The sequence below is a fragment of the Talpa occidentalis genome, unplaced genomic scaffold (genome assembly GCF_014898055.3).
Source record: "Talpa occidentalis isolate TD23 unplaced genomic scaffold, MPIMG_talOcc4v2.1 talOcc4.6, whole genome shotgun sequence".
NCBI classification, from domain to species: domain Eukaryota; kingdom Metazoa; phylum Chordata; class Mammalia; order Eulipotyphla; family Talpidae; genus Talpa; species Talpa occidentalis.
The window spans coordinates 64,330,514-64,474,692 of record NW_023604972.1 but is presented as its reverse complement, the minus strand read 5'-3'; the positions used below and the strand labels follow the sequence as shown (position 1 = coordinate 64,474,692).

Below are 144,179 nucleotides of genomic sequence, written 5' to 3'. Positions count from 1 at the left end.
CTTTGCTCATTACCCACACTTGTGATGACTCCATTTTCATTTTTTTATTTTATTTGTCACCTTTCTATGCAGTGATTAGTTCATTTTAACGTACTAAATTATAGTTGAGTTTGCCTATCATCTTTATATGTATTCCTTCATGTTTATTTATTTTTTTAATTCCATGCTCTTATGTGTAATGAATTTTACTTTTGTGTATGCTGGACACATTATATAATAAGTCAATGTTCTTTCTAAAACATTTAAAGAAAAATCGTGTTTATGTAAATAAAAATATTTATACTTACCAATTTTTTTTAAGATTTATTTATTTATTTATACAAGCACTGGGTACAGTCAGAAGCATAGGAGGGTGAGAGAATTCACCAGAGCCAGAGCAGGGAGCAGAACAGGCAGAAGGACCGAAGCACACTGCTGGGGGGAGCAGTGGGCGGCAGGAGAGGTTTGCGCGCCATGTGGGACCCCTCGCCAGTGGCCAGGGATCGAACTGGCGCTGCAGAGGCTGCGGGCAGCTTCACAGCCCAGTGCTCAACCAGGGGAGGCCCCTTACCCATATTTTGAACATATCTGATTCCCTAATTGGTTTTTGCAAACCTGACTCCTGCATGACATGGATTTATCAATAAATCTATTAACATTTCATCAGTACATGTATAGAGCAATGAGATTGTTTAGCTCTGCAATGTATGAAACTATATTTTTCCTTTGTTTTTGTAGAATATTTTCCCAGGGCATGAAATTACAGTTCAACAAATCTTCTTTATTTGTTTGTTTGTTTTAGTACTTTAAAGAATTCATTCGATTGCATATGGTCCTCATTCTATTATAGGACCCCTGGTACACTATGCCCTTGTTTATTATCTTACCATCTCTTTGTTGAATTAATCTCATCCTTGTTTTGAGAATCACACAAAAACCTGAAACTTGGCTCACCAATACTTTGGTTCCCTAACACTCAGTCCTGGTGATTAATGTAATAAATCCAGGTTCCCTACTGTCTGAGAGAGGGACTCAGAGCAGTTGCATACCTTTTCCCTTTCTGTGATCTGCAATAAACTTTCCTTGCTTGAACGTATGGGTTTTTCTCTGAATTCCTTTTTGGCATATCAATGAATCCAGGCAAGAAATCTAACAATTGTTTCTGATTAGAAGAAACATATATCATTATGTAATGACCATTTTTCCTTTCCTTAGCTATTTTCTTATATTTGATGTTCATCAGCTAACTATGATGGAAACAGTCAAAATTTTCTTTGCATTTACACTACTTGGAATTTTTGGTTGCACTTTCTTAGTCCGTGGATTCATATGTCTTACCAATTTTGAAAAAAAAAATCTCAGTCATAATCTCTTCCAATGATTCTTCTGGTTCAATCTTTATCTTCTCTATTCCACAGATCTTAATCGCACATATATTATGTCATTGTTGTTGTTTCATGGATCTCAGTTATTATGTGCCTTTTTTTCTCCTTTAGTTATACTGTAGATAATTTCTATAACTAGTCTTCAAACTCACTGATTCCTGCTTGTTATGTGCAAGTCTGCTGCAAGTCCCATAGAAAATAAATACTTCTGATATTGTAGTTTGCATTCTCTTTGATTTTGTACTGTGAAGCTCATTGCTGAAATTCTTCCTCTATGTATGAATTATCTACTTTTTTTAGTAGGCACATTTCTCCTATTTATTTTAAAGCTTGTTTCTGATAATTTTAAAATGATGTCCAATTCCAGTTCTGTATCCACTGATTACTTCTTCTCTTCACCAAAAATCATGCTGGATATTTCTTTGTGTTTGTTACTACTATCATTTAGATTATTATTAGAAAACATTGTGTGTAAGAGACCAAATTAAATATTGTTTATCTCCATGAAAGAGTTGCCCTTTTTATGTGAGTTATTGATTTTATCTACTAGGCCACTGAGCTGGAAGGCAAGAACAGCCTGAGAAACTCTGAGAATACTGTTGTTTTCACTTGCACAACAGGGTTATAGTTTTTCAAAGGGATTTCTTTTTTTGTCCCCCTGTTCCAAACCTTTGACTTACTCCTGTAATGTAGTTAGCAAAATCCCAGAGTATCTTTATGATTCCTCTTGCCACACTTTCCAAATCCAGACATCAGTGGATAGCTGCTTTGCCCTTGGAAAGTCACATGCACCTTAGAGGCAATATATTTCAATTTTCTTGCTCCATCCACTACCTTTAGTGTACCCCACATGGTGAGTGCATGGGACAAGTTTGGAAAAAGAGTGCAGACTCACCGTGTGGTTGATACGCTGTGTGATTCTCATTCATCACTCTGGAATACAAATTGCTGCGAAAGTTTTATGCATAAATAAATAAATAAATAAATAAATAAATAAATAAATCTTTAAAAACAAGTTTGTCAGGTTTCTACATGCCTTGCCTTAACTCTAAAAGATTCCTTTTCGTCTCACACTTTTGTTAAGTTTAAAACAGATGTTAAGTGTTCAAATGTGAGGAATTTTAATTTGTTTTGATTTCTTTGCATATTCAATTCTCTGATTTTTTAAAAATTGATTTTATAGCTTATCCAGCTGGTTGTAGTTGTTGGGATAGAACAACACTTACTAGTAACTTTCTACATACTAACTTCATTTAATTAGTAAAAGATAGTATTGCTGATTTGAACTAGGGGGCATTATGAAATTCATAGCAAATCTGAGGGAATGATAGTGAAAAATAGAGCATGCAAATCCTTCTATCTCTAATCTCCTTCTCTTTCATACTGCACTCCTTTTCATGTGCAGTTTGCCTTTGAAAATGTTCATTCAAGAAATCTCTTCTTCTCCTCCTTCTTCTTTTTCTTCTTCCTCCCCCTCTCCCCTCCCCCTTCCTCCATCCCCCTCCCCCTCCTCCTCCTCTTTCTCCTCCTCCTCCTCCTCTTCTTCTTCTTCCATATGATCCAGCCATTCCACTCCTAGGTATTTACCCAAATTACACAGAAACAGTAATTCCGAAGGGCACCTGCACGCCTATGTTTATAGCAGCACTATTTACAATAGCTAAGCTTTGGAAACAACCCAAATGCCCAAAAATAGATGACTGGATCAAGAAGATGTGGTACATATACACCATGGAATATTACTCAGCATTCAAAAAAGATAAACACATGCAGTTTGCAGCAACATGGATGGCGCTGGAAGGGATCATGCTCAGCAAAATAAGTCAGAAAGAAAAAGAAAAATACCGGATGGTCTCAGTCATAGCAGCAATTTAGAAAACCTAAATAAGAGACCAGGAATACGACTAATCAATACAAAGTAAAAAATCAAAATCAACAAGCAGCTATAAACCAGAGACACACTATGGGGGGGGAGGGAGGGGCATGGAAAGGAAGGACTAGAGTCAAAATAAGGGGGGATGCAATTGTATGGGGAATATAACCGAAATGAAAATGCATACATTGTGCAAAGATGAAAAAAGATGTAAGAATTATATAAAATAAAATATTAAAAGAAAATGTTAATTCAACATTTTCTAATAGGCTGACCACCTTATTTGATTTGAATTCATTTTCTTCCTTTAGTCTAGCTTTTCTTTAAATAAAGACATATGACTATTCCTTATGTCTTGATCATAGTAATTATCTTTTCTTTAAAAATTCTTCCCATCAGGGCCTCCCTGGTGGCACAGGGGCTAAAAACAGCATTATCAAGCTGTCACCAGCCACAGCAGCATAAGTTCCATCCCCAGCACTAGTTCAATCCCTGGCCAGCCAGAAGCTAACCCACAGCAGACCTCCCCTGCCTCAGCCCACTGCTCCCCTCATCAGTGTATTTCAGTAGATCTGCCTGTTCTGTTCCTCACTCTCTCTGGTAAATCCTTTCACCACCAGCACTTCTGGCTTGCACCCCAGTTCTTGTATGCATAAATAAATAAATCATTAAGAACATTTCTCCCATCACTTGGTAACTTCTTGCAATTTAATACTCAACACAGTTTTGTCTCACAATATTTGTATATATTGTATCAAAAGATTCATGGTCTCCTACTACCTTATAAGTATGTTGTTATGGTTATTTTTTACATATTTTACCAATTGTTTTCACTTGATTAAATTCCCTCAAGTCTATTTACTGAGAATAACTTCAAAAAGGTAACATGCTTGGGAAGTTTGTATGCATGTTGTTGTTATATTAATTTATTACTCTAAATTTTAGAATATATTGAATATTAAAATATATAACATTATTATATTTAGATATTAACATATTTAGAACATATTGAATATTTGGCTATGTATAGTTTTTTTTTATTTTCAGTATTACTGAGGAGATTAAATATTTTACTTAACACTGTAAGCAAAAACACACATTTTAATCATTACATGTAGCTGAAGCATGGATTTATCAAAATTAATATGAGATTAAATCTTTTCACTAAAGATAAAGTAGAGCTATGCTGGAGAGTTCACCATACTCTGAAAGTCCAGAATCTAATATGCAGTAACAGGATTTAAAGGTCAAAATACAGAGTCAGTAGGGTTGTCTAAATATGTCATGTATTACACACATATTTGAGTGAAAATAAAAGGGTGTGTGTGATTGGAAGAAAAAATACTACATAATACCATTCAGGGCCTCCCCTGGTGGCGCAGTGGTTGAGCGATGGACTGCGAAGCTACCTGCAGCCTCTGCAGAGCTGATTCCATCCCCAATCCCCACCACTGGCGAGGGTCCCACATGGTGGGCAGACCTCTCCTGCTGCACCTGCTGCTCCCCTCAGCAGTGTATTTCATCAGTCTGCCTGTTCTGTTCCCCACTCTGGCTCTGGTGAATTCTCTCTTCCTCCCACACTTCTGACTGTACCAAGTGCTTGTATAAATAAATAAATAAATCTTTAAAAAAATACCATTCAATAAAAGATAAATTAACTAATTCATAATTTAATTAAACACTGAAATTTAAATATTCAGTTCTCCCATATAACCAAGTTTCAGAAAACAACTGATCTAGGAATAATTAGTTATCACATTTTTTAAAATTATTTTCAGAACAGGGGAAAAGAATCCTATCCTACTCTATCACGTATCATATTTTAAGATGAACACCCCCTTAATGAAGCATAGACTGCAAGGTATGAAATATTCTGAGCTAGGTATATATATATCTTAGCAAGCAAAATAGAAGTTATAGAAATTTCTTGGTTGAATTTTTGGCAGAAACAATAAAATGTTGTATTCATGAGGATCAAACCATTTCCAAACAAAATGTATTTGAAACAGCTTTTACTGATGTGTTCCACTGGTGATTCTCCGGCAGTGATACATCACTCTCATTTAAGAAATAATGTATTAGAAAATGCATTACTGCCAAGAATAACAGAGTGGGGCTTCCCTGGTGGTGCAAGGGGTTAAGATGCAACCTATGAAGCCATCTGCAACCATTGCAGCACAGGTTATTTATTTATTTATTTATTTATTTATTTATTTATTTATGCATACAAGAGTGGGGGTACAGGCGAGAGGTGTGGGAAGCGAGAGGATTCACAGAGACAGAGTAGGTAATAGAACAGGCAGATTGACTGATATACACTGCTGAGGGGAGCAGTGGGCGAGGTAGGAGAAGTCTGCTGCACCATGTAGGTCACCTCCCTGACCGGGGATTGAACTTGTGCTGCAGTGGCTGTGGACAGTTTCATAGGTTACGTCTTAACCTCTTGTGACAAGAAGGAAGCCCCTGCAGCACAGGTTAGATCCCCAACCTGGGAGATACCCACATATCACAGCCGACCTCTTCTGACCCGCCCCTGCTCCCCTCAGCAGTGTATTTTGGTTGATCCACCTGTTCTGTTTCCCACTCTGTCTCTGGAGAATTCTCTCACCCACCACACCTCTGGCCTGTACCCCACTTCCTGTATGCATAAATGAATGAATATTAAATAAAAAGAATAACAGAGTGGATTAATGCAACTATATAATACAAAAATTCAAGACTCTTCCATTCAATATGCTGATTTGGGAATGTTTCCCATTTGTATGGTTTCTTAAGCAAATATTCCAATGGAAATAAATTTGATATTTTTGCAACTATGTATAATAAAGCAAGATTAGAATGTAGGTCATTTCTCAGAAAATAATTAAACCGTTTTATACCCTGTTTCCATACATCCATGGGGACAATGAGCAATAGGAGACATTTATTTATTTTTCTAAAGATTTATTTATTCATTTGTTTGTTTGTTTGTTTGTTTGTTTGTTTGTTTATACAAGCACTGGGTACAGTCAGAAGTGCGGGAGGGTGAGAGAATTCACCAGAGCCAGAGCAGGGAGCAGAACAGGCAGACTGACGAAGTACACTGCTGAGGGAAGCAGCAGGCATGGCAGGAGAGGTCTGCTTGCCATGTGGGACCCTTGCTGGTGGCCGAGGATCGAACTGGCGATGCAGAGGCTGCGGGCAGCTTTGCAGCCCAGCGCTCAACCCCTGCGCCACCTTGGGAGGCCCAGTAGGAGACATTTAATAAAATAGACACCACAAATGAAAAACGGCCTGAAAATAATGTAAAGAGATTGATAAAGTAGTTTTTCTGCCCCTCCCTTTCTTCTTCTGCCACAGTCATCCTGTACTGCATGCATCATCAGAGGAGAATTTTGATCATCTGTTACCCGGCCCTGGTTAAGTAATTCAGAAAAAAATATTCCATATATTACCTGATATATTTTTAAACACTCTATAATAAATTATTTTGGCCTTGCAGTGCTTGTTGGTGAACATTAAGCATTAAATTTTGCAAGGGAGGTAAGAGATAATGCAATAAGATGATAATGCATGATGCACCAGCTCACCAAACAATTGCATTCCCTAGAACAGTAAGTTAGGTGAAAACCAGCAAATGTAAATGCTTGACATGTTTGTACCTTTTACTTATAAGATAATACCTGTTGTTTTATTGAAAAGAAAATTAAATAATTGTTGTTTAAGTTATCTACTGCTGCAATAAGTTATCTACTGCTGATAATAATTATCACAAAGTTAACAGACAAAAATAACAGACAAAAATAAATTTGACAATTTCTGTGGTGAGAAATCAAGTCATCTTTTAGCTGGAGGACTCTTTTTTAGTGTTTCACAGGCTACTATCAATGTGTCCACCAGGGATAGGTTCTCATCTATGCCTAGACTGAGGAGGATCTACTTCCAAATCAGTGAGTGTTGGCAGGAATCAATTCATTGCTGGCTATTGTCTGGAGCACTCTCTCAGTTCTTTACCATATAGGGTTGTTTTTCTTTTTACATATGGCAATTTGTTTCATCAAGTCCAGCAAGAGACAAATCCAATAATGAGAGTATAAGGGAGGAGAGAAATTTTCTCTACTGCTCTGGGTTCTTGGGCTGAACCAACAATCAAATGAACATTAGACAGATTAGTAGGAGAAGATAACAAACAAGATTTTGATCTTGGGAAGCTCCTTTTAGAAATACATGGTTGTGGGTTGTTTACATAGGTACATTAAAGAGGAAACCATAGTCTCATACCCAGGGAGTCCTGAAAGCAAAGAACATCAAAGTGGGGGCCACATGTTATAGACCTCTAACTAATATAATACAAAAAACAGATGGGTTCCATATCCTCATCCACCAATTAAATCAGAAAATTGTATTTTATTATGGTGAGAGGGACTAACAGAAGACTAGAGATCAGAGGAAGAAGAACATAAACATGAGGATAATGGAATGAAATGTCCCTAACATTGTATGGGACTCTAAGGCAAAGTTGTTGACTAATTGGTTTCTCACTGTGAAATTTTGGTTAGATAGTTAGATAGGTTAGATAGTCCCAAACAGTGTTACTTTTCTCTGGAGAACTGTGTGAAAAGAGTAGATAACTGTTGGAGCTCTGCTGCCCATATGCAATAGAAATGAGTCATTCTGTTATATTATTTTTTTTGTTTGGCCTTTTTTTTTTAATAAATTTTATTTTTATATTCCCCATACAATTGCAATCCCCTTATTTTGACCCCAATCCCTCCCCTGCCCCCCATAGAGTGTCTCTTGTTCATAGTTGTTGGTTGATTTTGATATTTTCTTTCTTATAGTTATTCTTTTTCCTGGTCCCTTATTTAAGTTTTCTAGATTCCTGCTATGAGTGAGACCATCCGGTATTTTTCTTTTTCTTCCTGGCTTATTTCGCTGAGCATGATCCCTTCCAGCTCCATCCATGTTGCTGCATATTGCATGTGTTTATCTTTTTTGAATGCTGAGTAATATTCCATGGTGTATATGTACTACATCTTCTTGATCCAGTCATCTATTTTGGGGCATTTGGGTTGTTTCCAAAGCTTAGCTATTGTAAACAGTGCTGCTATAAACATAGGGGTGAGTGTGCTCTTTGGAATTGATGTTTCTGTGTCCTTTGGGTAAATACCTAGGAGTGGAATTGCTGGATCACATGGAAGCTCTATGTTTAGTAGGTCCAGAAATCTCCACACAGTTCTCCATAGTGGTTAGAACAGTTTGCACTCCCTCCAAAAGTGCAGGAGAGATCCTATTTCTCCACATCCTTGCCAACATTTGTTGTTGCTAGTTTTTTTAATATGTGCCATTCTCACTGGTGTAAGATGGTATCTCATGGTAGTTTTGATTTGCATTTCCCTGATTACAAGTGATGTTGAACATTTTTTCATATGCCTGTTGGCCATTTGCATTTCCTCTTCAGAGAAGTTTCTTTTTAGCTCTTCTGCCCATTTTTTCACTGGATTATTTTCTTTGTTTGTGATGAGTCTCATCAGCTCTTTGCAGATTTTTGTGATCAGTTCTTTATCATTAGTGTTGTGTGCAAAAATGTTCTCCCGGTTGGTGGGGTTTCTCTTTGTTTTTGTTATTGTCTCTTTTGCTGTGCAGAAGCTCTTTAATTTGATGTAGTCCCAGCTGTTTATCTTTGCTTTCACTATCACTGCTTTGGGTGATGTGTCTATAAAGATGTCTTTGATGTGCATATCATGTAGTGTTTCACCTATATTTCCTTCTATGTATTTTATGGTTTCAGGTCTTATGTCTAGTTCGTTAATCCATTTTGAGTTGTTTTTGTTTCTTAATCCAGCCTGCGACTCTGTGTCTTTTTATTGAAGAGTTTAGTCCATTTACATTTAGAGTTAATATTGATATGTTAACATCCGTATTTGCCATTGTGTTTGTCTTTCCTTTGAGTGAAATTCTCAGCTCCCCTCTGGCTCCTCCGGGAGCCATCTGTCGGTTTCAAGTAGTCTTTACTGATGAAATGTCCCTGTTCTAAAATGACGATGCGGGACGCACTCCCTGTGCACCTGGTCTTGGACACACTCTTCTACGCGCCCAGTCTGCCCCGGCCGCGGTTGCCCGATCCCCCTCTGGGCTTTGATTGCTGGTCGGAAGGGGCCTGGCGTGAGCGAACTTTCCAGTTCACCACTGGCTCCTCTGGGAGCCTTCTGCCTGTTTTAAACAGTCTTCTCTGAAGAAAGGTCCCTGTTCTATGGGGTGTTGGTGATTTTTTTTTCTGGTCGCTAGGTTGCACCAGGGATCTCTCCTAGTGTCCTTGGGGAGCTGTTTTTTTTCACCCCGTGGGATGGGGAACAGAGTGGGAGAGGTGGGGGGAAAGGCCTCAACAGCTTTGGGGTGCTGTTTCTGCCTTGTGCCCCACAGTCATGGGGAACACACGCCCCAATTTTCATGCCCCAGGTCTCAGTTCCAAAGCCCTCAGGTCCAGGACATGGGCTGTAGCCCAGCTCAGTGTCCGTAGAAATGGCGCCTTTTGCACCCCGCTCCCGTGCCCGGGCGCCTGGTTTCTGATTACTCAGTGAGGGATATTCACCTCAGTAAGGGCCCCTGCACGTCTTCCCGCAAGCCTAGGTCGCTGGCATGGGGACCTGGGCAGCCGCGATCCCCGTTTGCTTTTGAAGTGCGCTGCTTTTCCACGTGAGCTTACCGGCTGGCCTGGGGCTGTTTGTAGGTCTCCGGGAGTCTTTGTTGTTCTCTAATGGTGCCTGGAGCCCTTTGTTCACCTCTGCAGTGAATCCTGCAGGGTTCTCCACAGGTCCAGTTCACAGGGTGTGGTGACTGAAATAGTTCCTTTCCACTCACAGTCCTGCTTGATGTGTAGTTTGTTCTTGTTGGTTGTTTTAGGTTTTTTTGTTTGTTTGTTTTTTCCTCCTTCCTGTTGGTTGGAGAGTGCCAACTTTGTGGTTGGGGGAGGGTAGCAGGGTTCTGAGCTTTCCTCCCTTTTAATCCTCTTTTATGGCAAGTTTCTTCTTTGGGTAGTTTGCTGGAGTCGTCCGTTTATCTTCCGTGTCCCAGTTCTCACTGGGACCTGCTGCTTTTCCTCCCAAATAACTTTTTTTAATGGGAGATCTTACTCACAGTGTTTCCTCGCCACCATGTTGATTCGCCCCCTCCCATTCTGTTATATTATAATGTTTATTCCTATGAAAAGGATTGGGTCATGATAAAAATAAACTGATAAAAGTAAACCAAACAGCACCACCATGGAGTAACAGCAGAAATTCCTTGCCAACACAGATCTATTTCTGTCTATTAATTTTACAAGGTCACATACCTTGATTAGTTGAAAGACATTTGTCACAGTTAACTGAAAAATGTAATACATGGCATGGTGCTTTTACTGATAATAATTTTCTTCTTTACTATCTGAGCAATTAATGACTTATCGTGCTTTCCAGGAAGTGTTCGAAAATCACTTAGTGCTAAAAAATTAACCATAAAGAAAATTTATGAGGTCGTTTGTAAGTTGTTTTTGAACAGCAGATCTGATTCAGAAAATAAAAGCAAAGTTATAAGTAAACCTGTTTTTAAAACAACATTAAATAGAAAACCAATCATACAACATACCAAATATATAACAAATGTAAATATTTTTTAAACTGAAGAAATGACCAAACTAAACATAGCTAGAGTAGTGCTATAGTGTGTCAAAGAACAGTGTCAAGGTATAGGGCAGGTCATTGTCTATGGGTTGTCAACTGGGTTGCCTATGGCCTTGCACAATTGCAAGGCCTCTCAGGCTCAGGGAACAGTAATGGGGTTTATTTAATAAGTAAAGGAAACAGGGCCTCCCCTGGTGGCGTGGACGGTTGAGCACAGCACTATGAAGCTGTCCTTAGCCTCTGCAGCACGGGTTCGATCCTGGCCAGCCAGCGTGGCAGACCTCTCCTGTCTCACCCGCTGCTCCCCTCAGCAGTGTATTACAGTCAGTCTTCCTGTTCTGTTCCCCACTCTGTCTCTGGTGAATCCTCTCACCCTCCCACTCATCTTGCCAGTACCCCAGTTCTTATATACCTGACTAAATAAATCTTAATAAATAAATAAATAAAAAAGTAAAGGAAACAAAGAATCCCCAATGCCACAGTGGCCAGCTATTTCACCCTAGAATGTGTTTACAATGTCCAGAAGTACCAAACAAAAGATCACTCATTTAAGAGTGTGCTATCCTAAAAAAAAAAAAAAAAAGAGAGAGAGAGAGAGAGTGCTGTCCCGTAATTGAAGACCTAGAGCTTGTGGTACACTGGCAAGCAGTAGGCCAGTATACAACCCATGGTTGCAGCTGCAGGTGCTCATACATGGGCCCACTGAGATGATACTGCAGCAGTCCACAGCTACAGTCTGGAGGCGGGGCTGGACAGCAGTGAACCCTGTATGAGACAACAATGGAGGCAACAACATTAGGAGGTGGTGCAGATTATTAGAACTGCTGGACAGGTCCTCCCTGGTGGCGCAGGTGTTTGAACTCCACACTGTGAAGCTGTACACAGTCTCTGCAGCGCGGGTTCGATCCCAGCCGGCTGGCAAGAATCCCTCATAGCTCAGCAGACCTCTCCTATCTCGCTCGCTGCTCCCCTCAGCAGTGTATTTCGTCAGTCTGCCTGTTCTGTTCCCCATTCTGTCTGTGGTGAATCCTCTCACTCTCCCATGAACCTGGCCTGCACCCCAGTTCTTGTATAAATATATATATATATATATATATATATTTATATATTTTAAAGAGAGATCTCAGAGGCAGAGGCAGGTGCAGTCCCCTTAGGGGTGCCTATGAAGGCTTCAGAGGCAAGTGCAACTGCCTTAGGGTTTCCTGTGAAGGCTTCTCTTCTTTCTTTGGAGATTGCTGCTGATCCTTCTTTCTATTTTCTTTGGAGGCCAGGAACAGAATTTTTTTTTAAGCCATCTCCTGCCTTCCTTATATCCTCTTCAGTCTCAAGCAGCTCTACAAGACTGATTGGATCATTTTCAGTCCTAAGTGACTGATTGGACCACTTAGCTCCAATTTACTCATTCTTGATTGTGATCCAAATAATTAACTGAGCTGGTTTGAACCTTATTGGTTCATTTAGCTCACACCTGACTAATTCATTCTAGATTTAGAGGCCAAATTTTTAAGGGAAACTTGCTGCCTGCACAGACCCAACCTGCCTTGACCTCAGGGCAGTCTCATTGGATGGTGGACTCCAAGGAGTCATAGCCCTAGCTGGCCTCGGTCAGACTTAAGGCACTCTGCATCTGGTATCAAGTCACTAGAACTGAGTGTAACAGCATAAAAATATGGGAGTCTGCAACAGCAGGGGGCAACCCCAGTTGTTGCAGGTGAGCTTTGCTGAGGCTGGCCTTATTGGCCTGGGACTCAATGGTCTTTTCTACTAGAACTATGGTGCTGGAGCTGACTCAGTGGCGGCTTCTGGGGCTGGGCACTGGCGGGGAGGGATGCTCTTGCACTTCAGGGGACAGTCATCAAGCTCAGTTCACTGAGGTTGGCCTCTGTATAGACACCCTGGAACTCCCATTTTGGGCAGCCAGTGGGAAACTACTGCTAGAGTGACTGAAGCTTAGGGGTTCCAGTACTCACACCCAGGTTGCATGGGGGAAGGGCTGCCCCAAAGGCACACATGCTCTGGTGGTGGTTTGGCACTCCCCTGCTGCTGCTGCTTTCAGAGAAGTGTGCACCGACTACTGCATATTTATGCCCCCGGGCTCTGGTTTCACAAACACTCTAGAAACTCTTATGTCTTACTCTGATCTCTCTGTGTCCTATCACATTCTTCAGAAGGAAGAATGTGTAATTTTTATTTATGGGGCATCCCATATAGCTCCATATCCATTGGGGGCATCTTATTGAAAAAAACAAAAACACATCTATTTCTTCTTTCCTTCCATAGAATAAAGGTTGTTTTGTGCCCTTAAGTCTGAGTTATTTCATAGGAAAATTTTAGTCTATCATAATATTGGGTTTTTTACTCTTAAGATTTCTCAAAAGTTAGAAGTTTAAGTTCAAGCAGGACTTCTCTTGTACCTACTACTTCTCTCTATTTCTTTTCAATAATAGTGTTGAAATGAATGATAGAAAATAATCTAAATTTTGCATTTAGAACTAACATGTCCAAAATGAGCAATTTTTCAATGTTTGTGATGATAAAGAAGTAATGCTCAGTAATTTTTATTAGATCATATTATCTCTAGATATAGACAAGTGACTATTAGATACAAAAAAAAAATACAGTGCCACATATTGCGTTAAATAGTCACACAATCACAAAGGTTCTACAAAATTGAATGCATAGTTTATTAGAACATTTTCATCTTGTGAAGAGTGATCTTGCATTTGAGATTTAAAATGCATTCTATTGCAGGTGTTGACTTAACTCTTGGTAATGTAAAGGAAAGTGCATTTAGCAATGGGAGCTAAAAGTGTTTCCTGCTCTGCTTATAGTTCTGTCATCCCTGTCCATCATTCTTTGTAGATGACTTTATTGATTGACTTGTTCCATAACTCTTCTGCTAAGCAGTTCTTATCTCAAAAACAACTCAATTTTCCATCTGTCCATCACTCATCATGAGATCAGTGGTATTGCAAAACTAAAGTAAGACAATACCGTGTTTAAATCTTTCTCTAAAAATCAGACAGCTAGTTCTAATGAGTATCTACAACAAATGTTGCAACAACTAAGGATATTTACTTCAGCCATATATCTCTTTGGACTTTAGTCTTAATTTGTTCTTAACTTGTGCAAATGTTGGGGGCAATTAGGATAAGAGGTAGTACATAGATAGAATAAATACAATATTCTGGTTTAAGATTTCAAAGTTTTCACTTATTTTTTGTCACTTTATATCACACCTTCAAAACAAATACACAGGCCCGGATTTCATTAAGAAACTGTGTCAAATATCATTTTTATAAAATAAATCAAGTGGTGTCTGTTATTTTTTTAGTGTGATAAACACACATCAGACATATCTATGAGAAAGGAAGAAAATTATCAATAATACCAAAAACTTTGACTTGTAAAATAAAAATCTCAAGTCACCCATTCTTGTTTTTAATCCAGATTATGAATTAAATGATATGTTATAGTCTCTTTTTCCAAAGCCCAATTATCTGAAAAGGGCTCAAACAAAGATTTTGGTATCAAAGTTGTAGAAGTTATGATGACAACCAGAATGTCTATGCTCAATCACATGCAGCCCAGTTGCTGACTTTTTAGTCACTACTTTGTTATTTCAAATGTAGTCATAGAAACTTGCTGCATATGCAGTGTAATGCAATCAGAGCATAGCTCTGATTAGTACTGGGCTGTATTTATTTATTTATTTATTTATTCAAAATAGAGCTGATACTTTAATTAAAATTATTTTATACACCCTGGGTCACTGTGAATTTTATAGCTGACCTTATTTCTTTTGTTGTCATTAGGAACTTGAGAGCCTGATTTAACATGTTAAAGTCCTTGTATGTTTTTGGACTCACCTTAACCTGTCTTTATTACATTTGTATTTGTGCTTCATTTTACAGTGTGCCATTGCATAATAACCACATACATATACATATATACAAATATATATATATATATATATATAAAATATGGCATATTGTGCATACAAGAAGTATTTTGAGTTTAAGCTAGATAACAATTAACTAATAAAAGACTGTGAGGCATCCTGGTATTCCAACTGAAATCACTTATCTATTTGGATTAAGTTTTTGTGTTATCGCTTTAGTTCAAAATCTACTGATAGATGGTGCTAGTGCTTTATTTTAGCATGCTAAAAAGGAGTCAGATATATCTCTTTATTCCTGCTAATCACATGGGTCTGGTTTTATTTAATAGATTATTAAAAAAATAGAATCTTGGCCTTGATTTATAAGAAAGGCTTTTGTTAAGTTTAAACCCCATAATCACAAACAATGTAGAGGGTAATAATGTGTGATAGACATAGTTTACTCCCTTAAGGATTTCAGTTACACTTCAGTTTTTATATTCAGCAAAAAGAATGCCTTTGAAATGTTTAATATGTACATAAATATGAGTAAAAATTTAAAAAAATGGAAGTGACTGTCATAGAATTTATTATAACACTATACAGAACAGGGTATTTAAAAATATTTATATAAAAAGACCTCAGGCTATGCATCATATTTGTTTTGTACAGATAATTTAAAAGAAAGTTTGATAGTAGTGGTATCATAATCAGCCTGTGAAGAGATAATTAATGATAGTATTTTGTATTCACTCCAAATCTCACCATCCTCACTGCCCCACCAGCTCTATAGCCACCATGTCAGAAAGTTCCCTTCCTCATGTGCCCAGAAGTATATGCAGCTTTCTCCAGTTGTCCACTGTGTCAAGGTGGCACCACTGTCCAATGAAATTGACTTCCTGCTGGAAGATGTCACTTAATAATGCATTATCTAGACTATCCACCTAAACCCACTTTACTTGCCATCTGCTACACAGTATTACTGGCATAGTCTCTAAGAGGAAACACACTGCCATCTTATGTAACGGCCTTTGGGATGGAAAGTCAATTGACCATGACAAGGTATGTTGATAAATTATTGATGTTAAAGTCAAGATTTCAATCCATAAAGGAAAAAAAAAATCAGAACTTAGTTCATCTTGAATTGTGTATTTTCCTAATATTTTTATACTGAAAATTATTTTTGATTGCCAGGTAAGCTGGTACATTTTTTATTAATTCACATTTACAGTAAGATACCTGCATCTAAAGATATTTGAGATGAATAAATCAAGGTTATGAAATCATTAATTACATACATGCTTCCAGGTCTTGAGGTAGAATAAGTTTGTAGTTTCCTACACATTGTAAGCACAAACACACTCACACTCATATTTGTGCTTGTACTTACCGTATTGTGAATTATGACTTATTTGAGCAGCCTACAATATTATTATGATAGGTAAATATTGTTATGGCAAGAAATGCCCATAATTTCACATCAGTGTATTTATTTCAAAATAGTTTTCATTCAAAGTTATCACTTTGCACTAGCATAACACCAGGAACACAAAATGAGTTTTAATTTTATAATGTATTTGATATTACAGAATATTATTTTCATGAATTTCTAAGGCAGCAATTTTATAACACTTGGATTTGACACCTACCAGAACTTTATTTATTTTTTTCTATGTGTGTTTCTTAAACTCAAGTCTGTGGTGTACTATTGTATTTAAGTTGACAACTTACAGTTTTTACCATCTTATAGTTTGTCTATGCCAATTTTATTTTGCCTATGTCATGTTTAAATTTAATCATCTATGTCTTTATAAATATTGGAATGAATCCATTTTTCATCTAAATGATTGGTAAGCCGGTGCTCAAGGGCAGGAGGCGACTCTAATCCGTAAGAACAGTAGGATGGCATAAGAACAAATCTAAATGGTACCTGGTGGGATATGGCAGATGCACCAATCAACCCCACAGAGAGAAAACTATAATGATGGGATTTGTTATGGACTTGTTTCAACTCCATTGATCATGAAAAATACTAAGAGCAATTAGATCTGACATTGATAGACCCTCGTACATAAAACTTTAGAGGAAAGGACCTTCTCGTTGCCAACTGCTTTCCAAACAGGACTCTTTACTCTTCATTTAAAATGTTTGTCTCCTTCATGCTGCAGGGGAGGAGGAGGGAGAGTGATCAGAGGGAGGAAGGGAGGTGCACAGGGGACTGTGGTGATGGTGCACTGGTGCCTTGGGGAAGGAAATTCTATGGAGATTCAACCTGAGGGTGTGGGGTGAAGCAAATGTTGTTTAAAAAATTAAAAAAATTAAAAATTAAAAATAAATAAATAAAATGTTTGTCTCCTTAAAATAAAGATATACAAGTTAAATCTAAGCAAGGGTATTGAGTAAATTCTTAACTAAAGTCTTATTCTAGGCAAAAAGGGAAATGTTACATGGAAAAGAATTACAACATGATCCTAGAAAAAAACCTGAACTTTCTCTTTCCAAATATACAAAAATAATTTTTTTGAAGACTTATTTATTTATGCATACAAGAGCTGGGGTACAGGCCAGAGGTGTGGGAGGTGAGAGAATTCACCAGAGACAGAGTGGGAAACAGAATAGGCAGATCGACTGAAGTACATTGCTGAAGGGAGCAGCAGGCGAGTCAGGAGAGGTCTGCTGCACCATTTGGATTGCTCCCTGGCCAGCTGGGGATCGAACTCATGCTGCAGAGGCTGTGAATTGTTTCACAGTGTGGTGCTCAACCCCATGCGTCACCAGGGAGGCCCCTACAAAAAGAAATTTATAGAACTTCAAGATGGCAAAACCTGTTAGGTATTTAACAAAGTCTGTTAGGTATTTATCAAAATTGTTAGGTATTTTAAATACCTGTTAGGTATTAAAATAATTTTTGTAACATCAAGTAAGTTAGATAATTACTGATTAATTTTATCAATGCCTTCAAAGTTTGTTTTTGTGTTCCATGGAACATAAAAATCTTCCATACTTCTTTTGCATTACAAAAACTGTTTTGATTCATAACAGAAGATTTTGAAAATACATATTTGTAATATTTTCATATATATATAATGCTAAATACATTTTATTTTTTAAAAGATTTATTTATTTATGCATACAAGAACTGGGGTACAAGCCAGTGGTGTGGGGGTGAGAGGATTCTCCAGAGACAGAGTCGGGAACAGAAAAGACAGATTGACTGAAACGCACCGCTGAGGGGAGCAGCGAGTGAGTCAGGAGAGGTCTGCTGTGTGATGTGGGTAGCTACTTGCCCAGGGATTGAACTTGTGCTGCAGTGGCTGCAGAAAGCATCATATGTTGTGTCTTAACCCTTTGGGCTACCAGGGAGACCTCTATACTAAATATATTTTAGAATGAAGGTGTAGGGTAAATGGTTTTCAGGCTTTTACCCTGTCTCCACGGATCATAAAAAACCTGCTCTGTGGTCATCCTGCCCCTTCAGAAGTCAAAATAAAACAGGAAATCGTCTTTGCTAATTGCTTAAGTTATGTATAATATTTTGGTTTAAGCATTACTATAAGGATAATGCAAAATATTGGAAACATTGAAAATGCATTTTAGTATTTCAAATTCTGACTCATATGTCTAAGAAACATACTTCATTTTGTTATTTTCTTGTAAGATTCCCTGCCAAAGATAAATTATTTTAGAACCTCCCCTGGTGGCGCAGGCAGTTGAGCGCAGCACTGTGAAGCTGTCCAGAGCCACTGCAGTGCCAGTTCGATCCCCGCCAGCCGGTGAGGGTCCCACATGGCATGGCAGACCTTTCCTGTCATGCCTCTCCTGTCATGCCTCTCCTGTCATGCCTCTCCCCTCAGCAGTGTATTTTGTCAGTCTGCCTGTTCTGTTCCCTGCTCTGTTTCTGGTGAATCCTCTCACCCTCCTGTGCCTCTGGCCTGTACCCCGGTTCTTGTATAAATAAATAAATCTTAAAAAAATTTTAAAAAGATAATTTTACTTAAATGATTAATGATAATTCTAATTGTTTTTACTATGTTATGGGTTTTTGTTGACATCATTTTGTTGTGTGGGGACATTATCTAGTTCTAGGCTTCTTCTTTAAGTTGATAAATATAGGGCCTCCCCTGGTGGCGCAGCGGGTTGAATGTAGTGCCCTGAAGCTGTCCGCAGCCTCTGCAGTGTGGGTTTGATCCCAGCAGGCCAGCGAGAATCCCACATGGTGCAGCAGACCTCTCTTGTCACAGCTGCTGCTCCCCTCAGTAGTGTATTTCTGTCATCTGCCTGTTCTCTCCCTGCTCTGCCTCTGGTGAATCCTCTCACCCTCTCTCCCCTCTGGTCTGACCCCAGCTCTTGTATAAAAATAAATAAAAATTTGATAAATATCCTTAGTGTTTAACTTAGTTTGAATCATTTACTTAACTTTTATTCAAAAGTAACTATTTCTTTAAAAATGCTATAACACTGTTAGATATTTTTAATGATATGAGAAAATACTGAAAATAAATCATAGAAAAGATGAAATATCTTTAAAACATTAGCTGGAGATTCCACTGTTAATATTAACAACAAAATGATTTTTTTGTTTTAGTTTTTGAATATATACATTTTATCTTTTGTAAAAGAAGTTTTGAAAGATCATAATGTTATATATTTATCAATCAATTTAACTATTCTCTCTTTTGTGAATTTATTTGGTGCTTATTTTAATGTTTCTCTTTAATTTTTAGGTAAAATTTTGAGAAAATAGTTATTCATCACCAATTACATTCTAGAGATTTTCTTGTGTCTGGGAGTTAAAAGAGTAAGTGAAAACAGGTAATGTGATTGACTTCACAGAGCTTCTTTTTTTTTTTATTTTATAGAGGCATGTTTTATTTATTTATTTTATTTGTTTGTTTGTTTTGTTTATACATGCACTGGGTACAGTCAGGAGCGCGGGAGGGTGAGAGAATTCACCAGAGCCAGAGCGGGGAGCAGAGCAGGCAGAAGGACCAAAGTACACTGCTGAGGGGAGCAGCGGGCGGCAGGAGAGGTCTGCGCACCGTGTGGGGCCCTCCTCCAGTGGCCGGGGAGCAGCCAGGGATCGAACCATCGCCGCAGAGGCTGCGGGCAGCTTCACAACCCAGCACTCAACCGCTGTGCCACCGGGGAGGCCCAAAGAGCTTCATTTTGTTTAGAGTTCAGGGAAGAGATATATTTATAAAGTAGTCACTAAGATAAATGAGTTGTTACAAACTAATTGTTGTGAAGGAAAGACAAATGATGATAAAGGTGCACAACTGACTGATCAGCCATGAAAAGTTTTGGTGAAGCAACCCAGCAAGCTAGATTTGATAAATACAGTTGTCTAAGAAAGTCTTGATGGTGAGAGGTGTGAGCATTAACATCTGAGAGGTGTGAGTCTATGCCTTGGAATAACATACAATTTTGTAAATCATTGTTGCTTCAATTGAAAAAAGAAGAGTATCTTCAAACTTCTTTCCTTGGAGGGAATGTAGTTCTTTTCATACTTGAGGCAAGATGACCATGCTTGGATCCAGAAGAAGAATGCCATATAAAGTGAAACAGATAGAATTTGATCATGCAGTGCTTGGAAGAAAATTTGTTTTTATTTTATGATCACTGAAAGTTTGAGATTATGAAACTGGAGCCCTGCCTTGGTTGGAAGAGCCACCTCAACAGTGGAAGTTTGTGCTGCAGTGGCAGCCTCGCCCTGCTCCTCTACCATAGGCTGGCTAAGGCTGTGGTTTCTCAAACCCCACCAGACTATGAGCTTGCTTTGAGATCATGACAGTTTAAATATGGACAGACTCAAAATTCCCTTTTATACTTTGTGCCTGGATTATAGAATAAACCAATCAGGTGTGAGCAATAGGCTCATTGTTGCTAAAAGTTCCTATCAGCAATAGGATTGAAAACAGTACAATCACACTAGCAGGTCGGGGAACAGGAAAGAGTATGTAAGACAGGGAGGGAGCTCTAGGAGGCTCTTTTCCCAGTCTCCAAAGAAAGAACAGGCAGCCGAACTCCAAAGAAAAAAGAAGCATCCAGCAACCCACCCCTAAGGAAGGAAGAGAAACTAAAGACCTTCGCAGATACCAGACCACTGTGCCTGCCTCTGGTCCTATCTCTGACATTGCCTGAAAGGAACACCAAAGTTTTGGGTCTTGTCTCTCAAAGAGCTGTTAGTTGGTGGTATAGTTCAACAATTCACAAAGAGCTGTTAACACTTGGTGTTTCTGATATATCTATAGCCCTTGGTTAGAGTCCTGTTTCAAATAGAAATGAGGGTAGATATTGAATTATGTTTAGAAAAAAATGAGTTTCTCTTTAGCATAGAAGTTGTTTTAGAGGAAGGATAGTGCAGATATGATGAAAACTGAAGATTTGAACAAGTTGTAGATTTGATAAGTAATTGGATTTAATATTGATGGGAAAAGATAACAAATAACTCCTAAATTATGGCTTATAGAAAAAGAAAATAGTACATTTTATTGAATAACCAAATGTTTCAATTTTTTTTCTTTTATCTTTTTTTTAATCTTTTTTTAATTTTTTACAAGATTTATTTATTTGTTTATTTATATAAGCACTGGGTACAGTCAGAACCACGGGAGGGTGAGAGAATTCACCAGAGCCATAGGGGATTGCAGAGGAGGCAGACTGACGAAGTACACTGCTGAGGGGAGCAGCAGGCATAGCAGGAGAGGTCTCTGCACCATGTGGGACCCTTGCTGGCTGGCTAGGGAACGAGCCTGCGCTGCAGAGGCTGTGGGCATCCTAGCAACCCAGTGCTCAACCGCAGCACCACAGGGGAGGCCCGTCGTTTTATCTTTTTATATTACTTCTATACTTGCCAAATGTATTAACAATGATATTTTGCATAGCTTTCTTGTATATTATTTTCATTCATGAAATCTTAGATATTTAATATATCTCAAAAGTAATCTAGGTTTAATTAAGAAACAATGATGTTCTTCAAAAACCTAACATTTGTCATTGTTTTGTTTGATTATACTAATTATGGAAGGTTTTGAAATTTTAACAATTTTTACAAAGAAAATTATGTAAATTAATACAATCGCTCATCTAAAAGATGATTATGATAATTTTCTTTCAAATTTGTTTCCATAATATAGAATGTACTTTAGAAAAATAAAACCTATTGTATATTCCTTTATGTTGTTATTTTCATTTAAATTCCACACTATTACCTTTTAATTTTGTGAAGTTTGCTATACTGTCATTTTGTGGATATGTATTAAATTATTATTTTATGTACCCAATGCATTATAAATGACATTGTATAGAACATCTTTAAGCAACAACCTTTCAACACTTCTTTTGATTGTATTTCTGGAGTTACTGAGTCCAGAGGAGAATTATGCACCCTGAATAATATGCTGACTTATATGTCTTTATAGATCAATCCTGATGGGTGAAGAATTTAATAGTATGCACTTAATATGTAGCAGATATACTAATGTAGAATTTACTTTCATTTTCTAAATGCAAACATTATAGAAATTCAAAGTTCTATATGCATCTTCTCAATGAACAATTTAATTATAACCTGATTATTGCTTCTGTTTATTTTAATAATTTTGTTAGTTTGCTCAGGCTGCCATAACAAAATGCCTCAGACTGAGTGGATTAAATGCAGAAATGTGTTTTGTCAGGGTTGTGGAAACTAAAATTCCAAGATCTCAGAGCCAAAAATCAGGTTTCTTTCTTAGACCTCTTCTCTTGGTTTATAAATACTCATCATTTTACTGATTTGGCATTTTAGCATATTTCAGAGAACTGGGACAAATATTCAGTCCATACCCAATCAAATGGTTTCTCTGTTACACAGATACACTGAACCAGCACATACCTAGAGCCAATTAAAGGAATTCATTATAATATGATAGAAAACAAATAAATAAAAATTCACAGGCATAAAAGCAAATTTGTAATTCAATTTATTAAAGATTCTAATTCTAATGTGTTGATGTAATTTCTACAAGTTTTTTTTCCTTTTTAAATGGATGCTTTGATTTTTTTCCTCTCTAAAGTTAATATAGTGTGTTATATACAAGTAAAATTTTACTTTAAGTATGATGCTGACTATTGATTTGCTTCAGTTGTTTCTAATGATATTAAGGCCATACTATGATATTCATCATGACATATAGAATTTGAATCCTATCTTTATTCAGCTATTCTATCTTTATGTCACCATGTAACATACATATGCCAAGCACCTTTCAATTAGGACAAACAAATGATACATGATCATAAAATATGATTTACCACTGATACATGCATTATAAAGAAAATGAAATAGGGTTGAGGTATATTTTGGCATGGTAAGAAAAAACCACTTCCCATAAATATGTCGGAAAGGTTTCTCTAAGCAGTGTTGCCTTAGTAAAATTTGCATTAGGTGAAGATAAAAAAAAACATTCCACGAAAATATAATTCAGGGCCACAATGTAAACCTTTTAAGACATAACAAAGACTTTGAAAGGCTATTGGAGAATTTTGAAAAGAAGAATAATATAATAAGCTTCTTTTTTTTTTGAAGATGTGTTTATTTATGCACACAAGAACTGGGGTACAGACCAGAGTTGTGGGGGATGAGAGGATTCACCAAAGACAGAGTGGGGAACAGAACAGACAGATTGACAGAAATATACTGCAGCAGGCCAGTCAGGAGAGGTCTGCTGAGCCATGTTGAGCAGCTCCTTGACCGGGGTTCAAACTCATGCTGCAGTGGCTTCGATAGCTTCTTAAGTTGCATCTTAATCCCTTGTGCCACCAAGGAGGCCCCAACCTTTCTGTTTTAAAAGAATGTATCCAGTCTGTGGAGAGAAGGACTAAATGGTAAATGTTTAAAAAATTCCTTTCTTCTGCCCATGAATTTTACTACATTGTAAAATACAATGTCATTAATTTGTACTATTCTATTTTCTGATATTAAACCATCTGTGCTTTCCTGGAGTATATGACGCCATATTAAATAGGATTTTTCTGGTTTTCTGTGGGGTATTTACATTTATCTTAATTGGTAAACTTTCTTTCCCAAGTTATATTGGGAAATTGGGAGAAACTGTGGAAATTGCCGAACTGGTGCTGAGGTATCTGCGGATTATTTCATAGGTTGCGTCTTAACCCCTTGCGCCACTAGAGAGGCCCACCAACATTATTTTCTTAAGGATTCACAACAATTTTTGCAAAAAATATTCCAAAACATGAGTTACTACAAGAAGCTTTAAGAGGAGCAGAGCATTAAAGTGACCAATAACTTCATGCCAAGAATGCCAAGATGTAAGTCCTGCCTATGCCTATTAACACATATATCTAGTAAATAACCTCTTCGCTCTTACTTTTTTTGTCTGTATGATGGCAATACTATGTCACAGTTTTATTGTGAACATTAAGTGAGTCAGGCATTTAGAATATTAGTAGAATAAATGATGTATGTTCAATAACTATTTGCTTGAAAGATGTTGGGGATAGTATGAATTTTATGGAGCAAAGTTAACTTCAAATATAGCATTTATATTTTAGTAGTGTTCTTTTCACTAAATGAAAATAATAAAAATACAATCACAAAGTGTTTGCTAACTAATTTGTTCTACCAGCTCAATACTCTCATATGAAAGACAATGAATATTTAGCATTGTGCATAGTAACTGGCATTTAAGTGTTACGATTATATTAAGTTAATTTAGCTAAATTAAGGCCTTAGTGAGTTTAAGGCTAAAGCATTGTATTTTAATACAGCACATTGTTAGTGAGAGAGTAGCAAATTATGCAGTAGCCAGAGCTTTGCTATTTCACTCTAATGGTTATAGACAGTTCCTTGTAAACATACCTTGCTATATCATGTTCAAAACCCTTCAACCCAGTTTTCTTCTGTGTGTTATATTGATGATGTTATTGTCAATGTCATCCATCTGATTGGGAAACAATGTTACTTTCACAGATCAGAGATGACTATGTTATATGACAAGAATTGTTTGTTACTACCTTACATTTATCAGTGAGCATGGCAACCAGGGATTCTGAGTAGAGTGGCACCTGTGTATTCAAAACTTTCTACCTTCTATTGCTCTGAGTTTGCTTATTTTGGAAGCCTAACCAAGCTCAAAAGTAATATACCATCTGGTTGGGAGGAAGATAAAAATTGTGCTAGAAAATTTCCTTCCAGACTGCCTAAACATGTGTTTGTATACATTACCTGATATGAAAATGTTCTACCTGAAATGAATTCATGTACTGTCTCTAATATAAATATATGTAATACTACACAATTTTTCATAGTACAAGAAAATTTAACACAAGACTGTAAATATTCTTTATTTTTCAAAGATTTATTTATTTATACAAGAACAGGGGTATAGGCCAGATGTGCGGGAGAGTGAGAGGATTCACCGAAGACAGAGTGGGGAACAGAACAGGCAGACTGACTGAAATACACTGCTGAGGGGAGCAGCGGGTGAGACAGGAGAGGTCTGCTAACCATCTGGGTATCTCCATAGCCCGCAGGGATCTAACTGGCACTGCAGAGCTGCAGACAGCTTCACAGCACTGCAATCAACTGCCTGTGCCACCAGGGAAGCCCAAGAGTTTAAATATTCTTGTTTATCCTATCATCTCAAACATTTGTCAGTGACAATTATAGAACCTGACATGGCTTTTTTTTTTTTTTTTTTGCCATAGTAGTTACAGTAGCCTATTGTGTGTGTGTGGAGGGGGTAACGGTCAAATAGATGGCTATTTTGACTGATCAGACAGTCTCCAAAAGTTTACCGCCATTTTTGGTCAGAATTTAGTAAATGCGTTTTTTGCTTTCTTTTTTTCAATAGATTTGTTGTGCTCTGTCTTTTATGATAAATATTTTACAATGTAATCTTGGAGAAAATATATTAACTGCTTTATTATATACCTTGGTGGTAGTAAATTAAAATCGCTTATTTAAATAAATAGAAATGGAAGCTCAAATAGGGAAAGGGTAAAACTTTTGTTGTTGGCAATACACGATCTAACATTCTTAAAAATACGTCTATTATAGCATCCCATTATTCACTCTTCTCTGTGGAATAATACTATGTCCAATGAGCCTTTTTGCACATATGAAGTGGACCACAAGTACTTAGTGAGTTTGTTTTTGAGTTTAGTTACTCCTGGGCTCTTTTAAGTGTCTTTTAGTAAAGTAATTTTAATTGGTAGGAAATCAGATGAACTCCTAACTAAAATTCTTTAAAGAATAATCCTAAGTGTCTGGCATCATATTTCCTAAGCAGTCTTTTTGCCTTACAAAATGATTTATTAACCACAGTTCAGCTGCCTTTTGCTTTTGGTCAATGACAAAAGGTATATTTAAACTTGTTAAATTGGCTTAACGTAGTGGACAGAAATGGTGGTTTACCATAGCAGAATTTGCTGCCAATGCATATTTTTTTCTTTGTGTTACATATAAGGGATAGTTAATCTGACCTCAAAGAAAAAAAAAAAATATGTTCACCTATGCTTTCCTAAATGAGGTTGCAGAGATGAATGAGTCTGTCTACTACATAGCATTTGTTTGCAAGAAAGAAGGGAGGAAAAGAGGATGGAAATTAAGAAGAAAATGAAACTCACCAAAAGCCTGAGTCCAATGGGGAAAAGTGAGGTAACACAGAGAGATGACAAAATAAAATAGAAATGAGGTGAAAGGATGGGGAATATAAAATAAACAGATATATTGGCTGTCATAATCCTTTTGGATTATTTCTTTTTTTTTCTTTTTCATTTTTTTAATTTTAACAGTTATCATTTTTTACATTTTTTTAGACAATATTTGCTTCTCCCACCCCCTCAGATTGAATCCCCATAGAATCTCCTTCCCTAAGGCACCCATGTACCATCACCACAGTCCCCTGTGCTCCTCCCTCCATCCCTCTCACCCCTCTCCTTCCTCCTCCCCTGCAGTATGTCTCTGGTTTATAGTTGTCTGTTTTTGCTTTGCTGTGTTTTGTACTGTTATTTTTTTTTTTTTTACACTGATGTCTTATTTGGTTCCCCTATATTCCTGTTACAAGTGAAACCATCCGATATTTTTCTTTTTCCTTCTGGCTTATTTCACTGAGTATAATTCCTTCTAGTTCCATCCATGTTGCTGTGAATGACATGGATTATTTCTTTTGGTATTTGTTTTTGTCCCTTGCTGTATGATTTTAGAATGTTAAGGTCAAAGTGACTGCTCTAATAAATTAGGCTGTCAACAATAAATACGTTCAGTTTGGAAACTATGGTTCATCATTCATATAATTCTAGGTAAACACATTATCCAAATTGTATTTGGAGTTATGTCTCTGGGTACTGAATGAATTGAATTTGGACTGAAGAGTTCTTGGTACCGTGAGGTGTGGTTCACGTAGGTAGAAGGAAGACATGGTTAGTTTACCTCATTGATATCATTACAACAATTCAGTATGATTCAAGTTTCACAAATGTTTTGACTTCTAATACATTCTTATTCAATCTTATTGTGTATTAGCATCTTTTACTACATTTTCCTTTCTCTTCCACTGTCTTTTGAGATTAACAAACTCAGCAACTTAGCCTCTAGCACCATTTTAAACTTTCTTATTTTATGGCTATGTTTTGAAGACTCATGTGTTTGCATACAATTCTATATAAGGGGACCCAGTTTCTACCTCAACAACTAGTCCAGTATCACCAGATACCTGCAGCATATTTTGGTCCAAATATAATACCAGAACTTTGGATTAAATGTTAAAAGTCTAATAATTTCCTCCATAAATGAAAAAAAATGAATTGATTTCAATGAACTAGCTACTGATAGGTGTTAAGAAAAAAAGCTAAATAAAACACATTTCTATGTTAGAGACAAGTAAACAGAAAGTGTGTGATGGTTGGGATAGGTGAGGAAAAAAAGAGATATTACTGAGCAAATGTAATTACGTGGAGTTTAAGCCATCCTTAATAAATACAGGCACTGTAGGAATTTAAGGTTAGCAGTAATATTATTTTTTTAATATGTTAAAGTACTATTGTTTTACATCTTTGCTAGTGCTTTGAAAGGATAATAGTTATCCTCTCAGGTGTAGTCATTATAGCATTGCCACCACCAAAACACCCATAGCCCTTTACAAACATGGTCTATTATATTCACCCTCTCTCTCCTTTCCCCTTCTGACAGTCACAGATCTATGGTTAGCTTTCAAGATTTGATTTTAAAGTTTGTATTTGACCCTCTGCTTGCTTTAGAAAAGTGACACCATCAGGTATGTATCTTTTTTTTTCTGATTTATTTTGATTAATATAATCCCTTTCAGCTCCATCCATCCATGTTGTTTCAAACGGTATGAGTTTATCTTTTTGATAGATGATTACAGTATCCCATTGTAATGGGTTCTTCTTGAGACACTCTTCTCTTTCTGGGAACTTAGGTTGTTGCTATAGTGTGGTTATTGTAAACAGTGCAGCAGAAAACATAAAAGTACAAGTCTCTTCTCAAATTAGTGTTTTTGTATTTTTGGGGTAGATACCTTGGAGTGGAATTGCTGGGTCATATGGGAGACACAATGATCTGATTTTTCAGACCATTTCGATTCTATGATGAAGTATAGATTAAAGCAAGGCAAGATTAGGACTGAAAGCAGTTATTATAAATTAATGGAACTAGTCAGAATTTGCTTCCTTTTTTTCTTGGTGTTAGCACCTTGTTTTGTTTTTCTACTAAATATGGCACCCTAAGGGACACTAACTCTATCTTTTTACCCTTGTATACTTGCCCACTCTTAGTACTTTTCTTTGTACACACTGGATGCTCTTTTAATGCACATACTAGATGTTCTCTTAATCATTAAGGAAGCATTATTTGTGAGTTGATATGAATTTGTGCAATATAAAACATGTTGTAAAGCACATTTCCTCAAAGTACTAATAAACAAAAAGATAAAGGAAAGCAGTTAATAAAATCAGGATACTTACTAATGGATGAAATATAACCATAAAAAATACAAATTGGTGAGGTGAGGAGTAGCCTATTTGGGAGATACATTAGTTAAAAGGCCTCTTAAGTTAATGCAAAAACACTAACTTCTTTTTTTTTCAAAGATTTATTTATTTATTTTATACAAGAACCAGGGTATAGGCCAGATGCGCGGGAGGGTGAGAGGATTCACCAGAGACAGAGCAGAGAACAGGACAGCAGACTGACAAAATACACTGCTAAGAGGAGCAGCGGGCGAGACAGGAAAGTTCTGCAGCGCCCTGTGGGACCCTCACCGGCCGGCTGGGTATCAAACTGGCGCTTCAGAGGCTGCGGACAGCTTCACAGCGGTGTTCAACCACCTGTGCCACCAGGGGAGGCCCCCAAAACACTGATTTATACATCACTGAATTTAGTCACAGTCCTTCCATCATTGTTTTTTTAAAAATTTGTTGGTGATGTACCATAGCTCAACGTGCCACCCTTATCTGTGTCTTACCCATCAGTGCCATTGACCTAGAGCATTCCTATGTATGGGAAATGGGCTTTAAGTTGCTGTTGAAATTCTTCTTTCTTATTAGGTGGAATTTAGGTGGAATGTTTCCTAATTTCTGTGTATGCAGTGAATTTCCTGATACTGGTAATATGTGTGTCTCATGCAGCTGACCAACCCCACCATTAAATATTCTCTCCTATTCCAAGATAAAGCGTTATTTGATATACATGGTGCTGAAGGCCCTCACCTTGTATTTAACATTGGGAGTAGTCCACTGAACATGGGAGATAGCATATAATCAGAGGCTGATCTTGCTATGTCTCTTCTTTCTGTGAATAAAACCTACTCCAATCAGTACCATGTGTCCTTCTTTCTTGATGACTTTGGATCTTAGACTTTGTGGTGGACTTAGGATTATGGTGGGCATTATCTTCTCAGTTGTTTTCTATGCTTTGGGAATCCTCACTGAAATCTGTTCTCGACCAAAATAATATAGTAAGTATTAGAATATGGAGTAAAACTATTGGGTAGAACAATCCCTATTTGTTCACTGTTCTGTAACCACACTTAAAATAAGCAGAAATGCCAAAAAATGGGAACTTAAAATATTGATGGCTCCCTTTCAGTGCTGGGAGAGCATGATATTGAATGGATATTTTGAAGATGCTCTTGTTATTTTTTTTTTTCTCCCAGCATCTAGTTTCAGTATACTTTGAGAAAATCTTCTATGTTTTCCGCAAATGTTAAGAAAATATGATGAATGATCAATGAATAATTTCCACCTACACTTATATCATCCCCACCTAGAGAGAAAAAATGAGGGCCACAGGGATTGTTATTAAATAACCAGAAAAGTCTAGCTGCCTTTTAGACTTTTGCTTTAAAACTCACATTTTATGCTACCTCAAATTATTACAAAGAATAGAAAATGATTGAATTTCTTATGAACGCAAGAGTGCTTAGGAACACTTTTGGCCTCAGTTGGAATTAAAGCTGCTAGAAAGCCATTTATTTGAGAAGTACTTATTAAAAATTCTGCCATGATATTCAAGATGTTAATAAAACTATAAGCCATTAGAAACCACTGTTTTTTTTTTTTTTTTCGTTTTTTTTTGGTCATTGGCTCATCTAGATCACAAACATTATCTCATTGATAATATCTTTGGTTCAGGAAGAATGGTTCATATTAGTTTAAAAAAGACCTAGATGAAGTAAAAAATAATGTTCTAGAAGCATAATTTCATTAGTTTAGGTGTGATCATTAACTAATATAGGAATGAAAACCAATAATGACAACAAAGAGACACTATCATTCCCCATTTTTGATGAATATTCTAGGAAAAGCCAGAGCTAAAATGTCGTTTTGTTGTTGTTTGTTCATTTTTCATTTGTTTTTAGTTATAATATGTTTACCTTTTAAAAATTTGTCTTGGCTTTCTGTGTGTATCAATATACTACTAAAGTTGATTTTCAATACTATGTTTAAAAGGAAACAAATTACTATATTAAGGTATCAAAAAGGATATGTGTAAAGACAGGAAGAGGATTACTAATTATTATAAAGAGTAGAGGAGTTAAGCAGCCTCAAATTGACTCATTAAACCCAGCTTTATCTAGTATCACAATCAATGCCCTGGGAAAATATATGGTAACAGACTCTGGACAAGAAATAGTTGTCGGGCCTCCCCGGTGGCGCAGCAGTTGAGCGCTGGGTTGTGAAGCTGCCCGCAGCCTCTGCAGCGCCGGTTCGATCCCTGGCTGCTCCCCGGCCACCGGAGGAGGGTCCCACATGGTGCGCAGACCTCTCCTGCCGCCCGCTGCTCCCCTCAGCAGTGTACTTCAGTCCTTCTGCCTGCTCTGCTCCCCGCTCTGACTCTGGTGAATTCTCTCACCCTCCCGCGCTTCTGACTGTAACCAGTGCTTGTATAAATAAATAAAAATAAATCTTTAAAAAAAAAAAGTCTTAAAAAAAAGAAATAGTTGTAAGTTATTTTATTTTATCTATTTTTATAATTTTTCCTCCTAAGTCAAACACTTGTATAATTTTGTCCCTTTTCCTACAACCTCCCTTTTAAACTTAGAACCCTAAGGATGTTTGTTGATATCCAGTAGTTTTGAAGGTGTTTCATGAATGCATATTTGTTTTTATTTTTCTACCTTTGCTGTATATGTATGTATAATATATACACATTAAGACATGCATATATATTTAAAATATATTCTGATTTATTGAAAAAAGCTGCATTTCATCTTTTGTTGTGCCTATGCAATATTCCATAGTATGTATATACTATATATATTTTATCTTCTCATCCACTGAAGGAGATTTAGGCTCCTTCAATGTCCTTGCTATTGCAAATTATACTGCTATAAATGTTATAGACATCTTGGTGTTTTGTTGATTGCTTAATTTTCTGTCTATGCACAAGCATAACATTGCTGGATTGTACAGTATTTCTATTTTTAATTTTTAAAGTTAAATCCAAATTGCTTTCCATAATGTTTCACCAGTTCACAATACCACCAACAGTGTAATAAGGTTCCTTTGTCTCTGCATCCTTTGTAGCACTTGTTGGGGGTATTTCGGATATGTCCCATTCTCACAGGTGTAAAGTAACATCTCATTATTTTATTTTGCATCTCTATTATTAGGAGTTACAGTGCACATTGTCTTATATGTTTTTGGCCTTCTGGATATTCTTTAATGAATTGCCTATTCAATTCTTCTGAATATTAATTTATTAGGTTGTTTTTGTTGTTGAATTGAATCATTTCTGTTAATATATCTTGCACATTAATCTTTTATTAAATAATTAAATAAATATGATTTTCCCACTCATTTGGGTGTCTATTTAATGTCGAACATTCATGAGCTTTATAGAAGATTTTTAAATTGAGATAATACAAATACTTCATTTTTGTTTTCAATTCTATTGCCATAGGAGTTTACTCATCAAAAATTTCTTTATTGATGAAATCATGGAAAATATTGCCATGTTTACTTTTATGTATTTTATTGTTGTAGGTTTCATACCTAATTAAAAATAAAAAGATTTATTTATTAATATAAGCACTGGGTACAGTCAGAAGCTCAGGAGGGTAAGAGGATTCACCAGAGCCAGAGCAGGGAACAGAACAGGCAGACTGACTGAAATACACTGCTGAGGAGAGCAGCGGGCAGGCAGGAGAGGTCTGCTGCACCATGTGGTTAGCTCTGTGGCCTCCTGGGGACCAAACTCGTGCTGCAGTGGCTGGGGATATCTTGATAGCCCTGTCTTTAACCCCTGCATCACCAAGGAGGCCCATTTTTGTGTATAATGTTAACAAGCAATCCAACTTCATTATTTTATGTATGGCTTTCCAATTTTCTCAGCAGTATTTATTAAGACACTGGCTTTTGTCCATTTTATGGTCACAGATTTTTTAAAATCATAGATTAGGTACTGGAATATTCATGGTTTCATTTCTGGACATTTGATTCTGTTCCATTGGTCCACATATCTATTTTTGTTATAATACCATGTTGTTTTAATACTGTTGCTTCATAATTAAATTTGAAATCAAGTACTGTGATACCTCCATTGCCCTACTTTTTTTCTCAAGATTGCTTTTGCAATTCAAGGCCTTTTGTAGTTCACATAGATATTTTTTGTTCAATTTTGTTGAAAATATTGCTGGGATTTTGATGCAGATTTCATTAAATTTATTGATGATTTTAGGCAAGATAGTCATTTTGATTATATTGATTCTCCCTGGACATGAACATGGCATATACTTCCATCTGATCATGTTGTTATCTAAGTCCTTTAATAACTTCTTGAGTTGTCATTATATAGGTCTTCTATTTTCTTTGTTAGAGTGGGTAATTTTTTGAAGCAATTAAAATGGAGTCATTTTCTTAATTTCTTTTGCTTTTCATTCATTTTATATAAAAAAGCAATTGGTTTTTGTGTGTTTATTTCATAGCCTGTCACTTTGCTGTATTCATTTATTGCTGCAAATAACTTTTTATTGGGACTTTATGATCTTCTATATCTAATATCATAATGGCTGCCAATAATGACAATTTCACTTCTTATTTTCCTGTTTACATTATCTTTCTTTCCTGTACTAATGTGATAGCTACTGATGAAATCTCTTATACTAGGTTAAATACAAGTGGCACTGAGCATCCTTGTTTTGTCCCTGATCTTACAGTGGATACTTTCAGTTTCCCACCTAAGTATTATATTGACTGTAGGTTTTTGATATATGGCCTTTGTTATAATGAAATGGGTTCCTCCTATCACCATCTTATTTAGAATTTTAGTCATAAATGGGTATTGAATCTTATAAATCTTTACCTGCATCTACTGCTTTTATGTGATTTTTATCTTTATTTTGATTGACATGGTTTTTTACACTAATTGATTTATATATATTAAACTATCCCTTCATCATTGAGATAAATCTCTATTGTCCTGTATAATCCTTTGATATTGATCAGAAAATATTATTGAGCAAATGAAAATAATAAAGATTCCAGCTCAACTTCCAGCCCAGGTGCAATGAACACTCCAATGTAGGCATAATTAACAAGTTTGCTTACTTACAGCTCTTTTTCTTTAAAGATTCATGGTCAGGGCCTCAGCACTCCTATCTAAATAAAGTTGCATTTCAGAAGGATCCAGCAGCCAGTCAAAGCTGCTCTGTCTCTCCAAGGACATTCTAGTTGTCTGCCTCTTTCTCCCTTTGCCAGTCCTCCCTGCCCAGCCCCCTTCCCCCTTCGCTGTCTGGGACTTTGCAGCAAATGGTTATGCCTGCTGAAAAACAATGGTATCAATGTAGCAAATATGAAGGCATTTATGTATAAAAGGAACCCTTTGACTTTAAACCGGTGCTCATACCTTATAGTGCTCCCGGGGTCTGGGAAATCATGTGTGAGTAACAAAGCTTTCTTGATCTCGCTATTCCTTCACTGCTTGTTCTTCCTCTGTCTGGGTAAAAGGCCAGAATTTCTACAAAAATGTATTGTTGAATTCAATTAGCTAGTATTTGGTTAAATGTATTTGCATCAATGTTCATTAATGATATTGGCTATACTCTTTTTCTGTGTTGTCTTTACTTGGTTTCAGTATTTTAGTAATGATGCCATCATAAAATGCATTAGAGAAGATTCTCCTTGTATTTTTAAAACATAATTTGAGCAAAGTAGGCTTTAGTTTTTCTTTCAAAGCTTAAAAGAACTCATTTGTAAAGCCATCTGGTGGGGTCTGTGCTTCTGTTTTGCAGGAGATATTTTGTTACTGTTTCAATTTCAACGTTTATGATCAGTTTGTGCAGTTCACAGTTTCTTCCTGTGCTAGTCATTATTTTTTTTTTTTTACAATTTCTTTTACCTCTATTTTAGCACTTGTTTTGATTATTTTTCTGATTTTAGTTCATATTTCTTTTTCAATGATGTTAGGTTGGACATTTTTGGTTTTTCTATATGGGCCTGCACTGCATTGATCTTTCTTTTTTTTTAGAATTATTTATTTATGCATACAAGAGCTGGGGAACAGGCCAGAGATGCAGGGGGTGAGAGGATTCACCAAAGACAAAGTGGGGAACAGAACAGGCAGATTGACCGAAGTACACTGCTGAGGGGAGCAGCGGGCAAGTGAGGAGAGGTCTGCTGTACCATGTGGGTTGCTCCCTGGCTGGCTGAGGATTGAAATAGTGCTTCAGAGGCTGTGGATTGCTTCATAGTGTGGTGCTTAACCCTTTGCACCACGAAGGAGGCCCCTGCATTTATCTTTCCCTTTCTACTTTTACTGTATCCCTTATATTCCTGCAACTTATAGCATCGTTTTCATTCATTTCAACATATTATTAATGTATGCTTTGATTTCCTCTTGCACACATTTTATTAAGCAGAATATTGTTTTATCTCCATGCATTCATAGTTTTTCCTGTTTTTTCTTTTTAAAGTACATGTCTACTTTTATTGACAATTAGTTTGTGTCACAAACTTTTTTTTAATATTTATTTATTTGTGCATGTAAGAGCTGGGATGTATGCCAGAGGTGCAGGGGGTGAGAGAATTCACCAGAGACAGAACAGACAGATTTACTGAAATGCACTGCTGAGGGGAGCAATAGGCGAGACAGGAGAGGTCTGCTGCGCCATATGGGTTTGCTCCAAGGCCTGGGATCAAACCCATGCTTCAGTGGCTGCCAATAACTTTATAATGCTGAGACTTAATCCCTTGCACCACCGGGCAGGCCCCAATATGTTCTATTCTTGAACATGTATCATCTACACTTGCAAAAAAAATGGTTCTGAAGCAGTTTTATGGTGAAGTATTCCACGGATGTTTGCTAGACCTTTGGTCTAGCCCATCATTTAAATCTGTTGTTTCCTTATATGCACTTTGTCTTGTTATTCTGTCCATTTCTTTAAAATTATTGTGCTTTTACTAATACCTCTCTTAAATTATGTGCATTGTTGTTTTTGTTTTTTTTTTACTAATATCTCTCTTAAATTGTTATTGTCTTATGTAGTGATGGAGAATGTTAGTTGTTGAGCAGGTAGTCAGATAAACAAGGAATGCTCTTTATTTTTATTTTTTTTTATTTTTTACTTCATTGTTCAATTTTAAAAATATTTTTCTATAATTCTAATATCATTTTTTTCATTTGTGTATAATGTATGCATTTTCATTTTGGTTATATTCCCCACACAATTGCACCCCCACTTATTTTGACCCTAATCCATCCTCTCCGTGCCCCCCGCCCCCAAGTGTGTCTCTGGTTTATAGTTGCTTGTTGATTTTGATTTTTACTTTATTATAGTATTATTGTAATATTATAATATTACAATATTATATATTATTATAATTATAATATTACATATAAAATATTATGTATTACATATATTACATATAAAATATTACATATAAAATTACAATATTATATATTATTATAATTATAATATTACAATATTATATATTATTATAATTAGTTTTTCCTGGTCCCTTTTTTAGGTTTTCTAAATTCCTGCTATGAGTGAGACCATCTGGTATTTTTCTTTTTCTTTCTGGCTTACTTCACTGAGTATGATCCCATCCAGCTCCATCCATGATGCTGCAAATTGCATGAGTTTATCTTTTTTGATTGCTGAGTAATATTCCAGTGTGTATATATACCACATCTTCCTGATCCAGTAATCTATTTTTGGGCATTTGGGTTGTTTCCATATCTTAGCTATTATAAATAGTGCTGCTATAAACATAAGGGTGCATGTGCCTTTGGAATTAATGTTTCTGTGTCCTTTGGGTAAATACCTAGGAGTGGAATTGCTGGATCATATGGAAGCTCTATCTTTAGTAGGTTGAGGAATCTCCACACAGCTCTCCATAGTGGTTGAACCAGTTTGCACTCCCTCCAGCAGTGCAAGAGAATTCCTTTTTCTCCACAACCTCACCATCATTTGTTGCTGCTAGCTTTTTTTTTTTTTTTTTTAATATGTGCCATTCTCAGTGGTGTGAGATGGTATCTCATTGTAGTTTTGATTTGCATTTCCCTGATTACAAGCAATGTTGAACATTTTTTCGTATGCTGCTGGCCATTTGCATTTCCTCTTTGGAGAAATTTCTTTTTAGCTCTTCTGCCCATTTTTTGACTGGATTATTTTCTTTGTTTTTGTTGAGTCTCATTAGCTCTCTGTAGATTTTTTGTGATCAATCCTTTATCATTAGTGTTGTGTGCAAAAATTTTCTCCCAGTCGGTGGGGTTTCTCTTTGTTTTGGTTATTGTCTCTTTTGCTGTGCAGAAGCTCTTTAATTTGATGTAGTCCCAGCTGCTGACCTTTGCCTTCACTATCACTGCTTTGGGTGATGTGTCTGTAAAGATATCTTTGAGGTGTATGTCATGTGGTGGTTCGGCTATATTTCTTTCTATATATTTTATGGTTTCAGGTCTTATGTCTAGTTCTTTAATCCATTTTGAGTTGGTGTTTGTGCATGGTGTGAGGTAGTAGTCAAGCTTCATTCTTTTGCATGTAGGGACCCAGTTTTCCCAGCACAATTTATTGAACAAACTTTCTTTGCTCCAGTGCATATTCTTTGCTCCTTTGTCAAAGATTAGTTTACCAGAAATCTGTGGGTTTATTTATGGATTTTCTATTTGGTTCCATTGGTCCCTGTGTCTGTTCTTGTTCCAATACCATGAAGTGTGGATTATTATGGCTTTGTAGTATAGTATGAATTCTGGGAGTGTGATGACGCCATTCACTTATTTTTTTTTTTTCAGGAGGGTTTTGGCTATTCCAGGTATTTGGTGGCTCTATATGAATTTCATCAATATTGTTCTATTTCTTTCAAGAATGTCATTGAAATTTTACTGGAATAGCATTGAATCTGTAAATTGCTTTTGGTAGCATGTCCATTTTGATAATGTTAATTCTATCAATCCATGAACAGGGGATGTCTTTCCATTTCCTTGCGTCTTCTTCTATTTCTTTTAGCAGTGTTTTATAGTTTTCTTTGTATAGGTCCTTTACCTCTTTTGTTAGGTTTATTCCTAAGTATTTTATTTTTGTTTCAATAATAAAAGGGATTATCTTCTTGATTTCTTCTTCTTCAGATTCATTTGTTTGTGTATAGGAAGGCTACTGATTTTTGTGTGTTGATTTTGTATCCCGCCACTTTACTAAACTGATTGATCAGTTGAAGTAGTGTTTCTATGGAGTTTTTTGGGTTCTCTATGTATATTAACATATCATCTGAGAATAGTCATTGTTTGACTTCTTCCTTGTCTATTTAGATTCCTTGTATGTTTTTCTCTTGTCTTGTTGCTCTGGCTAGGACTTTCAGTATTATATTGAAAAGCAGTGGTAAGAGTGGACATCCTTGTCTTGTTCCAGATTTTGTTTTTAAAGATTTATTTGTTTGTTTGTTTGTTTGTTTGTTTGTTTATATAAGCTCTGGGTACAGTCAGAAGCAAGGGATGGTGAGAGAACTCACCAGGGCCAGATTGGGGAGCAGAACAGGCATACTGACAAAGTACACTGCTGAGGGGAGCAGTGGGCCGCAGGAGAGATCTGTGGCCATGTGAGACCCTTACTGGTGGCCAGGGATTGAACCGTTACTGCAGTGGCTGCAGGCAGCTTCGCAGCCCAGTGTTCAACCACTGCACCACCAGGGAGGCCCGTCTTGTTCCAGATTTTAGTGGAAATGCTTTCCGCTTTTCACCATTGAGAATGATATTGGCTGTGGGCTTGTCATATATGACCTTTATGATGTTGAGGTATGTTCCTTGTATCCCAAGAATTTCAAGGGCCTTTATCATAAATGGGTGTTGTACTTTGTCAAAAGCTTTCTTAGCATCTATTGATATTATCATATGGCTTTTATGTTTCTCTTTGTTGATATGTTGGATTGCAGTGATTGATTTTCAGGTGTTGAACATCCCTGTGTCCATGGAATAAATCCTTCTTGGTCGTGGTGAATTATCGTATGACTACATTGTTGGATTCTGATAGCTAAAATTTGGTTGAAGATTTTTGCATCTGTGTTTATTAGAGAGATTGGCCTATAGCTTTCTTTTTTGTGTGCTGTCCTTGTTTGGTTTTGTTATTAGTGTAATGTTGGCTTCATAGAATGTGTTTGGTATTATCCCTTCCTTTTCAATTTTTTGAAAGAATTTGTGAAGGGTAGGCACTAATCAGTTTCTGAATGTTTGGTAGAATTCATTTGTAAATCCATCTGGTCCTGGACTTTTGTTTTTGGGAAGGGTTTTGATTACCATTTCAATTCCACTGATTGTAATTGGCCTGTTTAGGTGTTCTATGTCTTCTTTATCTAGCTTTGGATGATTGTAAAGTTGTAGGAATTTGTCAGCTCTTCCAGATTATTGAGCTTGTTTTCATATAACTGTTCATAGTAGTTTCTTATTATTCTTTTGATTTCTGCTATGTCTGTTGTGATTTCTCCTCTTTCATTTGTGATCCTATTTATTTGTATTCTCTCCCGATTTTCCTTTGTGAACTTGTCTAGCAGTTTGTCTATTTTATCTATTTTTTTTGAAGAACCAACTTTTGGTTTTGTTGATCTTTTGGATGGTTTTTTTAGTTTCTATTTCACTTATTTCTGCTTTGATTGTTATTATTTCTTTTCTTCTACTGGTTTTGGGGTTTTGTTGTTGTGCTTTTTGTAGTTCTTTGAGATTTGAGATTAGGTTGTTTCTTTGAGTTCTTCTAGTTTCTTAATGTGAGCCTGTATTGCTATATATTTTCCTCTTATTAATGCTTTTGCTGCATCCCATACATTTAGGAAATTGATGTCCTCCTTTTTGTTCATCTCAAAGTATTTTTTAAAATATTTTTTTGTTTATTCATATAAGAACTGGGGTACAGACCACATGTGCAGGAGGGTGATAGGATTCACCAGAGCCAGAGCAGGGAACAGAACAGGCAGACTGACTAAATACACTGCTGAGGGGAGCAGCAGGTGTGACAGGAGAGGTCTGCTGCTCCAAGAGGACCCTCCCCTGCCAAGCAGGATCTACTGGCACTGCAGAGGCTGCAGACAGCTTCATAGTGAGGCACTCAACTGCATGTGCCACCAGAGGAGATCTTCAAAGTATTTTTTAATTTCTTCTTTGATTTCCTCATCAGTCCAGTGCTCTTCCAGTAGTGTGGGTTTCAATTTCCATAAGGTAGGAAAGTTCTTTGCCTTCTTTTTATGGTTTATTTCTAGTTTGATGCCTTAATGTTCAGAGAAGATGATTGGTATGATTTCAATCTTGGTGTATCTGTTGATCTTTGTCGTGTGTCCCAGTATGTGATCCATCCTGGAGAATGATCTGTGAGTGCTTGAGGAAAATATGTACTCATATATTTTTGGGTTTAGTGTTTTAAAGATGTCTGTTAAGCCCATGTGGTCTAGATCCTTATTTAGAGCTTTAGTGTCCTTACTTTTGTCTCATTGATCTATCCATTGTTGATAGTGGTGCTTTGAAGTCTTTTACTACAAATGTGTTTTCTCTGATGTCTGTTTTCAAAAATGATAATAGTTGTCTGATATATTTTACTGCTCCTTCATTTGGTGAGTGTATGTTAATGAATGTTATGTCTTCTTGAAGTATTGTCCCCTTGATCATAATGTAGTGACTATCTGGATGTCTTTTTACCTTTTTGAGTTTCAGTTGAAATCTGTTTTATCTTATATAAGTATAGCTGTAGTATAGCTGCTCCTGCCTTCTTCTTTTTTTTTTTTCCCTTTAAAGATTTATTTATTTATTTATTTATACAAGCACTGGGTACAGTCAGAAGTGCGGGAGGGTGAGAGAATTCACCAGAGCCAGAGCAGGGAGCAGAGCAGGCAGAAGGACCGAAGTACACTGCTGAGGGAAGCAGCGGGTTGCAGAAGAGGTCTGCATGCCATGTGGGACCCTCCTCCGGGGAGCAGCCAGGAATGGAACCGGCGCTGCAGAGGCTGCGGACAGCTTCGCAACCAAGAGCTCAACCTCAGCACCACCGGGGAGGCCCATTCCTGCCTTCTTTTTTGTTCCATTTGCTTGTAGGATTGTTTTCCATCCTTTTACATTCAGTCTATTTTTATCTTTTGTAGTTAAGTGAGTTTCCTGGACACAGCAAAAGGTTGGGTTTTGTTTCTTAATCCAGCCTGCAACTCTGTGTCTTTTTATTGAAGAGTTTAGTCCATTTACATTTAGAGTTAATATTGATATATTAGTGTCTGTATTTGCTATTTTGTTTGACTTTTCTCTGGTTTTATTTATTTTTTTAGTATTTTTTTTTCTTTTGGTATTGTTTCATTCTTATTCGTCCCACTGTTGTTTCTGGCTCTAGGACTCCTTGTAGTATTTTTTGGAATGGGGGATTCATCGTAATGAAATTCTGGAGTTTCTGTTTGTCTGGGAAAGTCCTAATTCTTTCTTCAGAGAGGAAGGAAAGCTTTGCGGGATAGAGTACTCTTGGTTGGCATTTGTTGTCTTGGAGTCTGTTGACTATGTCCCTCCACTCTCTCCTTGCCCATAGTGTTTCTTCGGAGAAGTCTGATGTCAGCCTGATTGGTTTTCCTTTGTATGTCATCTGTTTCTTCCCTCTACTCAGCTTCATTATTTTTTCCTTGTCTTGGATTCTTGGGAGCTTTACTATTATGTGTCTTGCAGTGTTTTTTCTTTCATCATGGAAGTTTGGTGTTCTTCTTGCTTCTTGTACGTCTATTTTCAGCTCCTTCTACATGTTTGGTAAATTCTCTTCAATTATTTCCTTGAATATTTTCTCTTATGGCTCTCTCCTCTCCTTCTGGAATTTCTATAACTCTTGTATTTCCTTTCCTCATGGAGTCAGATCGTTCCCAAAGTCTTTCTTTGGTCTTTTTCATTCGTGCTTCTCTTTCCTTTTCTGTTGTGGTTCTTTTTATTTCTGTGTCTTCGAGAGTACTTATTTGTTCTTCCATTTCATCTACATTTTAAAGATTTATTTATTTATTTAGACAATAACCAGTATAAGGTCAGATGTGCGGGGGAAAGAGAGGATTCACCAGAGACAGAGCAGGAAACAAAACAGGCAGACTGACTGAAATACACTGCTAAGGGGAAAACAGGTGAGACAGGAGATGTCTGCAGCACCATGTGGGACCCTCGCCACCGGCTGGGAATGAACTGGTGCTGCAGAGGCTCTTGACAGCTACACAGCGCTGAGCTGAACTGCCAGTGCCACTGCTTTCCCCAGTATTCTTGAGCTCTTCCATTATTAATCCTTTTATCGCCTGCATTTCTTTCACTTCCCTCTTTAGGGACTGGATTTCATTCTTCTGATTATTGATTATTTTTCCATTATCGTTGTTTTCCTTAATGACTTCTGTCAGTTTTTTTTAAATCTTTTTTATTTTCTCTCTCTCTTTTTTTTTAGATATATTTATTTATTTATACAAACACTGAGTACAGTCAGAAGCGCGGGAGGGTGAGAGAATTCACCAGAGCCAGAACAGGGAGCAGAGCAGGCAGAAGGACCGAAGTACACTGCTGAGGGGAGCAGCGGGCGGCAGGAGAGGTCTGTGCGCCATGTGGGACCCTCCTCCAGTGGCTGGGGAGCAGCCGGGGATGGAACCGGCGCTGCAGAGGCTGCGGGCAGCTTTGCAACCCAGCGCTCAACCGCTGCACCACCAGGGAGGCCCTCTGTCAGTTTTTTAATCATGACAATTTTAAATTCTCCGTCTGGAAGGCTCAGAAGTTATTCCAAGTCATTGTTGTTGCAATCTGGTGGGTGATTTTTATTTTGTGGTGTATCTTCTCCTTGAGGACTTTCCTGGTTACTTGTAGTTTTTCTTCTCCCTGCTGTTTGTTTTCTAATTTGTCCTATGCTTTGGGATACTGTGTCACTGGTACTGGCCAGCATCTTTTTGGTGTGCTCTTTCTGGGATGTTGGAAACTGTGGAACAATCGAGTCAAATACTGTTATGCCAGAAGTCCAGTAGGACAGTGGTACTATGAATATATTAATAGTTGCTGTCACAGAATATCTCCTCCTTCTGTATTTGTTTAACTCCAAAGGTGTGTCTTTAAGTCCCACAGACTGCCCTGGAGGTGGGGTGGCTGGATTGTTTGCTGGGCTCCAAATTGCTGGATCCCGCTATGGGTTCCAACTCCCTGCCAAATGGGACCTGGTTTGTGGGCGCCTTTAACTCCCCTCTAGCTCTCCCAGTTTCAAGCAGTTTTTGTTGAGGTGAAGGTCCCTATTCTAAAAAGGCGAGTCGGAAGCGCACTTTCCTGGGCCCATGTTCTGCCTCAACTCTGACTACCTGCTCCCCCTTTGGGCTCCGAGTGCCTGCCAGAAGGAGCCTGGCATGGGGGTCTTCCAGGCTCACCTTTGGCTGTGGGGTAAGCTTGATCCCAGTTTCAAGCAGTTTTTGATGAGGTGAAGTTCCCTATTCTAAAATGGTGAGTCCACATCATTGTTCATTTTTAAACAATATTTGCTTCCCCTTGACCCCCTCAGGTGTAGTCCCCATAGAATTTCCTTCACCAATGTACCTGTGCACCATCACCTCTGTCCCCTTTGCTCCTCCCTCCCTCCCTCTGATCCCTCTCCCTCCTTCTCCCCTGCAGTATGTCTCTGATTTATAATTGTCTGTTTTTGCTTGTGTTTTGTACTGTATTATTTTTTTACACTGATGTCTTATTTAGTTCCCCCTATATTCCTGTTATAAGTGAAACCACTGATATTTTTCTTTTTTCCTTCTGACTTATTTACCTGAGCATGATTCCTTCTAGCTCCATCCACTTTGCTGTGAATGGCATAAGTTTATCTTTTTGGATTGCTGAATAATATTCCATTGTGTATATATACCACATCTTCTTGATCCATTCATCTATTTTTGGGCATCTGAGTTGTTTCCAGGTTTTGTGTATTGTAAATAGTGCTGCAATAAACATGGGGGTACTGGTATTCTTTTGAATCAATATTTTTTGTCCTTTGGGTTGATCCCTAGGAGTGGAATTGCCAGGTCATGTAGTAGATCCATTTTTAGTAGACTGAGGAAACTTCGGACAGTTTTCCATAGTGGTTGGACCAGTTTGCACACCCACCAGCAATGTAGGAGTCTTCCTTTTTCACCACATCCTCACCAACATTTATTGTTGCTTGTTTTTTTGATATGCGCCAATCTTACTGGTATAAGGTGGTTCTCAATGCGGATTTGATTTACATTTCCCTGATTATAAGGTATGATGGACATTTTTTAATTATTTATTTATTTTATTAATTAGATTTTTTATTATATTTTTATATCATTGTTTATTTTTAAACAATATTTGCTTCCCCCCACCACATTCAGGTATAGGCCCTGTAGAGTTTCCTTCACCAATGCACCTGTTAACATTTTTTCATATGCCTGTTGGCCATTTGCATTTCCTCAAGGACTATTCTACTGACAACTCCAAGTAGCACTGTCCAATCAACAGGAGACAGTATAGAGAGGTCAAATCTGGGGATTTTTCACTCAGTTAAACCCATAAAAGCCTAATTCCTGGAACTATGTAGCAGTTAGTTCCCTCCACATGAGAAACTCATTTGGATTCCCTCCACATGAGGAGAGTTTTCTCTCTTTCTGTTTGGCCAACAGAACTCTCTATTGCTAACCTTTCAGTGTCCATGTCAAATTCTTACCACATTCAGAACATGAAATGAGGAAGGATGGCCCCTAGTTGGTTAGTCCTGTATCACTCCTTTGGTGTGCCATCATTTGGTGCATATGTATTTATGAGTGACACTTATTTTTCTATTAGATCCTTAAATTAATAATGCATACTTTATCCCTTTTTTGCTTTCTTAATTGGAAGTCTAGTTTATCAAATATAAACATAGCTGTTATTGACATTTTTTGCATGTCATTTGCTTGTGTAACTGTCTTCCAACATTTAAATTTAAGTCTATAATTATATTTGTTAGTAAGTTGGGTTTCATTTTGAAATCTACTCAACCACTCTGCATCTTTTTTTTTTTTTTTTTAGATTTTTATTTATTTATTTATACAAGCACTGTGTACAGTCAGAGGTGCGGAAGGGTGAGAGAATTCACCAGAGCCAGAACGGAGAGTAGAACAGAGAGAGTGACAAATTACACTGCTGAGGGGAGCAGCGGGCGGCAGGAAAGGTCTGTGCATCATGTGGGACCCTCGCCAGGTGGCCGGGGTGCAGCTGGGGATCTAACTGGCGCTGCAGAGGCTGCAGGCAGCTTCACAACCCAGCGCTCAACAGCTGCGCCACTAGGGAGGCCCCACTCTGCATCTTTTGTTTTTTTTTTTTAAAGATTAATTTATTTATGCGTATAAGAACTGGGGTACAGGCCAATGGTGTAGAGGGTGAGAGGATTCACCAGAGACAGAGTGGGGAACAGAACAGTCATACTGACTGAAATACTGCTGAGGGGAGCTGTGGGTGAGACAGGAGATGTCTGCTGCACCATGTGGATATTTCCCTGACTGAGGATTGAACTCTTGCTGCAGTTGCTGACAATAGCTTCATAGGTAGCTTCTTAACCCCTTGTGCCACCAGGGAGGCCCCACTCTGCATCTTTTGACTGATAAGTTCAATTCATTTACATTTAAGATGGTTGGTTCTATTGAGCTACATTGTCACTCTCCTCCTCCTGTTGTGTCAGGCAACACCACACTGACAAAGACTCGGGAATCGTGGAGCAGGCTGCGCAAGGTAGGATGCTGCTGAGAGCAAGATCCTGGCCATTTTTATTGATTTAATAATCATACAGCATCAGCTACGTGTGTTAGGAGGACAAGGAGAAAAGGATGGGTGAAACTCAGGAATGTCATCTAGGGCTTGGAGTCACGAGTCTGCTGACCATGTTATCCGCTTGATGACCAAGAGTTGTAATTGAAACCAGACCCCAAACCCCTGTCCACAGTCCTAATCTTATCAAGAAGGCATTCCACTGATCAGCTTCTGGGGTCCCTTGTCATACATCGGTGCTAGGCCCCCTGGGTGTTCCCAGTCATACCTCATGATGTATGAGTCAGGAGTAAGTTTATGCATCTGTCCTCAGCCCCCCAGGTGTTCCTGGTCATACCTCTTAATGTATACCTTTCCAGAGTCATCAAGTTTTCTGTTCTTGGTTGAGTCATCAAGTTTTCTGTTCAAGGCACCTTGTAAGATTTGGCTCATATGACTGTGACTGGGCAGTTCTAACCTTTGCAGAGAAATGCAGAACTGCAGGTAACCATAATGGTGGCTGAAGAGGCCACTTAAGTCTAGCAGACCCACAGCTCCCTTTCTCTTCCTATGTCTCTTCCTCTGTTTAAGTAATTTGGATGTCTTTTGGGTTGATATCACCATTATGCTGCTTTATAGTTACACTTTAAGGATTTCTTTCAAATGTGGATTAGTGTTGATAAATTATTTATTTATTTATTTATTTATTTTGCTTTTCAGTGACGTTCTTACTCTTCCTTCCATTTTGATTGTTATTCTTTCTGGGTAGAACATTTTGGACTGAAAATCTTTTTCTTTCAGTACTTTGAATATTCCTTTCCCATCCCATGGCACTAGTAATGTTTCTATTGAACAATTTGCTGATAGTTTGATAGTTTGATTGGTCCTTCCTTAAATAGTAACATTTTTTTTTCTTTTTCTTATCATTGGGTCTTGAAAATTTTATTACAATATGCCTTGGTGTATGCCTCTCCAGTATTATTTTTCTTGGATCTCTTTGGACCTCTTGGATAATGACTTCTAGTTCATTTCCCGGAGTGCAATGGCTCTCAGCCAATTATTTCTTTAAATAGATTTTCTATGATTTCTCCTTTTTTTTCTGGGCTTCCCATCATATAGAATTTATTTGTCTTTAAATTGTCCCAGAGAGCTCTTTATGCAATTTTATTACCTTAAATTATTTTCTCTCTACCTTATTCTACACTTGTATTTACCAGCATTGTGTTTTTAAGTTCATTATTTCCATTGTTGTGTTTTTCTATTAAGACCCTTAGTTGTATTTTTAGTCAGCTATAATGCATCTTTACTGCATTATTTGTAAATGTAATTCCCTTAAGGTTACTTTCATTATACAAATATTTTTTTCATTATCTTTACTCTGTTGATGTCTTATATCTTTTTTTTTTTTAAATTTCATCAGTATTGTCAGAATATCTGTCCTGTCATGCTCAACAACTCCATTGAGTCTGGGTTCCTTTTGGATTTTTTTTGTTTGTTTGTTTTACTCTGACATCTGTACCTATTCCTCTTTCTCCTCATTTATTTTGTGTGAGAACATGTATTTATAGAGGTTTAATCCTTAACCCCTAAAACAAATACAAAATGTAAATCCACTTTACCTCAATAAACGTATTTGGAGGAAAAGAACTGAATATTTATATTTTAGTTTAAGAAACTTACTAACATCAGATTTCCGATCACAGATTCAATTTTATTAAGGATACACCTGAGGGGAGAAATTGTATACTGTCTAAAAATTGACAACAATGTAAGAAAACAATATTTAATTTGAAAATAAACTTAATTCCTTTATATTCCTCATCTGTGTATAAAGAAATAGGAAAACATTAACTAAAATTAAAAAAAAATAAATAGTAAAGACATATGAAATAAAAAAAAATAAAAGAATGCACCAGTATGATAGATTATTTTGATTTGTTGCTGGAGAAAAATAAAATACTTTTTAATTTTCAAATTTAAAAGGAATCAAAAGAATACAAAAACATAGGACCATCCCAGAAATTTGTTATATTCAAATGTCAACATCAGTTCAGATCTCAGTCATTATCTTGCCTTTGATTTGTAGAAAGTTACCTACAATTCAGGGAAATTTGATGCAAAAGAAAAAAATAAGGACAAGTTTTTAAGCTCTATGTTTCCCTTTCTGAAACTTGTTGCTCATTAGTCTTTTCAACTGGTGCATCTGGCTCTGTGACAGGACATGTCAGATTGTTTCATTCATGCTGCTCCACCATGACATCGTGGATCAGAGAAGTATAAAGCGTTTAAAGAAGATGGTGACATTTCACAATTTTAGATCTTATCTGAGGAGAGTCTCAGAAATTCTCCAAACTTTTATTGAGAGGTACATAAATTTAAGATTAAATGTTCAGTTTCTTGGGGAACTTGAATTTTATTTAGTGCAAAATTGCATTTAAGAAAAAGTTTACAGGAAATAAACAAAGATTATGAACTTTGGTTTTGAGATCCTATTTGGTCTGGAAATAGATATTAGAATTCTCGCACTAGCACAATTCTTTTTCATCTCATAGGATACTTGCTAAATTATTTGACTTACTTGAACTTTATTTTAAAATAAATTTAAGTTTGTTAGGAAGACCTACCTCAGTTTCCAAATAATTATACAATTTATTCTGATAGTCCTAAAATCTATGCATAAGCACATTTTGTTTTATTTTGTGTTATTATTTACACTTAATGAGATATGTGTGTGTGTATTCCATTCATACACAAACTGTTTTGGTTTATAAATTGTTTCTCATGGAAGAAATTGAGACCAGTTTTGTCTAAGAAGCAGCAACAGCAGATAACCAGTCAGTAAAGGTTAGGAAAGAACTACAGAACATTTGAATTGGAAAACTTTAAAGAAATTATCTAATTATTAAAGTAAACAAATTTAGTACATTATAGAAAGTGTTCTGAAAAATAGTTCCATTTTCAAGTAAATATGAATAAAAACTGTTCTACAGCTTCATCTGGCATGGTTCATTTTATCTATTATATTAGGACCTGAGAAATTCTAAAAAATAAAAAATCTATAAAAAATGTTTATTTCTTCATTATTTTTCCAAGATATTGAGGTATACTGGACACCGCTCAGATATATTTGGTCCAGAGTCTTAACTTTACTTTCAATAACTGTGCATACCTGGCAAGTCAGTTAGTAACCATAGTGCTCAATTTCCTTATCAGAAAATTAGGGATAATATTATTTACCTTTTATGTTTGGGGTTAAGTATGAAAAGAAAAAATGATAGTGAAGTTCCTGGATGTTAGACCTCAAACATAGTATGTTCTCTTCAGATGGTAGCTTAATTATCTACAAAAGATATCTGTGATGAAAGTGTCACAATAGAACATGGTTTTAAGCACTTGCAGTTTGAAAAGGGAATTGTAATAAATTATTAGTGAAAGTAAATGTCATTTGTGATACATATAAGTAGTACAAAGAAATATTTGGCTTCTAATATTGTCCTCTTTATATGATAATCTAGTTATCTTTTACATATTATCGTTTACATATTATAGCCTAGTGTAGTGGCAGGAAGTGCACGGTGCAGGATCTCTATGATTCTATGCAGACAGGTAAAGGAGAGAGCCCTGGAGACCTTCATGGCTTTTTCAGGCTTTATTTTACATTTTACCAGGTACATCGCAGGCAGGGGTGCCAGGGTGCGGTGGGGGAGGGGGCAGGAGGCTAAGAGGCGTCCCAGCCTCCAGCAAGTCTTCACTCTTTCTGGGCTCTCCAGCCTTTTCTCATGGCCTTGTTCTCTCTCTTCTCATGGTTCTGCTGTTTACATTCTCGTTCTTGTTCTGGTCTGGTGTTTTTTTTTTTTTTGCTCTGCTGGTGTCCCAGTGACACCACCCTTATAAGACCAATCTTAGCCTAGGTGTACCCACCTATGCATGCCCACACCCCATACCAGGTGTCCACCATCAGACATGCATTTAATCTAATAGTGTGAGGGCAGAAAAGCCAGATGCATTTTTACTTACCATATGCATAGAAAAATGATAAGGAAACATAATTTCATATTATATCACCCAGGTTTAGATTCTAACCTGCCATTTTCTAGTATTAAAAAAGTGTGGGCAGGGCCTCCCCGGTGGCGCAGCGGTTGAGCGCTGGATTGCGAAGCTGCCCTTGGCCTCTGCAGCACCGGTTCGATCCCCGGCTGCTCCCCGGCCACCGGAGGAGGGTCCCACAAGGCACGCAGACCTCTCCTGCCGCCCGCTGCTCCCCTCAGCAGTGTACTTCGGTCCTTCTGCCTGCTCTGCTCCCCGCTCTGGCTCTGGTGAATTCTCTCACCATCCTGCGCTTCTGACTGTACCCAGTGCATGTATAAACAAAACAAACAAACAAACATACAAACAAATAAATAAATAAAACATGCCTCTGTAAAAAAAAAAAAAAATTAAAAAAAAAAAAGTGTAGGCAAGGCCTCCCCTGGTGGTGCAGCAGTTGAGTGCTGGGCTGCAAAGCTGCCTGCAGCCTCTGCAGTGCCGGTTCCATCCCCGGCTGCTCCCCGGAGGAGGGTCCCACATGGCGAGCAGACCTCTCCTGCCACCTGCTGCTCCCCTCAGCAGTGTACTATGTCAGTCTGCCTGTTCTGCTCCCTGCTCTGGCTCTGGTGAATTCTCTCACCCTCCCGCGCTTCTGACTGTACCCAGTGCTTGTATAAATAAATAAATAAATATTTAAAAATAAATAAATAAATAAAAACAAAAGTGTGGGCAGGCCACTTGATCCTTTGAACCAGTTTTCCTATTTACAAAACTTAAATTACAATATTATTTATCCTCAGATATGTCATTAACGATAATCAAACAATAGAAAATTTAACATTTATTTAGGACTAATATATCATAGGTAGTTCCTCAGCAGTAATGTAATACATGTCTGACATACATTAAGTGATCTACTGTTAATGAAAACATTGTACTAACTATAACAATATAAGAAAAATGTTAGCATTAACAATCAATGGTTCTTTATACCTCATGCTTTCTGAATACTTAACTCAAAAGCTATATAATTCTAGCAATTACACGAAGGAAGAAAAGAGGATATATCAGTTTTCAAGTAAATTTTAACCCTTAAAGAGGATATAAAAATGTGTTCTAATATAAAATTTCAAATAAATTTCAATATCTGGGTTAAGTTAGTCTTGTGCTTTTCTTGGAGTTCTTTCTTTTCTTTTCTTTTTTTTTTTTTTTAACTCAAATCCTCTAGGTGTCTGCTCCTAAACAACTGTGGATGGTGATTTGTCATGGCTATACACAACTTTTGTGGATGTATCCAGTAGAAATTAGAGTATAAATAAGATTTTTTTTTAAAGATTTATTTATTTATTTATACAAGCACTGGGTACAGTCAGAAGCACAGGAGGGTGAGAGAATTCACCAGAGCCAAAGCTGGGAACAGAACAGGAAGACCGATGAAATACACTGCTGAGGGGAGCACCAGGTGCGACAGGAGAGGTCTGAGCGCCATGTGGGACCCTCACCGGCGGGCGGGGATCTAACCGGCACTGCAGAGGCTGCGGGCAGCTTCACAACCCAATGCTCAACCACTGCGCCACCAGGGGAGGCCCCAGAGTATACATAAGTTTAATGATATTTTTATAAGAGGAAACTGAGGTTCAGACAAGTCAACCTACAGAAAATTAAAGAGTCTAGATATGCACCTAATTTTGAATTTCAAAGTTTAATACACTTCTACTATGCCTAAGGCATAAAGAAAAAAATAACAATTTAATGTATTATTTCTAGATCTCAAGCTCTATCTGGTTAATTTTATCATTAATCCACTTTTTAAAAATTATTTCTGGGCATTTGTAGGTTAAGGTAAAAAAGTATCAGGCTTTTCTGCCCTCGGGCCATTAGGACTGATGATGGATCTGAGGTTCTGATCACATGCCTGATAGCGGGCACCTGGAGGAGGGTGTGGGCATACGGAGATGGGTATACCTGGGCTGAGAGACTGAGCTTATAAGAGCAGTGTCATGGGGATGCTAGCAGAGTGGAAGAGCAGGAAAAAAGAGCGAGAGAGAGAGCAGTACCAGCAGAGAAGCAGAGGCCACAAGAAAACGCCAGGGAGACCAGAGTAAGTGAAGACTCGCCTCCCAGCCCTCCAGCACCCCTGGCTGCCATGTACCTGGAATATCCCAATAATAACCTGCAAAAGCTACTGAGGGCTCCAGGACTCCTCCTTTACCCCATCTGCTTGGGTCATAGAGATCCTGCTCTGTTCCCTCCTGCCTCAACATCATATATAATGAATTAAAAAGATGGATTTTATTCCAACAGTTTTTTATTCATCTTTTATTTACTAAATTAATATACATATATATATATATACATATAACATCATTGTTCATTTTTGTACAATATTTGCTTTCTTATCTCAGGTGTAGTCCCCGTAAAATTCCCACCATCATTTCAGCCATGTACCACCACAATAGTCCATGTGCTCTTCCCTCCCTTTTTTTTTTAAAGATTTATTTATTTATGCATACAAGTGCTGGTATAGGCCAGAGGTATGGGGGGTAAGAGGATTCACCAGAGAGAGTGGGGAGCAGAACAGGAAGATCTACTGAAGTACACTGTTGAGGGAAGCAGTGGGAGAGACAGAAGAGGTCTGCTGTACAATGTGGGTTGCTCCCTGGCTGGCGGGGTTAGAACTCTTGCTGCAGTGGCTACCTATAGCTTAATAGGGCTTTCTTTAACCCCTGTGCCACCTGGGAGGCCTCAATGTTGCTAATTTGTTTTTGTTTTTGTTTTTGTTTGTGTCATTTCTCACTAGTGTAACTGGTATCTCACTGTGGTTTTGATTTGCATTTCCTTGATTATAAGTGATGTTGAACATTTTTTTTTTATATAACTGTTGGCCATTTGCATTTTCTCATTGGAGACATGAATGTTAAGCTCTTGGGCACATTTTTTTGACTGGTTTATTTACTTTGTTTTTGTTGAGTCAGGTGAACTCTTAGCAGACCTTTGTGATCAGTCCCTTGTCAGTTGTATGGAGTGCAAAAATTTTTTCCCAATCAGTAGGGTATCTCTTTGTTTTGGTTAATGTTTCTTTTGCTGTGCAGAAGATTTTTAGTTTGATGTAGTCCCCGCTATTCATCTTTTCCTTCACTTTCTTTGCTTTGGGAGATGGATCTTTAAAGATGTTATTGAGATATATGTCATGCTATGTTTTGCCTATATTTTCCTCTATATATTTTATGGCCTCAAATCTTATTTTCAATTTTTTTCTTTATCCATTTTGAGTTGAATTTTGTTCATGGTGTTAGGTAGTGATCTAGTTTCATTCTTCTGCATACGGTGGTCCAGTTTTCTCAGAACCATTTATTGAACAAACTTTCATTGTTCCATTGCATATAGTTGTCTTTATGTGTGTGGCTTTATTTCTGGGTTTTCTATTTGATTCCATTGGTCTGCGTGTCTGCTTTTGTTCCAGTAACATACCTTTTTAATTATTATGGATTTGTAGTATAGTTTGAAGTCTGGGCATGTGATACCTCCATTCTCCTTCTTTTTTTCAGAAATATTCCTAAAAAGTTTTATATCAGCTAATCATTTTATATTCACACATGATGAGTCATAGGGAAAGGAGATAGTTTCTAGGTTCAGAATAGCATAGGAAAAAAAAACCTAGGAGAAATAATTGAGGCTCCAGAGATAAGGGCAGCAAATTCCAAAGGGTATTAACCAGAGGACACTTCCTGGACTTAGGACTGTGAAGGAGTAACAGGACATTCCCAGACAAGAGCAATAAAGGAGAAAAGAAAAAGATTCTAAGATAAGGGCTGAAATGCAAAATGTAACTCTGGGCAGAAAGGTATTAAAGCATAGTGAGTGATACCACTGAGAACTAACCAATTACAGAGAGATGCATGGGGATTTAGAATAATTAGGGAAAGAAAGTATACATTATTGAGGCATAACTCCATTACTGTGTCTTTGCCCCTCCCTGGTTCTGTGGGCCTAGGAGTCCCACTTTTTGTCTGTTTCTTATTTCCTTAATAAACTTTTCCCCATATGTATTTCTCTAAACAAATTCGCCTCTTTGTTTGCTTGCCTGACAGTCAGTGAAGTTCCTTGGACACCACCTGTTGTGGTCTAGAGGCTAGGGCTCAGCACAGCCACCATAGCATGTGATCAATTCCTGGCAGGAGAACCAGACTTGAAAACCTGAAATTGTAGTAACAATGATTACCAAATATAATTCAGGATGTATATCTTTTGTGTTCAATAATTATACTCTCCTGCAGTTCTATGAAACCAGAAAATAAACTTGGTAATTTTTGTTCATCCTGGTGTTATTTTTTTTTGTCTGACTTTTCTTCTCTAAATTTTATAGGTATGCTCTCTAAAATAGGACATGTATTGAGTAGTTGGATATATAACTCCCTATTCAATATGTGTCATTAGGATTAAAAAAATACCTTTTGTGGGCACTCCCCGGTGGTGCGGCAGGTTGAGGGCTGTGCTTTGAAGCTGGCTACAGCCTCTGCAATCCGGGTTCATTCCTGGCTGGCCAGGGAGAAACCCACATGGTGTGGCAGATCTCTCCTGCCTCACCCACTGCTTCCCTCAGCAGTGTCTTCAGTCTGTCTGCCTGTTCTGCTCCCAGCTTTCTCTGGTGAATTCTCTCTCCCTCCCGCACCACTGACTTGTACCCCAGTTCTTGTAGAAACAAATAAATCTTTAAAAAACACCTTTTGGAGTGAATTTAATTTTGGGGAGGAAATGGATTCTCTCTCTTTAGAAAAGAAATCATATATTTTAAAGAAATTTATTGAACAATCTTGTAGTCAAGGTATTAAACAACATATACAACTTGCTGCCTGGAAGAAAGTTAATAATCCAGGGAGTGAAGTACACAGAGACAGGGTTATTTAACTAGTAGGAAACACATTGGGCAAACGATATGTTGCCAGTTATGGGCAAACTAAGTTTTCTTTAATGTTCTACCCATTCATTGATTTAAGGCAAAATCCTTGTTAGTCTATCAGGTATCAGGAATTTCACTATTCTCTAGCACTACTAGCATAACCAATATTAACATAAATCTTTAAACCTTATTCTCAAGGAGTTTGACTTTAGTTGACATTAGCAACTATGCTTAACAATATAGATTGATATCATAATGTGGACAGGAGAAGGGACTGTAGGGATTTATGGGATGAATACCTTGCTCAGATTTGAGAAGACATTTTGAAAGAAGTAACGTTTGAACTGATAATTGAAGGATGAGAAAGAATAATCAAGCAAAGTGAAGGGAGTGGAGGAATCATACCAGACTATACAAGAGAGTAAGAGAAGGACCATTTCAGTATCCTCCTATAGAAAAATTAGAATTGAGTGAGATAAATAGTTTGAGAAAGCAAACTGCATGTGAAATTATAGAGAAATTAAATCACATCACGTGTATGTTTTCACACTTGCATTTTGGTAGAATTCTTTAAAATTCTACAGTCAAAGAGACAGTACATGAACACAGAGGGGAGAGTCAATGTTAAAATAGAACTTGCTGTTATTAGGTAAAAAGGAAATATTGATAGTCATTGTATCCAGTAATTGCTTAGATTGACTTCCTCAGATTCACAACAATGAAATGGTGGTCTTAAGGGGTTCTTTGACTTGTCCACAGTCACACAGCTAATTAGAAAAATAGTTACAAATATACTACTACTCTTTGCAGACCTGTTAGACATACCTTAGCTTCCTGCTTTTAAATTATTTGGGAGGATTAAAATAGTGACAATTTGATAGTCTATTAAGTAACAGAAAGAAGTGGCTCCTTTTCCCAGGAGTGGTCCTGAAGTACATTCTTCCCAGAGTAAATCCTGGTTTAAATGTTTAGATACACAAAGCTAAGGCAATTATTGCTCCATTCACAACATATCTTGATTTCTTATTTTCTTTCACTATCTTTATAGCTCAATTATTCTTGATTATTCATTCTCTCTCACCCTCATATGAGTTTCAGAAAGTCATTGTCATCTTGTCATAGACTGAGAGTTGTTTCCCCTGAGTCCCCAGCACCTGCAGAACAGTTAACACTGATTCAGATTTGCTCTGGGTCAGTTGTGCTGCTAGGAGAGAGTTTTAACCCCTGGTGTACCTGGTTTCAGTCTCAGTGAGAGTCTGAGGAGAGCACACTCACAGGATTCCTCTTCCCTTAGTACTTCATCCTCACAGCCTGCCTTCTCTGAAAAGCAGGCCCATTTTCTCTCTCAGCCTGCAAGTTTCTGTTTTCTGCCTGGCTGTGCTCACAGCCTTCCTACAGCACCTCAGGGAATTGCCCTCTTATTACCACAATTACAATCTGTACACATTTCATTAAACTAATATCGCTTAGCACAGGCTTTCTCCACAGAATAGCACAGCTGGAGATCCATTTCTTTTCTACAGCTTAAACACTTTGACAGGTTAAGAAAGCTATTATGGCTGAATAACAGGTGTTGCAAAACAATGTGCATTTGATGTTTAAATGAGAGAGCATTTTTATTGACTGCCTTTATTGCAGCTAAGACTCTACTTTTCCATAATGACTGGATTTTTATTGTTTTTACTGCTTCTTCACATGTACTTTGTTATTTCAGAATAGGTATAAAATAACTACATGTGATTATTTGTTATTTTTCTGTCCTTTAATACTGCTACCACTACTACCACTAATTCTATCACTATTTTATCATTAGTAGTACTAGTAATATCATTATTTTCCTGCTTTATTTTCTGAAAGAATAGTTGCAGAAGTTGAAAGTCTTTACTGGGTTTCTACTAAAAACACTCCCACATTATGAACAACTTCCACAGGAACCCTGAAATGACACTTGCCCATTTTTTTGCCTCTGTTTATATTGCCTAACTCAGTCCACTTACACACCTTACAGCTTCCCAAATGAGAGACAATAAAATTTATAAACGGAGTGATGGTTCACTGTTATACACCCTTATCTGAATATCACTGTCACATTCTTTATTTAGGATGTTTCTGAACAGAGCATAAATAGTGATATATATATTAAGGTATTTATCCTTTATCTCTTGATGTTTTTTTCTATTTTTCCTGACATTCATCAATGTAAAACACATCTTCATTTCTTTTCTCTGCTTGATCACACAATATCATGCTCAGCAGTATGTAATCTGTTTTATTATTCCAATAGATGGCTTTTGCTGAAGAGACAGTCAAGTGTTAAAATACAATTTTTCAAAAGCAAGTGCTCAGAGAGAGCACATGACTATGAAAGCATAGAAATGGATGGAAATAAAAAATGGCCTTACATATTTAGATATGTGTCTCTATAATATCAAGCATAGTGCTCATCATAATGTAGGTACTCAAAAATGCTCATTAACTCAATAATAAGCTTATAAAATAAATTTTAAAGCAAAACTTAGGCTTTATGTTTATTTAAAATTTATGATTGTAAAAGGAAGGAAGAACTAAAGAGGAAGGGAAAAGAAAAAAAATCATTGTTTTCTTTCAATGAGTATTTTTAATTATCTTAGTGTGCTCAGGCCTGTAATAATTATCACCTTTTTTTTTTTTTTTTTTTTTGTGGGACCCTCGCCAGTGGCTGGGGATCGAACTGGCACTGCAGAGGCTGCGGGCAGCCTCGCAACCCAGTGCTCAACTGCTGCACCACCAGGGGAGGCCCACCTTCTATTTGTATTTTAGTGAGTCTAAAAGAAATAATTTCTGTGATTGGTGAGGAACATGTTTTACCAACATATATGTGTTACTTACTAGGATCTCCCTGTGTGTCTTCAATATGTAGACATTTCTGAGAACAAAGTAATTTCTGAATGAATAAACCTCAGTTCCTTTGGAGATGAGAAGGTCTTCACCTGGATGTTAGTGATTTGAAGACCTCTTGAAATTTTACAATTGTGTGTATATACACAGAAGTGAAAGTGACAACTTTTGGTTTTCTTTTGATTAATAAAGAATTCTGCTACTCCAAAGGTTTATGCACCCCTTCTTTGAGACAATAATAAAAAATGCTTTGAATAATAATTTTAGCAAATATTTGACAAATGAAATAAAATTTATTGATTCTGTAGCTTAAGTATATTTTATTTTGTAAAGTTATGCCTATTTAAACATTTTGGAAACTGGGTAAGTTTTCTTTGATCTTATAAAAATATCCCTGTGACTCCTTGGAAACTTTTAATAAGTTTTAATTCCCATATTTATGTTATCTGTATATTTTAGATTAAAAAGTGTTTTCTCAATTAAAAGGTAACAGATATACATTCCACTAGAACACTGATTCATCCATATCACTAGGAACAATGAGGCCAGTTATTTTCTAAGTAATTTCAAGTATGATGTGTGTCTTAAGTTCTGCGAGGTCTGATTGAATTATAAAAAAGAAATAGCAACATTTCTCCTAAGAATTTCAATGAATTTAATAATATTCCTTTAACCTTTATAGAAGAATTAAAAGGTAATAAAACTGAGAAGGAGTTATTGTTCAATTATTTTTCTCATGACTATTTGGACCATGAGTGAAGATGCAATATAAAATCTAGAAACACAGTAAAAATAGTACATGATGCAGTGCATTATGGAAATCCATTAAAATACTTGTTTATTTACTTTATTGAGGTAACATTGATTTACAACACTATATAATTCAGAGGTATAGGTTCACACCCCTTCAAATGCAGAGTTTTTAGAATTATCTGCATTCTTCAGATATTTCTGTAGATATGGGTGATACCTGAATTTTCAGAAGAGATTTTTGTTAAAAATACGTATGATTTAAGTTTCAACTATGTTAATTAAATGATTTAATATTACATCGATTCCACTTATCAGTTCATATGTTGGCTATTTTGAAACCTTGTACTTTCATGTAATTATGTGAGAGTATAAAAAAGTTCAATTCAAACTTTCATCTATAAATTTATCCTTTTTGAAGATTACTACAAAGTGTGATAATGTTTGAACAGATTATCTGCTTCAGCCTGTTCATAACAATAGAATCAGTTGCTCATAACAGTTCTATCAATTAGATTGTATCTGTGCTGTATCTTTCACTTGTCCTAGAGATTCATCTTGAAAGCATTTGAATTACTGAAAGCAATGGAACCTGTTAACACTGGCCATTACCTTTACTTCATTTACATTATTGTACAATATTTTTTCCTCTGGTTCCCTTTTTCCCCCTGAAGTCTCCATCACTCCACTGCATCTCATTAAGCACCTCCTCAATCACACAGAGGCAGCCTGCTGTGTGGAAACCAAGGGCATACAAACCACAGGCTCTGGGCTCAATGCTTATTCCTTAATTCAGCAACAGTCAGGATGACCCAGATTTGAGAACACTTTTCTTCTCTCTGAGTTACCCATTTACTGCTGCTAGGACTTAAAAATACAGCAAGGTCCTTGTGGGTGGTGCAATTTTCTCTGATTTAAAAATGAGGGCACAATGCAAAACTGAAAGATCTAAAGGCCAAGAAGGTAAGTGTAACAAGCAAAAAAAAAAAAAATAGTGTTCCATTGTGACAACAAATGTTCCTTTCTCTGTTCATGGAAACAGTAAGAGAATTCACACTCACCTGCCTTGATGGGCAACAGGCAGAAGAATAAATGTGATTTTCAAATGCAGTGGGAACTAGATAATTTATTCAGTTTGGGGATTAAATCCTAGCAGGAAAGTCAATGTCAGGAAGAAAAAAAAGTAACTATAATTAATCTAAAATATTCATTTTCTACCCAGGAAATTTTGAATAAATTATAAAGAAAAGTGCCTGAACATAGAATGAAATCAAACAATTTCCTAAAAAAAAAAATTTTATACTTGGGCATACATCACAATAAAGGGGAACTTGGTAGAACTACAGATGCTCAGATGACATCCTGCATCAATATGCCCACCTCAGTGTTCTGGTAGCTTTCCAGATGATTCTGTTATGCACCCAAGTGTGAGAACCAGTGATCCAAACCATGGTGGGAAAGAACTAAAATACTTGAAACCAGCACATTTGTTTACTTTTAAATTGTTAGTGCTTTTTTACATATAAAATTTAATGGTAGCTAAATTCATTAGCAATTCATTCATTAGCTAAATTCATTTGCAATTCAGTAGCAAATACTTTTGGCTATATCTTTGAAATAAAGTTCAAAGCTGACCACTTTTCACTACCTTCACCAGAGCCAATCTATCCAAATCTAATGAGATTGTTCACCTAAGCTATTGATATAACAATAGGACTATATCCATGATTCCACCCTTACTCCCCAACCCCAAGTCATTCCTCTCAGAGCAACTTGAGTGATCCTAGAATCCATGTTCTGCTTCTCTAGGGATTGCAAGTGCAGTTGAGAGTAAAATCTTCAGACCATATTACCTCACCTTTCCCTTCTGACTTCTCTCTGTGCTAGTGCTTCCCCCCACCCCTTTACCCTAATTGAAAATATTTGAACTAATTTTGTATTTCAGAATTTGTATTATATATTTATATAATCACATTGGTAGGAAATTGACAATTATTGATATAGATGATATATCACAGAACTGTCTGATATAACTCGAGCATATCCCATTCATTTAGGTATAAAATTTTCTTATTCTTGATTATTTTTATTTTATTTAATGAAGGACCATTGGTTTGCATCATTGTTAGTTATTTCAAGTATAAGATCACCCCTTTCAGTTGTAGTCATCAGAGTGCATCCACCAACAAAGAAGTGTAAGTCATTCACCACAGTCCATGTGCTCCCTCCCCACTCTATTCATTGCTCCCCCTCCCATCTCCACATCTGGATATCACAGTTCTATGATTGCTTTCAAGATTTGGTTTTAAAATTTGTCTTTGTCTGACCCTTTGGTTCCTATATATTCCACATGTAAGTGACACCATCGAGTATTCATCTTTCTCCTTCTGGCTTATTTCATTTAGTATAATTCCTTACAGCTCCATCCCTTTTGTTGGAAATGGCATAAGTTTATTTATTTATTTATTTATTTATTTATTTATTTATTTATTTATTTTGATTGCTAAGTAGCATTCCTTTGTGTATATATATATATATATAAATCTTCTTGATCCAATAATCTGTTTTGGGGGACATATGTTGTATCCACGCCTTTGCAATTGTAAACAGCGCTGCAGTAAATTTAGGGTACATGCTTCCTTTCAAATTAGTGTTTTTGTATTCTCTGGGTAGATATTCAGGAGTCTAATTGCTGGGTCATATGCAGATACATTTTTTTTTATTTATTTATACAAGCACTGGGTACAGTCAGAAGCACGGGAGGGTAAGAGAACCCACCAGAGCCAGAGCGGGGAGCAGAATAGGCAGAATGACGAATGAGGGGAGCAGCGGGCAGCAGGAGAGGTCTGCGGGCCATGTGGGACCCTCGCCCAGCAGCCGGGGATCCAACTGGCAAGCTGCGGGCAGCCCCACAAGGCAGCGCTCAACTGATGTGCTACTGGGGAGGCCCCAGATACATTTTTAATCTTTTGGGAGAACTACATACTGTTTTCCATTGAGAATAACCATTCAACATACCTACCAAGAGTGAAGAGTTTTTGTAACTCCATACTCTCACCAGCACTTGTTTTCTGTCTTTTTGATTTCACACTATTCTCAGAATGGAATGAGGGGGTATAACATTGTGATTTTGATTTGCATTTCCCTGACAATAAATGATGATAAATAGTTTTCATTTGCTGGTCATCTGTATGTCTTCTTTTGAAAAATGTTTGTTTAGGTCTTGTGCCCGTTTATTTTATTTATTTATTTATTTATTTGTTTGAGAAGAATAAGTTCTGTGTTTATTGTTTATTTATTTTATTTTATTTATTTTATTTATTTTGTTCATTTATACAAGCACTGGGTACAGTCAGAAGCGCGGGAGGGTGAGAGAATTCACCAGAGCCAGAGCAGGGAGCAGAGCAGGCAGAAGGACCGAAGTACACTGCTGAGGGGAGCAGCGGGCGGCAGGAGAGGTTTGTGTGCCATGCGGGACCCTCCTCCTGTGGCAGGGGAGCAGCCGGGGATCGAACCGGCGCTGCAGAGCCTGTGGGCAGCTTCGCAACCCAGCTCTCAACCGCTGCGCCACCAGGGAGGCCCGCTCTTGTGCCCATTTTTTGATTGGGTTTTTTTTTTCTCATTTTTTGATTTGTATGAGATTTTTGTATGTCTTTGGTATCAGCCCTTTGTCAAATATATAGTGTTTGCATATTTTCTCCAATTCAGTAGATGTCTTTTTATTTTAGTCAATATATCTTTCACTCTGGAGGATTTTTTTTTTTTTTCAGTTTGAGGTATTTCAAATTGCTTATATTCTCTTTTGCTTTCCTTGCTGCTGGAGATGAATCAGTAAATACATCACTGAAGTTTACATCATAAAGTGCTTAGTCTATGTTTTCCTTTATGAATTGTACAGTTTCAGGTCTTATATCCAAGTCTTTTATGCATTACAAGTTGACTTTTGTGTATGGTGTGAGATAGTGGACTCCTTTCTTTCTTTTGCATGTGACCGTCCAGTTTTCCCAACACCATATATTGATGAGGTGTTCTTTATGCCAAAGCTTATGCTTTGATATTTTGTCAGAAATTAATTGTCCATAGAACTGTGGGTTTATTTCTGGGTCCTCAATTCCATTCCATTTGTCTGTATGTCTGTTTTTATTCCAGTAGCATGCTGTTTTCATTTTTATGGCTTTATATCAGTAGTATAGTTTGAAGTCTGGAAATTTAAAGTCTCCTTTTTATCAGGTTTGCTTTGGCTATTTGGCATCTTTTCTGGTTCCATATAAATTTCAGTAATGTTTGTTCCATCTCTTTGAATAATGCCTTGAAAATTTCAAGTGTATATTAGGTATATAGTCATGTAATCCCTTTAAATATAAGTAGGGGTGTATACATAAACATATATAGGGGTATATGTATACATACATATGTATATACATATGTATACCCCTACCTATATTTTCCTCTATTTTGGGGTAGGATGGCCATTTTGACAATGTTGATACTTCCGGTCAATGGACAGGGACTATCTTTCAATCTCTTTGTGACTTCTATTTCTTTTAACAATGTCTTGTAGTTTTCTTTCTTTCTTTCTTTTCTTTTCTTTTCTTTTCTTTTCTTTTCTTTTCTTTCCTTTTCTCTTTCTTTCTTTCTTTCTTTCTTTCTTTCTTTCTTTCTTTCTTTCTTTCTTTCTTTCTTTCTTTCTTTCTTTCTTTCTTTCTTTCTTTCTTTCTTTCTTTCTTCCTTCCTTCCTTCCTTCCTTCCTTCCTTCCTTCCTCCTTCCTTCCTTCCTTCCTTCCTTCCTTCCTTCCTTCCTTCCTTCCTTCCTTCCTTCCTTCCTTCCTTCCCTTCCTTCCTTCCTTCCTTCCTTCCTTCCTTCCTTCCTTCCTTCCTTCCTTCCTTCCTTCCTTCCTTCCTTCCTTTCTCCTTCCTTCCTTCCTTCCTTCCTTCCTTCCTTCCTTCCTTCCTTCCTTCCTTCCTTCCTTCCTTCCTTCCTTCCTTCCTTCCTTCCCTTCCTTCCTTCCTTTCCTTCCTTCCTTCCTTCCTTCCTTCCTTCCTTCCTTCCTTCCTTCCTTCCTTCCTTCCTTCCTTCCTTCCTTCCTTCCTTCCTTCCTTCCTTCCTTCCTTCCTTCCTTCCTTCCTTCCTTCCTTCCTTCCTTCCTTCCTTCCTTCCTTCCTTCCTTCCTTCCTTCCTTCCTTCCTTCCTTCCTTCCTTCCTTCCTTCCTTCCTTCCTTCCTTCCTGTCTTTCTTAGCTTTTTTTTCTTCTTTAATGTGGGCCTGCATTGCTATATATCCCTCTTGATACTGCCTTTGTGGGATTCCATAAATTCTGGAAATTTGTGTCCTCATTGTCATTTGTGTTGTGGTATTAGTGATTTTTTTCTTTGATGTATTCATTAACCCAACAGTCTTTCAGTAGTGTGTTGTGCAGTCTCATGCATTACAGGCATTACAGGATATCCCTGCTTTCCTTTTGAAGTTACTTTCTACTTTGATTTTTTGTTTTTTTATGTTTAGAGAGGGGGATTTTTTTTTTTTTTAATGATTTCAATTTCATGGATTTGTCCATACTTGTCTCTTGACACACTATGTGGTCAATCCTGGGGAGGGTTCAATGTGCACTTGAGAAAAGTGTGTATTCTGCTTTTCTTGGGTGCAGGATCCTATAGATGTCTATTAGGCTCATGCAGTCTAATTGCTCATTTTTTGTTTTGTTTTGCTTTTAAAGATTTATTTATTTATTTATGCAAGCACTGGGTACAATCAGAAGCGCAGGAGGGTGAGAGAATTCACCAGAGCCAGAGCGGGGAACAGAACAGACAGACTGACGAAATACACTGCTGAGGGGAGCAGTGGGCGCATCAGGAGAGGTCTGCACGCCATGTGGGACCCTCGCTGGCCAGCCGGGGATCAAACCCGCGCTGCAGAGGCTGCAGGCAGCTTCGCAGCCAGGGCTCAACCGCTGTGCCACCAGGGGAAGCCCTTATTTTATTTTATTTTTTTTAAGGCTATTGTATTTTTATTCATTTCCTGCTTCATTGATCCGTCCATTGGCAAGAGTATGTGTCAAAGCTTCTTACCTCAATTTTTCTAATGCTTGTTTTCTAGATTCAGAGTTTAGTGTTTCATGAATATGTATATTTATGTTCTCTCTCCCCTCTTACCCATTCTGGGATACCCATTATCTTTATATTACTTTTCCTCACAGAAAATGTATTTCTCAAAATTTTTATTCATTTTTTTTCTTTGTTTTTTTTGTCTTCTACATTGTTTCTTTGAATATTCACATCTCCATGTTCACTGATTAGCTCTTCCTGACAGTTTGTTTACTCCCATATCTTGATACAGTATTTTTCAAATCCTTTTGTGACTTTTTACATCTTGCAATTATGTTAATTTTTATAGTATCACTTTCAAACATTTTCTGTTTTTTTATTTTTCCCCCAGGTCATTAATTGCCTATGTTTGATCTGCTTTTCCGTGTTTTCCTCTGTGTTCTTTTAATTTCTTTCTCATGGCAAGTTTGCATTCTGCATCCAATAAGTAGAACAGATTTTCCATGTCTTTCTGATTTGGTTCTAGAGATTTTTTTTTTTTTTCTCTGTAGTATAGTATCCCCCTATGGACTCATGTGCCCATTTGTTGTGGTTTCCTTTCTTCCCATTCTTTCTTTTCAGAGTCACATTGCTGTGGGTGGGATTTGTTGTGGCTCTGCTCCCCACATTGGGCTGGGGTCCTTACCAGTGGGACTGTTGGTCACTAGTGTCTGGTGGCATATTGGAGACTTGGCTGGGGACTTGTGCCATTTCCTCATGTTGGACCAAGGTTCTAGGGTCCTTACCAGTGTTCACTGGTGACTGTCAAGACCTTGTTGCCTTGGTTGGCAACTAAATTTTTTTTTTCTTTATCTTATTCTTTGCAAACTAGTGTGTGTGTTTGTGTGTGTGTGTGTGTGTGTATCTTTGTAATTTATTGACCACCAACCCTTATACCCCTTTGGCACTTTCTGTCTGCCCCTTCCCTCCTCTTTTTCTTTTTTTTTTTTTTTTTTTTAAGATTTATTTATCTTTATACAAGATCTGGGACACATGCCAGAGGCACAGGAGGGTGAGAGGTTTCACCAGAGACAGATTGGAGAGCAGAACAGGCAGACAACCGAAATACACTGCTGAGGTGAGCAGCAGGCGCAGCAAGAGAGGTCTGCTTCCTCATGTGGGATTCTCACCGGCTGGCGGGGATGTAATCCGCACTGTAGAGGCTGCGGACATCTTCATAGCACTGAGCTCAACCTGCTGCGCCACCAGGGAGGCCCAATGCCCCTTCCCTCTTCTGACCTCAGTTCAGTTATCAATGTCATTAGTTTATAATATTTGTTATATTATCTATCCATTCTGTTTACTTCTATTGCTGATATGTATGAAACAATTCAATAATTTGTCTTATTTTTCTGACTTCATTTTCTTTTCATAATCCCCTTTCATTTTGCTATAAATATTAACATGTCATCTTTCCTTATAGCTAAATAGTATACAATTGTGTCCACAATCCATAGCTACTTTATCCAATTCTCCAACTTGAAGCAATTTTGTGGCTTCAAGTTAGGGACTAACATATGTGAGGATTTCTATACCTTCAAATTTTCCCCACTGATTTTTTTGGGTCTATTTTTATTCTAATAGAATTAGGTTTAATTACAGGTTTAATTACTCTATAAGATAGTTTAAAATCAATGTTACTGCCATTTCCCTTACTCTTTCTCAGATAGCTTAGATATTCAGGCTTTTTTGTGATTTCACATATATTTTATACGAACTTTATATTTAATTTCACACCAATTTTATTATTTTGTTCTTATTTCTTGAATGATATCATTAGAATGTTATGGAGAGTGCATTAAGTTTATATGATACTTTTGGTAAAATAGTCATTTTCACTATGCTTATTTTCTTTATCCATGGACATGAAACAGCTTTCCATCTCTTCATTTCTGTAATTTATTTTTTAGAATTGTTCCTTACATGTTAATGAAATATAATATATTAATTATTTTTTCATGAAATTGTTTTCTTAAATAATTCTTCCCTCTCACTACTTGTATATTAAAAAATGTAACCAATTTTGTATGTTTAATATAACCTGGCACTTTATTATATTTGTTGTTTCTAGTAACTTTTCGGCAAAACATTTAAGGTGTTTTACATAGTTTCACTTTTTTTCCAATCTGTATTCTCTTTTATTTCTTGTTGCTGTCTGATTGTTCTAACTGAAACTTTTAATAGTAAATTAAATTAGTGAATACGGTGATGGTGGGCAACCTTGGTTTGTTTGAGATATTGAAATATAAAGCTTTCAATTTTTCACCTTTTAGTGTAATATTCGCTATGTTTGCTATGTTACTTATATGTTGATAAGTTAGATTCCATCTATTCCCATTTTCTTGTGTTGTTTCCTTTTTTTTAATCACAAATGGGTGTTGTATTCTTGTAAAAGTTTTCCTTTTGTTAATGATTTCATATGTTTTTTATTCTTTATTTGTTGATGACATTGCATTATTTGGTTTGTATATATTATTTGGTTTGTATATATATATATATATTGTGCACCCCTGCAATAAATCCCATTCAATCATTAAGTATTGTTATAATGTAAGGTGATGTAGAATTTGACTGCTACATCTAAATTCATCAGAATTTTTGGTCTGTAGTTTTTGTTTTGTGTGATGTCTTTGTCTGGTCTTGGTATTAGAGGTAATACTGTCATCATAGGATATTTTAGGAGGTATTTTCTCTTGGAGTTTTTTGGAATAATTTGAGTAAAATTCTCATAATTTCTTCTTTAAATATTTTATAAAATTTACTTAGACAGCTGTCTTCCTAGACTTTTGATTTTGGGGGAGATTTTTGATTATTGTTTTGATTTTCATAAATATTATTTGTGTATTCAACATTTCTGTTTCTTTCTGGTTTGGTACTGGTAAATATCATTCCTGTAAAATTATAGCCAATTCTTCAAGATTATCAGATTTTTTAGCATATAGTTATTCATAGTAACTTCTTATGAGCCTTTGTAACTTGTGTACTATTACAAAGTAATATAGTAATATAATATGTTTTCCTCTTTCATTACAAATTATATATATTAAGTTTTCTCTCTTCTTAGTTTAGCTGAAGGTTTGTAAATCATATCTTCCCAAAGAACTAACAGTTTCTTTAATCATTTGTATGATCTTTTTTTCATTTCATTTCATTTATTTCTGCCATTTTTCATTACATCCTTCCTTCCGCTAATTTTTATTTGCATTTGCTTTTCTTTTATCAAGTTACTTTAGATAATTTTATTTTTTATTTGGAATTTCTCATGCTACTTAATATTGCCCTCATTGAAATTGATTTCTCTTTTAATACTACTCTTTCTGCATCCCATAAATGTTGATAACTTGTGCCCATATTTTCATTAGTCTCCACATACTATTTTAATTTCTCCTTTAACTTAGTTATTAGTGAGCATTTTTTATATCCATGTATTTAAGATTTTTCCATTTTTAATTTATTTGATATTGAGGCTGATGGTATTGTGATGAGAAAAAAAAAGTATTGTCTGATTTTATATTTTATAAATTTATGGACAGTTTGACTTGAGTCACAAAAATATGGTTTATTCTTGACAACATTCCATGTGCACTTGAGAAAAATGTAGAGGGTACAGTTTTGGAGTGGAATGTTCTGTCAATTGTTTCTCCCCTACTTTGTTTATCATTTAAGGCTATTTTTATTTTATTTATTTATTTATCTTATTTTCTTTATTTATTGATCTGTCCATGTTGTAAATGGAGTGTTAAAATCTCTTACTATTATTTTCTTGTTATCCGTGGCTCTTTACTATATTGATAAATGTTTTATATATCTTATGCTCCATTTGCTGTATACACATGTTTAAGCATTGTATCTTTTTGTTGCATTAGAGCTTTAATCTATATATAATGTCTATCTCTGTCTCACTACTTTTAAACTAGTAATATATTTTATCTGATATAAACATAGCATTTTTTGCCTTTTCTGACTATTAATCTTTTGTAGGATTATTTTCTAGTCTGTTACTTAATCCTGTACATGTCTTTGGTAGTAAGCTGATTTTTATAAACAAGGAAAATTTGAATTATGTTTTATGATTTATATATACTATTGAATTGGTGAACTCAAAACATTCATATTTCAAATGATTGGAATATGTCTGTCTATTACCATCTTGCAATTGTTTTGTTTTTGTATAGCTTGTCTTCATTTTCACAATCAAATTGTGATAGTTTTTTTGATGTTAGTTGAGTTTTTAATGTTCCATTTTCTTGCTGCTCTATGAGAAAATGTTCTTTCTTTTTTATTTTATTTTTTATGTTATATTTATTTATTTATTTATGTATTTTCTTTTTCAACAATCCCTCCATCTATACAAGTACAAGGTACAGGCCAGAGGTGTAGGGGGGCGAGAAAATTTACCAGAGACAGAGCGGGGAGCAGAACTGTCAGACAGATTGAAAGCACTGCTGAGGGGAGCAGTTGGCGAGGCAGGAGAGGTCTGCTGTGCTATGTGGGAATCTCCCTGGTAGACAAGGAATCGAACCCACGCTGTAGAGGCTGCGGGCAGCTTCACAGTGCTGTGCTCAACCCGCTGCACCACCAGGGAGACCCCTATTTATTTGTTTTCTTACAGAATTGTTTGTTTTTTATACAGTACTTGATTTCTCCCCTCAGGTGTAGACCACCTACTCTTCCACCACCACTGCACCCATGACCCATCAACATAGTCCTGTGTTTATTGTTTCACAGCTTCCTTTTTGCTTTGTTTTGTTTTGTAAAGTCTCATTTCTATTGTTGTATGTGTTTTCTACATAAATTTCTGTTTGAAGGTTTTAATGAGTTTTGTATATGATGCTCTATAATTTTGACTTATTATATAATTTGTTTTCAAATTTATTGTAAGGGACCACATTTTTTATTTTCCATCTCAACCACATTTTAAAATTTGGTGTTTAATATTCATAGATGAAATTTGTTTTCATTTTGCAATAGCCTCTTTTTATTTTTAAATATTTATTTATTTATTTATTCGTCCATTTATTTATTTATTTATTTGTTTGTTTGCTTATTTATTTATACAAGCACTAGGTATAGTCAGAAGCACTGGAGGGTGAGAAAATTCACCAGAGCCAGAGGGGGTGGACAGAGCAGGCAGACTGATGAAATGCACTGCTGAGGGGAGCAGCGGATGCAGCAGGAGAGGTCTGCGCACCATGTGGGACCCTTGCTGGTGGCTGGGGATCAAACCATGGCTGCAGAGGCTGCAGGCAGCTTTGCAGCCCAGCGCTCAACCACTGCACCACCAGGGGAGGCCCCTGCATTAGCCTCTTAATATGACTTTCAAGACAGACTTAGTGGTGATGCACTTTAGATTTGTGTTTTTTGTATAATGTACATTACACTACTTTCAGTAATGCGTGAAAGTCTGGCCAGATATTGTGGAAATTATAGAATTTTATTTTTGAAATTATTTTCTTTGAAGGTTTTAAATTTTTCTACCTTAGTGTTTCTACCAAGAAGTTCACAGATATCTTTAATAGGTATTCCCTTAAATGCCACCCTTCATTGTCTGATGCTTTAAGTATAATTTCTCTATTATTATAAGCAATTTGATCATGTTTCCTGGGTTGTGTTTGTTTAAATTTTATTTTGTTTAGAAATTTTTAAACCACTGAGATGAGCATATATGGATTCTTTCCCAGATTATGAAGCATCTCATTTAATATTTATTTATTTAAATATTTTTTTTTTTTATTTAAACACAAGAACTGGGGTCTAGACCAGAGATGCGGGGGATGAGAGGATTCACCAGAGACATCGGGTAGCAGAACAAGTGATCTACTGAAATATATTGCTGGGGTAGCTTCAGGGAGACAGGGAAAGTCTGCTGTACCATTGGGTTCGCTCCCTGACTGTGATCAAACTCATGCTGCAGTGGTTGGTGATAGCTTGATAGTGATGAGACTTTAACCCCTACACCACCAGGGAAAACCATGTTTATTATATTATTTATTTGACCAAATTTTCTATTCCTTTTTCTTACTTGTCTCTTTCTAGGACCCTAACTATATGAATATTTTTTTCTTTTTACATTGTACCAAAGAAATCTTATATTGTTTTATTATTTTTTGCTTCTTTATTCTATTTGCTTGTCTTCACATTTGACACACTTGTTTCTGTCTTATAACACTTTTCCTGATGTTCCTTTGCTTGAATCAATCTGAGGTAAATACTTTAACTACTAGTTAGCTATCTTCACAACGCCAGCCAGAAATAATGATTTTTTGTCAGAAATAATTTCTTGACCACTCTTGGCAGAATAGAGCCACATACGTGTGAGTGTGTGTGTGTATGTGTATTTAACCACTTGCTGCCACCTGGCAGGTTATGTATTTATTTATCTTTTTGCTCTTAGTGGAATGTGAGTGTGAGCTTCATGAAAGTTGAGACCATTTTTCCCAAGTAGTATAAAACTATGGTTCCCTTTCAATATCACAAAATTGTTTTTGGAATGCAGGTATCTCATGATTACAAAACACAATCTTATGTATCATTTTCTTTTTAACTTCAAATGTTTATTATACAAATGGCATTTGTGAAAAATGATTGCACATGATAATTTTCAACCTATCTTGTTCTTTTATATTCATTCTGTGAATTATATTTATCCATGTATCCAATTACTAAAAGAAATTTGATGAATGTGATACTTAGAGGAAGTTTGCTCAGAATTCAAATTAGTATTGATTCTCAGGCAATATTTATATGAATGATGGCACAGCTTCCAAGTCATCTCTCTGACTCTTATTTCCAATACTCATAGTGCAGCCTCAGCTGGAGGATCACTCCAAATGTAATAAACCATAAATACAATGTGATAAACCAAATGTTATCCCAATTTAAAAAAAAAATGAATTTGTGGACCTCCCTGGTGGCACAAGGTGTTAAGCACAGCACTGGGAAGCTATCCACAGCCTCTGTAGCACAAGTTTGATCCCTGGCTGGCACAGCAGACCTCCCCTGTCTTGCCTGCTGCTCCTTTCAGCAGTGTATTTCAGTCTGTCTCCCTGTTCTGTTCTCCGCTCTGCTTCTGGTGAATCCTCTCACACCCTGCCCCATACCTCTGGCCTGTATCCCAATTCTTGTATGCATAAATAAATCTTTAAAAAAATGGATTTGCAACAAGAACTCTAAACAGAATGTCCACCTGCCACCAATAAGTCAGAATTAATTCTAAAGGCCTTATTTCCTTTCTTTCCTCTTCCAGAATTTCACACAGTCTTAGTACACATAGAACCCGAAGCAGAACTACAGGTGCATTTTCAGACCTAATAGTTCCAACAATTTTCCTTAATGCAAATGAACATGTAAATATGTCATATTTACCAGCATATTATAGAATGCTATTTATATTAAAAATTCCACTTTAATAGCAATAAATTTATGCAATACTTAAGAAAATTCTAGAAACAAAATACAGTTGTTATGTTCTTATAATATACTTTATTCATATTGTTAGGGAAAATAGATATGTTTATTATATGTCATTTAATGAGATTTTTACTTGTGTTATTACAACGGGCTGTACATTTATTATATTTCCATAATACATAATTTTTCAATATGATTTTCTTTTTAAATAATTGTGATCATTTTAATAAAAAGAAGTACAATTCATTGGATATTGTGGAGAGTGAACAAATTTATCATGGTGACACTATCATTGGAATTATGACCTGAAATGAGTGAAAAAATGAATGTCATCATTTGGAGGAATTCAAGTCAGGGACAACACATTTTTCAAGTGAATTGCTAATAAAATCTTAATATAACTCATGTTGACATTCTCCTAGTTTACCAAGAAAATAAATGTGATTTTGAAACAAATTAAAAACTTATTCTCCCATTGAAATATAAGTATTTAAATATTTCATAAAGTATCTCATAATCTGATTTATGTTGTTTGTAAGGCTCAGGTTTTTAAAACTCAGCAAATCCCATGAAAAACTCTTCTAAAGTAGGTCATCTTTATTCCTCTTTTCAATTAAATTTTTCAATTTATTCCACCAATCAATTAAAGAAGTACTACTTCTAATAATAAAGTTATTTTTGATAATAAATTTTTGGTGGATTATTATTTTTATAGTTTAGAAATCAGCTGACTTTCTGTTGGTGGGAGTGCAAACTGGTCCAACCACTATGGAGAGCTGTGTGGAGATTTCTGGACCTACTAAACATAGAGCTTCCATATGATCCAGCAATTCCACTCCTAGGTATTTACCCAAAGGACACAGAAACATCAATTCCAAAGAGCACCTGCACTCCTATGTTTATAGCAGCACTGTTTACAATAGCTAAGCTTTGGAAACAACCCAAATGCCCAAAAATAGATGACTGGATCAAGAAGATGTGGTACATATATACCATGGAATATTACTCAGCATTCAAAAAAGATAAACACATGCAATTTGCAGCAACATGGATGGCACTGGAAGGGATCATGCTCAGCGAAATAAGCCAAAAAGAAAAAGAAAAATACCGGATGGTCTCACTCATAGCAGGAATCTAGAAAACTTAAATAAGGGACCAGGAAAATGAATATAAGAAAGTGAAAATCAAAATCAACAAAAAAACTATGAACCAGAGACACTTTTTGGGGGGTGGGGGGCGGGAGGGGAAGGATTGGGGTCAGAATGGGGCGTTTGCAATTGTATAGGGGAATATAAAAATAAAATTTAATATTTAAAAAAAAAAAAAAAAGAAATCAGCTGACTTTTTAAAAAATATTTTTATTATTTTTTAAAATTTTATATATGTATATATATTTTTAAGATTTATTTATTTATTTATACAAGCACTGGGTACAGTCAGAAGTGCAGGAGTGTGAGAGAATTCACCAGAGCCAGAGCAGGGAGCAAAACAGGCAGACTGACAAAGAAGTACACTGCTGAGGGGAGCAGCAGGCCACAGGAGAAGTCTGCATGCCCTGTGGGACCCTTGCCTGGCAGTCAGGGATTGAACTGGTGCTGCAGAGGCTGCGGGCTTTGTAGCCCAGCTTTGTAGCCCAGCTTTGTAGCCCAGCACTCAACTGCTGCACCACCAGGGGAGGCCCTAATTTTATATATTTTTACATCATTTTTCATTTTGCACAATGTATGCATTTTCATCTTGGTTATAGTCCCCATACAATTCCCACCCCACCCCTTGTTTAGATCCTACTCCCTCCTCCCCACCGCTGTAGTGCTTCTCTGGTTTATAGTTGTTTTTTGATTTTGATTAACTGAGTAAAGATGGCATTTAATGAAGATTAAATGACTATCAAAAAAAACTCACAAAACAAAAAGAATCTGCTAAAAAATGTTGTTAAGTGTATTATTTGTTAAACTTGACAAAATTCAGTATGAATGAAACAGTATAATATTTAAAGTGGTATTGTTCCTACTCCTCTCTTCCCCCACTCCCAGACTATATCTGCTTTTTCTGAATGCTCTTCCTTGGAATCCAATAACTATGATGTGAAGAATTTCAGAACATTTGGTGGCCCATAATTGGTTTTATGATAAAAATCTTTAGCTAAGAACTCACTTGAATGAAACTAGAAGCTGTCAGACATGTGAGTGATCAAACCTTCAACTGATTACAGTTTCTAGTCACATAGAATGATGCTGAATGGAAGAGACAAGCTGCCCTTGCTGAAATAAAAATGCCATTTCAGGAGCAAAATAAATGTGGCTTTAAGCAGCTAAATTTGAGGTGGCTTATTGTACATTAGATTGCTAGGGGAAAAAAAGAGAAATAAATGTTTACTATTAAAAATCAATTCCTCCCCTTTTTTAATTTTGCATGAATTAATTTGTCAGTTTTTCATAATACCGTTAATATTTGTTTTTCTAAAATTCTCAACATTGTTCTGACCCTCAAAATGAAAGCTGAAATGTTTTAAAAAATCTAAAGAAAATACAGCCAAAATATGATTGAATCTTTACTTTTTTTTTAAAGACTTATTTATTTATACAAGCACTGGGTACAGTCAGAAGCGTGGGAGGGTGAGAGAAGTCACCAGAGCCAGAGCAGGGAGCAGAACAGGCAGACTGACGAAGTACACTGCTGAGGGAAGCAGTGGGCGTGGCAGGAGAGGTCTGCGCGCCATGTGAGACCCTCCTGTGGCCGGGGATCAAACCAGCACTGCACAGGCTACAGGCAGCTTTGCAGCCCAGCGCTCAACTGCTGCACCACCAGGGAAGGACCTGATGGAATCTTTAATGCTTTCTGGTTTGCATATGAATCTACAACTTTGTTCCTTTCTACATGTCTTTTTTAAATTTCAAACTTGTTTCAAATACATGTGATATGTAGTATCTCTGCAATAATTTATGTCTTAAATTGAACAAAATTATATTTGGAACAACAAATACATTCCCATTGTTAATGACACATTGATAAAGTCTCAAATATAATACTAATGTGATCACAAAATGTGCCTACTAAACTCACTGTGAATGTTAAAGAATATAGTCTACATCAGGAAGACTCTATCTTAATTACTTCAGAAAAACTTAAATTTAATTATTTTGTCCTAAAATATCAATTTATTCTAGTGTATTGAAAACTCACAGGGAATTAAATGCATAAAAATTGACTCTAGGTGTAAAACTTTATTTTCAATATTAATATATTTTAAAACTTATATAAGCAAATAAAATAATTTAAATAGGCAGGACTTCCAAGTTTTTACTAGATTTCATAGAATACTTTAATCGTCAAAGTATTATAACAATGCTATTATTGAATTTCTTCTGTTGGTTTATTATCTTGATTCTTCTTTCAGCATGTGACTATTTAGAACTGAAGACAGTATCTATATTTTGATTTTTCCCTAACATGTGTGTAGCTTTCCTTTATTATGTATTAGAGAAGTGTTGTGTACACTTATCTGATCATGTGAAATTATATAAGTATCTAATTTAAAGTTCTAATTTCAGACCCCTCTTCTGAAATCCATTCTGGATTCACTATTCTGGAATATGTTTACTGATTTCCACTTGAAACTCTCTAGTGAAATCTCTTTATTAATCTTGAGTACAGAAAAGGAATTATGAAGCATTAGTGTTCCTGGGAACAGAATTTAGCAATGACAAAATGGAATTAGTGCATGGTAGGTTATAACGAGCACTTCACAAGCTAGTGGCCAAGTATAAGGAGACAGTACAATGATGTAGCCTACACTCCCCACACAACTCATAATGGGTACTGGCATTGTGAAAAAAATAGCTATATAATTCAGAGTAGACATATGGACATATAATTCAGAGTCATGGGTCTACAGACCCAGAAAGGAAGGATGTTAGTGGTACTTAAAACATGAGCCAGGACACACAACAAAATAATACCAGTGACTTGACAATTTCCATGACCCTCCCCATTCCTGGACTCAGAAGCTACAAGATGATAGCACCTGGCCTGTTAAAGCCAGTAAAGGTCAAACAAAAATCAAATGCCACCTGATGGAAAGGTGGAAGTAGTTTAAACCTCTTAGTTACTCCTACTGCTACTGCTATTGCTATTACATATACTGAAACATAGGTAAATAGAAAACAGGAAAGTGGGAAGACAAAATAATGCAACACATGGTACCTTAGACCTCAAAGGTATATGATATCACAAGGAGAAAAATATTCTTCAGAATTCAGCTACAAAGATGTGATAGATCTTTGATAGAAATCCAAATTGTCCTAATAAATAAAATCTAAGTTGTAAAAGAAAATTCAGAAAAACAAAACAAAGAAAACTCAGAAAATCTGAAGAGAAGCAAGAAAATTCAGAAAAAATAAATGACCAATGAAATAATATTAATGAACAGAAAATAGAAAATGCATGTATAAATAAGAAAATTACCAATATTCAAGATGGAAAGAATTTAATAGATGGAATTAAAAATTCTAGAGAAAGCTATAGAAGCAACATAGACAAATGCATGATCAATATATGACCACAGAGGCAATAATGCAAAGGATCCTATGGACAAAGAAATAGAAATTCAAGGAACATTAAGAAATATATCAAGAACTATCTGACTCTATTAGGAAGAGCAAGGAAAAGATAGTGTGTATCCCAGATGGGGTAAAGAGAGAGATGAGGGACAGAGATCTTATTTAAAGAAATGATAAAGGAAAACTTCCCAAACATGGAGAAGGAACTGGATATAAAAGTACATGAAGCTAAAAGAATACTTGGTTATCTAAATACAATCAGAACTGCATCAAGACACATAACACTGAAACTACCAAGAGTTCAAGACAAATAAATAATATTGAAGGCAGCTAGGAATGGAATAGGTAACCTATAAAGGTACCACCATATCAGACTTTTCAGAAGGAACTTATAAAATATGGACATAATGGAATTATGTAGTCAAAATGCTTAAAGATAAAAACTTCCAGTCAAGAAAACAGTATATTTTAAGAAACTCTTTCATATAGGAGTGAGAGATAAAGGCTTGCCCAGACAAAGAGAAGTTGAAGGAATTTCAAAGACTAGAACTCCCCTCAAGAAATGTGTTAGAGGGCCTCCCCAGTGGTGCAGCCAGCGGGTTGAGCACTGTGAAGCTGTCCACAGCCTCTGCAGTGCGGGGTTAGATTACCTGCGGCCAGGGAGATTCCAGCATGGCCCACAAGACCTCTCCTTTCTTGCCTGCTGCTCCCCTCAGCAGTGTCATCGGTCCATCTGCCTGTTCTGCTCCCCACTCTGTCTCCGGCACCTCTGGTCTGTACCCCAGCTATTGCATAAATAAAAAAAATTTAAAAAAAAGTGTCAGATGAGCTCTTTTATCAATTTCAAGAGAAAAAAATTCATAAAAAGTTTGAACAAAGTACACCACAATACCAAAAACAAAAGAACAGTATAGAAAACCTAAATAAGGGCAAGGAAAAAGACTAATTATAATAAAGTAAAAATCAAAAATCAACAAGCAACTATAAATCAGAGACACACTTGCGGTAGAGGGAGAGGGATTAGGGTCAAAATAAGGGGTCATGGGAATTGTATGGGGAATATAACCAAAATGAAGATGCATACATTGTGTGAAAATGAAAAATGATGTAAAAAATATATAAAATAAAATAAATCAATAAAATAAAAAAATAAAATTTGCAACTAAATAGACTGAATTAATACCAACCAATCAAAAGCATAGAGTCTCTGGCTGAACCAGAAAACAAAACCCATTTCTGCTGTCTTCAGAAGGAGCTTCTGAAATCCAAAGGTGAACACAGATATGATGTGCATTATCAAAAACAATCCTACAACCATATGTGACTCCAAATAAATAAATTAAGGCAGGCACAGTTATATTTCTATAAGGTAAATTAGATATCTAGCTAAAAATATAACGAAAAGCAGAGGACATTATATAATGGAGGAATCAAATATCAAGAATACATAACACTTATCAATCTTTTTTGCATGAAATGAAATAGCATAAAGATACCTAAGGAAACCATTAAAATATCTGAAAATGTGTATTAGCAGCGAAATGATAGTATTATGGAATTTGAAACCCATAAAATTGTCAATGGAAACAGCAACCATCAAAATATTAGCAGCATCAGGGCCTCACCGGTGGCACTGTTTGAACGCTGGGCTGCGAAGCTGTCCACAGCTTCTGCAGGGCCAGTTCGATCCCCGGCCAGCCAGTAGGGTCCCACATGCACTCAAACCTCTCCTGTCGCACCCGCTGCTCCCCTCAGCAGTGCACTTAGTCAGTCTGTTTGCCTATTCTGCTCCCTCTTCTGACTCTGGTGGATTCTCTTACCCTCCTGCACTTCTGACTGTACCCAGGGCTTGTATAAAATAAATAAATAAATATTTAAAAAATATATATCAGCAGGAATCAGCAGCCTTATAAAAAGAATTAAACCACAAGGGCAAATATGCATTTGTAGGGGACTATATCTCCCCCAAAAGTGAGTACACATTCTTCTCAAGTGTATATGAATCATTCTAAAGGGTAGACCACATGCTGGGTCACAAAATAAGTGTCAATAGATTCATTAAGACTAAAATCTTCCTTTTACTTTCAGTCTATTTTAATCTTTTGTAGTTAAATGTGTTTCCTGGAGACAGCAAAAGGTTGGGTTTTGTTTCTTAATCCAGTCCTGCTACTCTGTGTCTTTTTATTGAAGAGTTTAGTCCGCTTACATTTAGAGTTAATATTGATGTTATTTATTTATTGATTAATTAAAAAATATTTTTTGTCTTGTTTTGTCTTGTTTTGTTCAATAAATCCCTTGTTGGTTCTGGCTTTAGGACTCCTTGCAGTATTTTTTGGAGTGGGGGTTTACTCATAATGAAATTTCAGTTTCTGTTTGTCTGGGAAGGTCCTTTTTCTTTCTTTATAGAGGAAGGAAAGCTTGCGGGATAGAGTATTCTTTGTTGGCATTTGTTGTCTTGTAGTTTGTTGACTATGTCCCTTGACCTTCTCCTTGCCCATAGTGTTTCTTTGGAGAAGTCTGATGTCAGCCTGCTTGGTTTATCATTATATGTTATCTGTTTCTTCCCTCTTATCAGTTTCATTATTTTTTCCATGTCTGGGACTCACATGGATTAAAGAACTAGACATTAAACCTGAAACCATAACATATACAGAAGGAAATATAGGCAAAACACTACATGACATACACCTCAGTAACATCTTTAAAGACACATCATTCAAAGCAGTGACAGTGAAGGCAAAGATAAACAGCTGGGACTACATCAAATTAAAGAGCACTATTTACAAAAACTAAGCTATGGAAACAACCCGAATGCCCAAAAATGGATGACTGGATGAAGAAGATGTGGTACAGGCAGTGGTGCAGGCATTTGAGTGCCACACTGTGAAGCTGTCCACAGCCTCTATAGCGCTGGTTCGATCCCAGCTGACTGTCGAGGGTCCCGCATGTCTCAGCAGACCACTCCTGTGGTGCCTGCTGCTCCCCTCAGCAGTGTACTTCGTCAGTCTGCCTGTTCTGTTCCCCACTCTGTCTCTGGTGAATCCCCTCACCCTCCTGCATATCTGGTCTATACCCTGGTTCTTGTGTAAATAAATAAATAAATCTTAAAAAAAAGAAAGATGTGTACATATACATAATGGAATATTACTCAGCAATCAGAAAGGATAAACTCATGCAATTTGCATCAACATGGATGGAGCTGGAAGGGATCATGCTCAGCAAAATAAGCCAGAAAGAAAAAGTAAAATATTAGATAGTCTCACTCATAACAGGAATTTAGAAAACCTAAATAAGGGACCAGGAAAAAGACTAATTATAATAGAGTAAAAGTCAAAATCAACAAGCAACTATAAACCAGAGACACACTACATGGTGGGGAGGAGGGAGTAGGATCAAAACAAAGGGGGATGGGAACTGTGTGGTGACAATAACCAAGATGAAAATGCATACATTGTGCAAAAATGAAAAATGATGTAAAAATATATAAAAATGAAACAACTGAAAAAAATAAAAATATATAAAATAGAACAGATTACTATTTAAAAAATACTAAAATCATATCAAGAATCTTTTCAAATTACAATGGTATCAAACTAGAAATCAACCACAAGAAGAAAACAGGAAAAGCTATTAATGTGGAAATTGAAAAATGAGCTACTGCATGACTAGTAGGTTAATGAAGATCTTTTAATCTAAAGTTTACAAAATACCTTGAGATCTCTGATAATTTCCCTGATGAACAATGTGCAAAGATCCTCAAAAAAAAAAATATAGTAAACCAAGTACAACAGTGCATTAAAACCATCATAAACCATGAAAAAAAAAGTGGGATTTATTCCAGGGACATAGGATGGTTCAACATAGGAAAATCTATCAACATAATTCAACATATGAGCAAAAAGCAAAGTAAAAATCAAATGATCATAATCATAGATCTCAATAAATTATTGATCAGATTCAACATTCATTTATTATTAAAACCCTCCCAAATACTAAGATACATGGAACACATCTCAGCATAATAGAGGCCACACATGACAAATCCACAGCTAACATCATTCTTAATGATGAAAACTAATAGATTTTCTATTAAGATCTGATACAAGAAAAGGATGAAATTGCCTCCACTACTATTTAACATAATATTAAAAGTTTTAGCTATGGCAATTATATAAAATAAGTATAAAAATTGAATCCAATTTGTGAAAGAAGTAAAGATATTTGCAGAGGACATAATATACATAGAAAACCCTAACAACTCCACGGAAAAACTAATTGAAACAATCAATTAGTGTAGCAAAGTATCAGGTTGCAAAATCAATACATAAATAACATTTGCCCTCTTATAATCAAACATTGAGATAAAAAAAATAGAAGAAAACAGTCACACTTACAAATTGCATCAAAAATAATTAAAATTTAAAATGAGGCAAGGAACCTATATGGTGAAAACTATAAGAGATTGTTAAAACAAAAATAAGACATAAAGAAATAAAAACATACTTCTTGTTTATTAATTGATTAAACAACTTCACATTTTCAAAATGATCATCTTATGGAAAGCATATATGTTCAATAGAATCCTTATCAAAGTTTCAATGCATTTTTTAAATAAACAAAATGGAATATAAATAATTTGGACTATATAAAATGCTAAATGCTAAATACTAAAATACTACTGCATCTTTTTTTTTCTTTTTTCTAATTGTAATTTTATATTTATATTCCCCATACAATTGCAACCCCCTTATTTTGACCCCAATCCTTCCTTTACCTGCCCCCCAACCCCCACAGAGTGTCTCTGGTTCATAGTTGTTTGTTGATTTTGATTTTTACTTTCTTATAGTTATTTGTTTTCCTGGTCTCTTAAGTTTTCTAGATTCCTGCTATGAGTGAGACCATCCAGTATTTTTCTTTTTCTTTCTGGCTTATTTCGCTGAGCATGATCCCTTCTAGCTCCATCCATGTTGCTGCAAATTGCATGTGTTCATCTTTTTTGAATGCTGAATAATATTTCATGGTGTAAATGTACCACATCTTCTTGATCCAGTCATCCATTTTTGGGCATTTGGGTTGTTTCCAAAGCTTAGCTATTGTAAATTGTGCTGCTATAAACATAGGGGTGCAGGTGCTCTTTGGAATTGATGTTTCTGTGTCCTTTGGGTAAATACCTAGGAGTGGAATTGCTGGATCGTATGGAAGCACTATGTTTAGTAGGTCCAGAAATCTCCACACAGCTCTCCATAGTAGTTGGACCAGTTTGCACTCCCACCAGCAGTGCAGGAGAGTTCCTTTTTCTTCACAACCATGCCAACATTTCTTGTTGCTAGTTTTTTTAATATGTGCCATTCTCACTGGTGTAAGATGGTATCTCATTGTAGTTTTGATTTGCATTTCCCTGATTACAAGTGATGTTGAACATTATTCATATGCCTGTTGGCCATTTGCATTTCCTTTGCAGAGAAGTTTCTTTTTAGCTCTTCTGCCCATTTTTTGACTGGATTATTTTCTTTGTTTTTGTTGACTCTCGTCAGCTCTTTGTAGATTTTTGTGATCAGTCCTTTATCATTGGTGTTGGGTGCAAAAATTTTCTCCCAGTCGGTGGGGTTTCTCTTTGTTTTGGTTATTGTCTCATTTGCTGTGCAGAAGCTCTTTTATTTGGTGTTGTCCCAGCTGTTTATCTTTGCCTTCACTATCACTGTTTTGGGTGATGTGTCTATAAAGATGTCTTTGATGTGCATATCATGTAGTGTTTCACCTATATTTCCTTCTATGTATTTTATGGTTTCAGGTCTTATGTCTAGTTCTTTAATCCATTTTGAGTTGTTTTTGTTTCTTAATCCAGCCTGCGACTCTGTGTCTTTTTATTGAAGAGTTTAGTCCATTTACATTTAGAGTTAATATTGATATGTTAACATCCGTATTTGCCATTGTGTTTGTCTTTCCTTTGATTTTATTTATTTATTCCTTTAATAGCTTTTTTTTTTTTTTTGGCCTTCTTCCATTGTTATTCGTCCCTCTGAGGTTCTGGCTTTAGGACTCCTTGTAGTATTTTTTTGGAGTTGGGGTTTAGTCGTAATGATATTCCAGAGTTTCTGTTTGTCTGGGAAGGTCCTTATTCTTTCTTCAGAGAAAGAAAGAAAGGAGAGGAAGGAGAGATTTGCAGCATAGAGTATTCTTGGTTGGCATTTGTTTTTCTTGGAGTCTGTTGACTATGTCCCTCCACTCTCTCCTTGCCTGTAGTGTTTCTTCGGAGAAGTCTCATGTCAGTCTGATTGGTTTTCCTTTGAATGTTATCTGTTTCTTCCCTCTTGTCAGCTTCATTACTTTTTCCTTGTCTTGGATTCTTGGGAGCTTTACTATTATGTGTCTTGCTGTATTTTTCCTTTTGTCATGGAAGTTTGGTGTTCTTCTTGCTTCTTGTATATCAATTTTCAGCTCCTTCTTCACATTTGGGATGTTCTCTTCAATTATTTCCTTGAATATTTTCACTGTTCCTACATCTCTCTCCTCTCCTTCAGGGATTCCTATAACTCTTATATTTCCTTTCCTCATGGAGTCAGATAGTTCCCGAAGTCTTTCTTTGGTCTTTTTCCTTTGTACTTCTCTTTCCTTTTCTGTTTTGGTTCTTTTTTATTTCTGTGTCTTTGAGATTACTTATTTGTTCTTTCATTTCATCTATTCTACTTTCATTACTTTTCCCATAATTCTTTAGCGCCTCCATTAATTCTTTCGTCTCCTGCATTTCTCCCTTCTTTAGGGACTCAATTTCATTCTTCTGATTGTTGATTATTTTCCCCTTATCATTGTTTTCGTTTATGACTTCTGTCAGTTTTTCAATCACGGCAATTTTAAATTCTCTTTCTGGAAGGTTCAGAAGTTCTTCCAAGTTATCTCATTGCAATCTGGTGGGTGGTTTTCTTTTTGTGGTGTGTCTTTTTTCTGAGGAGTTGCTGGGTTGCATGTAGTTTTTCTTTTCCCTACTGCCTGTTTTCTAATTTGTCGTATGCGTTGGGACACTGTTTTGGTGGTACTGGCCAGCATCTTTTTGGTATGCTCTTTGTGGGGTTCGAAAACTGGTGGTCTAAAGGAGTCAAATACTGTTATGCCAGAAGTCTAGTGAGGCAGTGGTACTTTGAGTATGTTAATTGTCACTGTCACAGAATATTTCCTCCTTCTATGTTTAATTACAAAGGTGTGTCTTGAAGTCCCACAAACTTCCCTGGAGGTGGGGCAGCTGGATTGGACTCTGGGTTCCAAATCACTGGATCCCGCTCTGGGCTCCAACTTCCTGTCAGTCGGGACCAGGCTTGTGGGGGCCTTCAGCTCACCTCTGACTGCACTGGGAACCTTCTCCCTCTGGCTCCACAGGAAGCTTTTTGACAATTTCAAGCATTCTTTATTGAAGAATGGTCCCTGTTCTAAAGTGGTGATGTGGAGACACACTCCCCTGCATGCCCAGTCTGCCCCGGTGGGCGGTGGGTGCCCACTTCCCCTCTGGGCTGGACTGCTCCCCAGAAGGGGCCTGGCGCTGGCATACTTCCCAGCTCACCTCTGGCTCCTCTGGGAGCCTTCTAACAGTGTCAAGCAGTCTTTACTGAAGAAAGGGCCTTGTTCTAAAATGGCGATGTGGGGATGCACTCCACTGCACACCCAGTCTGCCCTGGTGGTGGGTGCCCGCTCCCTCTCTGGGCTAGGACCACTGGCCAGAAGGGGCCTGGCGGGCGAACTTCCCAGCTCACCTCTGGCTCCTCCAGGAGCCTTCTGCCGGTTTCAAGCTGTCTTTACTGAAGAAAGGTCCCTGTTTTAAAATGGCGATGCGGGAACACACTCCCCTGTACTCCAGGTCTGCCCCAGTGGTGGGTGCCTGCTTCCCCTCTGGGCTCGGACTGCTGGCCAGAAGGGGCCTGGCGCGGGTGAACTTCCCAGCTCACCTCTGGCTCCTCTGGGAGCCTTCTTTCAGTTTCAAGCAGTCTTTACTGAAGAAAGGTCCTTGTTCTAAAATGGTGATACGGGGATGCACTCCCCTCTGCGCCAGGTCTGCCCAGGCCGTGGGTGCCCACTCCCCCTCTGGACTCGGACTGCTGGCCAGAAGGGGTCTGGTGTGGGCAAACTTCCCAGCTCACCTCTGGCTCCTCCGGGAGCCTTCTGCCAGTTTCAAGCAGTCTTTACTGAAGAAAGTTCCCTGTTCTAAAAAGGTGATGCCAAAATACGTAAATGCATCTTGAAAGAGACTGTCACTAAAACAAAACAGTGTCCTAATGACAAGATGTTGATATTCCAGATCTACAAAGAACTCACCCAAAACAACAAAAAGATACTAAATTTCCCCATTCAAAAATGGGCAAAGAAGCTAAATAGGCACTTTTCCCAAGAAGACATAGAGATTGTCAAGAGGCACATGAAAAAGGTCACATTATCACTTACTGTCACAGAAATGCAAATCAAAACTACTGCCTCACACCTGTGAGAATGACCCCTATCAAAAAGACCTGAAATAACAGGTGTTGACACTGGTGTTCCCATATTGGTGGAAATACAGACTGGTCTGATCCCTATGGAACAGTGTGTACATTCTTTCAAAATAATAAAAATTGTTGTTTCATATGATCCTGCAATTCCATACCTTGGGATCTACAGAAGAACCCAAAAACAATAATTCAAAGGGAAATATGCACTCATATGTTCATTCCAGTTCTATTTACAAATATCCAAATTTTGGAAATAACTTAAGTCCTCTAAAATATTGGTGGTATATATGTACAATGGTATATTACTCAGCTATTAAAAGAAAGATAAACTTTTGCCATTTGCAACAACGTAGATGAAACTGGAGGGATTATGTAAGTGAAATAAGTCAGAAGAAGAATGTCAGATACCAGATGATGTCCTTATACATGGAATATAGAGAAACAAAACAAAGTTTCAGACAAAGCCAAACTAATAGCAAATTCTAGTGATCTGACTGTAGAACTGAAGCTAAACAGGGGTGAGACCTGAGGTACTGGGGGAAGGAAAGTGTGGAGGGAACACAATGGACTGTAGTGATGTACAATGGGTGCTTGGGTAGTGAGTCTGGTGTGGAAACAACACCTGATGGGGCATGGCCTATACTTCTAAAGCACAAACTTTGTAAACCAATATCACCTCAGAAAATTCTAAAAATATTAAAAATATTAAATAAAATAAAAATATAAAACTAAGAGTGAAAGTTAGGGGTCCTCCTGATAAATCTGCAGACAAGGTTTAGATAAATCTGCAGACAAGGTTTAGAAATTAATCATAAGCATTGTACAGTTCTTAAGAAAGTTACATGACAAAATTAGTAAAATCTGCTGTTGAAGATGAGTACTCAGTGTTATAGATGACGTATGTGTGAAGGCATTCAAATATTAAATCACTAAGTAACCCTGTGCTCTCTAAGACTGGAAAGGTGATACATTTCTTTTCATGAAGAGCAAGTGTTTCTCTGCCTTGAATAATATACAGATACTCTCCCTGCAAGCAAACATGACATTTCCACTCCTACTCCTTCCTGATCTCCTTTACTTCCATTCCTGAACACTTAAGAATAGTAATGGTGATCAAGTCCCCACATAACCTGGCTAGGAAAGCATTGTATCTATTAATGGAGAAAAAATAATTATTCTAGTGCCACAGAGGTGTAGACACTAGGCAACATAGACCAGCAGGAAATAGGAGGTATGTTATTCCTGTGATTGGACTCTGAGGATGATATAACAATGTAGGGGCAGAACATAACATTGACATTCTCAGGGAAAGTAGAGCTGAACACCCTAAAAAAAAATTCTCAACCTCACACATCCGATTCTTAGAAGCTTACACAAAAATATTTACAACAATTAATAACATAATATGAAGTAGGGATGTAAAAATGTATTAAAACACACATGTAATAACATTAATGGAAAGTGTGAATTCTTTTTAAATACACGAATGCTATGATGTTCTAGAATATTGGGTAAATAGTGTTTTGTGTCACGGATTCCTAAAAATCACTGCCAAACTCATATTTATAACTTTTCTTTGCTAAGAAAATTATGGATCTCTAACAATCTACTGTCTTAACAAAAGTTAGTGTTTCTTCACACATAAAGATAGCATAATTCATCATGGGCAATAGAACAAACCAATTTAAAAGAAAGGTAAGAAGTTACAACCAAAAGCATCAAAGGACCTCTAGGTCAGTTTCATTTATTAGTGAACTATAAATGAGTTTTTTCCCACAGTAAACTATAGTGTAAGAATAAGTGAAAGGGGATGCAACTTGAATAATGTGAATGAAATGCATGGGAAATATCAAGTGTCTACTAATGGAAATTAAATGAGCCTTCCAGTTACAAGGAAAATCTCTAGGACTATGGTTTTCACATTTTATTGGCCATAAACTTTATCTCAAACTTCAAATACTCTCTTGTTAGAATACAGTGATTGCTTCTACTCTTCGTATGGATAGGAAAATATGTGTGAGGTGCATCTGTGTGTGTGTGTGTATGTGTATATTTGCTAGGATCTGGACATAACAGGACTAACTAGATAGATAATCAGGAGAAATGTGTGATTAACCTATTGTTACAGGAGTGGGAAACCTCCCCAGAGAGCACATGCTAGAATGATAATGACAAGGTCTGAAATGCCACCAATGACTATGTTACTTGGAAGTACTGAGAAGCTCCATGATTTACCAATACTTCAGAAAGGTGCAGGTGCACTTAGAAGCTTAGTTGTATCTTTTATCTGTTAGGTTAAGACAGATGGTGGGATATACCATTATAGAACTGTATTCTCTGAGAAAAAGTGGTGAAGGACTTCCAAACTACAGATGATAGGTAGAGAATCTTAAACAACAGAATGAAGGTGAATGAAATTACTGTAATCAATGGCAAGGTAATAGTGTAGATAAGAAGAGATGAGATGATTTGACACAGAGGTATGGAGATGATTAATAGAACTTCAATCTGACAGGAGCAAGGCAGATCATAACTAATAAGGGCTCAATCAAAACAACAAAAAAATCAAAGATCAGAGTTTCAGGGAAGCTCTTTCAAATCATTTCATAATTCCTTATATAAAATCTAGGAACAAAAAACTCATTGCCTGGTAACACCACAAAGGCCACCAACCAGAGACTTACAGTCTGATACAGTGATGAAATAGTATGTTGAAGGCACAACTAAAGGACCAGTTTACAGATACTACCTCATGAATAATCTTCTCATATTCATCTTCTCATATTCATTTCATTATAAATGTTCAATATCACTAATAGGTAGATACAATGGACCCAGGACCAAAGGTTAGAAGCAAGAGTGAATCTATTTCCACATCTAACAGTAACTCTCTTGAGATATATGATTCTCATCCCAGCAACTCTGATCATCAAGGGTTTAAATGTTGATTTCTAAAGGGAGAATGCTTTCATCTGGCACTAAGAGTTTCTTTGAATTATGTTATAACTTTTGTGGTAAAGCTATGGACTTTCTGTGCCAATAAACCAGCAGGAAGAGGAGTCACAATCCTAGCAAGCATAATTGATCCTCACAAAAGACAGAAGGAGGAAAATAATTGGTAACAGGCATATCACTTTGTTGCTATTCCCTTTGACAGTGGCTAGAATAGTACAGTCCCACGGCATAAAAGGTACATGTTTAGATCCCACAGGGATGAATGTCATCATCAAATCATTTTATAAGCCACCTATACTAGCTAAAGTGCCATATGAGGACATAGTCACCAACAACATGCTTAGTGCAGAAATATTGAAAGATTTTCCTTTATGATCAGGAATTAGACAAAGATGTTCACTCTCACCACTACTACTACTCATTATATTGCTGCAACTCAATGGAATCATATTAAAAACTGTGAAATAAAACCACACATATATCCACAACTTATTTATGATAAAGGAGAAAAGAGTATACACTGGAACAAAGAAAATCTCCTCAAGAAATGGTGCTGGGTAAACTGGACTGCTACATACTAAATAATGAAAATAAACTGACATCTCTCAACATACACAGAAAAAACTCAAAATGGATGAAATAATTAAATTTAAGATCTAAAACCAAAATATATATAATAATATATTATAAATTATACACACACACAGGCACACACTTAAGCAAAACACTCCATGACATAAACCTCAGAAACTTCTTTAGGGACTCATCTCCAGCAGCATGTAAAATGAAGGAGGAGATAAACAAGTGGGGCTACATAAAACTAAAAATTGTTCTGTACAGCTAAATATACATTAACCAAAATGTAGGGACATCCTACTGAATGGGAGAATATGGTTGCATACCACACAATGAATAAGGGATTGATAACAAAGTTCTACAAAGAGCCTGTGAAACACAACACAAACAAAGCAAAGGTCTTGAACAATAAGTGCTAGAAAGGATGTGGAAAAAAAAGAATCCCTATTACACTGTTGATGGAAATGTGAATTGATGAAATCATTGTGGAAAGCAACCTGGATTTACCTGGAAAAAAAAAAATGAAGATCCCCATGGTTCAGACATTCCTCTCGAGAATATGTCTACAGAATATGAAATATAAAAATCTTATGTTGTAAAATATTTACAACAGCAGTATTTACAATTCTCAAGACATGGAAGTACCCTAACTCTCCTTCAGTGGATGAAAAGATAAAAAAAAAGATACAAAAAGATAAAAGATAAAAAATTATATAGTACATACATACAATGGAACACTGTATATATATATGATAAAGGTAGCAAAAATGTCAGAATAATAAAAGCAAATATTATACATCCATAACTGACAATTTGATGATCAATGCAAAACACTTTAAAAACTACAGGACATCACAAAGATTTTAAGGATGCTGAGGTTAAGAGGAGGTTAGGGAAAGTACAGAGCATGCAAGGGATAGCAGGGGAAAATTCATTCATTCATTCATTCATTCATTAAATTAAATAACAATGGGAGAAATATGAACAAACATTTGTTTTCATTATGATGTTTTCTTGAATAGTAAGATTGGTTATTTGTAAGTATATAATAAAGAGTTTTTCAGACATTTAAACCTTCAAAAAATGTAGATCCCAGAAATTTTCACAGAAAATTTCTGACAGTTGTGCTTGGTCAAAATGAGGGAACACACTGCAGAAAGAAAAACAATACAACATAAGGAAAATACATAGTGAATTCCTAAAATGATCAAAAAAGTCATCTCTGGATGGCAACTGTGAGGTAGACCAACTAGCTGAGATTGAAGCAGATCTAGGAGATATTTTTTTTCCAAACAGGTTAAACTTGAGAGGAGATTTATACAAGGACAGTTAGTTTGTTAACTGAATTTATAATTAATGTATGAAAAATTGAAAATATTAACTATAACCAAAAATTATATAAGGAAATTAGTGTAGTACAAGATTCATCTGGGAATAGACTTACATAGTTTTTTTTATTTTAAATATTTAAATAAATAAATAAAAATTTAAATAAATAAAGTGTTTTGCATTGATCATCAAATTGTCAGTTATGGATGTATAATATTTGCTTTTATTATTCTGACATTTTTGCTACCTTTAAATATTTAAATAAATATTTATTTAAATAAATATTTATTTTAAATTTTAAACTATACATCTAAATACACTTTTCTACTGGGAGAATGGGAGAAGGATGAAAGGAAGAAGTTTTACAGGTGGTAGAAATATGGGCAACAAAAAGGTAAATACTCATTTTCTTTACTAGGAAACCAAGAAATAATGTCTAATATAAAAATAAAAATAGAAAGCAAAAGAATCAACTAAAATAATTAAAGATGTTTGTTCTGAATAAAGGGAAAGGTGCAAATGTGGGAGGGGGTAATGACAGTTTATTTTAATTTTTTTTGTAACAAAAATTTGCAGAACTGCTGGAATCTTTAAAATATTATATATATACTTTTGGTAAAAAAATAAAATAAAATATACTTTGAAAGATTAAAAAACAAAATGGAATTCTCCCAGACCTATAATCTGCAGACTGAGCCATAATTAATTTATCCTTGCATAAATCTATACACCGATAGTTACCCACCTTATTTACCCTCTACCAATGTGCTAACATTTCTACAACTTGTCCATGGCCTTCTGAATAGAAAAAATGGTTTACAGGTAGATAGAATGGTAAAGTGGAAGAAATCATAGGCTATTATGCCTGCGGGTTATAGTATTTAATGTCTTCACACAACACAAAGGTCTTCCATTGCCTCATTTACTCTGTCTGGTAATCCCAGATGATGACCTTACTCTAAGGTCAACCAGTGCCTGAGGGACCTGGTACTTCACTAATATATACTTGTTATTTTTTAATATATACTTGTTAATCCTTAATTTAAATTCTGCTTATTTTACCTCTGGCCCATATCAGAGAGATCTTCACTCTATAGACAAATTTCCTGACACAGAACACCACCCTGTCTCATTTCAGAAACTTTAAGCCTAAGCTTTATTGCTCTATATTAAAATGCAGACTAGCAAGATTTCATGCCACATTCCCAAAACTTATTTTTCTCCAGCACAGGTCTTCAAACACAAACTTCCTCTCTTATGCTCTTATTTCTGTGGTAAATGTGTGGGGTAGCAGAAAATTCTACAACAAACATTACTTTTTCATTTCCATTCTGGATGCATAAGCATTGATTTTTATGTGTCTTGGCCTTCTTTAGTATATTGGTTTGCTAGGACTGGTATAACAATCTACCATAGAATGGTGGTTCTAAATGATGGAAATTTCTTATACTTCTGATATTAAAATCCCAATATCAAGTTTTAGGAAGGTTTGATTTCTTCTAAGTCTTCTCTTCTTGGTTTATAGATAGCCACCTCTTGTTGTGACCTCATATGGTCTGTCTTGTGAGCACTGTGTCCCTGGTGTCTCTTTCTGTATCTTAATCTCTTTGTATGAAGGTATCAATCATATTGTGTTTGTGCCACCATGAGGGCTTTATTTTAACTTAATTATGTTTTTAAAGGTCCTGTCTTGAAATGAGTCACATTTTAAGGAAAATGTTTTTAAGTTAAAATGTGTATTAGGACTTCAATTCATGAATTTTTGGGGGGACAAAATTCTGTCCATTTACATGGGATGCACATCACTCTGTGTTGCTGAATTCTTAGCAGCCACTCTTTTATTTTTTTTTTCCCCGCAGAAACTCATCACTCTTGAAAAACAAACTGAATTGAGCAGGGGAGCACAGTCTCAGATATTCCACCTTTAAAATAGGGAACTTCATATCTGGACCTCACCAAAACTATGTGGAACTGAGAAAAGACTGTCCCCACAGTCCCCACAGTCAGAGGTAAGCTAAAACCCCTCACAAGCCAGGCCCTGTGACTCGTTGGGAGTTATAACCTAGAGGGGTATCCAGCCACCACCCAGGCAGACCTAGGGTACAAGGAAGTGCCTCCAAGAAGTGCCACATTTAAAACAGGGAGCTTAGAAAACTGTGTGGAACTGAGAAAGGGCTGTCCCCACAGTTAGAGCTTCCAACATCCCAGAAGGAACTCACCAAAGAGATAGTGGCCAGTACCAATGACACAGTGTCCCAATGCATAAGACAAATCAGAAAACAAGCAGCAGGGAGAAGAAAAACTACAAGCAGCCAAGCAGGTCCTCAGGGAAAGGACACACAACCAAAAGGAAATCAACCACCAGAATGTAACAATAGTGAGTTGGAACTTCTGAGCCTTCCCAACAGAGAATTTAAAATTGCCATGATTAAAAAACTCAAAGAAGTCAAAAATGATATGGGGAAAATAATCGATGATTGGAAGAATGAAATTGTGTCTCTAAAGAGGGAAGTGAAAGAAATGTGGGAGATCAAAGGTTTAATGGAAGAGCTGAAGAACTCTGGGAAAAGCATTGAAAGTGGAATAGATGAAATGGAAGAAAGAATAAGTACTATGACACAGAAAAGAAAAGAATCAAAACAGAAAAGGAAAGAGAAGTACAAAAAAAAAAAAAATGAAGAAAGTCTTCAGGAACTCTCTGACTCCCTGAGGAAAGGAACTACAAGAGTCATAGGAATCCCAGAAGGAGAGGACAGAGACATAGGAATAGAGAAAATATTCAAGGAGATAATAGTAGAGAACTTCCCAAGCATGGAGAAGGAGCTGAAAATAGATGTACAAGAAGCAAGAACACCAAACTTCCATGATGAAAGGAAAAATACAGCAAGACACATAATAGTAAAGCTCCCAAGAATCCAAGACAAGGTAAAAATAATGAAGCTGAGAAGAGGGAAGAAACAGATAACATACAAAGGAAAACCAATCAGGCTGACATCAGACTTCTCTGAAGAAACTCTATGGGCAAGAAAAGAGTGGAGGGACATAGTCAACAAACTCCAAGACAACAAATGCCAACCACGAATACTTTAACCTACAAAGCTTTCCTTCCTCTAGAAGAAAGAATAACCACCTTCCCAGACAAACAGAAACTCTGGAATTTCATTAAGAATAAACACCCATTCCCCCCCCCAAAAAAAAAAATACTACAAGCAGTCCTAAAACTGGAATCAACAGAGGGATGAGTAAGAACAAAACAAGGCAAAAAATAAAACCACAGAAAAGACAAACAAAATGGCAAATAAGGACAAGATGTATCAATATTAACTTTAAATGTAAATGCACTAAACTCAATAAAAAGACACAGAGTTGCAGGCTGAATAAAGAAACAAAACTCAACCTTTTGCTGTATCCAGGAAACACATTTAACTACAAAAGATAAAAATAGACTAAAAGTAAATGGATGGAAAACAGTCCTACAAGCGAATGGACCTAAAAAGAAAGCAGGAACGGATGTATATATCAGATAAAACAGATTTCAAACTCAAAAATATAAAAAGAGATCCAGACAGTCACAACATTATGATCAAGGGAACATTACATCAAGAAGACATAACACCCATTAACATATACTCACCAAATGAAAGAGCACCAAAATATATCAGACAACTATTATCATCTCTAAAAACAGACATCAGAGAAAATACATATGTTGTAGGAAACGTCAACAAACCACTATCAACAATGGATAAATCAATGAGACAAAAAATAAGTAAGGACACTAAAGCTCTAAGTAAGGATCTAGACCTCTTAGGCTTAACAGACATCTACAGAGCACTGCACCAAAAAAAAATCTGAGTACATATTTTTCTCAAGTGCACATGGATCATTCTCCAGGACTGATCACACAAGACAAACATCAGCAGATACACTATGATTGAATTCATACCAACCATCTTCTCTGACTGTGAAGACATCAAGCAAGAAATAAACCATAAAAAGAAGGCAAGGAAGCCTCCTACCTCATGGAGATTGAAATTCACACTACTGGAAGACCACTGGACTAACGAGCAGATCAAAGAAGGAATTTAAAAAAAATACTTTGAGTTGAACATCAAGGAAGACACAAATTTCCTAAATGTGTGGGATATAGCAAAATCAACAATTAAAGGAAAATATATAGCAAAACAGGCTCACATCAAGAAACAAGAAAGAACTCAAAGAAACAATATGATCACACATCTTAAAGAACTAGAAAAAGAACAACCAAAAAAAAAAAAAAACCTAAAACCAGTATAAGAAAGGAAATAAAAATCAAAGCAGAAATAAATGACATAGAAACTGAAAAAACAATCCAAAAGATCAATGAAACCAAAAGTTGGTTCTTTGAAAAAAATAAATAAAATAGACAAACCCCTAGCCAGACTCACAAAGGAAAAATGGGAGAAAACACAAATAAATAGAATCACAAAGGAAAGAGGAGAAATCACAACAGACACAGCTAAAAAAAAAATCACAACTACTATGTACAGTTATATGCAAACAAGTTCAACAATCCAGAAGAGATGGAAAAAAATCCTACCACTTTACAATCACCCAAATCTAGATAAAGAAGAAATAGAACACATAAGCATCCCAATTACAAACAGTGAAATTGAAATGGTAATCAAAACCCTCCCAAAAACAAAAGCCTAGGACCAGATGGATTTATAAATGAATTCTACCAAACATTCAGAAACGAACTCGTGCCTATCCATAAATTCTTTCAAAAAATTGAGAAAGAAGAGATAATACCTAACATGTTCTATGAAGCTAACATTGCACTAATACCAAAACTGAAAAAAGGACAACAGACAAAAAAGAAAACTATAAGCCTATCTCTCTAATGAACACTGATGCAAAACTCCTCAATAAAATTTTAGCTTACAGAATCCAACATTGTATCCATAAGCTAATTCACCACAACCGAGTAAGATTTATTTCAGGGTGACAAGGATGGTTCAACATCCAAAAATCAGTCAGTGTATCCAAAAAATAAACAAAAAGAAATATAAAAGCCATATGATAATGTTAATTGATGCTGAGAAAGCATTTGACAAAGTACAACACACATTTTTGATAAATGATCTTGAAATTCTCGGGATAGAAGGAACATACCATAACATCATAACCATATTAGCCATATATGACATATATGACAAGCCCACAGCCAATATAATTTTCTTTAAAAATATATTTATTTATTTATTTATTTATTTATTTATTTATTTATTTATTTATTTATTTATTTATTTATTTATTTATACAAGAACCGGCGTATAGGCCAAATGTGCGGGAGGGTGAGAGGATTCACCAGAGGCAGAGCAGGGAGCAGAACAGGCAGACTGATGATATACACTCCTGAGGGGAGCAGCAGGCGCAACAGGAGAGGTCTGTCGCGCCATGTGGGACTCTCAGTAGCTAGCCGGGATCAAATTGGTGCTGCAGAGGCTGCAGACAGCTTCACAGCATGGTGCTTAACCACCTGTGCCACCAGGGGAAGGCCCAAAATATCATTTTCAACGGTGGAAAGTTGAAAACATTTCCATTAAGATCTGGAACAAGACAAGGTTGTCCACTCTCACCACTGCTTTTCAGTATAATACTGGAAGTCCTAGCCAGAGCATTAAGACAAGAGAAAGACATATAAGGAATCCAAATAGGGAAGAATGAGTCAAACTGTCACTCTTCGCAGATGATTTGATAATATACATAGAGAACCCCAAAAACTCCATAGAAAAACTGATCAAACTTATCAGTCAGTTTAGTAAAGTAGCCAGATACAAAATCAACACACAGAAATCAGTAGCCTTCCTATACACAAACAATAAATTTGAAGAAGAAATCAAGAATACCATCCTTTTTATTATTGAAACAAAAAAAAATCAAATACTTGGGAATAAACATAACAAAAGAGGTAAAGGATCCATATGAAGTTGTTCCACGAAATAGAAGAAGACAAAAAGAAATGGAAAGGCATTGCTTGCTCATGAATTGGAAGAATTAACATTATCAAAATGGCCATTCTACTAAAAGCAATTTACATATTCAATGCTATTCCAATAACAATTTCAATGACATTCTTCAAATAAATAGAACAATTATTTATGAATTTCATATTGTGCCACCCAAAACCCTGAATAGCACTACAAACTCACAATAATCAAAACAGCATGCTGTTGGAATAAGAATAGACACACAGACCAATGGAACTGAGTAGAAAATCCAGAAATAAGCCCACAGATTTATGGTCTGCCTGTTCTGCTCCCTGCTCTGCCTCTGGTGAATCCTCTCACCCTCCCGCACATTTGGCCTATACGCTGGTTCTTGTATAAATAAATAAATAAATAAATAAATAAATAAATAAATAAATAAATAAATAAATAAATATATTTTTAAAGAAAAAGGAGCGAAGAATATGCAATTGGGCAAGAAAATTTGTTCAATAAGTGGTGCTGGGAAAACTGGGTGACTAACATGCAAAAGAATGAAGCTTGACTACTACCTCACACTATTCACAAAAAAACAACTCAAAATGGATTAAAGAACATAATACCTGAAATCATAAAATATATAGAAGGAAATAGAAGTGAAACACTATATGACACAAACCTCAGTAACTTTTTTTTAATTTTTTTTATTTATTTATACAAGCACTGGGTACAGTCAGAATTGTGGGAGGGTGAGAGAATTCACCAGAGCAAGAGCAGGGAGCAGAAAAGGCAGACTGATGAAGTACACTGCTGAGGGGAGCAGCAGATGCGGCAGGAGAGGTCTGCATGCCATGTGGGACCCTCACCGGCAGCAGGGATCAAACTGGTGCTGCAGATGCTGCGGGCAGCTTCGCAGCCCAGCGCTCAATGGCTGTGCCACCAGGGATGCCCCCTCAGTAACATTTTTAAAAACACATCACCCAAAGCAGTGATAGTGAAGGCAAAGATAAACAAATGGTACTACATCAAATTAAAGAGCTTCTGTACAGCAAAAGAGACAGAAACCCAAACTATGAGACACCATACTGATTGGAAGAAAATTTTTGCACACAACAGTAATGAGAAAGGACTGATCACAAAAATCTACAAAGAGCTGAGGAGATTCAACAAAAACAAAATAAATAACACAGTCAAAAAATGGGCAAAAAATCTAAAAAGGAACATCTCCAGAGAGGAAATGCAAATGGCCAACTGGCATATGAAAAAATGTTCAACATCACTTATAATCAGGGAAATGCAAATCAAAACTACAATGAGATACCATCTCACACCAGTGAGAATGGCACTTATTAAAAAAAAGTAAATAAGGGACCAGGAAAAAGACTAACTATAATAAAGAAAAAATCAAAATCAACAAGCAACTCTAAATCACAGACACACTATGAGGGGGAGCGCGGGGAGAAGAAGAATTAGGGTCAAAATAAGGGGGGTGCAATTGTATGTGGAATATAACCAAAATGAAAATGCATACATTGTGCAAAAATGAAAAATAATGTAAGAATTATATAAACTAAAATATTAAAAAAATAAAACTAGCAACAACAAATGTTGGTGAGGATGTGGAGAAAATGGAACTCTCCTGCACTCTGGTGGGAGTGCAAACTGGTCCAACCACTATGGAGAGGTTCCTCAACCTGCCTAAGATGGAGCTCCCACATAATCTAGTAAATCCACTCCTAGGTATTTACCCAAAGTACACAAACCATTAATTCAAAAGGGTACCTGCACTCCTATGTTTATTGCATTACTATTTAAAATAGGTAATCTATGGGAACAACCAAAATGCCCAAAAATAGATGACTGGATCAAGAAGATGTGGTACATATACACAGTGGAATATTACTCAGCAATCAAAAAGATAAGCTCATGCAATTTGCAGCAATGTGGATGGAGCTGGAAGGGATCATGCTCAGTGAAATAAGCCAGAATGGACTGGCAAAATATCGGATGGTCTCACTCATAGCAGGGGTTTAGAAACTTAAATAAGGGACCAGGAAAAAGACTAATCCTAATAACGTAAAAAATCAAAATTAACAAGCAACTATAAATCAGGGACACAATACTAGGGGGACAGAAGGGAGTAGGATCAAAACAAGGGTGGTGGAAATTGTATGGGGTCTACAACCAAGGTGAAAATGCATATATTATGCACAAATGAAAAATGATGTAAGAAATATATTAAAACATTTAAAAATTAAAAAAAAAGATGCTACAGAAAAAAAGGAAGAAAAACAAACTAAATCAATTCCCTAAAACATTTTTAAATTTTTTCTGCTAATAATCCACTTTAATTATTTCTAAATATATAGGATTGATTTACTGGTCACCGCTTTGATTTGACAGTAGCATGCTATCAATTCAAAAATAAAAAGCTCTTGATGCCCTTATATATTAAATATTTCTGTATATCACAAGTGAAACTACATCTTGTTTAATTAATATTTTAAACTCTTAGTTGTTTAAATTTGTGACTTTGGCCTCAGTAATTTTCCACTTCAAAATATCTCCACTCATTCTCAGTGTATGCTTTAAGAAATTATACTTTCCTCTGTGGGTGAATATTTTTTTTGTTTATAGAATGAAAATGTGTAAGAGATTTATAACAATTTAATGAGAATTTCAGACACCAGGGAAATCCCGAAGATTTGGAAATATTGGTCTAAGATGTTATGTATTCCTTTATGAGTTTATCAAATTTTCATGGTTGATGTTAATTTCTATGGTATTCTGATACACTTATATAAGCAATGGTGTAAGAATAAAGAGGCACAATAATGCCTGTAAAGCCTGTCTCCTTTTTGCAATGCTATAGGAAATACTAATATTTGTGCCATTCTGTCATTGCTCAGAGACTGAATACTCTTGGTGGCAAATTTCAGATAGATTTATCAGGAAATTAAAATGTCCAGAGGTATATATCAAAGTGTTATCTGAAGGATCTCCATTATTGACATCAAGAAAAGAAAACATTCCATGATACATAATTTTAGTTGGACTAACTAATTGCCAGTAGATATTCCAACAAAAAAATAACATGTAGTGTTATAAAAACTGTTAATTTTCCCAGGTAGTTTGAAACAACCACCATTTTTAATTCATTTACAGTAGTCTTTGACCTGGTCTTTTCTTTCTTTCTTTCTTTCTTTCTTTCTTTCTTTCTTTCTTTCTTTCTTTTTTCTTTCTTTCTTTCTTTCTTTCTTTCTTTCTTTCTTTCTTCTTTCTTTCTTTTTCTTTTTCTTTCTTTCTTTCTTCTTTTCTTTCTTTCTTTCTTCTTTTCTTTCTTTCTTTTCTTTCTTTCTTTCTTTCTTTCTTTCTTTCTTTCTCTTCTCCTTCCTTCCTTCTTCCTTTCCTTCCTTCCTTCCTTCCTTCCTCCTCCTCCCTCCCTCCCTCCTCCCTCCCTCCCTCCCTCCCTCCCTCCTCCCTCCCTCCCCCCTCCTTCCTTCCTTCTTTCCTTTCCTTCCTTCTTCTTCTCCTTCCTTCCTCCTCTCCTCCCTCCCTCCTCCCTCCTCCTCCATCCCTCCCTCCTCCCTCCCTCCCTCCCTTCTTTTTTCCTTCCTTCCTTCCTTCCTTCCTTCCTTCCTCCTTCTTCCTTCCTTCCTTCCTTCCTTCCTTCCTTCCTCCTTCTTTCCCTCCCTTCTTCCTTTCTTTCCCTCCCTCCCTTCCTCCTTCCTCCCTTCTCCTTCCTCCCTTCCTCCCTTCCTCCCTCCTCCCTTCCTCCCTTCCTCCCTCCTCCCTTCCTCCCTTCCTCCCTTCCTTCCTTCCTTCCTTCCTTCCTTCCTTCCTTCCTTCCTTCCTTCTTTCTTTCTTTCTTTCTTTCTTTCTTTCTTTCTTTCTTTCTTTCTTTCTTTCTTTCTTTCTTTCTTTCTTTCTTCTTTCTTTCTTTCTTTCTTTTCTTTCTTTCTTCTTTCTTTCTTTCTTTCTTTCTTTTCTTTCTCTTTCTTTCTTTCTTCTTTCTTTCTTTCTTTCTTTCTTTCTTTCTTTCTTTCTTTCTTTCTTTTCTTCTTTCTTTCTTTCTTTCTTTCTTTCTTCTTTCTTTCTCTTTCTTTCTCTTTTCTCTTTCTTTTCTCTCTTTCTCCTTTCTTTCTCCTCTTCCCTTTTCTTCCTTCCTTCCCCCTTCCCTTCCCTTCCCTTTCCCTTCCTCCTTTCCCTTTCCCTTTCCCTTTCCCTTTCCCTTTCCCTTTCCCTTTCCCTTTCCCTTTCCTTTCCCTTTCCCTTTCCCTTTCCCTTTCCCTTTCCCTTTCCCTTTCCCTTTCCCTTTCCCTTTCCCTTTCCCTTTCCCTTTCCTTTCCCTTTCCTTTCCTTTCCTGACAAAGTGGGTCTGCATAGCCAATGTGCACTTGTGGGCTGATCGGCTGTACACTGGTTATAGCATGAGCAAAGAAAAATGTCCATAGACTATACTATAAAGAATATGTTTCTTTATTTCACTTTTTCATATGTATAAAATTGAATAAATACTTTCAAATCACTCCCATAAAGCTTGTTTCAGGAGTGAAATCCAGGAATGTAATACAGTTAAATAATATGCTGAATTTACCATGATAACATCAATTTTACTGGGTCCTTGAGACCTCTTAATGCTGATGAACATAATTATTGTTTCTCTGGAAGTTTCTGGAGAACAGAGGTGATATAATATGAGTCTATGCAATCCACAGCCTTGAGGCCCATTTGTTTTGGCCCTCAAGATGTGACCTTTGTAACACTAAAAGGAAAGATATGATAATACAACTTCTTCCTTCTCACATGGTAAGGCATGCCTGTAAATTGTTATTCTTTAAAAAATTGAAGAGAAACTGCATTTTTCTTTCCTTCCCCAACTGATATCTCTTTTTCTAACTCTATGAATTTGTTGAATCTTACTATGGTACTAATACCTGATGCGGGATATTAAAATATTACCTCAGTTGGAAGGAAGGAGGGAGGGAGGGAGGGAGGGAGGGAGGGAGGGAAGGAGGGAGGGAGGGAGGGAGGGAGGGAGGGAGGGAAGGAGGGAGGGAGGGAGATGCAAAAGGATATGTGACAATATTTTCAAATAAGGACATGAAAAGTTATTTGGATTGATAAATGCACAATTAAAATAGTACTAAAATAACACAAGACTATTTACATTTAGAAACCAATGGAAATTGTAAAGATTTTATAACTTCTGAAAAGAATGGCATCAGTCTTAAACAGAATGAATGATTAAGGCTTTAAGGAAGAAATGACTCAAATTTTATGTTTCAGTCCTACAGTTTCCAAAACAGGAAAGAATATCAAAATAGCTGAAATTTAAAAGTTCCATGGTAGAAAAAAAAACCTGAAATATCTGCATATAAGGTAGGTTTTTATGAATAATTTGCGGTAGTAATAAGAGAACAGGAAAGTTATAATAGAATGCGGCAGCTACTAGAGGACAAGAAAAGTCTTTTTTCACACTCTATTTTATAATTAATTTTAAATTACGAATAAATCACTGGTGTTAATAGTCATTTTGTCATTGAAAGATACACAATAAAATAAAGAATATTGCTAAAACCCTAAACCCCATCTTAAGAAGCTATGATACAGAGAACAGAAGAACAAAGAACAGAAGGTGCTTTAGTACTCCGTTACTCATCTCTGACTTTGGGACCCATGAAGCAATTAGGATAAACCTAATTTAATTAGGATAAACCCTCACCTTTCAAATCAATTAGTGTATGTTAAAAAACATAAATAATTAAAAATAAAAAATGACTTAAATGTGCCAGTAATGTGCACTTATATTAATTCAAAGGTAAAGGACACATATCCTTGCCTTTGAAGATTTTTAAGTGTGTAGGAGAGACAAACATATACATAAATGCTATTGTTCTCTGTATATAAAAAAGAAATGTGTTATTTACAGTTATATATATATGTATATACATATATATGTATGTATATATATATACACACACACACACACACACACACACACACACACACACAAGACACAGGATGACATGAAGATACTTCTCTCTCAGGGAGTATTTATAAAATATTTCAATGGAAAAGGTGAGTCTTAATTAAATTTAAATAACGTAATAAAATGTTACAAGATCATGAAACTAAAAGACAAGGTAAATAACATGAGCAAACAGAGAGAGGCATGCAACACCTCAAAGAACCCATGGAAACCACAAACATTTTGATATTATTGGAGACTGAATAAAACAGAAGGGTAATATTGACAAGTGGTTGGGGGCCACATTGTTAAAGAGTTGTAACTTTATTCTACAGGGAATGGAGTGCTACTGGAGTGTTAAAGCTAAGAAAAAGCATTTGATTTATAAATTAATAAAAATATTCTGCCTGAGGGTCTCCCTGGTGGCGCAGGGGGTTAAGACGCAACTTATGAAGCTAACCACAGCCACTACAGCACAAGTTCGATCCCCTGCCAGGGAGCAACCCACATGGAGCAGCAGACTCGCCCACTGACTTGCCTCTGACTTACCAACTGCTCTCCTGACTCGCCCACTGATCCCCTCAGCAGTGTATTTCCATCAATCTGCCTGTTCTATTCTCTACTCTGTCTCTGGTGAATCCTCTCATACCCACCCCCTCACCTCTGGTCTGTACCCCAGCTCTTATATGCATAAAAATAAATCTTTTTAAAAAAATTCTGTCTGAGGTGAAGAAAACAAACTAAATGTAGTCTAGTCTAGAGATAAGAAACTCAGGAGACTATTATAAAAATTCAAGCATAAGGTAATGAGGGCTTGGATCAAAATAAAACAGTGAGTTTCAAGAAGAAAATGTGTATATCAGAGCTTAAAGAGATATGATCTAATGGATTTTGATTAATTTGTAATTATAATAGTGATATGATATTGATCATAACAACAACAAATGCATATTACAGTTTATTACATACCATGGTTTGTAACTGAAAGTTTTTATTTTCACATGAAACCAATGAAGGTAGGTACTTTTTATTCCCCTGTAACTTGTTCATCCCTAATGTTCCAGCCTAGTAATTGGATCACTTCACTCAACAGCTTAGGCCAAATGTCATTACCCTTGATTAATCTTTCCCTACCACACCTAGGTCCAATTCATTGGTAAAGAATACAATCACTACTTACCACCTCTATAGCAATAGACTTTGTTCAAGCTGCAATCATTTGATCATCAATGTCCAGGATTACTAGACAAGACTCCTTCCTTGTTCTTGACTTGTTTCCCTACTATCTTTCTTCTACACTAGATAGAATGACATTTCCCATAGCAAAGTGATGTCAGTTGTTGCTATCACACTTGAACCTAAATCAGAAGTCTTTATAAAAACTGTGAAGCCCTACTAGAACCAATCACTGGTTATCTTTTTGACCTATCTTTCTACCAGCTCCCTCCATTTCTCTTAATCTGCTCTAGGCACATCTCTGCACTTCCATGAACACCTGCATGCATGCTGCTGCTTCAGGGCTTTGTGCTTGTTTTTCGCTCTGCATGGAATTATTTTCACAGAATTCTCTTCCACAACAGATCTCCATTCAAATGAAGACATTTAAGTGGCTTCAGACATATGAAAGAAAATGTAGAGGAACCAAATAAGAGATCAGGAAAAAAAAAAAAACTATAATGAAGTAAAAATCAGAATCAACAGGCAACCATAGACCGGATATATTCTGTAGGGGAGGAGGAGGGAGAAGGATCAGGACAGGGGTGGGAAGAGCACAAGGAACTATGGCGATGGTGCACGGGTGAATTAATGGTGGGAATTTCACAGGAAATCATACATTGTACAAAAATAAAGGATGAGATAGATAGATAGATAGATAGATAGATAGATAGATAGATAGATATAATGTTCCCAGTCACATATTATTAGAGAAATACAAATCAAGACCCAAGACCACAGTGCGATATCATATCACACTTGTGAGAATGGCCAATATCAAAAATTCCAGAAACAACATTGAGGAAGACGTGGAGGAAAGGGAGAACACTCCTACACTACTGGTTGGAATGAAAACTGATCCAGCTCTTATGAAAAGCAGTATGGAGGTGTCTCAAAACATTAAACATGAGTATGCCATTTGACCCAGCAATTTCAGTCCCAGGAATCTACCACAAAAATTCAAAAACATTAATTCAAAAGGAAACTCATACTCCCATGTTTATTGTGACACTATTTACTATAGCTAAACTACAGAAACAAATTAAGTTCCCCAGAATAGATGAAAGGATCAAGAAAATGTGGTATATATACACAATGGAGTACTGCTAGGCTATTACAAAAGATAAACTAATGATATTTTGCGGCAACCTGGATGGATCTGGAAGGGATAACACTAATTGAAATATGTCAGAAAGACAAAGATACATACCCAATAGAATATGTGGAATATAAGGTAAGTTAATTAACAGTCAAATTAAGACAATGTGAAAAACTATCGCTTGCTAGCTGACTATAGAACTGAAACACCAATGGGGGAGGGTTTGGGAGAGGGGAAAAAACAAAGAGGGAAGGGAGCACAGTGGTATATGGTGATGAAATGTGGGTGAGTTGGTAGTGGTTATACTTGGTGTTAATGCCTGATGGGGGTAACCTGATGTTACCTCAGTTAAAAATAAACAAATATTTTATTTTTAAAATGTTATATCCTAAAGGATGCTTTCCTTTACAATTTTATATAACTAACATCTATTTCCCTGCTCTACCTTCACTTTTGATCTTCCAATTTTCTCATTTTTCATGAAAGGTATTGCTATCCAATGAACATACATTTAACTTATTATCTTCCCTAAAATTTAATGAAATTTAATACATTTAAATAGATTCAAATTAAATTTTAATTTAAATAGATCCCTTCTGCCTCTATTTACATGTTTTAGCTTAAATATGAGATTTCATAGGAGGGATGTATTCATTATAGAAAAATAGGAGAAGGTTGAAAATAGACTTGGGCCCCAAATTATTGTTTTTATATTAATATATAACATATGACATAAAGGTGGGTTTCATTCCTCCTGTACATGGATACACACACACACAGTATATACATAATATATACATATATAAGGTATACATAATGAGTGAGTGCTTATATATAATGTTGAATTATATTGTGAGATTCAAAAGAAATATGTGCAATTTTTTGTAAGATAATTGTAATAATGAATGAGAGTTTTTCCTAAGATTATAATGAGGTTTGATTTTGTCTAGAGTGTATGCAATGATTGTGGGTTAGAAAACATCATTTCAGGGCCTCCCCGGTAGCACAGCGTTTGAGCGCTGGGTTGCGAAGTTGCCCGCAGCCTCTGCAGCGCCGGTTTGATCCCCGGCTGCTCCCTGGCCACTGGAGGAAGGTCCCATATGACACGCAGACCTCTCCTGCTGCCCGCTGCTCCCCTCAGCAATGTGCATCGGTCCTTCTGCCTGCTCTGCTCTCCGCTCTGGTTCTGGTGAATTCTCTCACCCTCCCACGCTTCTGACTGTACCCAATGCTTGTATAAATAAATAAAAATAAATCTTTAAAAAAAATGAAATCATCATTTCATCTGCAAGTGCTATATAGTCTATTTAGCATAGGTGTATTAGATGACTAAGTACCACTTGCTTAGTTGCTTTGGCTTTTGCATACTCAGCTGTTTTCTTGAAGGACCACCTACATAATGGGGAAATTTGGCTCATTCCAAGCTAACTCACTGATGTAATTGGCCTTCTGTCTTACATTACATAATTGCAGTCCTTGTACCAGAAGCTGTTAACAGTGAGATCTGCAAAGAAGTGCAGGGACAAAATAACCATTTTATTTTTTCCTATTAAATCTATTGTAAATTGTTGTGCTTTGGTAATATAAACAAGCTGAGAATGTACCTCTTTTATGTATAAAAAATGGGAAGCAAACTGGTGTTATTAATGGTTCAAAGTTTATTCACAGCAGAGGCTTTGAAAGAACTTGTTTCATGAAAGTAAAAGGAAAAGTTCAAAAGCTTAGCTATGGCAATTATAGGAACATTTTCTTTGTCTCTTCTTGTGGAATGCATGCATCTTACCTTCAATGGCTGACAGCCTTCTTGTCAGACCAATTACTTTAAAACAATTGTTTCCTTTGGAACTGATGTCACAGTTCTGGTGATTTTCCCATGTCAGTGACACATTCAATTAAAACAGCTCTGAACAGGAGTTCTGGAGGACCCACTGTGCCTTGTCCAATCTTATCAGTCAACAAAGAACAACCTCAGAGACTTCAGTGCCGGCTGGTTCCACTGTCAGGTGGTTTGAACATGTTGCACCTTTCCAGGGTTCCTCTGAGTTTTTCATCCCTGTGCCTTTTACAGCCAGTGACAGGCGCCATCTCAGCAGTATCTGGGTCTACTATGCCAAGAAAGCTTATGACAGTAAATAAAATGGCAGCTGTGACCATTCTGACAGCTGGCTAGAGCTCAGGGTGGTGGGCTGAACCAGACTGTGAGCAGTTGGAACAGCAGTGAGGTATGACCACCATTATTGGTGGGCAGATGTCAGTTTCCACACTGCTAGTTACTACATGATGTGACGGACACACTTGCATCATTATACAGGCAGGCAGAACTTTAAACAAACTTTGGGAAACTAGTATATTCTGTACCTTCCCTTAAGTTTGCAAAATGTAAAGATTTCTTTACAACAAAAAAAAAAAGTGTACCTTTGCTGTGTTATGAATTAACAATGGCAGAGAACTGACTTTTCCGTGTAAGTGAATGAAGTGAAAGTAAAACTGATTTCAAAGGAAGATTTAGTGTGTTTCTCAGCAACTTAGGAAAGGCAGTCTAAGTTCACATTTATATATTTAGGATATCTTTGTGTATAAAATTAGGAGTTCCCACATCTTTTGGTTATCCTCCCTTACTTTCTTTAATTATGTAAACTCCTCCTATCTTTGCCTGTTTTTTTTTCCTATTTTCTGAAGAAAAAATGATGAGAAAAACAACTATTTTCAGACAAAGTGGATGTTGTAAAATATAAATTACCAAAGCAGATAAGATGAAAGAAGCCATTAATGATATATGATATATATGTATACAATTTATGCATACCATTTGAATAAATGGGACAAAATGGATTTCTGCCGTCATGTCAAGTCTGTGTAGAATATAGACCTCCTAGTTTGTTGGATGTCAACCAAGTTTGGCTAACAGGCTCCAGGGGTGGAAATTTGTCATGAATCTAAAGTGGACAACTTTTAGGCTAGATCTAGGGTAGCAGATAACAACTGAGCTGACCCTGGTCATAGATAAATCAGCAAAATTACACAGGCACAAACTGATGTCACTATTCTCACACCCACTTTGGACCACCTAAAACCAATTCTCCTAATGTACAATCCTGCAAAAAAACCATTTGACTAATGAAAATTTTCCTCATGAAAACCTGATATAGATGTAATATTTTATCTATAATAAGATGACTAATATTTTTCTGGGATAGTTTTTTTATTAAGTCTATTTTATAATATTCTAAGCATTTAGTCTTTTTATTTTTAAAGATTTTATTTATACAAGAACTGGGGTACAGGCCAGAAGCACGGGAGGGTGAGAGGATCCACTAGAGACAGAATGGTGAGCAGAAAAAGCAGTGGTTCAAAGGCACTGCTGAGGGTAGCAGCGGGTGAGGCAGGAGAGGTCTGCTGCACAATGTGGGTATCTCCCTGGCTGCCCAGGAATCGAAACCACACTGCAGAGGCTGCAGACAGCTTCACAGTGCTGCACTCAACCCGCTGTGCCACTGGGGAGGCCCAGTATTTAATCTTAATTGGGAGAAATGCCTTAGAAATCTTTAAATGTAGGCAAATAATCACAATGGAAGCTTGCAAAAATGCCTCTAAGCTAACACTATTTTGGTACAGATGATAACTTGCATATTTAAGACCAAATGAACATTGTAGATAAATGTGCCATTAGGCAAATTGATCATCATGGCAATTGATTTTAAATAAATTAATTTCAAGCAATTTAAAATTCTCCCACTAAAGGTGCCTTCCATTCTGACATTCTCGTATTTTTGGTATACACAACAAATCCATTGCCTGATGGTATATGCTAAGAAGAGTGACACTTTCTGGTTCTTCCTGTCTCACAGATTAATGATAAAAACAGTACAAAAACAAAGGAGTATTTAGATAGGCAGGTATACGCATAAATGCTTGCTTATTCACTAACAAGTAAGCTGTTGCTATTCAACTGTTACTCAATAGTTACTCAACACAATTTGAGTATAAACTATATACCTGAAACTATCCTAAATTAACTCATGTGATCTTCACTCAGACCTCATGGGTCAGACTTCATCTCCAAATATGGCATAAGGGTTAAGTCTCAGCATTACCATGCTATCACCACTGGCCTGAGTTCGATGCCCTGCCAATGGCATGTTACAGCAGACCTCTCCTGTCTCGCCAGCTGCTCCCTTCAGCAATGTATTTCAGTAGATCCACCTGTTCTGCTCCCGACTCTGCCCCTGATGAATCCTCTCAACCCCCACACCTCTGGCCTACACCCCAGTTCTTCTATGCATAAATAAATAAAAATACATCTTCAAACATGGCTGGGGGTAGATCTGGGAACTGAAGCAAGAACAGTTAAATAATTATAAATTAACTGTAAAGGTGGATTTTGAACCAAGGCATGTTAGTTTGGTGCTTTGGTGCCTTAGCAGATAGGCTCAGCTGATAAGTCATTCACTGTATTTTCAAATTCGGTGAAATAAAAATGCAGGCTGTGGGAAGTAGAGGACATCCTCTTTGTTGTTTTAAAGGGAAACATTTGAGCAATTCCTTCTCAGTGTTAGCATTTTTGAAGAAGAGAAATAACTTCTTGAGGGTATAATTTCTCTGAGTGTATCTCTTTTGATCCAGATTCGACACTGAAGTGAGAGAACACCTATTTAAAAAAAAAAAAAAAAAAAAAAAAAAAACAAATGATGGGCAAGAAATACCAGACAAATCCTGTTAAAAGAGTATTAGTACCAATTATTATTAATGCTCATTCTCTTCTCTCTTCTCTCTCTCTCTCTTTTTTTTATGGACCCCAAGCTCTGTTTCCCTTAATTTTACACCTTTATACTTCTGTAAATAGAGGGAGTTGAATATTTGAAGGATGTTACTACAGGAAACATTTCTTTGTTGATACTGTGAGCAAGATGCCACAGCAGAAACTGGGGGTGTCTTCTTTGCTGTGGAATAGGGGAGTCTGCAGACCTATCAGAAATCTATAACAGTAATGCTGCACCCAAAATTGGTGCAAAACATAAGGTCCTACATGGACAAGTGAAATTGTTAAAAGAAAGTTTTAAAATTACCACTAAAAGAAGTTTTGGCATCCTTAATCAAGTAAATTTTCCATTTTGAGAAAATTTTGGTACATTCTAATGCACATTTTTGTGCAAACATATTAGTAAACAAAAAAACACACATATGTGACATTTGATATGTGACATATAGTAAATTACTAATTGGAAATTTTGGAAACCAACTATAATATGAGAGACAAGAGAAAAGAAAAGAAAAAAATAAACATCAGTTGCATTATTTCAAATTAGTATTTCTTGATGATCTGTATTTTAATTTGCAAATCAAAAAAACAAGCCAAGAAAGACACTTAGATATGGCAAAATAATTATTTGAAAAATGTGTATAATGTAACTTCAATACAGCTAACCCACTAAAGATAGTCTTTCCATGGAAGACAAATGTTTTTCCTGAGTGCAACTGACCATCAGTTTATGCCTTGAAACATGATTATGATTTTAACTTTGAAGTGAATTTGGTGGCCTCAGCAACCAACTGGGGCATGTGTGTTTAAAAAATATATGTTAAGCAATTTTTCCACCTCTTTGAACATCTTTACTTCTACTTTTTACAAAAAAAAAAAAAAAACTCATAAATTACAGTTATTCAGATGCTAGCAGTTTCTTTGAAAGTATATATATATTAGTAATGATATCTCCACATACCACTGCTGTTTTCTCATTACTTTTTATATAATTAAGGAATGTTGTGTTCACAATCCCCTGACTTATGCATTTCTCTTCCTAAGTAAGAAACTCAGACACAACTAAATTAAAAAAAAAAAAAAGGAAATGTATTATTTAGACTGCAAAAAAAAAAGACTAAATGAGTGTGAAGATCATGAAGAATATTTTATACATTTGTAGGAGAGATTGATAACCAGTTATTCTCCACATTTGCTGAACAGATAATGAGGAAATAAAATAGGAGAAAGAAAGGTAGCAATGATGAAACATTTTCTGATGTTGAAGTCAATTAGTTATAAATATCTTCAGTTCCTCATTCTATATTTATTAGGATTCAATTATATGGGATCACAGTTTTCTAGGATGGGATTGCTTACTTAGGGATCTTTTTAAAATATATTTACAATTTGAAATTATTTAGCTGGCCTTGATAGAGAAATAAAGCATTGGCTTTATGATTTCTACAATTCCACCTTTATGTCACATGGGTTTTCCCAAACCCACTTTCATATACAAAGGAGAGAACTATTAAATATGAGTCTCCAACACTGGAACTATTGAAGATTCAACATCTAGTGCCCACCAGCAGTGCAGGAGACTTCCTTTCTCTCCACAAGCTTGCCAACATTTGTTGTTGCTAGTTTTTTTTTTTTAATATGTGCCATTCTCACTGGTGTGAGATAGTATCTCATTGTAGTTTTGATTTGCATTCCCCTGATTGCAAGTGACCTTGAACATTGTTTCATATGCCTGGTGGCCATTTGTATTTCCTCTTCAGAAAAGTTTTTTTTTTTTAGCTCTTCTGCCCATTTTTTGACTGGATTATTTTCTTTGTTTTTGTGGAGTTTCGTCAGTTCTTTGTAGATTTTTGTGATCAGTCCTTTATCATTAGTGTTGGGTGCAAAAATTTTCTCCCAGTCAGTGGGGTTTCTCTTTGTTTTGGTTATTGTCTAGTTTGCTGTGCAGAAGCTCTTTAATTTGATGTAGTCCCAGTTGTTGACCTTTGCCTTCACTATCACTGCTTTGGGTGATGTGTCTGTAAAGATGTCTTTGAGATGCATGTCATGTAGTGTTTTGCCTATATTTCCTTCTATATATTTTATGGTTTCAGGTCTTATGTCTAGTTCTTTAATCCATTTTGAGTTGGTTTTTGTGCATGGTGTGATGTAGTAGTCAAGCTTCATTCTTTTGCATGTAGTGACCCAGTTTTCCCAACACCATTTATGGAACAAATTTTCTTTGCTCCAGTGCATACTCTTTGCTCCTTTGTCAAAGATTAATTGACCATAGATCTGTGGGTTTGTTTCTGGGTTTTCTATTCGGTTGGTCCATGTGTCTGTTCTGGTTCCAATACCATGCAGTTTTGATTATTATGGCTTTGTAGTATAGTTTGAAATCTGGGTGAGTGAAGATTACATTCCCTTTTTTTTTTTTTTTTTCCGGAGAGCTTTGGCTATTCAGGGTTTTTGGTGATTTCATATGAATTTCATCAATATTTTTTCTATTTCTTTGAAGAATGACATTGACATTTTAATTGGAATAGCATTGAATCTGTAAATTGCTTTTGGTAGGATGGCCATTTTGATAACATTAATTCTTCCGATCCATGAGCAGGGGATGTCTTTCCATTGTCTGTGTCTACTTCTATTTCTTTTAACAGTGTTTTATAGTTATCTTTGTATAGGTCCTTTACTACTTTTGTTAGGTTTATTCCCAATATTTGATTTTTTTTTTGTTTCAATAATAAAACAAATGGTTTTCTTGATTTGTTCTTCTTCAGATTTATTGTTTGTGTATAGGAAGGCTACTGATTTTTGTTCATTGATTTGTATCTTGCCACTTTACTGAACTGATTGATTAGTTGAATTAGTTTTTCTGTGGAGTTTTTGGGGTTCTCTATGTATATTATTATATCATCTGCAAATAGTGATAGTTTGACTTCTTCCTTGCCTATTTGGATTCCTTGTATGTCTTTCTGTTGTCTTATTGCTCTGGTTAGGACTTCCAGTATTATGTTGAAAAGCAGTGGTGAGAGTGGACATCCTTGTTTTGTTCCAGGTCTTAATGGGAATGCTTTCAGCTTTTCACATTGAGAATGTTATTGGCTGTGGGCTTGTCATAGATGGCCTTTTTGATGTTGAGGTATGTTCTTTGTATCCCTTGAATTTCAAGGGCCTTTATCATAAATGGGTGTTGTATTTTGTTGAACGCTTTCTCAGCATCTATGGATATTATCATATGGTTTTTATATTTTTGTTGATATGTTGGATTACATTGATTAATTTCCGGATGTTGAACCATCCTTGTGTGTCCCTGTAATAAATCCTACTTGGTCGTGGTGAATTATCGTATGGATGCATTGTTGGATTCTGTTGGCAAGGTTTTTGTTGAGGATTTTTGCATCAGTGTTCATTAGGGAGATTGGCCTGTAATTTTCCTTTTTTTGTGCTGTCTTCGTTGGGTTTGGTATTAGTGTAATGTTGGCTTCGTAGAACGTATTTGGTAGTATTCCTTCTTTTTCAATTTTTTGAAAGAGTTTGTGTAGGATAGGCACTAATTCATTGCTGAACGTTTAGTAGAATTCAATTGTGAAGCCATCTGGGCCTGGGCTTTTGTTTTTGGGGAGTGCTTTGATTACAGCTTCAATTTTACTGCTTGTTATTGGTCTATTTAGTTGTTCTATTTCTTCTTTGTCCAGCTTTGGATGATTATATCATTCTAGGAATTTGTCCATCGCTTCTACTGTTAAATGTGTTTGCGTATAAGTGTTCAGGTAATCTCTTATTATTCTTTTGATTTCTACTGAATCTGTTGTGATTTATCCTCTTTCATTTATAATCCTATTTTTATGTGTTTTCTCCTATTTTTTCTTGGTGAGCCTTGCTAGAGTTTTGTCTATTTTGTTTATTTTTTCAAAGAACCAAATTTTGGTTTCATTTATCTTTTGGATTGTCTTTGAATTTCTAATTGATTTATTTCTGCTTTGATTTTTATTATTTCCTTTTTCTACTGGCTTTAGGGGTTTTTGTTGTTCTTTTTCTAGTTCTTTGAGATGTAAGGTTAGATTGTTTCTTTGAGTTCTTTCTTGTTTGTTGATGTGAGCCTGTATTGCTATATATTTTCCTCTTATTACTGCCTTTGCTGCATCCCATACATTCTGGAAAGTGGTGTCCTCCTTGTCACTCAACTCAAAGTATTTTTTAATTTCTTCTTTGATCTCCTCATTAGTCCAGTGGTCTTCCAGTAGTGTGGATTTCAATCTCCATAAAGTGGGTAGTTTCCTTTTCATGATTTATTTCTAGCTTTATGTCTTTATGATCAGAGAAGATAGTTGGAATGATTTTGATTTTCATGTATCTGTTGATGTTTGTCTTATGGCCCAGTAGGTGATTGATTCTGCAGAATGATCCATGAACACTTGAGAAAAATGTGTACTCAGATTTTTTTTGGGTGCAGTGTCCTATAGATGTCTGTTAAGCCCATGAGTTCTATGTCTTTATTTAGGGCTCTAGTGTCTTTGTTTATTTTTTGTCTTGTTGACCTGTCCATTGGTAAGAGTGGGGTGTTGAAGTCTCCCATTCTATATGTATTTTCTTTAATATCTATTTTCAAAGCTGATAATAATTGTCTAATATATTTTGGTGCCCCTTCATTTGGTGAGTATATGTTGATGAGTGTTTTATCTTCCTGATGTATTGTCCCCTTGATCATAATGTAGTGTCCATCTATGTCTCATTTTACTTTTTTTTAATTTGAAGTCTATTTCACCTGATATAAGTATGGCTGTTCTTACCTTCTTTTTTGGTCCATTTGCTTGTAGGATTGTTTTCCACCCTATTACTTTCAGTCTGTGTTTATCTTTTGTGGTTAAATGTGTTTTCTGGAGACAGCAGAAGGTTTGATTTTGTTTTTTAATCCAGTCTGCTACTCTGTGTCTTTTTACTGATGAGTTTAATCCATTTACATTTAGAGTTAATATTGATATGTTGGTATCTATGTTTGCCATTTGGTTTGTCTTTTTTGTGATTTTATTCCTTGCTTTATTCTGTTCTTCTTGTTCATTACTCTGTTGGTTTTGGCTTTATGACTTCTTGTAGAAATTTTTGGAGTGGGGGTTTAGTCGTAATGAATTTCTGGAGTTTCTGTTTGTCTGAGAAGTTCCATATTTTCTCTTCATAGAGGAAGGAGAGCTTCGCAGGGTATTCTTCATTGGCATTTGCTATCTTGAAGCTTGCTGACTATGTTACTCCATTTTCTTCTTGCCCATAATGTTTCTTCGGAGAAGTCAGAAGTTAACCTGATTGGTTTTCCCTTATAAGTTATCTGCTTCTTCCCCCTTGCCAGTTTCATTATATTTTCCTTGTCTTGGACTCTTGCAAGCTTTACTATTAGGTGTCTTGATGTATCTTTCTTTTCATTATGGTAATTGGGAGTTCTTCTTGCTTCCTGTATGTCTATATTCATCTCCTTTATCATGCTTGGTAAGTTTTCTTCAATTATCTCCTTGAATAATTTCTCAGTTCCTTTGTCTCTCTCCTTACCTTCTGGAATGCCTATAACTCTTACATTTCCTCTCTTCATGGAGTCTGATAATTGTCTAAGAGTCTCCTAATACTGCTTCATTTGCACTTCTCTCTCCTTTTCTCTTTTGGATCTTTTTATTTCTGTATCTTCTATAGTACTGATCCGTTCTTCTATTTCACCGATCCTGTTTTCATTGATTTTCCCAGAGCTCTTTATCTCCTCTGGTAATCTTTTTTTTTTTTTTATAGAGGCATGTTTTATTTATTTATTTATTTGTTTGTTTGTTTTGTTTATACATGCACTGGGTACAGTCAGAAGCGCGGGAGGGTGAGAAAATTCACCAGAGCCAGAGCTGGGAGCAGAGCAGGCAGAAGGACCGAAGTACACTGCTGAGGGGAGCACTGGGCGGCAGGAGAGGTCTGCGCGCCATGCGGGACCCTCCTCTGGAGGCCGGGGAGCAGCCGGGGATCAAACCAGCGCCGCAGAGGCCGTGAGCAGCTTTGCAACCCAGCGCTCAACTGCTACTCCACCGGGGAGGCCCTCTAGTAATCTTTTTATCTCCTGCATTTCTTTCCTTTCTTAAGGTATCAATTTCATTCTTCTGTTGAGTGATTATTTGTCTCAAATCATTTTTTTTCCTTGTTTTCTTTCTGCTTTTTAATCAGGATGATTATTAATTCTCTATCTGATAGGCCGAGAAGTTCTTCCATGTCATTGTTGAGCTCTGTTGACTATTTCTTTTTGTGGTGTGTCCTCCTGCTGGCTTGCTTGGTTATTTATATTTTTTCTTCTCCCTGTTGTTTGCTTTTTAATTAGTTCTATGCATTGGGACGTTGTGCCACTGGTGTTGGTGAGCATCTCTTTGGAGTGCTCCTTTAAGGGTGTTGGAAACTGTTTACCAGACTGAGACCAGCACTGGTAGGCCAAAACTCCACCAGGGTGTTGCTGCTGTGTTGCTGGACTCTGTCCCTTACACTTCCCTCCCTCTGTATTTACTCAGTTCCAACAGGGAATCAGCTATTTGGTGATTTAGTTCTGGTCACGAGGTGGGGCCAGAGACCCGTACTTGCTGACCTGTGCTTTTTCCCAGTGGTTCCCTGAGTAGCAGAGGTGGGGCGCAGGGGTGCACCTCAACACAGGGGCTCTTATTCAAGCCAGGTGCTGTGTCTGCCCATGTCTTATTTGCCTCTTTACCCCAATTTGCGAGGCCCACCCTCTCTCAGCGCCTGAGGTTGTTTTTGTGATCCCTGGTTTTCAACTATAGGGTGTTGGTGATTTTTTTCTGGTCTCTAGGTGGTGCCAGAGATCTTTCCCAGTGTTCTTCGGGAACTGTTGTTAAGCCTGTGGGTCTGGGGGAACAGAGTGGGAGTGGTGTGGAGAGCCTCAACGGCATGGGGGTGCTGTGTCTGCATTGTGCCCCACCATTGTGTGGATCCCACATCCCAAATTTCAAGCTCCGGGTTTCAGTTCCCAAAGCCCTCAGTTCCAGGATGCGGGCTGTAGCCCAGTTCAGTGTCTGCAGAAATGGCACCTTTTGCACCCAACTCCTGGGTCCGGGCGCCTGGTTTCTGATTACTCAGCGAGGGATATTCACCTCAATGAGGGCCCCCGCGTGTCTCCCTGCAAGCCTAGGTCGCAGGCACGGGGACCTGGGCAGCCCTGATCAGTGTATGCTTTTCAAGCATTCCCCTATTCCCCACAAGCTTACTGGCTGGCCTTGGGCTGTTTGTAGGTCTCCTGGGAGTCTTTCTTTTTCTCCAATGGCGCCTGGAGCTGTTCACTCACCTCCGCTGAAAATCTTGCATGGTTCTCCACAGTTCCAGTTCACAGGGTGCGGTGGTTGAAATAGTTCCTTTCCACTCACAGTCCCGCTCGATGCATAGTTTGTTCTTGTTGGTTATTTTAGTTTTTTTTTTTTTTTTTTTTTCTGTTGGTCGGAGAGTGCCAACTTTGTGGGTGGGGGAGGGTAGGAGATTTCTGAGCTTTCCTCCCTTCTAGTCCTCTTTTATGGCAATTTTCTTCTTCAGGCAGTTTGCCAGAGTTGCCCATTTATCTTCCCTGTCCCAGTTCTCTCAGGGACCTGCCACTTTTCCTCCCTATTAACTTTTTTTTTTTTTATGGGAGGTCTTACTGGCAGCGTTTCCTCGCCGCCAAGTTGATGACGTCTCTCTCACTGTGGTTTTTATTTCTATTTCCCTGATGATAAGTGATGGTGAACACTTTTTCATTGTCTGTTGGCTATTTGTATGTCTTCTTTGGAGAAGTGTAAAGAACATATTCCTTAGTCACGTTTAGCTCTTTCTCTTCCTTCTGTAATTTTCTAATGCATATACCTTCCTCTGCTTAATGAGAAAGAAAATATCTCTTCTCCTGCCCAATAACTAGAATATTTTGAAATGTATCTTAATTTAATTTGATTAAATGAATTGCAGATAATTTGTGAAATGAGTAAAATTAATGTTGTACTATTTATACTCAAATTTCTAATGCTTCAACAAGTTGCCAAACGGGCAACTCTATTCTTCATTGAATTCCTGTCAATCACTAATTATACTTTCTTTTTCCATTTTACTTCATTATTCAGAATAACCTGTTTCAACCATAATTCATTGCATGTTTTATGTTATTTAGATCTGCATGCTGTTTTTATTATTTTTAAGATTTATTTATTTATTTATTTATGTATTTATTTATTTATTTATATGAGCACGGGTACAGTCAGAAGCGCGGGAGGGTGAGAGAATACACCAGAGCCAGAGCGGGGAGCAGAGCAGGCAGAGGGACCGAAGTACACTGCTGAGGGGAGCAGTGGGCGGCAGGAGAGGTCTGCGTGTCATATGGGACTTTCCTCCAGTGGCCTGGGAGCAGCCGGGGATCGAACCAGCACTGCAGAGGCTGCGGGCAGCTTCGCAACCCAGTGCTCAACCGCTGCACCACCGGGAAGGCCCTGCATGCTGTTTTTAAATGAGCATATTTCATTTTACAGACATATTTCCTAGTAGATAGAAATCTTTTTTTTTAAATTAATTTATTTATACATACAAGAACTGTGGTACAGGCCAGAGGTGTGGGGGGCAAGATGATTCACCAGAGACAGAGTGGGGAACAAAACAGGCAGATCTACTGAAAAACACTGCTGAGGGGAGCAACCAGCCACTCAGTAGAGGTCTGCTGCACCATGTGGATAGCTCCTTGGCTGGGGATCAAACTCGTGCTGCAGTGGCTGCAGCAAGCTTCAGAGGTTGTGTCTTAACCCCTTGTGCCTCCAGGGAGGCTCTAGATAGAAATCTTAATGCATTTTCTAAACATCTGATTATTTCATATTGTATTGTTGAATGGTATTTCAACAATACCAACCTATTTCACTAAGTTAAAATGAGAGTCCAATAAAAATTAATGTGTTTAGGACCTCCCCGGTGGTGCAGCGGGGGTCCCACATGGTACGCAGACCTCTCCTGTCGCACCCACTCTCCCCTCAGCAGTGTATTTTGCCAGTCTGCCTGTTCTATTCCCTGCTCTGGCTCTAGTGAATTCTCTCACCCTTCCGTGCTTCTGACTGTACCCAGTGCTTGTATAAATAAATAAATAAATCTTAAAATAATAAAATAAAATAGCAAAGGGAATATATATCTAGAAAACCCATGTTTCCATTAATTGATAATTTAAGGAGCATTCTGATGGAGCTGGAATTGAATGGATGCCACTGTCTAAAATTATTTTTTAATATGAAGTCAATTGAATATTATTATTATTTTAAAGATTTATTTATTAATGCATACAAGAAGTGAGTTTCAGGCCAGAGGTGCAGGGGCGTGAAAGGATTCACCAGAGACAGAGTGGGGAGCAGAACAGGCAGACTGACTGAAATACATTGTTGAGGGGAGAAGCAGGGAGGCAGGAGAGGTCTGTTGCCTCTCTCTGTGTGTCAGCTCCATGGTTGGACGGGGATCGAACTCATGCTACAGAGGCTGGGGATAGCTTCACAGTGCCATGCTTCTTAACCCCTTACACCCTCAGGGAAGCCCCAATGTAAATTGGATTATAAGTTGGAAAATGATTTTCCAAATCTTCCTTTCTTACCTTTGTTCCATCACAAAGTGATGAATAAGCATTTTTCAGTTTCATGTTAATTTTATGTATTTGTGATTAGATCATTTGACAGCACAATCTTGAATCAGATTTATCTCTTTTGGACTGTTGAGAGTTTAGCTAAGCAGCTCAAATGAATCCTTGCCTTTGGCAAAGTAGCCTAGAGCGATCTTAAATTGACAGTACTCCTTCATCTATGTGCATTCCCTATAAAACAGCCAGGATCATCATAATTAAATGTAAGTTCTTTATAAGATTTTCTCAATAGTCCTCATCATCAACAGACTCCCTGCTTTTCAGGACCATACTCTATGTGCCCCCTGTAACTTACATAAACCTTGCTCTTTTTTTTTTTTTTTTGAATTAACTACTTCAGTCTTAGTCAAGGAATACCAAAGCACTCTACCCACACACCCTAATACCTTGGCCCCAGATGCTATTGCTTTCTCTGTTTGTCCTCTGCCTTGACCTCCCCATGTGGTACCTCTAGATAACACCAAGTACTTCTTCTAGAACCTATGAATATAAACATCTCTAATTATATTTTCCTTCTGATCTGATGTTGAATTGTGATTCATCATTTGACACCCTATGTTCCTCTTAAAAAATCTTAATTTAACAAAGTAACAGACATGGACAAATTTATTAGCTAAATTACAATATGAATACTAAATTGGGTGAAATTCAGCCTGATATTTTCTTCTTTTGTCCAGTTCAATAGACATTTAAGCTCCTAAAAAGAGACTATAGATTTAATGAGAAAAAATGTACTAGAACAAATTAATATGAAAAAATATGACTATTTAAGCAAGTGCAGAATTGCATGGAAACAATTTAGCATAAATTGATTAAAAGAAAAATGATTGTCAGTCTTAAAAAACCCATTGACTTTCATCAAGCAAGAGAGTCAATGAGTTCTTAACGGGGAAAGCCATAGATATCATTTATTTACAATTTTAAAAGCCTCTTCAACATGACATCTTAGACAAGAGAATAAAACTATTAAGTCTTTTTTATGAATAAATTTTACATGGAATGAAAAATGTGCACAGTGTTGAAGAACACTGACAGACATTTCAGATTTCACAGAAGAAAGACATATATGGAAAGAAGCAAATGTGCTATACCTACATCCCATTTCTTCTCAAAGAGACATGTACTAAAGTGAATAGAAGTACATCCTGGAGAAAAGAGCTAGCATTTCCAATCAGTGATACTGATTCAAATAAATAGGACCAAATGTCTATTATAATTTGATTTCCTTGATTTTCCACTGGCTTTGAATTCTTTAGAAAATTTTATCAGATTTTCATAATAAATCTATATCTTTCATTCCCAAAAAAGGGGTTTCACAGTACTGTGTGGTTAGAAAAATCCATCCAAAGGAATTATATATAAGTGATTTCAGATTACATTTTTAATGCAATCCTTCAGTTAAAAATTTATGTGTGGGGCCTCCCTCGTGGCACAAGGGGTTAAGACGCAACCTATGACACTGTCTGCAGCCTTTGTAGCACAGGTTCAATCTCCAGCCTGCCAGGGAGCAACCCACATGGCATAGCAGATCTCTCCTAACTCGCCCGCTACTCCCCTCAGCAGTGTACTTTGGCCAATCTGCCTTTTCTGTTCCCCACTTTGTCTCTGGTGAATCCTCTAACTCCCCTCCCCACACCTCTGTCATGTACCCCAGTCCTGGTATGAATACATAAAAATATCATAATAATAAAAAAATTAAAAAAATATGTATGGCAGGGGGGAAATTTACATATTTTTCTCCACTTACTTTATGCTTTTTCCATATCTATAAACCCAGTCCAGCACAATGTTGTTTTTACACATTCTGTTTACTCCAATGAAGTCACATTTTTTTCACATTTTCATGCCAGTATTGGGCAATGTTCAAAATTTTCATATCTCAAATTTTTTCATACCTCAAATTTTAAAAAATCAGTCATATTTTTAAGTATCAAAATCGAAAATTGCTTCATTTTCATATAATTCCAAACTGGATTAATAATAATCATACAGAAGGTTAAATTTGACACCAAAATTACCTTCTATTCAGGGATTTCATTAATCGTTTATACTTATTTTTTTCCATTGTTCTCAAACTAACTTTTTTCAAGCCTCCAACACTTCTCTGCTATTACACCAAAGTCTAGTCAAGGTATAGCTCTCCTGCCATAGTAATAGTGTTATTGACCTGATGTTATAGCAGTAATGTTACAGCAAGAGTTCAAGTGTTTATTCTATACTTCAGGTGGCACACTGGGGTATATATCATTGAAGAACACTTGAGTTTCATGTCCAAGTTGCTTACGGGGGAAACATAATTAAATAGGCAAAAGGTGGAGACTTAGGTAATTTATACAAATGAGATTTTCAACCAGTGCAGTTCTGGGAAGTTTGTCAAGTGATGATTGGTCAAATTTCAACACTAATTATAGCTTTCCAGATTGATTTCATTTTGTTCACAACTATGGTTATGTCTGTCCATGCCAAACATGTTCTGGGTGCCACAACAAGCCTGGGACCTGATCCTCAACAGTTGACTGGCTCTGACTGGTTGTTGCACAAGCTCTGAATGTTCTTTTTCTTATTTTATTTACATATTTACATTTATGTATATTTTTACAATAAGTAATAATAGCTTTTTGTTATCTGTTCATCCTTTCAAACATGTACTGTGTTATATGAGTCACTATTTTTATAAATAAAATTTTATATTAATACAGACCCACTTCATTTAAATATTGTTTATGTCTGCTTTCACACTCAATACCATTTCATCTATTCTGCTTTCATTGCTTTTCCCAGAGTTCTTTAGCTCTTCCATTAATCCTTTGATCTCCTGCATTTCTTTCACTTCCCTTTTTAGGGACTCAATTTCATTATTCTGATCACTGATTATTTTTCCAATATCATTTTTTATTTCTTTCAAATTTTTTATCATGGTGGTTTTAAATTCTCTATTGGGAAGGCTCAGAAGTACTTCCGAGTCACTGTTGTTGCAATCTGGTGGTTGATTTTTTTTTTTTTGTGGTGTCTTTTCCTTGAGGACTTGCTTGGTTGCTTATAATTTTTCTTCTCCTCCCTGCTGCTTGTTTTCTAATTTTTCCTATGTGTTGGACACGTGTTGCTTGTACAAATGCCACAGTTGAGAGTTCAGCCCTTATTTATTTATTCCTGACCTTTACAGAGTAATTTGCCAATCTCTGTCTAGAAATACGTTGCTCAATTTATTTCTGAGAGACAGTTTTCACTACCAATTAATTAAAAGTTGATTGATTTCATCTGTGATTATAATAATGATTATAGTAAAACATATATGAATTGTCTGTGATCCATGATAAGTCTCACACTTTGTACTGAGATGAAGATTGAGAAGACTAGACTGTACCAAGGGGTCTGATACCTGTGAAAATTGCTTCAAAGCTTATTATAGGGGCCTCCCCGGTGGTGCAGCGGTTGAGCACTGGGTTGCGAAGATGCCCGCGGCCTCTTCAGCGCAGGTTCGATCCCCGGCTGCTCCCAGGCCACCTGAGGAGGGTCCCACATGGCGCGCAGACCTCTCCTGCCACCCGCTGCTCCCCTCAGCAGTGTACTTCGGTCCTTCTGCCTGCTCTGCTCCCCGCTCTGGCTCTGGTGAATTCTCTCACCCTCCCGCGCTTCTGACTGTACCCAGTGCATGTATAAACAAAACAAACAAATAAATAAATAAAATAAAATAAAACATGCCTCTATTAAAAAAAAAAAAAAGCTTATTATATCTGCTTCCAAAGAAAGTATTATTTTGGGTCACCAATAGAACTTCAGTGACTTACTCCTTCCTACATGGTGCCTCTATGGAAAACACACCCTTAGCTAGTTTACAAAAAGAAATATAAGAATTCTGGGCCTCCCCGGTGGCGGCACAGCGGTTGAGCGCTGGGGTGCGAAGCTGCCCGCGGCCTCTGCGGCACCGGTTCGATCCCCGGCTGCTCCCCAGCCACCAGAGGAGGGTCCCACATGGCGCGCAGACCTCTCCTGCCACCCGCTGCTCCCCTCAGCAGTGTACTTCGATCCTTCTGTCTGCTCTGCTCCCTGCTCTGGCTCTGGTGAATTCTCTCGCCCTCCCGCGCTTCTGACTGTACCCAGTGCATGTATAAACAAACAAACAAACAAATAAATAAAAACATGCCTCTATTAAAAAAATTTTTAAAAAAAAAGAATTCTAACTCTCCAGATTTTGTGACATCATCTACTTTAGCACAATTAATTGTTGCAGGTATTTTACCTTCTAAGAATGACACCAGGGCCTGAAGTGTGGATAGTAGGGCAAGACTGATGGTTTCCCCACTGCCATGTAAACAGCAGAAACTGTTAGAAAAACGTGTTGAATTTACCCATCTGTGCCAAAAATTGTTACATGTGGGCAGTCCATACCTCGAGTGCCAGCCAAGAGGTATTAGGGAGGGTGTGGGATTCTGACAGAGAATATAAGGGGTACAGGAGTGAGCTTTGAACTCCAACATCTTGGATCCCTCTGAGACTCCCTGCACACTCCAAGACACCTGGACACTTATCCTCCGTTTCCTGCTACTTGATACCTGGTCTTTAAAGAAGTAGGAACATCCTTTAGAAGCTGACCTCAAAAAAGAGAAACTCAAGAGTTTTTTTGCAGTGACTGGTAGATTGCACTTGTCTCTGGTCTTGTCATTACCACCACCTGGAAAAATAGCAAAGGCCCTGTTCTGATGTCTCAGAGAGCTGTTAAATCTCATCATCCAGTTCTACCTTGATGCTACTGTTTGAATTGTTGTTCATCCTGACCTTCGGACTGTTCTTCGATCTGCTGTGGAGTTGAACACTTCCCGCTGCCACTATGAGCTGGACAGTTGCTTGCCATCTGTCACACCCTGCAGTTCATTGTTGGCTGGATGGCACCATCTTGGATGATCAGCCTTTTGCTTGGGACTTCTGAACACTCTGGACACTATCTAAAGTGAGATAGCAGGACAATTGTTACCTTGGTAGTCCTTTGTTTCCTCTGTTAAATAAATCCCATTACTATTGTTTTCCTAGCTCAGTGATATTGCTCACCAGTGAAAGTCCACAGATAGTGATCTGTCCTCTTTTGGGCACTGTCCTTGGATGGCTCTAGCACACCTGGAGCCCTATTTCAAGAGCACAGTTTATTATACACAAAAATGCCTTAAAGCAATATTTATGATATTGCCAAAAGGTCTGCAGACTTGTTTCATTATAGTATTATGCTGAGAGTACATGCCAGGTGCAAAGGCACTATCAGGTTTCAATATTACTGTGTCACAAAGTCAGGTAACATGAATATATTATAGGTCAGATTATCTTATTGTAATATAATGTGACCCAATTTTCCCAAATAAAAATAGAATGAAACCACAGCTTGTAGTAACATACAAACTATCTTCTGAATCATTATTTCTTTAATGAAAAGCAAGACCAGACAATTTCAAAGCAAACTGTGTTTTAGCATCTCATTAAATGAATAATGTTTTATGCATACCATATATTTCTAAGCACCTGAAGAATTATAAAATATATAAAAATGTTACATAAAAATGAGTCAAGTCTATTCTATCCAAATTTAGGTGACAATTAAGACCTTTCTGATTTTTATTATTTTACAACAATAATTTGCTTCTGGGACCTCCCTGGTGGCACAAGGGGTTAAGACAAAACCATGAAGCTGTTCACAGCCACAACAGCATGAGTTCGATCCCCTGCCAGGGAGCAACCCACATGGCACAGCAGACCTCTTCTGACTCACTGGTTGCTCCCCTCAGCAGTGTATTTCAGTCAATCTGCCTTTTCAGTCAATCTGTTCCCCACTCTGTCTCTGGTAAATCTTCTCACCTCCCACACCCCTGGTTTGTACCCCAGTTCTTGTATGCATAAATAAATAAATCTTTAAAAATAATAATAATTTGCTTCTATTTTTAGGTTTCTCAGATATTAAGTAAGTTGAAATAAGAATTCTAAACTGCCAATTCCCTATGTTCCTAGGTATTTAAATAATTCCTATTGTGGAAATATGCAGATATTTTATTCTGATTTGCCTTTTATTTGACATATATTTTTTTCCCCTCAGGAAACTTAAGGGTCTAAAATAAAAGAGTTGAATTTGAGAACAAAAGATCTTCCAGAACATAAATTATTCTGGCCATATCCTATTGCCAGTAAAACAAATCTTGAAACATTTTTTATTAAAGACTACTGAGAGCAGTTTATTTCTATTTTGTGTTCATTTAAGACACCCACCTTGTTGTAGAAATGAATTCTAGACTTTTACCCAGGCAGAGGAAGAACAAGTGGTACTTCAGGAATGGTGAGGTCAGGAGAAGTTTTATTACTCATGCATGAGGTCCCAGACTTGGGTAGCCCTGTAAGGTCTGACCCCCGTTTAAAGACCAACTGTTAAAGACCTTTTGTACACAACTGTGTCCATATCTATTACATTGATAACATTGTTTTTCAGCAGACACGACCATTTGTGGCAAAGTCCCCAGACAAGGTGGGCAAGGCAAGAGGGGAAAGATGCAGGCATTCTGGGATGGCCTTGGAGAGATAGACCAGCTCGCTCGCTGGCTGCCTGACCTTGTAAATAAGAATGGGGAGGCCCTGGCTATGAATCTTTAAAGGGAAAGAGCTATAAGTAAGCAAACTTGTTAATTATGCCTGCACTGGGGTGTTCATTGCACCTAGGCTGGAAGTTCTACTGGAATCTTTATTATATTCATTTGTTCAATAATATATTTTTTTTTCTTTAGCCTCAGAAGTAATACTTTCAGTAATGAAGTTCAATTACTAGGCTGATTTCAGTTATTTTTTATTCAAGTTAATTAATTATATATATATATATATATATATATATATAAAATAGCATTCTTCCTTTTTGTATAAGCGTACATGCTTTCTACTCTCAGATGTAGTCCCTGCAAAATTCCCACTACCAATTCACCTGTGTGCCATTACCATAGTCCCTTGTATAAGAACACATTCCTTCCCCTGTTTTGATTTGTGTTCTTTTGCACAAACTTTGCCTTGTATTCATCAATTTGTTTCTTTCATCATCTTAATCTCTGGTCACTGAGGCAGAAATAACTTCTCCATATCAAGCCTGGATATCTGCAGGCATTTTCCTCCTGTTTCATACTGAGTTAGCAATCAATCCCATCTGTTACTTATCATTAGGAATTCACAGTATGCTCACACCCATTCTTCAAGTTAGGTCTTAGGCTTTCAAGACAACTTTCTAGGTAAATAGATGATGACATATAGATAAATAGATAGAAAGATGATAGACACAAACACAAACACACCCTCTTTGCTTATTTACTCACCTTTCTAGCTAGACTCCACCATTATGTTGTGAAATTTAAGGGTTTGTTTCGTTTTGTTCATTCATTTGTTTTGTTTCTTTATACTAGTGTAGGGTAAAGAAAATATCAGGCTTTTCTGCCCTCCTGCCATCAGGATAGATGATGGATCCTTGTCCTGAATGCATGCCTGATGGCGGGCACCTGGAATAGGGTGTGGACATAGGTAGATAGGATTCAGATGAGCTAAGACTGTGCTTTTTAAGGGCGGCATCACAGGGACGCCAGAAGCTGAGAAAGCAGCAGCAGCAGAAGCTGAAGAGAAGCCAAGATCACCAGAGAGCCCAGATAGAGTGAAGATTTGCTGGGGGCTGGGAGGCCTGCCAGCCTCCAGGCCCCCCAGCACCCCTGCCTGCCATATGCCTGGTGAACCCCAATAAAAGACCTGCAAAACCACTGAGGACTCTGACTCCTCCTTTACCTGGTCTGCATGGGATCAGAAAACCTGCACTGTGGTCCATTCCTGCCCTTTACAACTAGATTTAGTTTAGTTTTGTGGTTACCATGAGTTTCAGATATTTTCTATGTATATGACATCCTGTTTCGGTTTGATAGCTACTAAAATCTAAACAATTCCAAAACTTTACATTTTGTTCTCCCCAACTCATAATATGTTTTATCTTATAGGTATCTTTTAACTGATTTTGGTAGCTTTAGTTAATTTTGGTACTTCATTCTTTTAATATCTGTGCTCCATTTATTAGTTAATTTTGCTACTTTTGTATTTTAACATTTGTGCTCCAGTTATTAGTGATTGGTCTGTTGTTTTTATTGTACATTTACCTTTACTGATAGTTTTTTTCTCACAACATTTTTTTTTGAGAGGCATTTATTTAATGTGATGATCAGAACTATTACATTTAGCAATCAACAACATGGGTGCAAAATAAAAATCTACCTTAAAACACTTTCTTGGAAAGTTTATACTTGACACAGCATAAACTAAAAAACCAGTTATGTGTTAGTCACAAATATAATCCTTGAGTTTTTGTGCCATATAACTGAGTCTTTTTTTTTAAAGGTCATATCAAGGAATCAGGAATTATTTATTTATTTATTTGTTTGTTTTTTAGTGGGACCCTCGCCGGTGGCCAGGGAACGAGCTGGCGCTGCAGAGGCTGTGGGCAGCCTCGCAACCCAGTGTTCAACCGCTGCGCCACCAGAAGAGGCCCAATAACTGAGTCTTTTTTTTATTTTTTATTTTTTTTAATTTTTTTTAATAATAAATTTTATTTTCATATTCTCCATACAATTGCTACCCCCCATTCTGACCCCAATCCCTCCCCTACCGCCCCCCACCCGCCAAAAAGTGTCTCTGGTTCATAGTTTTTGTTGATTTTGAATTTCACTTTCTTATAGTTACTCATTTTCCTGGTCCCTTATTTAAGTTTTCTACATTCCTGCTATGAGTGAGACCATCTGGTATTTTTCTTTTTCTTTCTGGCCTATTTCGCTGAGCATGATCCCTTCCAGCGCCATCCATGTTGCTGCAAATTGCATGTGCTTATCTTTTTTGAATGCTGAGTAATATTCCATGGTATATATGTACCACATCTTCTTGATCCAGTGGTCTATTTTTGGGCATTTGGGCTGTTTCCAAAGCTTAGCTATTGTAAATAGAGCTGCTATAAACATAGGGGTGCAGGTGCTCTTTGGAATTGATGTTTCTGTGTCCTTTGGGTAAATACCTAGAGTGGAATTGCTGGATCATATGGAAGCTCTATGTTTAGTAGATCCAGAAATCTCCACACAGCTCTCCATAGTGGTTGGACGAGTTTGCACTCCCACCAACAGTGCAGAAGAGTTCCTTTTTCTCCACACCCTCGCCAACATTTGTTGTTTCTAGTTTTTTTAATATGTGCCATTCTCACTGGTGTAAGATGGTATTTCATGGTAGTTTTGATTTGCATTTCCCTGATTACAAGTGATGTTGAACATTTTTTCACATGCCTGATGGCCATTTGCATTTCCTCTTCAGAGAAGTTTCTTTTTAGCTCTTCTGCCCATTTTTTGACTGGATTATTTTCTTTGTTGTTGTTGAGTCTCATCAGCTCTTTGCAGATTTTTGTGATCAGTCCTTTATCATTAGTGTTGTGTGCAAAAATGTTCTCCCAGTTGGTGGGGTTTCTCTTTGTTTTTTTTTTTTTTATTGTCTCTTTTCTGTGCAGAAGCTCTTTAATTTGATGTAGTCCCAGCTGTTTATCTTTGCATTCACTATCACTGCTTTGGGTGATGCATCTGTAAAGATGTCTTTTTTAAATGCATCTTTAGCAGGTCTGCCCGGCCACCACTGTGCTTAGCTGAGTTCACAAATCAGGTGTAAACTGTAGCTTCCATTTTATTTCTCTGGCTCTTTTCTCCTGCTAAGCTTTGTTTCCTGGTACTTAATTAAAACCTTCTGCCACTGACATAGCTACTGCTGTTGCTGTAACCACCATAGACTCCTTGTTTTTATGGTTTGGTGAAATATTGGCCTCCACTATTGAAGAGGCTAGAACTTCTGTCTCCAATATTTCCTCCTTTCATGGTTTCAAATTGAAGATTAATCGTTACAATTGACAAAATCATTCTAGCTTTCACCATCTCCAAAATTGTTCCCATCATTATTAAATTCATTGTAGCCTTCCCTACTGCTACCATATCCACCACCTCCATAGCAGCCACCAAAGCTATCTTGACCACTAAAGTTGTCATTCTATTTCCAAAACTATCTCCACAATCTCCACCAAAATTTCCAGAATCACTTCGTCTATGTAAACAATTTCATATGGGCTTATAGATTTGTTGTTTCTACGGGAGGAGGTGAATTCAGTTTCTTCCTAATGCCAATTTTATCAAGAAGTATTTAACTCTTATTCATCTTAAAACTATTTTCAAAGTCTCTAAAACTAAATGTCTTGGTCAAAATACTAGATGTGTTTCCTTTTCTGTATCTATTGACATTAACTTATTGTTTTTATATTTACAATTGTTGATAGGATGTACTACATTAATCATTTCATGTATATTGAAATAGTTTTGTATCCCCGAAGCAAATCCCACTTGATCATGGTGTTTCATTTTTGTCATTTTTTTAAATATTTATTTATGCATACAAGAACTGGGATACAGTCCAGAGGTTTGGAAGTTGAGAGGATTCACCAGAGACAGAGTGGGGAACAGAACAGGTGGATTGAATGAAATACACTGCTGAGGAGAGCAGCAGATGAGTCAGAAGAGGTCTGCTGTGGGTCAACACCCTGGCAGGGAATCAAACTCATGCTGCAGTGACTGTGGATAGCTTCACAGTGCTTCATTTTAACCTCTTGTGCCATAAGGGAGAGGCCCCTCTTCTCATATTTTTGTTGGATTTAAGTTGATAGCATTTTTCTAATTTTTTTTTACATTGATGTTCAAGAGAGGTATTGATCTATAATTTTCTTTCTTGTGCTGTCTTTGTTTAGTTTTATTTTATTTTTTAAAGATTTATTTATGTATACAAGAGCTGGGATACAGGCCAGAGATGAGGGGGGTGAGAGAATCCACCAGAGACAGAGTGGGGAACAGAAAAGGTAGACTGACCAAATTACACTGCTGAGGGTAGCAGCGGGCAAGACAGGAGAGATCTGCTGCACCATGTGGGTTTTTCCCTGGCCAGCCGGGGATCGAATAGGAGCTGCAGAGGCTCTGGATTGCCTCATAGTATGGTGCGTAACCCCTTGCGCCACCAGGGAGGCCATGTTTAGTTTTATTTTACGGCGTTGTTTGCATCATAAAATATAGTGGGAAACATTCCTTCTTTAAATTTTAAAAGCAATTTGAACAAGATAGACATTTCTTCACTAAAGTTTTGATGAATGTCATTTGTAATATCATCTGGTTCTAGGTTTTGGTTTTTTTTTTGGGGGGTTGATATTTTACTATTGTTCCATTTTCCATACTTGTGATCAATTTGCTCAAGATATCTTCTTCTTCCTGGGCTTCCCTTGATAGACTATGTTGACATAGAAATGTGTCCATTTCTTCAAGCATTTTAAATTTATTGACATGAAGTTGTTCATAATATTCTCTTATGATCCTTTGTATTTCTGTGCTATATGTAATAATTTATCCTCTTTAGATATGATTCTGTTTATCGATGTTTTCTCTCTCTTTTTTTCCCCTTAACTCTAGATTTTTCTATTTTATTGATCTTCTAAAAAAGACAAGCTCTGAGTTTCATGGACATTTTCACACAGTCTTTTGTGATTTCTATTTCATTTTATGTTTTCACTAGTTCCTTACTTCTACTAACCTATAGATTGTTTTTATTTCCTTTTATTTGTTGGTTTAGGTGTGATATTAGGTAGTCTGTGTGGGGTTTTTCTTTCTTCTTAACATATACCTGTATTACAATTATTTTACTCCTTAAGACTACTTTTGCCATATCCCATGGATTCAGGTGACTTATATCACTATTTTCTCAGTTATTTTAATTTAATTTTGGTTTTGATTTCCTCCTTTATTCAAAGGTATTAAGCAATGTCCTTTAATCACCATGTAGTCATAGTTTTTTTTTTTTATTTCCTTCTTTTCTTCCTCTTATAGTTGAGTCCTAACTTCATGGCATGATAATCAGAGTAAATACTAGGTATAATTTTGATCTTTTTCTTTTATTTTTTTAAAGATTTATTTATTTATGCATACAAGAACTGGAGTATAAGCCAGAGGTGTGGAGGTGTGAAAGGATTCACCAGAGACAGAGTGGGGAACAGAACAGGCAGATCAACTGAAATACACTGCTGAGGGAAGCAGCGGGCAAGACAGGATAGGTCTGCTGAACCATGTGGGCCACCTCCCTGGCCAGGGATTGAACTCATGCTTCAGTGGCTGTGGATAGCTTCACAGTGTTGCGTCTAAACCCCTTGCACCACCAGGCAGGCCCCAACCTTTTTTATTTCAATGATTATTGATTTGTGTTCCAAGATATGATATATTCTTAAAAAAGTTCTACATACACCTGGAAAAAAAAATGTATTCCGTATTTTTTTGGGGGAGTGAGTGTTTTGTAAATGCCTGTTAACTCTTGCTCCTCATGTAATACTATTGTTTCCTTATTTTTTTTTAATTTATTTTTATTTATTCATACATACAAGAACTGGGGTCTAGGCCAGAGGTGTGAGGGTGAGAGTATTCATCAGAGAGCGTGGAGAACAAAACAAGAAGATCTACTGAAAATACGCTGCTGAGGAGAGCAGTGGGCAAACCAGGAGAGGTCTGCTGTGTCATGTGGGTTACTCCCTGGCAGGGGATTGAACGTGTGCCTCCGTGCTGGTGATAGCTTGATTGTGCTGAGACTTTAACACCTGTGCTACCAAGGAGGCCCTTTTATTTTTTGACTTTTTAATATGTTTATGTGGGGTACAAAATTCTCCTAGTATCACTGTGTTGTTAACAATGTATCTCTTAAATTCTATTATTAGTTGGCTGATGAATCTAGGTGTTCCATCATTCAATGTGTTGTGTGTGTTTATGTGTGTGTTATTTATTCTTGTTGCTTTAAACTCTTAATCATAATATAATGTACATATCTATCTCATCACCTTTTTATTGGAATTATATTTTATCAAATATAATTATAGTTGTTCTTGATTATTTTTGCTTGTAGTTTGCTTGTGTAAATGTCTTCCAAACTTTAACTGTAAGTGTATGCTTGCTTTTATTGATAAAATGAGTTTGTTGTAAATACCACATTGGTTTTTGTGTTAAAATCTATTCAGCCAATCTACAGCTTTTGATTGGTGAGTTCAGGCCATTTATTTATTTTTAAAGATTTATTTATTTTTATACAAGAGCTGGGGTACAGGCCAGAGGCATGGAGGATGAGAGGATTCATCTAAGACAGAACAGGGAGCAGAACAGGCAGATGGACTGAAATACACTGCTGAGGGGAGCAGTGGGTACAGTAGGAGAGGTCTGCCGCACCATGTGGGACCCTTGGCTGGCCAGGATTGAACCGGAGCAGCAGAGGCTGTGGACAGCTTCACAGCTCTGTGCTCAATCCACGGTGCTGCCGGGGAGGCCAGTTCAGGCCATTTAAATTTAAGATGTTTATGTATACATTAGTGCTCATTTATATTTGTTATTTTTGCTTGCTTTTGTCTTGTTTATTTTAAATTTGAGGGATTCCTATTATCATTTGCTTACATTTTCTTTTCTTTTCTTTTTTTTTTTAGTTATTTTAATTTGTTTGATGGTTTGATTGAGATTAATATATTTTGGCTATTTTTGTGACCCATTGGATGGTCTGATCTGGGTAATTCTGATGTAACACATTGTTTTCCCCCTCATCTTCTCAATGTTAAGTGTTTAAGATGTCTGCTCATGATAGTCATTGTTTTAGTGCTATATAATAATACCATTAAAATGTCTTTATGTGTGGTTTTCAGTTGATAAATAATTTTAGTTTTACTTTTCATGAAACTCCTTACTCTTCCTTCTGTCTTAAATGTTAAACTTGCTGGCTGAAGGACTCTTGCTTAAAGTCTTTTTCTTTCTTTTATTATTTTTTTAAAATCTATGTATACAAGAACATGGGTACAGGCCAGAGATGCAGGGAGTGAGAGGATCCACCAGAGACAGAGGGGGGAACAGAACAGGCAGACTGACTGAAATACACTGCTGGGGGTGCAGCGGGGGAGACAGGAGAGGTCTGTCTTGCCATGTGTGTTTCTCCCTGGCCACCAGAGGACTGAACTCATGCTGCAGAGGATGTGGACCACCCCATAGTGCAGTGCTTAATCCCTTGCACCACCAGGGAGGCCCCTAAAGATTTTTTCTATGAGTATTTTAAATATATCCTTCCAGTGCTTTCATGCTTGCAATGTTTCTATTGAAAAGCCTGCTGCCAATCTGACCGGTGTTCCCTTATAGGATAACTTTTCATTTTACTTGATTTTTTTTTTAAATATTCTCCTCTTGTTATTTGTTTTTAACACCCCTATTTTAATGCATCTTAATGTGTGTTTGCCTTATTTTGTTTTATTTTAATTTTTTGGATGACAATGCTGGCCCCCCAACCCCCAGGTTAAGATATTTTTCAATGATTATTTTAAAAATATAATTTCTATGAGTTTTTCTTTCTCTTATTTCTTCTGTGAACCTCATAATATGGATTTCATTATCTATATTTTTCTATTTGTGTGTTCTCTGAAATTGTATTTTTGAAGTCATTAATTCTCTCCATTTCTTCTGCTGTTTTATCTGCTGTGAGGCCTTCCTTCATATGCACTTTTTTAATCAGTTTTAGGGTTTCTTAACAATGCTATTTGTAAATATAACTTTCATGTATCTTATTCTGTTGTTGGTTTATATCCTCTGTAGAGGTTTGCCTTTTTTAAAAAAAAATTCATGAATATTGTTGAAACTGTTACATTAACTTCTTTTCTGTCATGCTCTGCAGTTCTGCAGGTTTGGTGGTCCTCTGAGGTTTTTTTGTTTTACTTTTTGCTCTGGCATTTAGTGGGTTATTTTGTCTTTTAATTTTTAATAACATATAGGTCATAATGGGGATAGGTTATCAGACTGCTGGCTTTGCACCTATAGAAGTAGTGTGAGGACTGGTGACACTGAGCAGGAGTAGGTATAATAGAAGGCTGAGGAAGTAAGACACCAAAAAAGCATCTCCAATAAATTCAGGAAATAAAATTTCTTACTGTTCTGTGGATGCCAGAGTTGTGTGGAGACAATCCTCCATCAGAGTGTCTTTTGTAACCTCAGGTCTACTTACACTCTAGGCTATTTTTAAGCACTAAATGTAGTTATAAGCATGGATCACAGTTGATATGGTGCCATATTTTGGGAGTTTTTCTCTTTTATAATGCAAAATTTTATCCTGGCATGTGGGTTCTTGTTATTTGTAGGTGCTTGAGCTCTAATATGTCCATGCAACAATTTTTGACTTGGTTTTATTTTATTTTAAATAATTTATGTATATATATATATATATACACATACACACATTACATCAATGTTTATTTTTGTACAATGTTTGCTTTCTTTTCTTAGATGTAGTCCCCATAGAATTCTCACCACTAATTCACCCATACACCACCGCTACTCTCGCTGAACAGATAACATCCTGTATGTCACCTCCTGCTCCTGTCACTGGTGGATTTCAATGAATCTCATCTTTCTGTTTTCCCCTGTCTCTGGCAATTTTTTTCACCCTCAGGCATCTGGTCTATACTTCAATTCTTCCTCACATTTCCTCCAAATGTGAGGAAGGGGATAGTATTCTATCCCCATATGGGGATAGAATATTGGGAATAGGTTATGGGAACTCCTTATTCTTTCCCTCTTATTCTCTCTTGGACTGTGAGGAACCATTGAACAACTGAATGTGTCTGGTTACGGAACTTATTTGAAGTTTCCAGGCACCTTCAAAGACTGCCATGGCTTGATCATGGGGAGAAAATTCATTTCTTCATTTGAAAACTCCTGTAGGTTGTTTGGTTTCTACATCACAAATGAAGGGGAGTGGCTTGGGCACCCCTAATTTTTTCATGACAAATCTCTGTGAGCTGAACATTCTGCTATAGCCAAAATGGTGGTCTTTTTTGGAATTCTTCCATTATGCAATAAATTTGGCCTATAAATGGCAAAATCAACTCTGATACCATGCTCTAGCTAGACTTGCTACAACCAAGGTAGAGGTAGAAATGCTGGAGACTAATGTGAGGAGCAGCACTACAACTAGTTTGTGTTAGGGGGTCCTGTTGTTCTCAGCAAGCAGCTGCCTGGACCTTTGCTCTGGTGCTGGGATCACTGGTAAGTCTCTTCTGCCTTCCAGTTCTGGGGGAACTAGATTCTCCTTTTATGTACCTTGAGATACTATTCTGGTCTGTTTCATGGTTAGGTAATTGAATTTACCCCATGTCTCCCTAATTTTAAAAACTCTAGACTGTGCTTAAGGTAAAAACAATTGCATTGCTTTGAACTTACTAGGAAACTATAAAGGAACTAACTATAAATGGCACCTATATATTCTAATATAAACAAATTCTGAGATCACAGTATAGATTTTTTGGTAAACAAAGACTAGCTCAAAATCTAATTGTTTTGTTTGAAGCATGAATGCTTTTAAAGTCATATTATTTCAGTATTAATATTTTTTATTCTTTTAAATAGATTAAAATAGTTAAAATGACAGCACATAATATATTTTTAATTTTATTTTTATATTCCCCATACAACTAAACCCCCCTTATTTTGAACACAATCCCTCCTTTCCCTACCCCCCAACCCCCATAGAGTGTCTCTGGTTCATAGTTGTTTGTTGATTTTGATATTTTCTTTCTTATAGTTATTCTTTTTCCTGGTCCCTTATATAAGTTTTCTAGATTCCCGCTATGAGTGAGACCATCCGGTATTTTTTTTTTTTCTTTCTGGCTTATTTTGCTGAGCATGATCCCTTCCAGCTCCATCCATGTTGCTGCAAATTGTATGTGTTTATCTTTTTTGAATGCTAAGTAATATTCCATGGTGTATATGTACCACATCTTTTTGATCCAGTCATCTATTTTTGGACATGTGTTTGTTTCCAAAGGTTAGCTATTGTAAATTGTGCTGCTATAAACATAGGGGTGCAGGTGCTCTTTGGAATTGATGTTTCTGTGTCCTTTGGGTAAATACCTAGGAGTGGAATTGCTGGATCATATGGAAGCTCTATGTTCAGTAGGTCAAGAAATGTCCACAAAGCTCTCCATAGTGGTTGGACCAGTTTGCACTCCCACAAACAGTGCAGGAGAGTTCCTTTTTCTCCACAACCTCACCAACATTTACTGTTGCTAGTTTTTTTTAATATGTGTAATTCTCACTGGTGTAAGATGGTATCTCATTGTAGTTTTGATTTGCATTTCTCTGATTGCAAGTGATTTTGAACATATTTTCATATGCCTGTTGGCCATTTGCATTTCCTCTTCAGAGAAGTTTCTTTTTAGCTCTTTTGACCATTTTTTGACTGGATTAATTTCTTTGTTTTTGTTGAGTCTCAGTCTCATCAGCTCTTTATAGATTTTTGTAATCAGTCCCTTATCATCAGTGTTGTGTGCAAAAATGTTCTCCCAGTTGGTGGGGTTTCTCTTTGTTTTTATTATTGTCTATTTTTCTGTGCAGAAGCTCTTTAATTTGATGTAGTCCCAGCTGTTTATCTTTGCGTTCACTATCACTGCTTTCAGTGATGTGTCTGTAAAGATGTCTTTGATGTAAATATCATGTAGTGTTTCGCCTATATTTCCTTCTATGTATTTTATGGTTTCAGGTCTTATGTCTAGTTCTTTAATCCATTTTGAGATGGTGTTTGTGCATGGTGTGAGGTAGTAGTCAAGCTTCATTCTTTTGCATGTAGCGACCCAGTTTTCCCAGCACCATTTATTGAACAAACTTTCTTTGCTCCAGTGCATATTCTTTGCTTCTTTATAAAAGATTAGTTGACCATAAATCTGTGGGTTTATTTCTGGATTTCCTATTCAGTTACATTGGTCTGTGTGTCTGTTCTTGTCCCAACACCATGCAGTTTTGATGATTATGGCTTTGTAGTATAGTTTGAAGTCTGGGCGTGTGATGCCTCCATTACCTCCTTTGTTTCAGGAGAGCTTTGACTATTCAGGGTTTTTGGTGATTCCATATGAATTTCATCAATAATTGTTCTATTTCTTTGAAGAATGACATTGAAATTTTTATTTCAATGAATAAAATAGCATAGAATCTGTATATTGCTATTGGTATGATGGCCATTTTAAAAATGTTTATTCTTCCAATCCATGAGCAAGGGATGTCTTTCCATTCCTAGTATCTTCTTCTATTTCTTTTAACAATGTTTTATAGTTTTCTTTGTACAGGTCCTTTAACTCTTTTGTTAGATTTATTCCCAAGTATTTGATTTTTTGTTTTGTTTCGATAATAAAAGGGATTTTTTTTTATTACTTCTTCAGATTTATAATTTGTGTCTATTTATGCTACTGATTTTTGCATGTTGATTTTGTATCCTGCCAATTTACTGAACTGATTGATTAGTTGAATTAGTTTTACTGTGAAGTTTTTGGGGTTCTCTATGTATATTATCATATCATCTGCAAATAGAGATAGCTTGACTTCTTCTTTTCCTATTTGGATTCCTTGTATGTCTTTATCTTGTATTATTGCTCTGGCTAGGACTTCCAGTATTATATTGAAAAGCAGTGGTGAGAGTGGACACCCTTGTCTTGTACCAGATCTTAATGGAAATGCTTTCAGCTTTTTGCCATTGAGAATGATACTGGCTCTTGGCTTGTCATATATGGCCTATATGATGTTGCGGTATATTCCTTGTATCCCAAGAATTTCAAGGGTGTTTTTCATGAATGGGTGTTGCATTTTGTCGAAAACTTTCTCAGCATCTATTGCTATTGTCATATGGTTCTTATATTTGTTTTTGTTGATGTGTTGGATAACTATGATTGATTTTTGGATGTTGAACCATCCTTTTGTCCCTGGAATGATCCTACTTGGTTGTGGTGAATTATCTAATGGATACATTTTTGGATTCTGATAGCTAAAATTTTATTGAGGAATTTTACATCAGTGTTCATAGCGAGATTGGCCTGTAGTTTTCCTTTTTAGTGTTGTCCTTGTTTAGTTTTGGTATTAGTGTAATGTTGGCTTCATAGAAAGTGTTTGACATTATCCCTTCCTTCTCATTTTTTTGGAAGCATTCGTTTCTGAATGTTTGGTGGAATTAATTTGTAAATCCATCAGGTCCTGAGCTTTTCTTTTGGGGAGGGTTTTCATTACCATTTCAATTTTGCTGCTTGTAATTGGTCTGTTTAGGTGTTCTATATCTTCTTTATCTAGCTTTGGGTGATTGTAGAGTTGTAGGAATTTGTCCATCTCCTCTAGATTGTTGAACTTGTTTCCATATAACTGTTCATGTAGTTTCTAATTATTCTTTTGATTTCTACTGTGTCCGTTGTGATTTCTCCTCTTTCATTTATGATCCTGTTTATTTGTGCTTTCTTCCTTTTTTCCTTTGTGGCTAGGGGTTTGTCTATATTATCTATCTATCTATTTATTTATTTATTTATTTTTTCCGAAGAACCAGCTCTTTGTTTCATTGATCTTTTGGATTGTTTTTTTAGTTTCGATTTCATTTATTTCTTCTTTGGTTTATTATTTCTTTTGTTCTACTGGTTTTGGATTTTTTTGTTGTTGTTCTTTTTCTAGTTCTTTGAGCTTGGAGATTAGGTTGTTTCTTTGAGTTCTTTCTTGTTTCTTGATGTGAGCCTCTATTGCTATATATTTTTCTCTTATAACTGCTTTTGCTGCATCCCATACATTTAGGAAATTGTTGTACTCCTTGTCATTCAATTAAAAGAACTTTTTAATTTCTTCTTTGATCTCCTCCATAATCCAGTGGTCTTCCAGTAGTGTGGGTTTCAATCTCCATGAGGTAGGAAAATTCCTTGCTGTCTTTTTATGGTTTATTTCTAGATGGAAGCCTTCATGGTCAGAAAAGATGGTTGGTATGATTTCAGTCTTGGTGTATCTGTTGATGTTTGTCTTGTGTCCCAGTATGTGATCGATCCTGGAGAATGATCCGTGTGCACTTGAGAAAAATGTGTACTCAGATTTTTTTGGCTTTAGTGTTCTATTGATGTCTTTTAAGCCCAAGCATTCTAGAACCTTATTTAGAGCTTTAGTGTCTTTACTTATTTTTTGTCTTGTTGATCTATCTATCCATTGTTTATACTGGTGTGTTGAAGTCTCCTACTGCGTATGTGTTTTCTCTGATGTCTGTTTTCAAAGATGACAATAGTTTTCTGATATATTTTGGTACTCCTTCATTGGATGAATATATATTAATGAATGTTATTTCTTCTTGAAGTATTGTCCCCTTGATCATAGTATAGTGACCATTGGGGTCTCTTTTTACCTTTGTGAGTTTGAAATCTGTTTTATCTGATATAAGTATAGCTGTTCCTGCTTTGTTTTTTGATCCGTTTGCTTGTAGGATTGTTTTCCATCCTTTAACTTTGAGTCTATTTTTATCTTTTGTAGCTAAATGTGTTTCCTGGAGATAGCAAAAGGTTGTGTTTTGTTTCTGAATCCAGCCTGTGACTCTGTGTCTTTTTATTGAAGAGTTTAGTCCATTTACATTTAGAGTTAATATTGATATGTTAACATCTGTATTTGCCATTGTGTTTGTCTTTCCTTTGATTTTATTTATTTATTCTTTTAATAGCTTTTTTTTTTTTGCCTTCTTCCATTGTTTATCGTCCCTCTGAGGTTCTGGCTTTAGGACACCTTGTAGTATTTTTTGGAGTAGGGGTTTAGTCATAATGAAATTCCAGAGTTTCTGTTTGTCTGGGAAGGTCCTTTTTCTTTCTTCATAGAGGAAGGAAAGCTTTGCAGGATAGAGTATTCTTGGTTGGCATCTGTTGTCTTGAAGTCTGTTGACTATGTCCCTCCACTCCCTCCTTGTCCGTAATGTTTCTTTGGAGATGTCTGATGTCAGTCTGATTGGTTTTCCTTCGTATGTTATCTGTTTCTTCTCTCTTGTCAGCTTCATTATTTTTTCATTGTCTTGGATTCTTGGGAGCTTTACTATTATGTGTCTTGCTGTATTTTTCTTTTCATCATGGAAGTTTGGTATTCTTCTTGCTTCTTGTATATCAATTTTCAGCTCCTTCTTCACATTTGGGAAATTCTCTTCATTATTTTCTTGAATATTTTCTCTGTTCCTAGGTCTCTCTCCTCTCCTTCTGGGATTCCTATAACTCTTATATTTCCTTTCCTCATGGAGTCAGATAGTTCCCAAAGTCTTTCTTCAGTCTCTTTCCTTCGTACTTCTCTTTCCTTTTCTGTTTTTGTTCTTTTTATTTCTGTGTCTTCGAGATTACTTATTCGTTCTTCCATTTCCTCTATTCTGCTATCACTGCTTTTCCCAGCATTCTTTAGCTCTTCTTTTAATCCTTTGATCTCGTGCATTTCCTTCGTTTTCCTCTTTAGGATCTCAATTTCATTCCTCTGAGCATTGATTTCCTTAATAACTTCCATCAGTTTTTTCATCACACCAATTTTAAATTCTTTTTCTGGAAGGCTCAGAACTTCCAAGTCACCATTGTTGCAAGCTGGTGGGTGGTTTTCTTTTTGTGGTGTGTCTTTTTCCTGAGGAGTTGCTACATTGCTTGTAGTTTTTCTTTTCCCTGATACCTGTCTTCTAATTTGCCTTATGCATTGGGACACTGTGCTGCTGGTACTGGCCGGCTTCTTTTTGGTGTGTTCTTTTGGGAGTTTCAGAAACTGGCAATCCAAATGAGTCAAATACTGTTATGCCAGATGTCTAGTGAGGCAGTGATACTTTGAGTATGTTAATGGTCACTCTCACAGATAATCTCTTCCTTCTGTGTTTAATTACAAAGATGCATCTTGAAGTCCCACAGACTTCCCTGGAGGTGAGGCAGCTGGATTGCACTCTGGGTTCCAAATCTCTGGATCCCCCTCTGGGCTCCGACTTCCTGCCAGGTGGGACCAGGCTTGTGGGGACCTTCAGCTCACTTCTGACTGTGCAGGGAACCTTCTCCCTCTGGCTCCAGAGGGAGCCTGCTGCCAGTTTCAAGCAGTCTTTATTGGAGAAAGGTCCCTGTTCTAAAATGGTGCTTTGGAGACAGACGCACTCTCCTGTGCGCCCAGTCTGCCCAGGTCATGGGTGCCCGCTCCCCTTCTGGGTTCTGACTGCTGGCCAGAAGGGGCCTGGCATGGGCAAACTTCCCAGCTCACCTCTGGCTCCTCCAGGAGCTTTCTGCCAGTTTCAAGTAGTCTTTATTGAAGAAAGGTCCCTATTCTAAAATGGCAATTTGGAGACAGACACACTGAGAGCACATAATATCCAGATAGAAAGAGGAATTGACCTGGTCTATGTGAACAAAGATAAATTTACTTTTTTGATATTTATATCTAAACCACTCTATAAAGCTCTTCTCTAGGAAGGCAAATTCACTAATTTCCTCTTTGAGGGGAAGTACTCTGGTTCTCCCATAAAAACCCTGACTTATTTTCTTCCCCCATGTCCTAGATAAGTAATTTAAGATGGCATCTAAAATCATGTGAACGGGGCCTCCCCTCTGGTGCAGGTGGTTGAGCACAGTGCTGTAAAGCTGTCTGCAGCCTCTGTAGAGCCAGTTCAATTCCGGCCAGTTGGCAAGGGTCCCACAATGCACGGTAGACCTCTCCTGTTGTGTCTGGTACTCCCTTCAGCAGTGTATTTTGTTAGTCTGCCTGTTCTGTTCCCCACTCTGTCTCTGGTGAATCCTCTCACCCTACTGCGTATCTGGCCTGTGCCCTGGTGCTTGTATAAATAAATAAATAAATCTTTAAAAAAATAAAAAAAAATAAAGTCATGTGGACAAGTTATTAGTCATACTAAGTCTCTCCTATGTCAGCAGAAGGCATATGAAATTGTATGCCTATGATATTTTTTTCTGTTTTTATCCATCTGTTTTATGTTTATTTACCAGCGAAAAGAATCCCAAGTGTTATGAGATAAATTTCCTTGCACTTCTATAATCAATTTTGAATTGCAGTCCTAAGCAAAACTTAAGCTACATTGGAAAACTGCATTTTTAACTCATTCCTTCTATCATTAAGTAGATCCCCAATCTTCATAATGGAAATTTGTTGGATATCTAGAATTATTTTATCTAAGATTACTGAGCTTTTATGTTTACTTTTTGCTCCTTATTGTAAGAAAACAGAAATTATAATGTCAATCTAGACATTAGAAAACTTGGGTATTATAATCTGAATGAAAGTAAGGAGTATTTAAAAAGAAGGAATGTATTGGAAATGGGTATATTGAAATTCTTGGGAAATATCTAGCGTCAAGATGAAACTGGTTATGTTTGGAATGAAATGGCATAAGAAATGGGAAAGGAGAGGAAAGTGTTGAAGATCTGAGAGAGATCCTTTAGGAAAGAAAATGTATGTGGTGAAATAACCTGCTATGAGTATTCAGGATGAGCTTCAGCATTCATAGTGTACTTTTGTGAAACCAACCTTTTGTTTGTTTTTTGTTTTCATCTGCAGGAAGAACTGAAACATTCTAGAAATGTTTTTACTAAGTTGATAGAATATATTTCTTAGTTAAGATGAATAATTTGGCAATCATTCCACCCATAAACTTTGGTAACTGAGAAATCTAGTCCTGTTAGCAATGCTGATCCTGGTCAAATAAATACGTGTACTCATGAAAACATTTGTCACTCTGGTAATTATTTTATAAAAAATCTGTAAGTTTATTTATCTTATAACAACTTCCTGATACAAAATTCCAAATTAGTAAAATGTGTTGGAAATATTCCTAAAACACCTAAAGAAAGTGTTTTCTTATAGGAAATAAATTGGACATGTTGATGTATATTCAAATCTTCATTGGAAGCATTGTCATGGAAAGATAGATACACCTTTTCAGTATATGTGGAAATTAATGGGAGTGTTTCAAAATATAAAATTCCTTATAAATTGATACATTCTTTTTTTAAAAAAAATATTTATTTATTTATTTATATAAGCACTGGGTACAGTCAGAAGCGCGGGAGGGTGAGAGAATTCACCAGAGCCAGAGCGGGGAACAGAACAGGCAGACTGATGAAGCACACTGCGGAGGGGAGCAGCGGGAGGCAGGAGAGGTCTGCGCACCATGTGGGACCCTCACCCAGTGCCCGGGGATCGAACCAGTGCTGCAGAGTCTCGGGCAGCTTTGCAAGCCAGCGCTCAACCATTGCGCCACCAGGGAGGCCCACAAACAGATATATTCTGATAAGTGGTCTCCAATACTGAGTCTACATGGGGATATCTACTCTTGAGACTCTGGTCATAGAAAAAAGTAACATATAAATTCCTGCCTCCTTCTAGACATGCAGAAGACCATTGTTAAGCTATTCAACTATGATAAACTAAGGGAGGTTACTCAGGAGCTTAATGAAAAGTTTGCTTTATTCCAAGCTAGACTTGCTGAGTCCATGAAAAAGTACACTAATTCTGACCCAGGGACCACAGAAGAACTCACTACATAGAAGAACAAGCCAATAAAGTGGTTTATTTCATTAGTCAGTCTTAACCTAACATCAGGCACAAGCTGGATCAGTGGCTTAAAACCCCTTTATCACACTTTGGACATAGTCTCCAAGATCTACAATAACAGGGAGGAGACCAGTCAAGTCCAACATTAAAAGAGAGAAAGAGTGAGAAAGAATGAGGGCTCAACAATATATGGCAGCTGCCACTGCCAGGGCTCTGCCGCCTGCCTCCGACTCACCTAATGCCCCAAGGGCATTTGGGATCTCAGCTTCCTTGCCTGATTCCTCTGTAACTGGGTCACCTCAGCTGTGAGAATCTGAAGAGAGCACCCCCAAGGCTATGCCCTCTGTGCCATCATGCAGGACATTGGAAGAGGGATCATCCCACTCTCCAGGTGAAACAGGAGCCACAGGCTAGATGAGAAACCAAGATTACCATTAGCCACTTGTGACTATGGTCCCTGACTCTGAAGAAACTGGTGTGAAGAGAAGACCTTTTTTGAAGGGTCCCAGATATCAGACAGGCTCCCTTATTTGCAATCTATATGAATGAGCCTTGGGTGGCTCTAGTCATTGCAGACAAAGAAATCATCTTTTTGGTTGATATGGGGGTCACCTACTGTGTCTCGGTCCAATTCTCCAGACTGACCTACTGGCCAACTGTTCTCATCACTGCTATATTTTTTAAAGATGTATTTATTTATGCATACAAGTTCTGGGGTATAGGCCAGAGGTGCAGGGGGTGACAGGATTCACCAGAGACAGAGTGGGGAACAGAACAGGTGGATCTATTGAAATACACTGCTGAGGGCATTCAAAAAAGATAAACACATGCAATTTGCAGCAACATGGATGGGATGGGATCATGCTCAGCAAAATAAGCCAGAAAGAAAAAGAAAAATACCGGATGGTCTCACTCATAGCAGGAATCTAGAAAACTTAAATAAGGGACCAGGAAAATGAATAACTATAAGAAAGTGAAAATCAAAAAGAACAAAAATCTATGAACCAGAGATACTTTTGGGGGGGTGGGTGGAGGGAGGGGAGGGATTGGGGTCAAAATGGGGGGGTTGAAATTGTATGGGGAATATAAAAATAAAATTTATTATAAAAAAAAAAAAAAGAAATACACTGCTGAGGGGAGCAGTGGAGCAGTGGGCGAGTCAAAGAGGTCTCCTGCACCATGTGGGTAGCTTCCTGGCTTGGGATCAAACTCATGCTGCAGTGGCTGTGGATAGCTTCATAGTGCTTCAACTTAACCCCTTGTGCCACCAGAGAGGCCCCCTCACTACTACTGATGATCAAGCTAAGCCAGACACTTTATAGTGACACTTCCTTGCTCACTACAAGACCATGTGTTGATGTTGACTTCCTGTCCATTTTTGTGTTAGGATAGGATATCATGGCTAAATTCTAAACTAGTCTCCAGATGGCAGAATTTCTACAGCCACTATCATTTTTTAGTTACCGCTGCGGGTGATAGGAGTAGTGCAGAAACCCAGAAACTCAGGATTTCCTTATTTTGGCTACAATACCTACAGATCCTGGCTGAGCTAATTTAACCAACCCAGATAGGGTACAATTAAAGAACCTTCATACTTTCATCAGGAAATCACAATATCTCCTAAATCTAGAGGAACCTAGATTCAAAAAATTTCCTCCAGTCAGGTATTTTAAGACCATGTAACTCTCCCTGCAAGACCCCAATCCT

The 144,179-nt window shown here is 36.8% G+C and overlaps 1 long non-coding RNA gene across 1 annotated transcript; it reads left to right on the top strand.

Moving 5' to 3' along the window:
• The first annotated feature begins 34,106 nt into the window (after window positions 1-34,106).
• LOC129144761 (uncharacterized) lies at window positions 34,107-102,017 on the top strand. Its single transcript, XR_008549310.1, has 3 exons — window positions 34,107-34,159; window positions 91,248-91,397; window positions 101,664-102,017. It is a non-coding gene; the product is annotated as an uncharacterized LOC129144761 (long non-coding RNA).
• Window positions 102,018-144,179: the final 42,162 nt, after the last annotated feature.